This window comes from Daucus carota, chromosome 7, assembly GCF_001625215.2.
Source record: "Daucus carota subsp. sativus chromosome 7, DH1 v3.0, whole genome shotgun sequence".
Lineage (NCBI taxonomy): Eukaryota > Viridiplantae > Streptophyta > Magnoliopsida > Apiales > Apiaceae > Daucus > Daucus carota.
The window spans coordinates 25,051,433-25,178,853 of NC_030387.2; the positions used below are offsets into that span (position 1 = coordinate 25,051,433).

Below are 127,421 nucleotides of genomic sequence, written 5' to 3' on the forward strand. Positions count from 1 at the left end.
GCTCATGTACCAATATCTCGCTGGACCCTGGCTGATCGATTTGGATCGACATTTTCACACATCGTTGAAGGATCATTAGAAGATGCCTGAGATTTCCTGGGAATTCCGTGTGGCCATGATCGTCTCCGTTGCACTGACAACACAAAAAAAGCAAACACTAAACGTGCATCCATGAAGACTCTAAAACTAACTTGTTTGTGTACTCATCATTTCTGACGGACGAAGGAGAAACCTCACCTAATGGGATGCGTCTGCGACCTGCTCGAAAAAAAGTGAAAAAGTGAACACCAATTAGAACTGGGCAACCTGTGGTAATTTAATACGACAACCACGCAAGTCTTCTAACCATATTCCATGGAAACTGTTTATGCTCTATAGAATGCAGTGTGATTAACCTAGGAGCCTCACAGGAACTTCCATGATGTAATTAACGGCTCCTGAAAGCACGGAAAGAAGTAACCAACGCTGGATTTCAAAAAAGATGTGGAGGGATTTAAGAAAAGATGTGGAGCGCCCAAATGGTGTCGGATCCAAGCAGAATTTATGCAGGCAGCAGTTCTTTTGTGAACCGGGTCAGTAGCCGTTATTACTTGGATGATCCAAGATGCATGTGAGATGATTTTTAAGCCCCTGAGTTGTACTGGGAAAAAAAAGAAAGAAGGATAAAAAGAGTAATTCTACATCCTGTTTGTATTCACAAATTAGGATTATATAGATATAGATATAGATATAGATATATAGAATAGGATTATATAGAATATATAGAATATAGATATAGATATAAATATAGATTATTTCGAAGAATCTATATATCCAAGTTCTTATCTAAATAAAAGAATTGAAAAATTAAGAAATGGGAAGAAACATATAACACATCAAAATGCTAAATTTTTATTAAATGTTTGGGTTAATTATCAAACTCATCACTGAAGTGGACAAATGGTATCAACTTTATCACTGATCTCCACAGGGTCTCAAGTGACTCACTAAACTCGCTTAATGGTATCAAACTCATCACTGCCGTTAAAAAAGTAACGGAAATTTAGACGGAATGACACATTAGCGGTAGGATTTGACTTGTGGCATGCCACATAAGTTTAAATGGAAATAAAGTGTGTAATCTTTTTACTAAATTACTTTTAGAATATAATTATCTAAATAAATGTATGGAACTAAATTTTAATATATAAATTAACTAAACAATTAAGATTAACTTTTATGTTTTTTATTAGATCATAATTATTTTTGAATAATATTAAAATATTTTCTCTTTTAATGACTATATTTATTATTGTTGGCATAAAAAATATTTTTAAATTTTCTTTTGGAGTTTCTTGTACCAGAAAAAAGCATGAAAATAAAATATATGTAAATTTAACATATGAAGCAGCATACATTGTTCGAATTTCCAAACACAACACATAATCTTTAAAGGTTAAATGAAAGATGGATCCAAAAACAAACCTTGTTCAAACTTAATTAATTAAAATGTTAACCCAATGAACACAAGTCTAAGAAACAAACATCAGTGAACCTAGAATTAAAATGTTAAACTTGTCCAGCAGTTTCTCCATTATTATGCTCTCCAGGTTGTCCCATAGTCATGTTTTCCTAACATTTGTTCTTTCGATGACCACTTTCCCCACATTTGCTGCAATGCATCCTCTTTCTACTATTGAATCTTTGAAGATTTGTACCCTGTTGTTGGCTGCTTCTACCATTGAATCTTTTAATATTATTCAAAAATAATTATAATCTAATAAAAAACATAAAAGTTGATCTTAATTGTTTAGTTAATTATATATTAAAATTTAGTTCCATGCAATTTATTTAGATAATATAATTATTTTCTAAAAGCTATTTAATAAAAAGATTGCATACTTTATTTCCATGTAAACTTAGGTGGCATGTCATATGTCAAACCCTACAGCCAATGTGTCATTCTGTCCAAACTTCCCCTACTTTTTTTAACGGCAGTGATGAGTTTGATACCATTAAGCGAGTTTAGTGAGTCACTTGAGACCCCGTGGAGATCAGTGATGAGGTTGATACCATTTGTCCACTTCAGTGATGAGTTTGATAATTAACCCTTAAATGTTTTAGGCAAGCTAAAAGTTACTCCCTCCGTCCCTTAATATTTTTCCTAGTTTTCTTTTAAGGTAATTCAAAATACTTTTCCTACTTCTATTTTGGGCCACTACAGTAACAATTTTATATACATATACTCTATTAACCTGATACAGCTGTTAAAAAAACAACACGACGGTACATCACCCACTACCTCATTAATGCTTATCCCACCTAGATTAATCTGTGTGTATGTAATATTGAATTTTGATTGGTTGTCTAAACTTGTTCTTGTAAGCTGATTGGTTGAAACCATAACATGTGGATTACATGTAATGCTATAGCTATTGCGCTTCTGGATTGCTGGTAGTTAATGCAAATGACTCAAAACCATGTTTTCTTAAAGTCTGTGTCATTCACATAAGGAGAAAAGAAATAAGAAATAGAAGGAGTAAATTATAAAAAAAAAATTAAAGACATCAATCAAAACTTATCGTGGAGGATAAAATTATATATAAATTCAAATATTTTAATGATAAAATTATATATATAATCAAATAAAAATTATATGAATGAATATTATGTATACAAATTATCTTCTTAATTGTTAATACATATTATAGATTCTTAACCAGCTGAAGGTTATATTATAAAAAAAAAATCAAGTGTCTTTTGTTTTTGACTAAAATATTATATCACTCATTAGTATAACTTTTTTGATATTTTATGTTATTGGGATTTTAGTCCATCCCAGCCCTAATGGTTATTTGGTCCTAATAGTATAGTCTCAAAATTATACTTTTTTTTCATTAAATGAGAATGAACAAAGTAACGAAATTAAACACATTGACAAGAAATTAAAAACGTGGATAAAATTATATATAAAGTCTAAGTATTTTAATCATAAAATTATTGGTAAAGTCAAAAGAAAAATTATATAAATAAATATTATGTAATTAGATTATATAAATTCTTAATACATATTAAAAGTTATATTATAAAAAATCAAATAAGCATCAAAATTTTAAGTTGTTTTAGATTAAAGTTGAGAAAGAATAAGTAACGTTGAAAAATCAATAAGAATAAATTTAGCTTATAATGATTGGTTACAAAACTCATTGTTTCAAGTTAGTTATTGTATGAATGTATTTATTGTTTATATTAATATTGTTCACGCGTGCACAAAATAGAGTTGATTTTATTTTGTATACTGTTACACAAAATTCTAGGAAGGATATATTTGTAATCTGTATGAATTGCACAAAGTAATTTTGAACTGTATTTAGCAATTATGAAATTTTTTATAAAAATTATTGTAAAATTATTATTTTTAAATAAAAATTGTAAAAATATTATTTTCTAAATTTTTTTCAAAAATACGGAGGTTGCATTTGCAACCATATCTAGCAACCATATATACAATCACAAATGCAATTTTTCAAATGTTAAAAATTACTCCCCCCGTTTCAATTTACAAGTCCCTTTTGAAAAATATATTTGTCCCAAAATATTTTTCCCTCTCTCTTTTCAAAGTAATGTTTAAAATAGTTTTTCTTGAAATGCTCTTGAAACACGATTTACAATATTTAACTATAGTAGACTTTTATTCACAACACATTTTAATTTGGTGCAAGTATCAAGAATTGACAAGGAAAATTAAATATTTAACTAACATTTTTTTAATATCCATAATTTTTTCAAAAGAGACATATAAATTGAGACGGGGGAGTATATATAATTGTATAATAAGTTGCAAGTAGTTGTAAAGGTCAAAAAATGAGTGCCCATGTGAATTGGCATAGAAATACAAACAAAATCAACTCAAAGCAAATCTGAAAATCAACTAAAAACAACTAAAACATTGTATGTATGTATCTACTCTACATATAGATATATATATACGTAAAGAATTGAAATTTGTAAATAAACACCTAAAGATACATTAATCACAGTCCCCAACCTCTTCTTCTTTATCCGCTCGATGTGATGCGTCAGGGGATCAGATCCATACCAATGACCTTCATATGCATGATAATATGTTTCGCAATGGTATTAATATCGCGTTAGTGCTCAGCAGCTCAAAGATTTGATTAAGTAATTTCTCCCTCGTTAGGTCCGATTTGCAGAAGTTTGTTGAATCGGTGAAGCTGCGCCGCCATGATATCAGATTTCAAGGTGATTGACGTACAGCAAAATGGAATGCGAAACACAATCTGCAGCATACACACATTTTCAATTATAAATATATTATGGAACTTTACAAAAATACGATAGTTGCATTTGGTTGCATGAAATTGCACATTATATTCGTAAGTATTTTCGAAATATAATATAATTACCAAAAAACTTACGAAAGTAGTATATTAGCAAAATTATCCAATGTCAATTTGGTGTCAAACCATTGTTAACAATATTATTACTTTCAAATTAGTTATTGAATTTTTTCTAAATTCATCAAAAATAATATAATAATCAGACATGTATATTTAATTTTTCATGTCTAATTCTTCATTTTAAATTGGATAGAAAACTTGCATGTAGAATTACTATTTTATTATTTTAAATTATAAAAAAGTTAATAATTATATATCATCAAAATACTAAATATTTAAAATTAAGATGTGTTTGGCATGTGTAATAAAGTCAGGTTTTGTTATTATAATTAAATCAAAGTATTTTTGTAAATTGGTTTGACCCTTAATATTCATTATTTATTTCGCTTCTATTAAATTTTTAATACAGATACTACTGCAATTGTCAGTTTCCATACTACTGCTATTCCTCTCTATGAATATTGTCATTGTTTCCTATAAATTCTTCCCTAGTTTTCTCTTATGATTATTATCTAGTGGCCACGATGTTCCATATTGATTTTGCTTCTAAGCTGTTTTACATAATGTGCATTGTGGTCTTATATGACAGAATGTATTATGGACTATATTTTGATTTCTTCTGCTCGTCTGTCTATTTTTGTTTTTTATTTTTAGAACAACTTTAATCGTGTGTTATATCACTTTTCATCTCTATAACATAGCTAAAAAGTTTCAATATTATGTGCTAAAATATAATAATAATCTAGTTTGTGATCTATAAATAATAAAAAAATGGGCATATAATTGACGCATCGTCAACAATTGAAAATAGTAAAATATTAGGGGTAAAAATTAGTTATAAGAATTGAATTTGTATTTAAAATAACGAGATACTTGAAATTTTGAACAAAATATGAAATTAATCATTGGACATATGATGCTAATTATAAATTATACAAAAAATTTCAAACACATGTTCAAAGTTGTGCTAATTTAGATTATAGATGGCGATTAGGAGAGCGACCAAAGGCAGCCACAACGGTAACATAAATTTGAATTCATGGAAGTATCCGGAGGCTGATTGAGTGAATCAACACGGTCAAGGACATCGATGGGAGGAGGTAATCGCTATTTCTGAGGATAGCTTCAAGGATATCGAGAAAGATGCACTTAAATGGAGTAAACTCATTGAAAGAGATGCTATTGCGGCTCTGAAAGCAGGTAACAAACATATTTTTAGATTCCTGGTCAATAGATTAGAGAGAATCCGTAGATGCGTGGGTATAGATATACTGCGGAAAGTGGAAAAAGGGGATGAGGTAGCTGTAGAAGAGGCACTTAAGAGTATGCTTCTATGTTCTTGGGAAGGCCCAAAAGTTAAAATCTGGGATGCAAAAGAGCAGGATAGACTGGAAAAAGGGGAGAAGAGGTACAAACAATTTATCTTAAATAATAGGGAGTGGATAGATGTTAACCTCCAGGCGGAGCTAATTAAAGGGGAGGATGATGAATGGAGAGTTGCTGGTAATCAAATCCATTATAAGTCAATGAGGAATTTGAGTAGAAAAGAGTATGAGGAAAATAGAGAGACAAGATATTTTGTTGAGGCGTTAATAGGTGAAGCCGGTAAATCTGTAAGTGGGGATCAAGATAGAGCAGATGACAATGGGTGGACACAGGTCAAAAGGAAGAAAAGAAGTAGTGGTAAACCAGGGGCTACTATTTTCATCGCTAAAATTCCGGTTAAGGCAAAAGCAAGAGATTTGTGGGATTTCTTCGGCAAAGTAGTCCAGGTGGTTGACATTATTTTGCCGAGAAAGAGAGACAGGAGAAACAATAGAATTGGCTTTGTCAAAGTTCAGGAGATGGAAGCGGCTATTAGGGCTATTAAAGCTCTGAAAGAAATGAGATTTGACGGAGTTAAATTGGATATCGTGCTTGCGGACAACAAAAGGAAGTATGAGGGTCTTAAACAAAAAGAGGAAAGAGGGATGCCTAAAAATCAGATTCCTATGAGAGAAGAATTGGAAAACTCTGGGGTACTTAAGAAGGTAGAGGAGGTCCTGGAATTAAAATGACCTGATATTTCACATTCGATAAAGGGGGATAAGGATGGGAAGGATTCTGTTTGTGCACCCAAGCAGACCCTCTTAAAAAAAGGTAGCATTATTGATATGAAGTATTGTTTGGTGGGATTCTCAGTCTTTCCCTTGAAAGGGGAAATTCTGCAAGAGGTTCTGGTAGAGATGGGCATGAGTCACATAGGGGTGAAAGAACTCTCCTGTTGGAGATATTTGTTGAGCTTTAATTCAGAAGAAGAGTTGAATGAATGGAATGGAGTAAAGGTTAAGGACTGGATTCATATTACCAGGAGTCTTAATGAGGAGGATTTGTTACCTAAAAGAAGACTACTAGTTCAGATCAGAGGTCTCCCCATGCAATATTGGTCTGAAGAGAATTTGAAAAAGATCTCGCAAGATTTCGGAATTTGGGGTTGGTGGTGTAACAGACCAGACTCTCAGATGATTATTGAAAATCCTCTAATTTGGCTATATTCAAGTTGTTTGAAAGAAATTAATAAGGACTTGGACATTGCTGCGGAAGGGATTACTTTTCGAATTAAACTTATAGAAATTAAAGATGATCATCGACACTGTTTCAAGGATGTTTACAGGAATTATGAGAGTAGTAAATTAATGGGGAAGGATAGAAAGGGGAAGAAGAAAGAGAAGCAGCCTGTAGGTTTCCTGAATAAGGATTCTTTCCTGATATCACATGTCTCAGAAATTGAAGGGGGTAATGGTAAGGGCAGCAAAGAAGTGCGCCAAGAGGCAGAGGTTTTTGAGCTCCAAGAGGATCATAAAGGAAAAGAGGGAACTTTAAAACAGAAAGGGCTCTCTCTAGAATGGGACTTCCCTAACTCGATCGACAGAGGAGATAGGGTGTTGTTGGAGGTGGGTGATTTGGAGAAATTGGATAGTTCTCAAGAAGAGTCACTCTGTAGTCAGTTGAAGACAGTTAAACTAAAAGGAGTAGGGAGGCCTAGGAAAAAGAAGGGTAAAGGTAAATGTCCTTTTGATATAGGGAGATGCAAATGGTGGAAGCAAGGACATAGGAGGGGTATCAAGGATTCCCCTCGTAGAGTTGATGGTGGCCTTAAATGCAATAATCTAAAAGTGGCTCATCAAATTATGCACACAGCTAGCTTGTTGGGCTTGGAATTGGCGAAAGGTAGAGAAGAAGTAACTGTCTCTATCCGGAATCAGCTTATTTCAGGATCAATCTAGTTTTTAATGAATAAGAATCAATGGAGAATCATGTCTTGGAATATAAGGGGTTTAAATAGTGAAGCACATAGGAGGGATCTAAAATTATTGAATCTAAGTGGCGCCCAGATATAATTTGCTTGCAAGAAACAAAGATGGCCAAGATTACTGGGCAGGATATTGGCTCCTTCTGGTCAGCTAATGAGGTCAGAGCTATTTTTCAGGAAGCAAATGGTTTTTCTGGAGGGTTACTAAGTTGTTGGGATGATGAAAGAGTGGTTTTAAAAGATTTTAGGAGTATGGATTACTCATTAACAGTGCTGTTCATGGATAGGGATACAGGGAAGGATTTTGGTATTTGTAATGTTTATGGCCCGCATAGGAATAAGCTGAGGAAGCAGATGTGGGATAATCTTAACTTAATTATGGAGATCTTTGGTCACATACCTATTCTGTTTGTATGGGACTTCAATTGTACAAGAGATAGCTCATAAAGGATCTTGTGTAAGCCACGTTTCAAAGAGTCTCTGCATTTCAATTCCTGGATTTTTAGGAACAACCTTTGGGAAATTCCTATGATAAATGGGTCGATCACTTGGGTAGGAGCTAATGGCAAGAGAAGCAAGCTAGAGAGGGCGCTGTGTAACATGGACTGGGTGAGTTTAGGGTCTTGGCAAGCGACTCTACTGCCTAGGAAGGGATCAGATCATAGGGGCATTTTAATCTCAGCAAAAGACTTGAACTGGGGTCCTAAACCTTTCAGATTTTATAATACTTGGCTCAAGAGTCAAAGTTGGAGAATTTACCTGAACCATGTTCTGGAAAAAGAACTTAGTAAGCCTGGAACTGACATTCAGCAGATCATTAGGAAGATTAAGGTTGCTACTAAGTCTTGGGAGGAGAAAGAGGGTAACTTGGTTCATAAGATCCAAAAGCTAGAAGAGCTCCTGGCTTACAAGGAGGAACATGGAGGGTTACCAGGTGAGATTCAAGGAATTGAGATGGAATTGGAAGACCTTAAAAAGGTATATGATAGTATGCTTCTTCAGAAATCGAGAATCTCCTGGTTAAAGGAAGGAGATAGAAACTCAAGATTTTTTCATCAGGCTATACTAAGGAGGAGAACTAGAAACAAAATCTCTCACCCGGAAAGTAATGGTCAAGTGGTTAACTCAGTTGATGGTATCAAAAATATTCTGAAAAATCACATCTCCAATCTGTTTTCAGAAAGGAATGATGTGGGTCTTTTTAAGATTCCTCAGGGTTTCTTTAAATCACTTTCGGAGAAGGACATGGTGGATTTGGATAGGGATATCAGTCTGGATGAGATACTCCTTGCACTGAAACAAAGCTCTGATAACAAGGCACTTGTACCTAACGGGATCAATTTTGGAGTGATCAAAGAAGTTTGGAAGGAAATACAAGATAAGGTAATGGAATTCATCAAAGAATTTGAAATTTCAGGGACTCTTCCTAAGGGTATGAACTCTTCTTTCATCACTCTAGTGCCTAAGGTTCATAATCCTAAGTCAGTCAAAGATTATAGACCCATCAGTCTAATTAATTGTTCAATGAAGTTGTTGTCCAAACTGCTGGCCAATAGGCTTAGTAGAGTTATTGGGAGCCTAGTAAGTCCAGTACAAACTTGTTAGGTCCTGGAACGATTGTAGAAGGGGGGGTTGAATACAATCGTCACTTAAAAATAATCGCGGCGGAATAAATCTGATTGGAATGTAACTTGTTAATCAGATTAAGATTAATTAATATAACAATGTTTTAAGTCGTTATATAATTAATATGGTTCGTTTTAATGTCCACTAGTTCGTAGAATAAATTTGACAGAAAGTATTCTAACTCAGCGGAACAAAACAACCGAATGATCAAAGCACAGTAAACTGCGGATTTAACGAATAGCAAGTTTAGCACAACTTGAAAGCTTTACAATACTTTGAACAAGAACAAATGAATGAGGGAGAGCCATATTTATAGGCAAAACCCTTGAACTAGTAAGACAATGGTGGCAAAGACAATCCCTAGCTTGCTAAGACAATCTGGCACTTTGTCTTGCTGATTTAGGCCTTGTAAGACAATTAAATTGATTGTCTACAACTAGTAAGACAATGAAATCCGTGGGCAAGACAATCTGGAGGCCGGTAAGACAATTGAGAAGTGCGGTAAGACAATCTGGGAGATTGTCTTACTGTTCTATAATCGGTAAGACAATGTCAATAGGCGGTAAGACAATCTGGATGATTGTCTTGCCGCATTGTGAGAGTGGAACAGGCGGTAAGACAATCTGGGGGATTGTCTTGCCGCATTAGGAGAGGGCAACAGGCGGTAAGACAATCCTTTGGATTGTCTTACCTTGCTTAAAAACAGCAAGACAATCTATTGGATTGTCTTCCCTTGCTTATTTTAGCAAGACAAAGCCTTGGATTGTCTTTCCTTGTAGTTTAACACTTAGACAATCAACTAGATTGTCTTTCCTTGTGTAATTCAAGTAGTCAATCCATTTTCCCTTCAATTAATTAACCAATTAATATTCACTTAATTATTTTAAATGCATAAATTCATAAATTAAATTAATTCGAGATAGAATTAATTTAATAAATAAATTACATCCAATATAATTATTTTGAGAAGTGAAATAAATAATTAGATAATTAATTATCCTTTTCCTTCTTCAGCAGAGTCTTCAGTCTTCTTTAAACAATTATGATCTTCGACTTGATTGAACGACCACCGTCACTTGACTCAGAATATTTAACCGGATGAGCTGATACACAAATGTACTGTCTGGTTCATCTGTAACTAGCTGAATTAAATATTCCTTGTCAATTAAAAAATTAGGCGGTGGCTTGTTCGTCGATTCTTCGTCTTCTTAGTTCTTCTTCATTTGTTGACACTATATGGAATCTTCTGAATAAATAAAGTATTTAAACTTTATACCTTCTGATCTTCTGGACGTGCTACAAAAGATTATTTGTACACTGAGGCTTGATCATATTAATGAACTTCTTCCAGTGGTTTGCAGCAGCATCCTGAAATTCTTCTGACATAAAATCTTCAATAAATCATTTGACGTTCTTCGTACGAATTCCGGATAACAGTACTTGCTATTTACTTGCTTTCTTATTAGAGTTGAGTTGATTCCTCTTAAATACAAATAGGCTTAACATATGCCTTTCAATCTCCCCCTATTTGTTTGTTAACATAACATGCAAATTATCGAGAGGATAACTCAACTAACTGATAAGACAAAGGATTAAACATGGAAAGTTAAATAGCAAAAGTTTCTGGTATTCATTAGACATTCACCAGATTCAAACATACAAGTAGATTACAAAAGGGGTGTTCATTTAGAACATATATTACAATGCCTATATAAATCTACAGATCAACTTCTCCTTCTTCAGTATCAGAACTGTGAAGAATAGGAGTTGAAGGTTCTTCCCTGGATGGCTTTTCTGCAGTAGTGGCTTCACCATGTTTCTTCATTTCGTTAGCCAGAGCCAGTTGGTGCATTACTTCTAGATCCACCGGGTCCTCCTTAAAGTCAGCAGGCTGAGTCTTCGTGACTTGCTTCATCTTCCTTGTGTATTTAGAAATACCATTCCGAAGACAGTAGTCAGAGATAACACTATCAGCATCAGCCTTCTCTTTAGAAGCGAATCCCTTGGTTCGAAGGAGAGTAGATGTAAGGATCAGTTGGTTCACAGGATACTTTGGGAATGCTTCATCATTCAGATACACAGTATTTATGACGTCGTCATTGATGAACTTCAGACAATAAGGTTTCTTGACAATCTGAGGACTATTGAATTCAGCATGTTCCATCAGCTTGTCTCGAAGGAGTTCATTCAAATTAGAGCTTCTTTTAACTTTGTTACGAAGCATCCAGAGCTCAGTTACTGTAAATGACTTTATAAATTCAACCGAGAGTCTGAATGTTCCGTTCCTCCTGGTATAAATGATAAGCTCCCATTCATCTAGCAAGTTCCTGACAACAACTGTAATGTACCACAGTTCAAGAGATAGGGCATGCATAAATAAATCCTCATCAGGGTTTACCTCCCTTAGATCATAGATTAATGACATGAACTTCCTGTCATCGAAGGGTTCCCTCTGAGGTCCATTGATAATTCTGCGAGCAATATCCCAACTCTTACCAACTTTGTGCTTAATATCAAGATTCTTCTGCACATAGGCGCATCATAGATTTTCTTCTTTTCCTTCTTGATTTCTTCTTCAGTAATCAGCTTGTCTTCTAGGAGCTTCTGAAAGTCCCTGAGCTTTCGCTTCCTAGCTTCATTTTCCATCTTGAACTTTCTCACCAACTCTTCATGTTCAAGATCTACAGCCTCCTCTTCTGTCTGGAACAGATAAGCTTCATCAAATACACCATCTTCTTGATTCTGGCAGTAAGTGGCATCAAACACATCATCATCATCCATTTCCTTAGGAAAGGCATCATAATTGTCTTCTTGTTGATGCATGGGTTGCTTGCCTTTAGACTTTTCAGTTTCTCCGCCAGGTGCAGAATCAGAAGTATTGGTGTTAGTGTTCCCTTTATTGCTTTGATTGGAGCTGTTTCCTTTGTCTTCTCCTCCCTTGTCTCTATTCTCCCCCTTAGTTGAGGGATCCTCTCTGGAGGTTGGATCATCAGACTTGGAGTTACGGAGAAGTTGATCCAGTTTGCTGTCGATCTCATCAAATTTAGACATGTAGAGCTCATGGTTGGATCTCATTTCGACAGTCAAACAATGGATATCAGCTTTGAGCTCATCCCTGTAAGAACTGGATGGCTCCTCCTCTACTTTCTTCTCTAAAGTGACCAGTTGTGCACCTTTCAACCTTTCATTCTCAGCAATTATTCTTGCAAGCTCAGCTTGTAACCTTGCAATCTGTTCCTAAAAAAGAGCGGTGTTAGTGTGTGCACTCACCTCACGTACACTCAAAGCTGTTTCACTAGCCTCTCGTGCATGTGTATCGCTCGGTGTTTGCTTTTCATCACTCGATTCACTCATAGCTCCAGCTGTACCTGTATATACTACCAATGTTCCCTGAGATGGGTTCAAAGGTAGTGGAGGAACAAATTGTCCTCCGGATGCCATTGACGGCAGATGTACTTGCACATTGCCAAACAGCTCCTGATCATTAAAGAAAGAATGATCAGCAAATTTTTCATACATAGTAAATTGGTTTTGAAAAACTGTGCTCTCAGAAAGTGTAGTAACCTGTGTATTGGCTTGATTTTGCACTAGCGTGAGTGCTAGAGCAGCGCTTGACTCTGTACAGATTACCGTGGCTGGACGGTCAACTTCAATGGGTTCACTCTGTTGAGAGAATGACTCCAGAGACTGTATTGCCATATCAGTGTCCAAGCCCTTTTGGGAAGGCGAGGATGAGGCTGCAGTTGTCTTCGAGGTTTCAACTCGTTGCTTCTTTTGAGAAGACAGAGCTGCGGGTTGACTCATCAAACTACTCGAACTCCTCTTCCTGGCAACTTTCTTAACAGGTTTCGTAGTAGTGATGTTTGTTGTGTTTGGAGAAGAGAGAGTTTGTTGAAACGAAACATCAGCGGGGATATGAACCTGTGTGTTGTCAGGTTCATTGCTGGCAGGCTGACAAAACAAGTCAAAGTTACAACCATAATCAGAAATATCAACATTAAAGTTAGATTATAAGTCAGAAAGAACCTGAGCTACCTGTAAGTCATCTCTGAATGATTGAAGTTCAGGGTTGATAGCAGATTCTGATGGTAGTGGTTGAGAGGTTGATTGTGTTTGTGGAGAGTATTGTGTTTGAGTGAGGGGTATTATAGGTTCAGATGAAGATGTATGATTTTCAAAGAAGTTGTCTTGTAGAGGCTCATCTTCAACTGAAGGGAATTGTTGGTGGTGGTGGATAGGTGATTGAGTAGGTGACTGTTGAGGTGATGGTGGAGGTGATTGTTGAGGAGAGTTTTGTTGTTGTGGTTGAAGTAGCTGTTGCAGGGGTTGTTGTTGTTGCTGTTGAGGTTGTTGTTGTTGCAGGGGTTCAGGTTGAGCCACATTAAACTGAAGAGGTGCCAACGGAGCGTTGAACATCTCTGACATGAATGGAGTGACTACAAGTGGAACTGAAATGTGCTTTTTAGCTTTAGCGAGCTTATTCACCAACTTAGTACTGGCCTTCTTGACCAAAGCTCGTTCACTGTTGAAGTAGAAGTTTTTATCAGCTAACGTCATCTTGTCATTCAGAAGCAGCATAAGAAACCGAGGGTAGAAGCATTCAACTTTATCATTGTTCTCCACTGATCGACTCATCAGTGGTCCCATTTTCCTCAAAATCTCCTTCAGGATTATCTTGCCAAAATCAATTGGACGATTATAAACAATGCAAAGTCCAAAAACCTGAAGGATGTTGGAGATGTTGTGGAAGTTTCTGCGATCTGTAGGAGAGAACACCTTAGCCAAGGTGTCAAAGAATATCTCCCACTCAGGCTTCAAATTACCCTTAGACATCTTGGGCAGATTGATATCTCCTTGGTACTGTATGGTCTGAAAGAACTGTACCAACTCTGGTTCTTCGGGAACTTCAGCAAAGTTGCCCCTAGGAAAACCCAAAACACGATTAACATCATCAGATGTAATCAAAATACTCTTTCGGCCGTTCACATCACCAAGCCTTATATCTCCGATCATCCTGTACTCTTCTAGCAGTGTAGAATTCAACGCGGTTGAGTAGAAGTCGTAGAGTGGCTGTATCTGTAAATCTGCAGATGCGGTGAGGGCAGTACTGGCTATACATTGTTCATTCAGAAATCTTACCCAGTGCTTGAACCGGCTCGGGCAAACCTCAGGTTCCAGATAGGAATTGTAATTGGTCTCTTGAATTACGAATTTTCCAACCATTTTTATAATTAAAAAATGAATTAAGCGAGAATTTATCAAAATAAACGATACTTCTCAAATTTCTCGCAAATTTCACTTAATAATTAATTAACAATTAATTAATTAATTAATAATTCGAAATATGAATTAATCTCGAATTAAAATTTAATTAATTTAAGTTGTGAAAATTTAATCCAACAAAGTCCAAATCAGTCCAAATATCTCCACAAATTCCACAAAATTCGAAACCCAATTAGGATTAAGAACCCTAATTTTCGAAATCCACACAAATCAAATTCAAGGGTTTCGATTCACTTCCACCTTTCGAAATACAACCAGTCGAAAGTAACACACAAGCAGATGAATCGCAAGTCCGTTAATCCACAAATACAGTTCGAACTCCACGAAATCGATTCAAGAAAATCCGGCGAAAATCCGGCAGCACTTCGGTTCAATAATGGACAAAAGATCCAAACCAGCAAGTTTTTATCCACAAAACTTGAAAAACTCGAAGGAATCAGCAAGTTTTACGAACTTGAAAACGAAGAACAGTGTGTGTATATGTGTGTATAGTCGAAGTGAGGATGAAGGAGATGAACTAAGGGCTGCTAAGACAATTATATGTATTGTCTTGTTGATTCAAATCTCGGTAAGACAATCGGAGAAATTGTCTTGCCGAGATATCGAAGGGGAGTGCAGGTATTATACTCGGAAAGACAATTGATTAAATTGTCTTGCCGAGTCTTTAAAGCGTATGAAGGAAGTCTGTGAAATTCTCGGTAAGACAATGTCTAACATTGTCTTGCCGAGATTTTTAAAGGAAAAAGACAATAACACAGATTGTCTTAATCGAAATAAAGAAAAAGAAAATCCTTTGGAAATTCGGTAAGACAATTACAGCAATTGTCTTGCCGAGTTTTCAAATAGAAAAAAATAAGAAAATTATGTAATATGTGATTTTTGATTTATTTCTGAAATAAAATGTTTTGCACATTAAATCAAAAATCTAAAATGAAAACAATATTAAATATTACACATATATTTTGTAAAATTCAACTTTAATTAAATATAAATACTTATGAACTTAACTTTAATTCATAAAAATGAATTAACTTAAATTCAAATATTTATGCTTAATTAATTTTGAAAAATATAAAATAAATACAAATAATTATCTAAATGCTTAGAGAATAATACAGGTAGGCCTGTAAATGGATCGGATATCCGATCCGACCCGACCCGATCCGTGGTTAAATAAATGGATATGGATCCTTATTAAAAAAATCCGATCTGCTAATAATCCGATCCGATAATAATCCGGTCCGATAAAGAATGGATATGGATATGATCAAATTCGATCTGTTAACGATCCGATCCGATTCATACTTAACTATATTATATATTATATATTTTATATTATATTGTATTATAATATAATATAATATATTATTATTAATATATCACATACAAAATAAAAATTTCTAAAGATACAAGACAAAACCTTAAATCATATTTTCTTATAATCGATCAGCCACTCCTAATTCTTGACATGGCTCTCACTCTTGTTATCCGATTTATCTAATAATCACTCTTTTTTTATGTAGAGTGAGTATAAACACAGGAGCTAACTCTTCCACTTAAAACCTCCTCAATCACATGGTTCCGTATTTAAAGCATATTTATCGATTTTAATCCTTATCAATAGAGGAGCAAATCATAATTTACTTCCTCCAAAAGTATTAAGCAACTTATTTATTATTTTTTTTATTTACTTGATTAATTATGTGTTGAAGTTTTTATAGGAACAACCAACAAAGTTTTTATTAAATACTGCTTTATTAGTTTTTTTTACCTATTACGCTAAAGTTTATCTATTAATATAGCTAGAAAATATCACCTTTTTTTTGTATGAAAGTTAAAACATTGTTCACGGTGAAAAAATATATTTCATAATTTTTAGTGGATCGGGGCTCCGATCCGATTATCCATGATCCGAGTGGACCGGATATGGATTGACTTGTAAAATATCCGACTCCTGATCCGATCCGATCCGAATCCGATAAATTTAAATGGATTAGGATATGGATTTAGCTAGATCCGATCCAAATCCGATCCGTTTACAGGCCTAAATACAGGGGAGTAATCAGGCATTTAGAAAATTACAGGTAAACATATAAACATGCATAATTACACAGATAATTATCAAATAATATACAGACAATCATATAAAATCTAATAAAATACCTATAAATACACAGAAAATTCACAAAATTATATAAAAATATATAAAGCATATTAAAAATATATACAATGAGAATCATGTCATATTTAACATCCCTAGCTCACAAACCAACTTAGAGAAAGTGGATTCACCAAGTGGTTTAGTGAAGATGTCAGCGATTTGATCAGCCGTGGGCACAAAATGTAACACCACCGTACCATTCATGACATGTTCTCGAATAAAATGAAGCCTGATATCTATGTGCTTGGTTCTGGAATGTTGAACCGGATTGTTGGAAATGGCTATGGCACTTGTGTTGTCACAAAATATTGGAATTTTGTCGACAGAAATCCCATAATCATTCAATTGGTTTCTGATCCACAATATCTGAGCACAGCAGCTTCCAGCAGTAGAAGTAGACACTGAATGCTGCTTCTTGCTGTACCAGGAAACCAACCGACGTCCTAGAAATTGACAGCTTCCAGACGTACTTTTCCTGTCAATCCTGCATCCTGCATAATCAGAATCTGTATAGCCGGTTAAGTCAAAACCAGTATTCTTAGGGTACCAAATACCTAAACCAGGTGTACCCTTAAGATATCTAAAGATTCTTTTGACGGCTATAAGATGTGATTCTTTAGGATCAGCTTGGAACCTAGCACACAAACATGTTGCAAACATAATATCTGGTCTACTAGCAGTGAGATAGAGTAAAGAGCTAATCATACTTCGATAGCTTGAGATATCAACTTTCTTACCAGATTTATCCTGGTCAAGCTTTGTGGCAGTGGCCATGGGTGTCTTTGCCGGAGAAGAGTCTTCTAGATTGTACTTTCGCAGAAGATCTCTAACATACTTTGACTGGCAAATGAAGATGTCATCTTCCTTTTGGCTTACTATAAGACCAAGAAAGTAGGATAGCTCACCCATCATACTCATTTCATAATTGCTCTGCATCAACTTGGCAAACCTCTTGAACAAGTTATCGTTAGTAGAACCAAATATAATATCATCAACATATATGTTAGGTCCAGAAACGATTGTAGAAGGGGGGGGTTGAATACAATCGTCACTAAAAAATCGCGGCGGAATAATCTGATTTGAATTAAACTTTTAATCAGATATTAATTAATTAATATAACAATGTTTTAAGTCGTTATATAATTAATAAGGTTCGTTTTATTGTCCACTAAAGTTCGTAGAATAAATTCGACAGGATGTATTCTAGTTTAGTGATTAAAATAACCGAGTGATCAAAGCACAGAAAACTGTGGATATAACAATTGCAAGTTACAAACAACTTGAAAGCTTTTACAATGCTTGAACACTTGAGAAATGAAGAAGTGAAGCCATATTTATAGGCAAACCACTTAGATCTAGGTATGACATTAAAAGGAATGACTTTTAAGCTTAGGAATGACATTACAAAGGAAGATATGACATTGTTACACAAAGCCATGCCCTAAAACAAGGAAGGAATGACATAAATAAGGAATGTCATACTGCATAGGCACGGTATGACTTTTCAGACTTGGCCACTAAGTCATTCGGTATGACATAAAACTCCAAAGCCATTCTGATCACTTCGGTATGACATTTTAATGTCATAAATACACAAGTCATATACACAAACAACAATCCCTGGAATCAGGACACGGTATGACATTATTATGTCATACCAGTGTACACCATATGCAAGCAAACGGTATGACATTCAATCAGAATGTCATACCGAACTGAATGAGCATCCTACAGCCATTAGAATGACTTTTTCAAGTCATTTCTGAGAAAGTCTGGAAACAGGGCACGGTATATAATGTCATACCGAGTCAGGTGATGCAATAAACAGATTTTTTTTAATATATATAAATATTAGATAATTACCCACTTAATTATATTAATTATATAAATTCATAAATTAAATTAATTCGAAGGTGAATTAATTTAATAAATAAATTATACAATCAATTTAATTATTTTGAATAGTGAGATAATTAAATAAATACTTATAATATTGTATATCTTCATCAGCAGAGACTTCTGGCTAGATTAAACTTTGTAGATTTTTGTCTTGATTGAACGGCCACTTGTAGTTGATGCAGAATACTTAATTAGAGTAGCTGACACACAAATGTACTGTCTGGTTCATCTGTATCTAGCTGAATTAAATATTCTTTATCAAATAAACATTTGAGATGTGGCTTGTTCGTCGATTCTTTGTCTTCGTAGTTCTTCTTCATTAGTAACAATAGTATGGAATCTTCTGAATAAATAAAGTATTAAAACTTTATACCTTCTGGACTTCTGGACGTGCTACAAAAGATTATTTGTACACTGAGGCTTGAACATATTAATGAACTTCTTCCAGTGGTGTGCAGCAGCATCCTGAAATTCTTCAGACATATAATTTCAATAAATTACTTGACGTTCTTCGTACGGATTCCTTCAACAGTACTTGCTATTTACCTTGCTTTCTTATCAGAGTTGAGTTGGTACCTCTTTAATTACAAATAGGCTAAACATATGCCTTTCAATATATTTGAACAAATATCATATTATTATCATGCAATTTGTAAAAGAGAGTTTTGTCTATGACACCTCTAGTGAAATTGTTTTCAATTAAAAACTCAGAGAGAGTGTCATACCATGTCCTTGGTGACTGCTTGAGTCCATAGACAGCTTTGAATAAGAAGTAAATGATAGAACATATATTTATATATGTTTTTATATGATTTTATTCCCATAATTTTAGTATTTTGTAAATAATCGGGATGTTACTAATTGATTTTAAGTGTTTAATTTCAGGAAAATAAATATTCCTAAAGTTGGATTAAATCAAGGTTATTTGGACTTAATCAGATGGAAATTCGGACTTTATGGATAGCCAGCGAAGCAAATCTTGTTTGGGCCGTAACTTGAGTTCTGGATGTCAGAATTGGGCGATTTAACAGCCCACGCGAAGATATTGAAATTCTCTACAAGTTTAAGGTGGTCCAGATATCAAAAGGCAACTGGATCAGTCCAGAATCAGGCCTGAACAGCAGCCTACGAATTTCAGCATCAGAATCCAACCCGTTTTAGGATATTATTTTATTTTCTTGTAAATTAAGAAAACTCTTATATATATTAGGGTTTGATAGAGATTAGAGACAACTAACTTTGTATCATATAGAATAATATAGAGATAGCCTTTCTAGAGAGAGAAAAGGGAGAGAAGCACTTGTGAGAGATATTGGAAGAAGGAGTGAGGGATTTATCCGGACGTCAAGCCCTTTCGTCAAGTTGTATTCTTCGTGCTTATATTCTTACACTCATGGTCTGTGGTATAAATACATATTTGTTTCATCTTATCATGAGTAGCTAATTCCTTAATCCAAGAGTTGGGTAGTATTCTTTGGCTTATTATGTTTGCTTAGTTGGATTGTGTTTTCTCTTGATTTGTAAATCTGTCATTGAGCTCTTTATACAATTACAGGAGTAGCTAACTTGTGATTGAATCTCTAGGAGTTATAACGAATCGGGAGAGGAATTATAATTCTAGTACATGATATGATGGACACAATTTGAGTATTAGATCGGGAGATTGATATGAGAATTGTGAGACATAAAATCCTTGGTTCTTAATAGTTTACAAGTGTTCTTTAATTGACCATGGGAGTGGCTTTTAATGGATAATTGTAGGCATTATAATCTACCTTGGGAGAGGAGTTTATAAATATTAGAAGGATTGTTTTTAGCAATCAAGAGACATAAATTAGACATTCATGATAGCCATTGAAGAACTCTAATTCTTGGGTTGTTTTCTCTCATATTTATTATATTTATTTATTTATTATATTAATTAGTTGATAGAAAAACCCACCAAATTCTTCTCCACACTTCTGAATTACAAGAGATAAAAGACTCGAAATTGGTATTGATATTAGTCCTTCCCTGCGAACGATACTCTTGAAAATACTCTAAGATTGGGACGCTCCTCAGGGTAAGTGAGTTACGACCACCAAAAGACTTCACAAGCTCAACTTTCTCCCTTTTTTTTTTTAAAGTCAAGCAATTCTCCAGTAATCATGGATAATGAAAAGTCACCAAGAAATTTATATTTCTAGTACAATTGCACTTAATACCAGCACAAGTACATGGGTCGTCCCTTTCATTTTCGTCATCCATTGATCTCAAAGGAGTACTTGATACTTTATTTGCATTTTTTTTTCTTTTTCTCTTTTTTTTAAGAAAACATTTACACCCCACAATCACCTCAAACTCAAGCATTTACGTACTAAGCTCAAAAGGGAATAGTCAAAATTCTAATCATCAACAAGCGGCTACCCCTCAAGAAGCAAGTATATCTAAGTCTCAATTCGATATTTAAGTGCATAATAAGCTTGTGTCAATAAAGAAGCTCTGCACTAGTGACACTACGCATGTAACATCGCTAATATGTGATCATAGCAAGAATTAATCAAAAACAAGCTACACATAGTATCATCATAGGTTACTAACTTGGACTATTATATGGGATCATGCTATGCTATGCTATGCAATGAAACATGTTATGCAACTATATGAACTAATGTATGCAATGTATGAGTATTTATCCTAGCATGATATGATCATCTAACTATTTTACAAGGCTAGAATTATTTTTGATTTTTATATTTATTATTTTTTTTTGTTTTTTTTAATAACATAACACACTATTGAGAACACATCCCCACACTTAAATGAGTCAATGTCCTCAGTGAAACACTAATACTCCTCCTATAAATAAAAGAAAATTAAGAATACTCTCCTATGCATATGCATGAAGTGCCGTTTGAAAAATAAGCCAAGTGTGTTGCCTCTAAGTCGATGCACCGCGGGCACCTTAACCATGCCCATGGTGCCAATCATTCTGCCCGGACTTCATAAACTGACTTCTGGACCTTAAAATCCGATCTCCACCGTTCAGAATTTAGATATTAGTGTAAGGAAGATGCTGTCCAAAATTCAGGACGATCCGACCGTTGGAACTCCGGGAAACGCAAAAACAATGTAGCTGATGCAACCAGAAAAATTGCTGCGATTTTTTTATTTTCAACACCTGTAACAGCCACTTCAAACAAACACATCAAGGTAACTTGTGGGAGTAAAAACAAATCAAAATCTATCAAATATTATAATCATGGGTTGCCTCCCAAGAAGCGCTTGTTTATTGTCATTAGCTCGACTTATTCACATACAAGTAACAAAACTAATGAGGTGAAAAAGCATATAAGTGCACATATCTACGAATCATTAATATAATTATGATGTGCAAATATATCTTTGGTTCACAAACATGTAAGAAATTTTGTATGGACCACACTTGCTCAGGAGACCTTGTAAAATCAAAGTAGCTAGAAAAGTCGTCAGAATAATCATCATAAGTACGACTCATAAACTCTTCCCAAACTGGATCCTTATACTCCAAAGCAAAATTATCAAGTATCACATTCTTCTCAAGTATAATTGGAAACTCATCAATTTTTATCTCATCTACCAATTCGTTGAGCACAACATTATCTTCTAAATTTGGTAGAACTTCAGCTACATCCAATATATCACTTTCAAGCAAGGGACAATTGTCATCTAGACAAGTAGATTCATCAGACACTAAATTTTCATCAGCTGCTAAATAAGTATCATGACAAAGTGGAAAATCGACACAAGGAGGAATCCTAAAACAACCATCATGCATCACAAGTTGAACATCCATAATAAACGTATTTCTTTTAGCATTCTCCTCGTACCAACTTATCGAATCTTGACAGATTATATCAGGCTTATTAGCAACTTCAAATTTTGGTTCATTAATATGTGCAAAAAGTCCCATAGACATTAAAGAAGAATTGTACTGAACTAAGCTTTTATCAACATCATAACATGGGTAAGGATCATAACATTGATTTTCAGATGCATAAAAACAATCAATGTTAGGTGGGTATGGAGGGTAATATGAGTTGCAACAATCAAACGAGTTCACCTGATACGCATTAAAATCCTGAAAAGAATTATAATCTAGATATCGTTCTTGATCATTGTAGAAATTCTGAGCATTATTCCAACCAAAATTGTAATCCATGTCGTCTCTTTAGCTCACAACTTTTTTGGTGTCAACCTCAAAGAACCTGTAGACACACCAAAAACAACAAAAGACGAAATAATAATAATAATAATAATAATAATAATAATAATAATAATAATAATAATAATAATAATAATAATAATAATAATAATAATAATAATAATAATATACAACAATAAAATCTAAACCACAAGAAACAATTAACCTAAAATCAGTATTGCTGCACCGATCATGTGGAAAAAAAAAAGAATTATATATAGTAGTATTATAGAAATAAAAAAGAAGACGTGGAAATCCCTTGTAAACTTGAATGATAGCTAGTTCCAAGTAACGAAGTGTTTAAGATTTATTCTAGCACTCAACTTGGGAGCTATTAACTCCCATGATTAGTCATGTTGAAACTTGTGTGTCTCTGTTCTTGATTCAAAGAAGAGCATGTTGTTAAGCTAAGCACACACGCACAATCTGTACTTGTGTTCACTAAGTGGTTTTATTGCGGTGTGAGCCTGATGTGTCTAAACTTGTTGCATATTCTGATGGTTATCACTAACTTGGAATTACTATTATTATTGGGATCCATACATATTCATTTATTAGTCGCATTTATGTAGTTGCACTCCATTCTTGTGTTCTTGTGGTCATCTATATTATTATTACATGAGCTAGATGGATTTTGTGGGTACATTCGCTATAGGCCCTCACGAGACCTTACTCGTCCACTAGGGCTGCCTAGGGGTTTAAAGGGCTTGTTGCATATGCCAAATGCAACCGTGATCACCTACGGAAGTGGTATATCTATTAGGTGTTAGTGTTATTTATTTTATTTGCCCGAGGACGTGCAAAAGACTAAGTGTGGGGATATTTGATAGAACATATATTTATATATGTTTTTATATGATTTTATTCCCATAATTTTAGTATTTTGTAAATAATCGGGATGTTACTAATTGATTTTAAGTGTTTAATTTCAGGAAAATAAATATTCCTAAAGTTGGATTAAATCAAGGTTATTTGGGCTTAATCAGATGGAAATTCGGACTTTATGGATAGCCAGCGAAGCAAATCTTGTTTGGGCCGTAACTTGAGTTCTGGATGTCAGAATTGGGCGATTTAACAGCCCACGCGAAGATATTGAAATTCTCTACAAGTTTAAGGTGGTCCAGATATCAAAAGGCAACTGGATCAGTTCAGAATCAGGCCTGAACAGCAGCCTACGAATTTCAGCATCAGAATCCAACCCGTTTTAGGATATTATTTTATTTTCTTGTAAATTAAGAAAACTCTTATATATATTAGGGTTTGATAGAGATTAGAGACAACTAACTTTGTATCATATAGAATAATATAGAGATAGCCTTTCTAGAGAGAGAAAAGGGAGAGAAGCACTTGTGAGAGATATTGGAAGAAGGAGTGAAGGGATTCATCCGGACGTCAAGCCCTTTCGTCAAGTTGTATTCTTCGTGCTTATATTCTTACACTCATGGTCTGTGGTATAAATACATATTTGTTTCATCTTATCATGAGTAGCTAATTCCTTAATCCAAGAGTTGGGTAGTATTCTTTGGCTTATTATGTTTGCTTAGTTGGATTGTGTTTTCTCTTGATTTGTAAATCTGTCATTGAGCTCTTTATACAATTACAGGAGTAGCTAACTTGTGATTGAATCTCTAGGAGTTATAACGATTCGGGAGAGGAATTATAATTCTAGTACATGATATGATGGACACAATTTGAGTATTAGATCGGGAGATTGATATGAGAATTGTGAGACATAAAATCCTTGGTTCTTAATAGTTTACAAGTGTTCTTTAATTGACCATGGGAGTGGCTTTTAATGGATAATTGTAGGCATTATAATCTACCTTGGGAGAGGAGTTTATAAATATTAGAAGGATTGTTTTTAGCAATCAAGAGACATAAATTAGACATTCATGATAGCCATTGAAGAACTCTAATTCTTGGGTTGTTTTCTCTCATATTTATTATATTTATTTATTTATTATATTAATTAGTTGATAGAAAAACCCACCAAATTCTTCTCCACACTTCTGAATTACAAGAGATAAAAGACTCGAAATTGGTATTGATATTAGTCCTTCCCTGCGAACGATACTCTTGAAAATACTCGACAACAGTAAACAAAATCAGCAAATTCTGGATTTTCAAAGCCAGGGGGCTGTTCCAGATATACTTCTTCTTCTAGCTTTCCATTCAGAAATGCACTCTTCACATCCATCTGATAAACTTTGAAGTTGGAATGTGCAGCAAATGCAAGAAATATTCTGATGGCTTCAAGACGAGCAACTGGAGCATAGGTTTCATCATAATCAATTCCTTCTTCTTGAGAATAACCTTTTGCGACCAGTCTGGCTTTGTTTCTTACAACAATGCCATCACCATCTAACTTGTTACGGAAGACCCATCTAGTTCCAATTGTAGACTTTCCTTTTGGCCTTGGAACCAGGGCCCAGACTTCTTGTCTCTCAAATTGATTGAGTTCTTCTTGCATGGCAAGAACCCAATCAGGATCAGCAAGAGCTTCATCTACTTTCTTTGGTTCTAATTGTGAAAGAAAACCAGAGAATAGACATTCATTCGTCGTAGCACTTCTAGTCCTTACACCAACATCAGGATCACCAATTATAAGATCAAAGGGATGATCTCTGCTCCAAATCCTTTCCCTTGGAAGTTGTGTCCTTGATGATTCAGCTGTATTGTCAGTAAGCTGATGTGTATGACTAGTTGATCCCCCAGCTCCCCCTGAGTTGTTGACAGGTTGACTTGATGATCCACCACTAGCATCAGTGGAATCTCCAGCATTATTGCCATTTCCTCCACCATTGCCTGGATCATTATCATCATTGTTGCAACCTCAGGTGGCACATCATCATCTGAATCAGAATCTGGATAGTTGTCAAACTTCAGAGATTCAGATGGATCAGCAGATTGTATACTTGGAAGTTTAGTGTCATCAAATGTAACATTGACACTAACTTTCACCGACAGAGTATCAATTACAAAAACTCTATAAGCATTATTAGTATAACCAACAAAAATGGCTTCAGATGCCTTTGGCTCAAACTTGTTCAAGTTCTCTTCACCATCCTTGAGAACATAACATTTGGCTCCAAAGACATGAAGATGTTTGACATATGGTTTCTTGTTGTTATACAGCTGAAATGGAGTTTTCATATGATCCTTATTGATCAAAGTTCGATTCTGGGTATAGCAGGCAGTAGTCACAGCTTTAGCCCAAAAGTATAGAGGAAGCTTTGCTTCAGCAATCATAGTCCTTGCAGCTTCAATCAATGTACGATTCTTTCTTTCGACGACTCCATTCTTCTGAGGAGTCCTTGGTGCTGAATACTGCCTTCTAATTCCTTTTTCAGAGTAAAAGTTGATTAGAGTTTGATTCTTGAATTCAGTGCCATTATCTGACCTTACAGCTTTCACTGGCACACCTTTTTCCAATTCAACTGACTTTATATGATCAATCACTGTCATCGGGGTTTCATCCTTAGAAGCCAGGAAGTAAACCCAAGTAAATTTCGAGAAGTCATCCACAATGACCAAGGCATATCTTCCTCCATCAATTGATGCAACATTTACGGGGCCAAACAAATCCATATGCAGTGAATGAAGTGGATTTGTAATGGTATTGATGGTCTTGCCTTTGTGAGATGCTCTCTTTGCTTTTCCTTTCTGACAAGCTTCACAGAGATCATCAGTTGAGAATTCCAGGGAAGGCAAACCTCTCCCCTCTCTCTTGACTAGAGAGTTCATGGTTTTGAAGTTGAGGTGTGAGAGCTTCTTATGCCATAACAAACTATCTTCAGCAGACGCTTTAGCGTAGAAACAGTGAACTTCGTTTCCTGGTCCTGAAGACAAATCAGCTACGCATATGTTGCCTTTCCTTACCCCACATAGTGAAGGACGCTTATCCTTGATATGTGTGATGATACATATCTCCTTTTCAAAGTGAACATAATATCCCTTGTCACAAAACTGACTGACACTCAGGAGATTATGTTGTAGTCCTTCAACTAAAGCAACATCCTCTATGATGATCCTTCCAATTTTGTACTTGCCATATCCCACAGTACGACCTTTGCTATTATCAGCAAAACTGACTGTTGGGCCAGCTCCTTCTCTTATGTCTTCTAGCAGGGATCTATTGCCAGTCATGTGCATTGACGCTCCACTGTCAAGCACCCAAGTAACTCGAACAACTCCACTGGCACCCTGCACAAGACAACTTGATTAAACATTCTTTGGGACCCACACTTGATTGGGTCCAGCAGACTTAAAGAATTGATTTCTATCAGGTAATACAACAGAGCCTCTTGGACTGATATTTGGATCACTCTTGACTGAACTTACTTCCTTAACAACAGCCTTATAAACCTTGGTTTTAGGCTTTGGAACATAAGTCTCCTTTCTCACATGAGAAGGACTAGCAGTCTTTGATCTAGCATGCTTATTGTTTTTGTGTTGTCTAGGTGATGTGTTTTCATTTTTAGCATGCAAATTTCTAACATAAGCAGACATAGTATTGAAAGCACAAAGCACACAGTTATCAACACCACAACATTTATGACATGCATCAAAAACAGGAGCAACAGGCATATCAGTCATAGTAGTAGGAACATCAACAGATTCAACTCTAACTTTATTAACAGATTTAAAGTTCTCAGTAGAATGACATCTATTGTCTCTGTTCTTACTATTCACAAAGTTATTAGGCTTGTTGAATTTAGTTCTCTCAGTGTTGACACCTAAACCGGCTTTAGGCAACCTAACATTGCCTTTCACTTTAATTGGTTTCAATGATGTCAGGATCTCATCTCTCTTCTCATTACTCTCTTTCATTTTAAGGTCTTCCTGTTTGAGTTCATATCTAATGACAACAGGAGTTTCTAACAGAGGTTCAGCTTCTGAGGATTTAAACAATGGGTGAGGGGAATCTTTCAAAACAAAAGGAATTCCTCTCTCCTCAGCACTCTTCTTAAAGGGAGTAATGTTACTAGCCTTACCTATAGATTTGTTATAGTCAAAACCTATTCCAACAGTTCTCTTGATCTCTTGTTTATCATTAAGCTCTTTGACTATAGTGGAGGCATCCTTAAAGGCTTTACATTTCACTTTCTCTTCGTCTAGCTGAAGTCTTAAAGCAATCTCACCTTTCTCTAGAACTCTGACTTTAGCACATTGTAATCCTAAATCACTACTAGAATTCTGCTAATACACATCAGTTAAAAACTGATGTCCCGCAGAATTGTAACTGATGTTACTGTGGGCGATGTTAAAGGTACATGTCTTTAACATCAGTTAATAACTGATGCCTGTTGTTGGATTTAACATCGGTTTTGTAAATCAAAATGATGTATATTATACTCTTTAACATCAGTTTTGTAAGCTTGGATGATGTCTATTATACTCATTTACATCGGTTAATAACTGATGTTAAAGCTTAGTGCCTTTAACATCGCCCACAAAGACATCGTTCGAATTTTTTTCTTACATCAGCTAATAACTGATGTTTATAGTCTTTGACATCAGTTCAATTTTAAAAAAACTGATGTTACAACATTTGATTAACATCATTTCTTTACTCAATAACTGATTTAATAACACTGAATTAACATCATTTTTATAAGCGACAAATACCAAACCAAGAAACAACCGAATCAACAACTAAATCTTATTAATAATATTATCAATGCATATATAAATCAGTTGTACTCTATACATCCATCAAATTCCAATCTCACCTACTACACATCCATTAATTCTATATTCAACTGAAACTCAAAAAAACACATATCTAGAAAAGGAGTCAGTGTGCAATTTGAATAAACTACTACTCATCCTCAGCTCGATGTTTAATGAATCTATCATCCTCTGGCATACAAAACTGCAACTTTGTTCTCGATCTTACTACCTTGAAGCTGTTATTTTCCAAACAGACGATACAACGGGACTGTGTGCGAGAACTTAAAGAAGCTTGAAATCGACAGAGCTGGTCCATTTCCTGCAGAGTGGTTCCTGAAAAGTTTACAATCAATCATTAGACTGTGACTAGCTTTAGTCGATCTATAGCCGAGCAACACATTATATATTAAGTGGCATTAGTCAGACAAAAAAATTTAACACAGGGGAATAAAACAGCTGCAATGGAGCATAGTAACATCACACAGAACTATTAAAGTAAGCAACTGGAAGGGGGATAAAATGACTTGCTCATGATTGTACTGTTTCTGTGCTTCTTAGTAATAACAGGATTAATCTTTCTCTTTCCAAATTCTCCTATTTTTATGGAAACTGAATAAAACTGGGATAATTAATATCCAGGCCCCAAATACATTCTACCATTATCCTGGACTCTGCAATTAACTTGGTGCTATGACTATATATGTCTGAACCAAGAACCAATTGAAAGATGGATGCTAGGAACAAATCATATATCACTGAAACAGTGCAACATACTGATTCTTTAGCCTACATACTTGGTTCCCTTAGCCTGTATTCGAGGAGGAAAAAAGGTAAGACAGGCGCTTAAGTGATCTCAAGTTATTGAGAAAAAACTTTTTTGAATTAGTAATAGAACAACATGAGCATATCAATTGGCGTTTGATAACAGTATTCCTAACATGAACATATATTACCTGATCCCCATATAAACCAGTGGCCGAATGAATTGATGATGATACTTGCGGCAATTCTGGTGAACTCTCTTTCTTGGCAATCATCATAAAAGTTTTCAGACTTGGAAAAAAGCAATCGTTAGAAGTAGCCTTAACTCTGAGATGTCTTTTATCAGTTTAGTCGTCGGCTGAGATCACAAAAAGGTAAATTTAATTTACAATGCAACCGGAGAATCAAAGCCAATGAAATATATTGTTCTGGGAAGTGGTGATCCATAATTTAATTGATTGTGTGGGATTTGTGTGTCATATAATAAAAGGTTTCTTAAAGGGAAGACACATTTTTCGACAGTAGGGAAATAAGAAGAAAAAGTATTAGAAGTATTGTTGAGCTTGATAGCAATATGTCACTAATTTATAAAATGTATCACAGAGAATATTTGTGGTACTAATAATGTTGTCAATAAGTCTGCATTAGCATAAAAAGAACTAAAAGAAGGTTGGCAGAACAAAGAAATGAAAAAGCCAAGAAGTCTCACAATTGTTTTAAGATTATTATTGATAAGAACGATATTTAAATTGGACCCCGTGTGTGCATGTAAAATTTCCTTCTCTCGATAGATGATAAACAGAAAAATCGGTACCTTAGGCAATGGTATCTCATTTTTTGGATCATGGGATACAGGCATGCGACCAAGCGTCTTTTCTAGCACACCATGGACTGCAACTTGGTCCAGCAATCTTTTTTCAAGTTGCAGTATCTGCGTAGAGTTGAAACAACAGCATTACAAAAAAAATTTAAAACTGATTTCGAAAATGGGGAGACAACTAGATCTGACAGAGGCTTAAAAATATCTGGTAACAGCGAGCTTTTGAATTTTATGGCTAGCCAAGAAAAAACATTGTTACACTTAAGATTTTTCTTCAGGGAAAGAGAATATAAAAGTTCTTCCAGTCTTTCAGTGAGCTACTGCTAGAGAGAGTCGGCAGAATGTGTAGGTGACATGAGTATTTTCCTAACATTCACATATCCAAATAAATACATGTTGTCAGTTTTGTACCTCTTGCCTCAATGTATTCTGAACATGAGGACTGAAAGACGATTTTCCATTGCTACTTGTGCAACCTTCTAAGTGCCCATTATCCTGGTAACATAAGATCTGATAGTCAATTAAGAAACAGAGCAGATAGTCAATTACGTGAATAAATTATAAGTTTTAAATATCTAACATACATCAAACGATGTTCATACAAAGGAAAGCAAGAATAATATGTCAGAAAGCGTTAGTTGAATGAACATCAATATAGGCAAGCTCTTATTAAATAAAGACTCTATGCTCAAAAGATAAACATATTTTGAAGATATTAATCCCCATTATAATGTCTAGGGTCTGACTGAATCTAGCAGGCACAGGTAGGCTCCAACTAATATAAATAATACGAGATGGTAACTAAAGAGAGGAAATGGGTCATGCAATAACAAATAATAGACACATACCATTCTTTCCAGAGTTGAAAACCATATCTTGAATACTGTACGAACAACCACCTTTAGGGTTCATTGTTAACTTCAGGGCAGTTTCCAACTTTATAAATGGCTTCAGTTTTCCATCCTAAAAGGTTGGTGTATATATAGTTGACAAAGACATTCCAATCAGCGACACATATATCATAATCACATCATAAAGATGACAATTACGCCCTATACAGTAATTAGTATAACATGTAACTAAAAAACAAGAATATACGGTGTATTCCTTCAACGTGCAATTTAATCAGCCTCAACATTTGGCTTGAGATATTTCTGACTATCACTACTCTGTATGACAATAACAGGCACATGCTCTTCACTCAGCCCAAAATATGGTTCATTCAAAACCAAAAGAAAATACCACAAGTAATACAAATCACAAGCAAGCCAAGCAAACCAATTCAAAAAAAATGATAAGCAAACCATATGCACACCAAATCAATTAAATCATAAGAGATAAATTACAAGCAAAGTGGTTAATATCAGTAGCCCTCATATATAAACAAGAACACCAAAATCAAGAACCTTCATATATACATAATAGCATAATATTAACCCAAAAAACAAGCAAATACACCATGTATACACCAATCAAAGTTTACCAAGTCAAAAAATAAGCTCCCAATCCACTGATTAAGCTAGAGCTTCGAGCCTCCACAACAGAACAACGACTAGCAAGATGTACAGAAGACACGTCGGGACTGAAGAAGTAGGGACGGGATCGAGGGTTTATAACTCTTGGAGCGCCTAAACCGGGACAGAATTGAGGAACACGCCGGTGGATTCTTCTGGGGGCGATTTCTAGGGTTCTTGAGCTCCTCGGGGCGTTTTTTTGTTTAAATGAGTGTGTCTGAATGATTTGATTGTTTTATGTTTTATGTTTTTATTATATCAGTGTAGTATTTTGTTTTTTGTTTTATGTTTGTAATGTGTTGGGTTGTAATGATTTTATGTTAATTTATGTGTTTGTGAGTAGTTTTAGTTTTATATTTTAGTTGAATAATTATAAGTTTTAATATTTTTTTTAATATTTTAAAGTTGAATATATGATTTAGTTTTAATATATTAAAGTTGAGTAATTATAATTTTTAATATTCATTTTTAATATTTTAAAGTTGTATATAAGATTTGTGTATTTTAAATTTTTAATGATTTTGATTATATAAATATTTATATGTATGTGTTTGTAGTTGAATGATTTTAGTTTAAAGTTTTATGTTGTGAAAATTGGAGGGAGATGAAATTTGTTTAAGGGAGGGAAGTTGAAATTTTATAAGGGAGAGAGATTTTTGATAAGAGGGAAATGAGGGTGGGAATGGTGTAAACTTTTTTAAACACGTACCTTACACATCAGTTGCATAAATAATTTATGTCTAAACTACTTTAACACATCAGTTGAAGTGAAAATGATGTTAAAAGCATTTTTAACATCAGTGGCAATTCTAACTGATGTCTGAAGTGCGATGTCTATTCCACTTTTTCTAGTAGTGAATCCATAGTCAGTTGTTCTATTTTAGGTTTTAATACTTTCATCTCATTCATCTTATAAGCATGAATTTCTAAGACTAACGTATTAATTTTAAGATTGGCAGCTTTCATCTTTTTAATAGCATCATCTCTTTCTAGTCCTAATTGCATAAAAAGTTTAGGGCATGTAGGATCTACCTGAAAGCTTCCAGCAGGAGGAGGTGAAGATGATCCAGCATTAGCCATGAGAGCAACATTCCCTATCTGCTCTTCTTCATCACTGTCTGTATCATCCCAGCTTTTCCCTTCTGCCAGATAAGACTTGCTTTTGAAACTTTGACTTCCAGAAGTACCCTGATGCTTTCTCACTAGTGCTTCATACTTCTGCTTCAGCTCGTCGTACGAATCCTTTCTCTTTCCTTGAACCTTGGGCTGTTTGCATTCAGTTGCAAAGTGTCCCGGTTCACCACAATTGAAACATTTAAACTTGCTTCTATCCACCATCCCAGTCTTGTATCCTCCTTTGCTTGTAGAAGATGAGTAACCTCCTTTTTGAAACCTGTTGGCAGTAGGTTTGTACTTGTAGGAGGGGTTCTTCTTGAATCTCATGTTTCCAAATTTCTTGGCAAACAGTGATAGAGATTGATCTTCTAACTGTTCTAGCTCTTCCATTGTATAGAACTCTTCGTCACCACTGGAAGAAGCAGTCTGACCCATCTCAGGTACAACAAATTCTTGAGTGGTCTTAGAAGGAACAACAACATCCTTCTTTTCTTCCGGTGTAGGTGATTCAACAACTAGAGCTCTCGAATGGTTCAGTGTTTTACCCCAGCCATATCTCTGCTTACTTTGAACCTGCTCGAGTTCATAAGTTTTCAAAACTCCGTAGAGTCTTTCCAGAGAAATCTCATTCAGATCTCTACTTTCCCTGATGGCAGTGATTCTGTGTTCCAGATGTTCGGGAAGGGTTAAGAGAAACTTCATGTTGACCTCTTTCTTGTCGTAGTATTTCTCATTCAGATTCAAGTTATTAATCAGATTATTGAGTCTGATAAATACTTCCGAAATCCCTCCTCCGGGATTGGAACCAAACTGTCCATACTGAGCCATCAGTATCTCTTTCTTATTTTCCCTAACTTCTTCTGAGCCTTCGTTTATGATCTCTAGTGTATCCCAGATTTGCTTCGCGTTCGTACAATTAACAACAGCATTGTACATAACAGGATCTAGGGATTCTACTAAGATCAGTTGAAGAGCATCATCCAGGTTCATCTGTTCACTCTCTTCATCTGTGTACTCAGAAAGTTCTTTCGGAATAGTCTGATGAGGTATTAACACACCATCTTGTTCGTGTGCTAATATGACGTTCATCGGAGTAGAAATTCCCTTGTTTAAAATCCCGATGTATTTTCTGTTCGCAGTGCGGAGGAATAGTAACATGTGCCTTTTCCATAGGCCAAAGTGTTCTTTGCTGAACGGTGGGATTTTAATGCTACTAATCTTTTGTGTACTCATGTTTAAGGATTTAAAGTGAATAGTGTTTGGATGAGAAATGGATTTTTGAAAGAAAAATATTTTAAATTAAAATTAATTTTTTTAAAAAAATTAATTCGAAATAAAAAATATTTGGATTTAATGTGAATAGTGTTTGAAAGAGATTTGGATTTTTGAAAGAAAAAATATTTTTAATCAAAATTAATTTTTGGAATAAAATTAATTCGAATAAAAAATATTTGGACGTTACAGAGTGTGTATAGGATCTGATACGGTAAAATGGTATTAACCGCTCTGATGCCAATTGTTAGGTCCTGGAACGATTGTAGAAGGAGGGGTTGAATACAATCGTCACTTAATAATAATCGCGGCGGAATAAATCTGATTGGAATGTAACTTGTTAATCAGATTAAGATTAATTAATATAACAATGTTTTAAGTCGTTATATAATTAATATGGTTCGTTTTAATGTCCACTAGTTCGTAGAATAAATTTGACAGAAAGTATTCTAACTCAGCGGAACAAAACAACCATATGATCAAAGCACAGTAAACTGCGGATTCAACGAATAGCAAGTTTAGCACAATTTGAAAACTTTACAATACTTTGAACAAGAACAAATGAATGAGGGAGAGCCATATTTATAGGCAAAACCCTTGAACTAGTAAGACAATGGTGGCAAAGACAATCCCTAGCTTGCTAAGACAATCTGGCACTTTGTCTTGCTGATTTAGGCCTTGTAAGACAATTAAATTGATTGTCTACAACTAGTAAGACAATGAAATCCGTGGGCAAGACAATCTGGAGGCCGGTAAGACAATTGAGAAGTGCGGTAAGACAATCTGGGAGATTGTCTTACTGTTCTATAATCGGTAAGACAATGTCAATAGGCGGTAAGACAATCTGGATGATTGTCTTGCCGCATTGTGAGAGTGGAACAGGCGGTAAGACAATCTGGGGGATTGTCTTGCCGCATTAGGAGAGGGCAACAGGCGGTAAGACAATTCTTTGGATTGTCTTACCTTGCTTAAAAACAGCAAGACAATCTATTGGATTGTCTTCCCTTGCTTATTTTAGCAAGACAAAGCCTTGGATTGTCTTTCCTTGTAGTTTAACACTTAGACAATCAACTAGATTGTCTTTCCTTGTGTAATTCAAGTAGTCAATCCATTTTCCCTTCAATTAATTAACCAATTAATATTCACTTAATTATTTTAAATGCATAAATTCATAAATTAAATTAATTCGGGATAGAATTAATTTAATAAATAAATTACACATCCAATATAATTATTTTGAGAAGTGAAATAAATAATTAGATAATTAATTATCCTTTTCCTTCTTCAGCAGAGTCTTCAGTCTTCTTTAAACAATTATGATCTTCGACTTGATTGAACGACCACCTTCACTTGACTCAGAATATTTAACCGGATGAGCTGATACACAAATGTACTGTCTGGTTCATCTGTAACTAGCTGAATTAAATATTCCTTGTCAATTAAACAATTAGGCGGTGGCTTGTTCGTCGATTCTTCGTCTTCTTAGTTCTTCTTCATTTGTTGACACAATATGGAATCTTCTGAATAAATAAAGTATTTAAACTTTATACCTTCTGATCTTCTGGACGTGCTACAAAAGATTATTTGTACACTGAGGCTTGATCATATTAATGAACTTCTTCCAGTGGTTTGCAGCAGCATCCTGAAATTCTTCTGACATAAAATCTTCAATAAATCATTTGACGTTCTTCGTACGGATTCCGGATAACAGTACTTGCTATTTACTTGCTTTCTTATTAGAGTTGAGTTGATTCCTCTTAAATACAAATAGGCTTAACATATGCCTTTCAAAACTGGTTTTATAAAAGGCAGACAAATTGTGGATGGGATACTTATTGCAAGTGAGGTAGCACACTCTATCAGAAGTAGGAAGATTAAGGGAGTTATGCTGAAACTGGATTTTGCTAAAGCATTTGATTCAGTAGACTTGACCTTCCTTTTTAATTGTATGGAGGTAATGGGGTTTGGTCCTGATTGGCAGAGATGGATTAAAGCAATATTGAGCTCTATGAAAGCTTCAGTTCTGGTTAATGGCTCTCCTACTGGAGAATTTCAGTTTCATAGGGGTTTAAGGCAAAGGGATCCTCTATCTCCTCCCTTATTTAATTTGGCAGGAGAATTTTTCAGTCAATTAATGTTCAGAGCTGAGGGAATGGGACTGATCAAGGGCATACACTGGATGGAGGGGGTTATAGGGCTAACACATCTGCAGTTTGCAGATGATACAATCATATTCTTACAACCAGAGGAGGAGAGCTTCTTACATCTGAAGAGAATATTGCAATGTCTACAATTGGTATCAGGTTTGAAAATTAATATGGAGAAGAGTGCCTTGTATTATTGTAAAGAAGAGGAGACTGCTAGATGGTCAGAAATTATTGGATGTCAAAAAGGAAGCTGACCCTTCTCATATTTAGGGGCTAAACTGGGAGCTAATCCAGGTACAAAAGTATTTTGGAAGCCCTTAATAGATAAGTGCAAAGATAAATTAGCTGGATGGAAGTGTCAATCAATTAACTAGGCTGGAAGGTTGGTCTTAATCAAGTCAGTATTCAATAGTTTACCTCTATATTGGTTTCAAATATATAGAGTTCCAAGCTGTATAAGAGAATCTCTGGACAAGATTAGAAGAAGTTTTTTCTGGGAGGAGATAGGTCATAAATATGCTCAGGATAGAAAAAAACTGCACTTGATAAATTGGGATCTTATCTGCCTACCTAAACATAAAGGTGGATTGGGAGTGGGCAATCTCAAGGCAAGAAATCAGGCCTTACTCCTTAAGTGGTGGTGGAGGTGGTATAAAGATAGAGGTAATTGGTGGTGGAAGGTGCTCAAGGAAAAATACAATATCCCTCCCCACCTGGGCATGGAAACCTGTACAAATAGGAGGGATATTTCTTATGTTATGAGAGCTATATGCTCAGTGCAAAAAGAATCATGGTGGATCTCACACTTTTCCAATGAAAACTTTGCATGGAAGGTTGGGAATGGTAAACTAGTATACTTCTGGGAGGATACTTGGTGCCTAGAAAGACCCCTTGCTATTATTTATCCTAGATTGTATGCCCTATCAAAGCTCCCAAATCATACTGTAGAGGAGTTTCTCAACAGTTGGAGGAATAATGGAGACTGTATTTGAAAGAGACAGCTTAGAGATTGGGAACAAGAACAGGTGGCTGAGATATATTCACTGGTTCTACAGGAAACATTGGGAGAAAGGAGTGATGTTATTAGATGGTCTGCTCAGCCCCAACCATACAACTCAAGGCTAGGGTACAATGTTATAATGGGACTAGATGACTCCAGTATTGCACACTGGAGAAAAGTTTGGAATTTTAAAGTTCCACCAAAAATCCAGATCTTCCTGTGGAAATACTTTCATAATATTCTTCCTTTAAAGATAATGCTAAGTAGTAGAGTTCATGCAAATATGGATAGTATTTGCAGTCTCTGTCAGGCAGGGGAGGAATCGAGGGAGCATCTAATCTGGGAATGTCCGTTGGTTAAAAGAGTATGGATTCTATTTTTAGACTGGTGGAATGTCGGGAGAAATGTGCTACAGAGTCAAGGTAATTTCTTCCAACTTATACAACTGGTGAGAGGCTCTGAACTTAAAGTTGCATGGTCAACTTCATTGATAGCTCTGCTTTGGACCATATGATTGGCAAGAAATGAGAAAATCTATAGGCACTCCAAATGGGAAGCAGGACAATTGATATGGTCGGTGAAAGTCAGGGCCTTCAAATGGATTCTGGCAATAGAAAAAATTAATATAGGGTTGGAGTTACTGTGGAGGACTAATCCCACGAGGAGCTTGCCTCCTTTTCAATAAGAACTTTAGGAGGAAGGAATATATTTGGTGCAATGCTGCTGCTATAGGTTTTTCAGATGGTTCCTGGAAAATGAATGCAGACGGAAGTATAAGGTGTGGAATTGGAGGATGCTCAACAGATTTGGAAGGGAACTTGTTATTCATTTTTTCAGGTCCAAGTCATGCTAAAAGTCCACTAGAGGCAGAGAGGGAAGCTCTTATATTCCTCTTTCTAAGGATCAAGGAGAATTTAGCCCTAAGTGGTTTCTACACTCTGTATACAGACTCTAAAATACTGGAGGAAATATTTCTAAAAGATCGAGCTGGATACAGAGAAGAAGACAGGCTGGAGTTTAGTGTGGATTGGGATGATTTAATAAAAGATAAGAGGTTCAGGGTCCAATTCATATTCAGAGATCACTTAACGGGGGCTGATCGATTGGCAAAAGATGGTGGACTGCGAAATAGGCTGTTACAGGCATGGTGTTGATTAGTTTTTGGGTCAAACTTTTTAAGGGTGGGCTTAAGTCTAAGCCTTACAATACTCAGCAGAGATAGAGGAGAAGTGTTTCATTGCTGACTAGGATTTCCACTGTTTATCATCAGCCCAATCAATATTACTACAGGGGTGGCGTATGAAAAAACACGAAAGATTGTATTGGAACTCTGGATTTCGGGTATTGGGAGCATGGCTGGGGAAGCTAGGAATATAGGCTCTCAGCCATAATCATTACGCCAGGGCAAACCAAACGCCATGCATTTCTTCTATTTAATCCAACCTTTCGCTGCATTTGTGTAATATTCTCTTCAAACCCTCTCTTCAAAACCCTTTCTTCTTCTCTGCTTACACCCTTTTCTCTCAGCAACATGCAGAAGTCTTGGACTTTTCCGGCCAAGGGTTTTGTCAAAGTGAATGTTCATACATTCACTCTGCCTGAACCCTATCCAAATGGTAACGATTCTGGCATTGGAATCGTGGTCAGAGACCACAAGGGCACCATCATAGTTATGGTCTCTGGTACTATCAGGAACCTGACTGAGATGGCTAATGCTCTATGGGCTCTTCTGGTGGGTCTTAAGATGGCGTTTTTGGAGGGTGAGGAAAAGGTGGAGTTGGAGTCTGATAACCCTGAGGCCATTAAGGAATGGGAGGAGTGGAAGTGGTTCCATGACCCTAACCATGCAAACGTTATCCAGCAGCTCAACCAAAGGAAGAGCGATCCCAACCTCTCACTGGTGGTCAGGGCTGTGGAACCGTCTCAGAATGCTTTGGCTCGTTATCTTGCTCAGATGGGTTCCCTTCAGAGATCAAGGCTGGTGATAGTCAGGAGACTTTTTGGTGAAGTCAAGGAATTGTGGATGCTGGATATGGGGTTGGGCACAAGCAAGGGTAACTTTGATACAATGTCTGAAGAGGAGTATGAAAACTGACTGTGGGCTGATGATGAGGAAGAAGAGCAGGACGATGGAATCATCGAAATTACTGATGATGAAGACGAAGAGGCGGTGGCGATGCTGATGGACGGAGTGGGTCAGCCTGGGATGGGAGGTCGCCAGTGAAGGGTTCTGCTGCGGATTTGAAGGCCCATTCGATTATGTGGATGGGTTTTTAATCTGTTATTATTATCCTATTAGTTATTAAGTTTAAGTTATTAAGTTTAAGTTTGGTTAAGTGTTTTGTTTAGTGTTTCACCCAGTTCATAAAGGTATGTCCTAATTTGAATTATGTGGATAATTTGTGGAGATGGAGGTCCTGGAGCAAGTTGGTGTAAGCTCTAGGGCAAATTTTGGCCCATAATTATATAATATTTGCGTTTCAAAAAAAAAACATGATGCTAATTATAGCAACAGTTTCATATATTCTAGCATCTGCACTGAGTTGCTATTAGCAACCCATAATTTGTGTAGTGCAAAACACATTTGTAATAACAACAAGTCTTTTTTACGCTAACCCACTAAGATAAATTATTTGATTTTATCCCAACTACAATGTGATATCTAATAAAGTCCGTAAAAAACAGGTACAAGGCTTTATTATGATATTTTCTCGTTACGAAAAAATCAAGCTAAAATAAAGAAATTTTGAATAAGATCATACCTCAAAATTGAAGAGAATAAAGCTTGGAGTTAATAAAATTTTGTACAGTGCAAATGTTTTAAGTAGAGTTATTCGAAAAGTCACGGATTCATTTTATGTCAAAAAATCTATTTGGTGTGTAGCGAACTCATCTGTCGACAAGTGTTTAGTAACAAATTACAAAGTCTGTTACAAAGTCATCTACCACAAAAATCAAGAATTATTCATAGTAAACTCTCATATAGTTAACTCAAGTTATTATAAAATCACTTGTAGCAAGTATAAACATTCTGTTATGAAGTGGAGATATCACTAAGTCAGTTATATTTGTCATGAAAAAAAGTTTTTAACAAGTCGATATGATCTGTCGTGAAGCTAATTTATTAACAAGTCTAAGAGCCTATCGAGAACTTAAAGATGTCGACAAGTTTAATTAACAATATATTCCGGCTATTGTGCAGAGTATACGACATGACCACTGTAACCATTCTGATATTCACATAATTTTATATATAGCTCATTATTTGTACATAAATCAAACTACCATTAATCCACATAGCAAATAATTTCATAAAAAATATTTCAAAAATATGAAAAATGTTTATGTGGTGTGTATTCGGGTGAACTTGAAAAAACTACACATTTCCATATATTTTATAAACAAATAATTTAGATTGAATTATAAGATAAGACAAATAAGATCATGATAAAAAAAAAGACGTTGGAGTTACAAAATGCATGGGATTATGAAGTTTAGATTATTATCGATAAAAAATATATCACCCCCTCCCTATTTCATTTTGAAGAAAACGCACATACCAAGGAATTACAATTTATAAAATGTAATCGAACTCCTTGCACTATAGAAAGATTATCCATGACTGACTCATAAAAATCATCATAAAGAAATTACAGTATAATGATAATTAGTTCCTATTCTACCTGGTCTTATTATCTGAAAATTTATATATCCATAAAATTCTTTAAAAGTACATATATTAAAATACGAGCTATTAACCAAAAAACCCAACTAACTTGTCATTTTTTTGTCAAAAAACCTTTAAACCTTTTTTTCACTAATAACCCCAATAAACTTTACTAAATCTTTGAAAATAATTAACTAGAGTTACTTATAGCTGACGTGGACTAACCATAATCATATTATATCTTATGTGGCAAATTCATTACAATTAATCAAAAAATAGTAAGAATAACTAAAAAAATATATCAGCACCACTAAAATCAGCTTTAAGATAGTTTGATCAGCATCAGTGCTACCTTTCCCCTTCTTGTTATAGCAAGCATTGCTCTGGTAATTCACTATGATGCAATCCCTTAATACACACAATATCTTCACTATTATGCACTACTATAGTGAACGCTTGAAATTTGACTGGATAAATGAATTCAGGTTTAACAAAGTTTAAGAAAAATTATGATATTGTTGGCTTGCTGCTGTTGTCAGTTCAACATGTCAGATTTTTATGTTTATTGATTTTCAATCTTTAAAATCTAATTTCAGAACATCCTCACTAAAAGACATGATTAAATACAAAGGTCTACTCTGTGAATACTATCTCCACTATGTGTGCATAACTCTTTCAAAATCACATACATGCCTTGCAAATTGCTTTTGACTATAATCCTGAACATCAAATTATCAAAGTCACCGATAAGTTCTAATCATTTCCTGGATTTAGCAATTATATAAAATCAAATTTGTTTGTCTAAGCGTAACTTTGATAAAGATGATGAAACCCTCAGATATTCATTGGGTTTATGAAATTAGAATATTATAAATTATTAAAGGATAAATTATTATTATTATTATTAATCAATAGGCACGACATGGCACACATGTGTATAAAAAGATATAAATCAGGGAAAGATACTTGACAAGTCAGATCGGCAGATTTAACCATGATTTATTTTGTATTTTTTTATATATTTTAATAAAGTTTATTGGGGTTGTTAATGAAAACGGAAGTTTAGAGGTTTTTTGGCAAAAAAATGACAAGTTGTTTGGGTTTTTTGGTCATTAACTCTTAAAATACAAACAAACAAAAAACAATTAGTCTTACACAAACTCCCTCCTAGTATACCTAATCGTATGCCGTCTCAGCCACAACTGATACATCACCATATAAAACGCATCGTATGGCTCCGGCGCCGCGTTCCACACTAAATTTTTACTCGCGACCACAGCTGATTCCTTCATCTTCTCCAACCTATCTTCACTAATTTCACTGAGCACTAGCTTCATCCCCTTAACACCGCCACGTGTACTGATCACCACCGCAATTTCCGACCACCGAATCACGTCCATTAACGGCAAGTCCTGAATCGGACGGTCAGCAATTATCACTGGCACACATCCCTGTGCAATCGCCTCCACGAAACAATTCATATCACTGTTATACAGAAATATACAGTATTTACTGGTGTTTATGTTTGATTTATGATCGGACGGCTCAGATTCGATCAAAAAGTCTTGATCGTCGACTAATTCGTCGATGAAGTTCCACGTTGACTTATCGTCTTTGTTTAGTTTCATGTATCCTAAGAACGTCGTCGTTCTGTTCTCTGGTGCGTGTGGGAGTTCAATCGGCGAATCCACCGGCGGCGGAAATGTGATGTCTTTGTGCGGCACAAAGTTCCCCGATTTCGTCGGAAAACACGAGATTTGCACGGAGTTTTTCTTCAACTCGAGCACATTTCTGTCGGACGAGTAGTCTATACCGGCGCGTGAGATGAAGAAATGATCGGCGCCGAGCGAGCGGTTCCAGTACGGGAAGCTCTGCCGGATCTCTCGAACTAAACGCGCCAGAGCGCGCGTGGAGGTGTCCGGAGCAAACGGCACGAAGAACAAGTGCGCCTCCTCAGCGTTTCGAGTAACAAACTCGCTCCTAATAAGATTGGAGTAAAACATCGACTCCGGCGAGCTGGTAAACGTCGGCGACAGAGCCTTGGGAGCTGCGTAGACATAAATTTTGAACTCGGCAATCATTTTATCGTAGTTTGCGAACAAGATCGCCGGCGAAAGGTACGTCGATTTCTCCCGGCCGGAAAGTGACGAGGATTCTGATCGAATCAGAGTGAGTAAAGAGAAGCATAAGAGAACGATGAGAGAGAGTTGAGTAGTGAATGACATTGTGTGAAGCAGCAGCGATGATCAACCAAAGCTAAAGTTAGCTTGCTTGTATTTAGATGTGTGTGTATATATTTGGAAATTCCGTTGAAGTAGGCTTGGTTTGACTTTTTCTGTTGTCTGCTTGTATACGGGAGATTGATTTATCTAATATCTATCCAGGGTGTTATGTTGTTGTTAGTTTGTTACTGATATGAAAGATTAAGGGGGTGTTTGGTTTTCAGAAGCAGAAGCTGCTTCTAGCTTCTACTTCTTTTGACCCGTTTGTGTAAATAAGCAGAAGCACTTTTAAGAAGCTGAGAATGCTGGCTTCTCTCTCACAGCTTCTGCTTCTTTTCCAAACACTTTATTAACTTTTTTACTTCTCGCTTCTGATCCACTTCTTCACTTTAAGCATGGAATCACTTTTTTTAATCTTGGCCAAACGGCCCCTAACCAACCTCTCCAATTTTGATAATATATATTAATTGTTTTTGCTAAATATATCTATATTGTTTTTGTGTCAATCCAATAATTGTTCCATCTAAAATGATTGAGGTATTTGAGCTTTTCTGTAAAGCAGCATGCTCTTCTGGGGTTTTACTATGTAATGACTATAATGCACACTCTAAATGTTGTTCATGTTTTCCATGTACCCAACTTTAGCTCTGTGTTATTTGAATATTAAATTAAATAATTGTTGAATATTAGATTAAATAATTCAAGTAAATACACATTTCGTCGAATTAGTTATCAATTATGTTTTATTAAAAGAGGCTACTAACAATCAAATTTAAAAAAATATCTATTATTTGAAATATAGAAAATGATAAATCTTTCTCTCCGGAACATTTCAAAAATGTCTCTACTTTCCACACAGTTTAAGGAAAATAAAAAACACACCATCTATTATAAAAGTGTCTATTTTTCACGCTATTTTAAGAAAAATAAAAAACACTATATTTATTGAAATAAGCTTTACTTTCAATTTCCTAAGCATGGACCGAGTATGTTTTTCGGCTCATCTTTTAAAATAAAAATTAATACTCCCGAATACGTACTCACCTATATAGATTATACATATGCATGGATATTTATGTAAATTAACAGATTAGATTTAAAATTCATAAATTTGTCACAAATTTATACTCCTTCTGTTCTCTCAATACTTTACATTGGACGGGAAGTTCGGCACATATTTTAATACTTTTATATAGTATACTTTCATTAATTATTATTTTTTCAAAAAAAAAATTTAATATTTAATTTTTATATAGAAAAAGAATTTTTGAAAAATAAGTCATAAAACTGTATTTTATAAGAATTTTAATATACATGTCAAATAATGAAGAAAAGTTGTATATAAATGAGAGAAACATGTACTTAAAGAATATGTTTCCTATAAAATATATCTTCGAAAACTGAGTACGAGTTATAGGAAGATGAATATATATATATATATATATATATATATATATATATATATATATATATTAAAAAGCTATTATGTAAGCTTAAATAAGTAATATAGTAACATTAATCCTCTATAAACGTGAGGATGAATATATATTAAGAAACTAAAATGTTAATTTAGGTAAATAACCTTCTAAAATTGATATGGTGCAAATGTTATGATACCAAAATTGATCGAAATTTTTGTTGGTCAATGTCATTTTATAATTGTTTATTGAATAATGACTTTGTTAATTTTTTTTTTTTGAGAATTTATCAAATATTACTCTTTTTAACATATTAATTACAATAATACCATCACCTTAAAAAACTTGTAAATTTATGTTTACCAACCTACTTCTGTTTGCAAATATACGGTCCCACTCTTCTGCTATCTACGCCTCTCTCTTCTCTCTTTCCCTGCTCCATCCCCTCACTCACTCTCAGTCTGAATTGGACATGACTTTCTTTTTCTCTGCCTCTCTTCCTTCGATCTATCTCGCAATCGCTAAGATGATTTGGATTTCAGATTTGGGAGAAATCAAAATTGATTCAAACACGATTAAATGTTGTGTTGTTGGTGGTTGTGTGTATTTGTGTGGTTGATTGCTCACAGTGGTTTCTTTATCTCTTGTTGGTGTGTTGGTACAGATGGTCGTCAGAGTTTGACAAAGTGGCAAGGTCAAGACGAAAGAGACGAGAAGGTAGATCGAGAAAGAAAGAGAAGTATATAGATATAAATAGACTGTAAATATTTGTTGCTGATGGTTGCTTTGAGTTGATTTTCTGTTTATGAGTTGTAATATTATTTTTGGCCTGCAGGCGTGTTCATCGGACCTTTGCAACTAGTTGCATTTGTGATTGCAATATTGCATACATGATTATTAGGATTTGCATATATGATTGCATATGTAACCTCCGTATTTTTGCAAATATTTTTTGAAAAATAGTATATTTGCAATTTGTTTGAAAAGTGACAGTATTTTTGCAAATATTTTTTTAGACTTAGGTATATATGAAAAAAGCCCTTTTTTTTGGGTGTTTATCAAATCACATAAATTTGTTTGTGACATTCTATATAAAATGTTTAATTCTTGTAATTTTAATTTCTTAACTTGATTATGAATTGAATTTTTGACAACTCATGTAGTTGAATGAATTACGATTTGATGTATTGTTTAACATACATAGGGTGTTAAAATGTGTGTGTGTCTAGGTCGATGATTAAATATAAACCAATCTTTAAATAAAAATTATAAATAGTACAAATGATATCCTCTTTTAAAAAAAATGATTTGTGTTGCAAAAATTAGTGATTTTTTAAAAGATAATATTTCTATATCTTGTCAACCTTAAAATATCTGCCACGTTACTTCCGGCCACTGTCCCTGCTATCGTATACCATGTAAGCATCAAAACTGTATGATTTAGCCGCTATATGGATTAATTTGGGCGAGGGTAGTCTGATTATTTCAGATCATTGCTTGGGCAACGTCCACATTTATTGACAAATGGAATACAGTGGCCACATGATTTTACGTTGATGGGGATGATCCCTTTTCAGGCCATTTGAATTAGTCTAAATTATCTTTTCAGATTTGTTCCTCAATGGAGGTGAATTTGGTGATGACAGAGATAGTGGAGGTGAACATGGATGTGGCGGTTATAGAGGGGGTTTGGAGGCATGGAAGAGGTGTGTGTGGAGATGGCGGTGGAGGCGGTGTTGGTAGAGGTGGAGGTGGAGATGTGGTTGTTGAAAAAATTAGTGGTATTTGCTTTAGAAATTAATGATATTCAATTGCGTTTGTAGTTTATAAAATATGAAAGTTCGTAGTTGGATGATACTCTCTGTATATATCATAGCTCGTGCTACACGTAATACAAAAGTGAGGTATGTAATATTTATTAAATCATAAAAAGTTAAATGATAAAGAAACAAATGAAGTTTAAAACACCAACCCCTATATTTATTTATAAAATGATTTAATTAAATTTAAAATACTTTACTCAAATATATAATTAATTTTTTAAAATATAATGTTATATTAATACTGAAAATAAATTTTGATATCAAATTACAAGGATACATCATTTTTTTATAAACAAAGTAACATGACACAGAGGTGGGTGCACCACGAACGACTTTGATTTTTAAAAAGTAGAAATATACTTGCAGTGATTGAATGGGAGGCCCAAGCCTAACTATCCAGGGAGCCCAAATCCAGCTGGAGTGCAGGTGTCATAAAAAGTTGAGTGCTAAAATAATTTCGCCGGAACAATTTATTATTAGATTATTAATAATAAATTCAATCTCATAAAGCCTTGTCAAAATTAGGGAGGAGTTCACAAGCCATGGACAATTTCTAATCTCCCATCAATCTTCATACACACATCATATATTGTGAATTGAAGGAGTGTATTGTGTGTATGCAATTTTGGAGGCATATGCTTATAATATAGATCGTATTATGTCATCTTCTCAACAAGCTTACACTAGTCTTCCTCCCACCAGCCAATTGGCTGGCTCAGTTCCGGTATCCTCTCTCTCTCTCTCCCTGTCTCTCTCATGCATTGTGTGATTTGTACATATTATTCGATGCATTGTACCGACTCTATTAATTTCCAATTGTATCATCGAGACGAATACATTCTGAAATCAGAGCTGACTATACCTAAATTTATGTTTGCTATCGTTTATTTACTGACTTTATACTTTCATATTGTTATTAGGGTGATAATACTGAGTGATTATGCATAATGCTATACGTTTAGAACCCAAGTTTGTTTCGAAAGGGTCTACTAGGTTTTTCTAATGATATATATAATTTGAGAGGTTGGACTGAATATTATTCCATTTATGCCGTGAGATATTATTCACTTAACAATTTTGTCATCTGAACGGGAAATTGTTTAATGTATTAACTTCAATTTGCACAGTTTGTTTTTCTTTCGTGTGGCTAAGTTTTGCTTAAAGGTCATTATAGGCGGGGTCTGGGTGATAATGTGATTAGTGCATTTCCTTTCTATGACACTTGGGAGAATTCTGTTATTGATATGAAATTATGTGCATGCACTTTTTAATAAATGACAGTAAGTTATTTATTTCATGAATTTTGACAAGATTTTACTAACTAAGTTTCGGCTAATTGTGAAATAATGATATTGCATTTCCTGGACATATGACATAAGATCATATATAGGAATCTGCCGAAAGATATAAATAAAGATATTTTAATGGAAACTAGTATGGCAATGGCACTATGGCTATGTTGATATGCTACCGTGATATTTCTATTATACACCTGTACAAATTTCATTATTTCTATTCCTATTTAGATATGATAATATTCTAGGAGCAATGCTGGGGCCCCCTAAATGGATTCCAAAACATATTCCTTGTGCCACTGTTCGACTTGTAACTAATGGTTCACTTATGCATACAAGGGCCTTCTACATTATACAGATATGCAGCCTCTAGCAATGCTCTCATTCAGTCTTTTATCTGCAAAATATATGTCAACATATTTACTGCTAATCTGCTCACGTCAATTCAAGCTTCTAAGTATCAATATGTTAAGTATTAGAGGAATCTCGCCTGCAATGACAGATATAGATGGCCTACTACGTAAAGTAATGTAACTGCATTCCCAGACTTCATAACACAGTAACCTTATATGAGTAAAACCTTCAACAATATAAAGAGAGATAGGAGAAATAGCATGTTAATATAAAATTGGATCTCATAATATAATCCTTTATTACTGATTTAATTTATGAATATTTACTACTATTATATAAGTAATGCTTGATTCTGATTTTGAAATATGTTGGTCCCTGAGGATATGTTGTTGTAACTGGTTAGTTATGTCTTTCAGTTCAGAGTTCTGTGTTTTGACTAGAAATTTATTCTCAGGCCGTAGTCATTGACCAAAAGGATACCTCAACAGTTCACAGTAAGCACCAATGCTTGTCTAGCCAATTTAGTGTTTATCGATTGTGAACAAGTCTGTTGAAAATTTCTCTAATTTTCTTTATTGCAGTTCCTGAAGCAACTTTGCAAAAGCTTCCTCCAATCAACAATGGAGGACAAAGGCAAGGATACCAAACCATGGCCACTCCTAGTGGTATGATGTAGAATTGATATTCTAATTTGCTTAGGTTTGAAGGAAAAGTAGCCTACCTTGTAAAATTATTATCGTCCATTTTGATAGCTATTAAGGTGTTTACTGCAATCCTGTTATCTTTCGGACTCCAAGAGATGATACATGTAGAAGTGTATCATTGTACAATACAAATAAAGAGAGCTCAGTTACAGCAACCAGGCTGCTGTGTCACTGGCATTGAATATGCAAAGCATATTCCAGATAGATTTTAGTAAAAAGTATATATTTTCAGCAGCCATATTTAAAATGATTTCTTCTTATCCAGATAATCATAAATTCCAAATTCCAGAGATGTGATTTTTTTTAAAATTCAGAATGAACTATTTTGGTGAAGTAAATTAGTGATTCAGGAGTTTGTAGATCAGTTTTACTGTACGTATATAGTATAAGTGTATAATTCCGCATGATCATTTATCATAGCTTTAGATAAAAAATTTCCAAATTTCCAAGAAGTGGTTACATGCTAAATGAATAGGATCTTCTTTTGTGAACTTCATTTTTTTATTCAGGAGTTCGTAAATTAGTTTTATTGTATGTGCTTGGTCTCTCCACCATATAAGTGTATGGTTTCCTTGTTTATGATAGAAACGATATCGTTGTCATTAACTTGCAAAATTTAGGAATTCATTATCAAAGATTCTCTAAGCTGTATTTGCATGTGAACTGATTAACAGACTAAATTTTTCGTATGATTTCACAGTACGTTGAGATATTGTATCAACCTAAAAATATATCAATTACTAGAATATTAGCAAGAACAGCGTAAACCAGACCAAACATGCCCAGTATCCATCTTGTACAGCAGGGTCTGGAGAGGGTAAGATGTACACAAACCTTACCTAGAGGCTGTTATACAGAAACCCGGGGCCAAGCAGCATAAAATCAGAAATGTTTTGTTTAAACCATCTCTAGAATGCATTAACTGGTTTAATCTTCCTTATTTCCCCCGATTTTACCACCCCAATTTCTTTTCTCATGATTCTTTCACCAGGGAAAAAAAAAAGCATGCTACATTCATTGGAATTTTGAGCATGCCATTTGTTTTAGAAATTTGTTTGAGCATAACGTGGTTTGCAGTCTGGTGTAAATGCTAACACATTAATCTGCAGATCAATGATTCATTGCACAATAATTAGGTGTATTTGATATTTATCATCCCCCTCCCTCAGGTTTAGTACTTTTTTTAACAATCGTGGCTTATATACACAGATGGTAATGGGCAGCAGTTTGTAAGCAACTGGAGAGGAGTATTTAGCGTATCATCGTACACACAGTACTTTAATGTAGATACAGATATCGTCTTGAACAGAGTGACCAGTTCTTTGTTTCCAAGTGGAGATTTCTTCAGTAAGATTGACGCAAATCCTGATCTGTAAGCTCTGCAATCTTAATCTGTAGAGCTGTACACTATAGAACTATATATGTAAATACAGTACTTGAGTTGTTTCTTAAGCAACCTGCTTCTAAATTTCTTCGCTGTGGATGACAACAATAAGTATCCATTATATGCATGTTAAGTAAATGGACAAAGAGGATACATTTTGTCAACTTCTTACGAGCACATATTCATACACACGTGTCTATGTACGTGTTAGTGTTCTGAAGTCGGGAATAGAACAAGGTTTAGTCTTTCGATCTAACAATGATATCAACTTAGATTGCTAGGAGACAGTCTAAAAAGTCGTATAATATATATAAATTCAAAATCTTGAATCAACTGTAATTTTAGAAATATAACTTTTGTTGCAGATCGCACACATCATCTGTGCCCCAGTACTAACTTTCATTTTTGATAGTCTAATTTAACTTTTGTCTTTGGTGCTTTATGTTTTCACATACCAGCTATGGACTTGTCTGGATCTCCACTACGTTGGTATTTGTGATTGCTTCCCTTGGAAACTGTGCCACATATCTGATGCTCGAAACGAGTGACATCAATAACTCGTGGAGCTTTGATGTCAGCTATGTTGATATGGGGGCAGGCTTAGTGTATGGTTATGTACTTATTGTGCCACTGGTATTCTACTTCTTGCTCCGGTATCTAGGTTCAAATGTCAGCCTTGTGCGCTTTTGGTGCATGTGGGGATACTCGCTTTTTGTATTCATTCCCAGCTCTGTAAGTTGTATTGCCTGTCTTTTGGTATTCTACGTTGTAATTTAAATGAAAAACATATATACTTGAAACTATTATGCTTCAAGTAATAAAGTTATAGGATAGGGTCCAAAATTTGCATCTTAAGATTTATCATCCTGTTGCTTGCATTTGATGAAGTTATGTCTATTATGCCCTTACCTCATAGGTGGATTAGGTTTAATCACTTTTGAAAATGTAGAAGGCAGGAAAAAGGGAAGAATTAACTAGGAAATATTTAACAACTTTATATCATATGTCATAACTAAATTGCAATGCTATGCATCAGATTATATAAAACAGAAACACACACATACACATATGCTAAATTAAAAGAACAGAAGAAACGGAGAAAATTGTAGTGGTAATTGTGAATAAAATAAAATAAAAGTGTGCAAATGGTATAAATATTAGTTAAAAAAATATATTAGTAACTATGACTCGATTATCTAGAGAAACATGTAAACTTTACCCTGAAACCAACATGTTACTTTTAGGAAAGATCCAAAAAAGTTTTGATATGCTCTCAAATTGACTTAACTTGCTGCACGAAATCATCAATAATGTATTCGTGTTAGGTCAATTATGAGTTTTATATTTCTTTTGATAATTAAACACACTCATGCACCCATCTTGTCTTTGACAAGATTCCGACCCTTGTCCCCAGAAGCGGAGCGAGGGTGGTACCATCTGACCAAGAGGTCATTGGTGAGTTCAATATATTTTTTCTGCATGTATAAAGGTATTTTTTTTTCAAGTGCAAATATGGAAGAGCTTCTTGTTCTGAATAAATAAGTGTACCAATAGATAACATGAATTATTCAACACTAATGGCCCAATGTTCTACTGAATACCCCGCCTTTGTCGCATATATTGTACAGGGCATACACCATCTTCACAATTAGACAGTCTCAACCTGGTTGCACTCATTCTCTACACCTATCTTTTCTATATTCTTTGCTGATGGGACCCTCAATCATTTCTTCGTGATAGATGTTGATTGTTGCATATTGTCCTCATTTTTTGCTTATGAAGGAGACCAAATTTTCTAGATATTAGGCTAAAAACATCTAGTGTTTACTGAAATTAAGTCCTTGTTTGTCTAATATATTTTCCTTGTAATACATGCAGTTATTGTTGGTTATACCTGTAGAGTTCATCAGGTGGACCATTATTGTGATTGCTGGCGCCGCATCATCTAGCTTTGTCACTCTAAATTTGCGGTCTTGTACACAGAATGATCTACCAGTGGTGTTGGCTGCTGCATGTGTCTTGCAATATGGGTTGGCATTTGTCATCAAAATGTGGTTTTTCGCCTAGGTTTTTACCAGTAACATTGTCGAATGCATATGGACGATTTTCTAGTTTTGAGAGAATTTTTGACCACATAAGATAAAAGCCTAAAAGGTAAAGTTTTTTGATTGATGTTCTGTTTTTAACTCTATAGCGCTGGATTTCTAAATAGGTATGATTGCAACGAGGTTTCCCATCAATTTATAAAAGGACGTTCAAAGAAACTGGTGGATTTGAGTAATGGTTTTAGTGAAAGCTATTTAGGCGATTGATTCAGATTGGTCTATATGTTTTGGAAGGCCATGTTAGAAGTATGCAAACTTGTATGCTGGAGAGTGTTTTTCTTGCCAGATTCATTTTGTACATAGACAATGCTGAGTAATATATAAATAACAGACATTTCGTTTGTCCTTTATTTTCATAAGTTACATTATTCTTACATCCTGGGACTCTTATATAGCAGACAACTAATGCAAGCCTAAAAAATGTCTTTCAGCTACAGAATGAGGGTTTAAAGCAACTGTCCTACCTAGTCAAGCCACTTACAATCCCAGGTTTGTTTACATGCTTACGTTCTTTGATAGTGGGAGTTCGTAAAGGATCTCATTGCACTATACAAGAATACCATATGCCAAAATCCGAACATGCTAATATTTGGAACGCGTGATGGTGTTCAAGATCAAGACAATTGAATTGCTATATGCTGGCAAATTTCAGCATGTTTTTTCAACTCCGATCCCAACTTCTTTCCAGAGGTCAACTCCCATTTACACATAAACCTCGATAAATTAATAGTCTCTGGACTGGTAAATTTATTAATTGAAATTGCTAATTTATTGAGGTTAAATATATTTTAGCTCAACTATATTCGGTATGTTTTAATTATACTAAAATTATTAATTGAAATTTATTATAGCTCTGCTATATTCGAACTGAAAAATATTTGTAGTCAATTTAATAAGATCATTACTCCCTCCGTCTCAATTTATAGGTCCAGTTTGAAAAAAAAAATTGTCCCAAAATAATAAGATCATTACTCCCTCCGTCTCAATTTATAGGTCCAGTTTGAAAAAAAAAATTGTCCCAAAATACTTGTCCCTCACTTCTTTCAATACAAATTTATCTACATATTAATTGTGATTTTTTTGAAACTCAACATTATTCTCATTTCTCAATACACTAAATCCCTATATTTATTATGATTTTTTTGAAACTCAACAATATTCTCACTTATCAATGCACTAATTAATGATACATGAGATAAGATTCCATCTAACCAACTTTTTTCTTAATATGTGTGTTTATTCTAAAATGGACCTATAAATTGAGACAGAGGGAGTAATATATCTCTTATGCTAAAGAATCTATGTTCAAAACTGGTTTTATATTTATGAGTTAAATGATCCGTAACTACACCTTACAACATTAAATGCAGAAACGTATCACTTAATACATTGAGATCTAGCGACCTTCAACGGTGCTGATTGTAACGTTGTTAACAGAAATAACTCCAACACTACTAGAACTTGTGTTTGTAAGAACTTTATCCGATGCTCTGAAAATGAATGCAGCCTGGTCAGGAGGGGGAAGACTTATTTCATTGCATAACATAAACACTACTTCCGACATGCTTGGTCTTGCGGCCGCAGATTCTTGAACGCATAGTAGCCCGATACGGATGCATCTAAATATCTGGGAATCATGTTCATGTGATTCACCAAGCCACTCGCGGTCTACTATTTCCATGGCTCTTGACTCCCTCCAAAGACCCCAAACCTGAGAGAATTCATTTCAGGATCCTCAGTTAACTTAACATTAGTAATATTCAAGTTGTATCCATTCACTAGCACAGAAATAGTAACATCGGTTAAAATACACTTTTAGCATCGGTTAAGTGACGTAGTATATGTAGAAAACTGTGAATATAAGATGATTTAGTACTTACATGTCCAATTAGATTGACACAGTTTTCAGCATAGTAACTGGTGTTCTTTCTTCCCATAATGATCTCCAAGAGTAGAATCAGTGGCGTATGCAGGATTTAAGTCCAGAGGGGGCTGGATTTTAGTCCCACCGGGAAAAAAATTTTTGGGTACATAATATATAATTAAATTTGACATATTATTGTTACAACTTACAAATTCACAATAACACTCTCCTAGGTGCCATATTTTGAAACCTCACTATAATGTCTTCAACATCAATTTATATTAAAGTATAAAATATTAGTCTATTACAAATGTAATATTAAAGTATAAATGTAATATTAAAGTATAATTAAATTTAACTATTAGTCTATTACAAATGTAATATTAAAGTATAAAATAAAATATAAAACTAAAATGTTATTAAAAAAGTTTGATAAAAATATTTTTTATGTATTCATTTGACTTTTTGAAAATAATTTTCATTTTTTAAAAATAAATTAGTATGTACTAAAATATTTAGAGGGGTCTAATTTTTTTTTTTTAATCTTGTACACCAAAAAAAAAAAAAAAATAATTTTTTTTCAGAATCCAGGGGGGGCTATAGACCACCCTCGTCCCGTGCTAACTCCGCCACTGAGTAGAATCCCAAAGCTAAAAACATCAGACTTTGTTGAGAATAGGCCTTCCATTGCATACTCTGGTGACATATAACCGCTGCAATCATACAAGTGTCGTATCATACTCTGGCTTACTTAAATGACTGCTAAGGTTTGTCATTAGTTATTCAATATATGTATAAAATAATCAGCAGTACAATCTTACAAAGAGGGTGCAGAACGATGGTTGGAGATTTTTGCTGTGATATGGTTTTCTACTTGTATACTTCTGTGACTTGACTATTCTTACAATTCAATAGTCAGGAGAATAACCATGTTGTTTTTATGTTGAAACAACATCCTCTTAAGTGCATATATGTTGTTAATGTGTTGGATTTTGTCCTCGTTCAGATGTCCAGAGGGAAACTGTGCATCACAGAAGCGAGGTTCATGCTGCACCTGGAACATCAAGGGGAGTCGAGATTGTTGATAATGATGACCTGTCTGATGCATCGCCTAACAACAATTATGGTTGCCTGTCTACTCCTGAAGTTGCTAAATTACAGGAAAACCTGCGATCAAGTACTTTAGAGCTACAAAAAAAGGTGAAGGACCCTCTTCCTGAAGCCTTAGCTATGGCCAAGAATGTTGTGCCAAAACTAGATTGTGTTGACAAGAGAAGTGATGTAATTCCTGCTGAGAACAATAATCTTGAAAATGAAGGCAGGAATGCAGCCAAGGCCAGCCTGATGGAACGTAACAAAACTGCCTGTACTTATGAGTGGGATGAATCTAGTGACGTATCAGCTGATGAAAGTAGACCTCACTTGTCCAGCCATAAGACAAGACTGGTCACGCTGGAAAAACATAAAAATCCAAAACCTTTAAGGAGAAAACGCAAGTTTTGGAGTAACCTAGAGGAAGACACTTTAAGAGCAGGTGTGCAGAAGTATGGTATTGGAAACTGGAAGCTTAATTTGGATATGTACAGGGATATATTAAATGAAAGAACCGATGGTGATTTGAAGGACAAGTGGAGAAATATGACCGCTTGATGTTTTGATCTTGGTTCTCTACTATAAGTATATAATATATGGTATGAAAAAAGCCCACCTCAGAAAATGGGTACTATACTATATAAGTGATGCTGATTTATCAATCAACTATAACATAGTCTCCCTGATCTTTTATGTTATATTTTAGATTAGCTACTAAAAGTCTTGTGTTTGGATCTGGTTAGGTTTTGATATGCCTTTTTGAATTTGTCTTGCAGTGTGATGTTCAAATCTGTTTCCTTCAATCAATTTACCCATCTTGATGCAACTAGTTCGGGCCTTAAGGCATTTAGCGATTGCCAGCTAGCATTCAGTGTGTTCAAATGTTAAAGGCTCTCATGTAAGATGAAACTGAAATTCTCCAAATTATCAACTAGTGGTGCATTAAATTGGAGACTGTGAAACCTCTTTTGCGGGTCTCTTGTGATTTCAGGTTAATGTGTCACATGTCCCTAAATCCTGTATTCAGTCTGAACCATCCGGTTTCGTAGGCATGCTAGTAAACTTTTGACTAGTTGTATTTGCTCTAGTTTTGATGTTTATGCTTAAGGTCATATGTATGTTATTCAGTGACATGGTTTGGAATTTTGGAAGTCTCAGGAATCTTGTATCCAGTTTAAACTATCTGGTTGCATTTGCTCTGCTTTGAATGTTTATGCTCAAGGTGTATATTTTTTGGTGACATGGCTTAGATTTATCATTGCCTCGTGATGATAAATACACAATCTATTTGATTGACGTACGAGGTACACAAAAAATTACAAACCGCGTACTTCAAATACACATATTGCTTTTCAGTCTATCTTGAAAATGATATCGAATTTCACTACTACAACATTAGCTAGTAGCTGCTACCAGTACTCGTAGGAGTCAATTCCCAAAATCAGAATTCGTGAGTGCAAAAACGTATCACTTTAATACATAGAGATCTAGCGACCTTCAACTGTACTAATCGTGACGTTGTTAACAGAAACAACTCCAACACTGCTAGAACTTGTGTTTGTAAGAACTTTATCTGATGTTCTGAAAATGAATGCAGCCTGGTCTGGAGGTGGAAGACTTATTTCATTGCATAACATAAACACGACTTCCGACATGCTTGGTCTTGCAGCCGCAGATTCTTGAACGCATAATAGCCCGATATGGATGCATCTAAAAATCTGGGAATCATGTTCATGTGATTCACCAAGCCACTCGCGGTCTACTATTTCCATGGCTCTTGACTCCCTCCAAAGACCCCAAACCTGAGAGAATTCATTTCAGGACCCTCAGTTAACTTACCACCAAAGCATTAGTAATATTCAAGTTGTATTTTATTCACTAGTACAAAATTAGTAACGTCGGTTAAAATACACCTTTATCATCGGTTAAGTGACGTAGTATATGTAGAATACGCTGAAAATATAGCCCTTTAGCGTCGGTTCACTCAGGTACTCAGAAATGTTACATATGAGTCGGTTTTAATGAATGTCGACGCTATAAGTGTGACCAACTGCGTCGGTTTTGAGAAACATCGACGCTATTGGTATGACCTATTTTCCATATTTGAGGACTGAAAACTGTGAATATAAGATGATTTAGTACTTACATGTCCAATTAGATTGACACAGTTTTCAGCATAGTAACTGGTGTTCTTTCTTCCCATAATGATCTCCAAGAGTAGAATCCCAAAGCTAAAAACATCAGACTTTGTTGAGAATAGGCCTTCCATTGCATACTCTGGTGACATATAACCGCTGCAATCATACAAGTGTCGTATCATACTCTGGCTTACTTAAATGACTGCTAAGGTTTGTCATTAGTTATTCAATAAATTTGTAAAATAGTCAGCAGTACATACTATGTTCCAACTACTCTTCTTGTTGTTTCTTCATTTTGGTCGCTCCCAAATATCCTAGCCATACCAAAATCTGATATTTTTGGATTTAAGTCGGCATCTAGTAAAACATTACTTGCTTTTAAATCTCTGTGAATGATTTTCAATCTCGAATCATGATGAAGATATACCATGCCCCGAGCTATGCCCACTGTAATATCAAATCGTCTTTTCCAGTCTAGCATGTATCTTTTCTCATCATCTGATTCAACATTAACAGTAACATAATTAAGAACAGTGTAATTAGTATTCTTCCTACTAAATTTGATTCTAAATGACAAATAATACCAAAAAGAAAGCCATCTAAGCCCTTGTTTGGCAAGTACTCGTATATCAACATTTTCTCTTCTTTCCGCATGCAGTAACCAAAGAGTCTGACAAGATTCTTGTGTTGAAGCCTTGCTATCAACGTTACTTCATTTCTAAATTCCTCTGTTCCTTGCCCTGACGTGTTTGACAACCTTTTCACCGCGATATCTTGCCCATTATGCAGTTTACCCTACAATATATGATCTTTAAGCATTATCTTTATACTCAAATATTAACGCAACTTCAGTTAACTATAAATTACCAACTTCAGTTAACTATAAATTACCTTGTACACGGAGCCAAAACCACCTTCTCCAACTTTGTTAGCACTGGAGAAATTTTCAGTTGCAGAAATGATGGTGTTCAGGGAGTATACTTTTACATCAACAGTACTTTCTGTTTCATCAACCTCTGGATTATTTTTTGAAGTGCTGTGCACCGATTTCCCACCTTTGCTAATATTGCGACCAAACAACCTTATTCCTTCCAGTCTTGTCTCAGCTATCCCTAGATTCCATAAAGTGATATGGTCAGTAATAACAAGAATTAGAAAAAACTGAACTCGTAATGGTAATAGGAGTCGTTACCTTTCCTCTTCTTCATTATTAACCAATATGCCAGAATAATCAGAACAAAAAGTGCAGCACTGCCAATCAGTAACGGCACTAAAACCTTGATGTAGCCATGGGATCTCTTTGGCTTCTTTGAATAGTTAGCTGTAATATAAGAACTAAACTGTGTGAAATCATTTTTGTGGAAGCTACATTGTACATATCCAACTTATCATCTTTGAGCCTTTGATACTATAATAGGAATATGGAGGATACAAGAATAGAACAATTAGATTCTAATGAAATATAGAGTATTTATTAAAGGAAACCATACCTAACTCAGCGGAGTCCACACGAAAGAAGAAGTCCTGGCCACCACTTGAAAAGTTTCTCAAGTCCACCAGTTTATCATACCATGTTATGCAACCATTGAAACCTCCTCCACTGACATTAGCAGCGGAGTAACCTGTACACGAGCAGTCCTTTAAGCACAAGTCTGCACAGGCTTTTTCACCCAAGTTCAGGTTTCGCCTTGATGTAGTGGTGTCAGGCAGCTTCACTTTAGGCAGCTTTACAAATCCTTCCCCCTTTCCACACAATTGGCCTTCTCGCTTTAGAACACAACCTTGCTTGCCCTCCCTTGAGTCCCACTCGTTCTGCGACTTTGGCTTGAATCCTGGAAGGCACTTGCACACGAACTCGCCCACATCATCGTACAGGTTACAATCACTGTATGCGCCACAATAACCAAAAGTGTCACATCGGTCCTCAGGTGCAAAATATAAATTAACCCATTTCTGCTCAGCTGGTCGCCACGTTAGTCTTTGAAGTGTTCCAGTTGACTCATTAGCAATCATTCTCGCTATGATTGAGGTGTTGCGTAAATGATCTACCAGGTATACCTCATCAGGATTGTCAACGTAACTTACATTAAAAATGTACTTAGGGGATGCCACGACTGCCAATTCAGGTACACCACTCCATCCGAGTCCATTCCAAGGTCCTCCGCGCCATACTGGATTCTGATTCTGATACAAGAACAATTGGGGAACTGATCCATTAATATCAATCCTAATTGAATATGATCCGGTTCCTGGATCATTTGGTGACTTCCAAGCTGTCAGGAACCTGTTCAGACCGGACCTACGGTCAAATCCAAGCTTCATATTGGAAACCAGAGTATCTGTTGGATAATCAAAACTCTGCCACAAGAAATCTTCTTTGCTATCATGTCCTTGCAGAACAAAATTCCCTGTATCCAAGAGCTCGGCTGAGTTGTTTGATTGAGCAGCTGACAAGTTTGATACATTAGTTGACCATACCGCAACATCTGGCTGTTGGCTGTCGAATAAAACAAGATTTCCATTCTTTTCTAGTGATAGAACACCGGATGTATTTGTAAGTGGATGATCCCTGTTGGCAACCCAAACTACCGTTCGAATTGTGACTTTGTTGTACCAAATACCAACATATCTTCTGGTGCTATTAGCAGGGCTAAAAAAACCAAGGACAAAGTTTTCTTCTGAGGAAACCAAAACATTTCCGTCACTAAGAGGCTCATTCGGGGTAATGATGCTGGTGGAGCTGCAATACCGGAAGAGAAGAAATATGACACAGAAACTTCGGGAGCTCCTCTTGTGAAGCATGGTTTGTACAATTTACGCGATTCTCACCTGAGACAAAATATTTTTTGTCTGTGATAATGTACTCTCCTTGTGACACCAAGTAAGGAAAGACTTTATTTGTTCAGCGCGGGGATGGGGATTATAGATAAATATTCAGGTATTCCTGATTCAGCACATTCACACTTTCATAGCGGCCTTGATGTGACATTCCTATATATTTTGATGCAGAATTACTCCAGTAAGCTGAATTGTCAAGAACCGGCACATTCACAACTAGCTGTTTAAGTAGAAATAAAACAATGATTAGCTATCAGTTAATTTCATATTTGAACTTATGTTAGAAAGTCACAGGTCTGTGTGGAGTTAGTAAATTAACAAAGACTATATTAGAAGTTGTTAAAGAGTCATCTTCTTTTGAAAATTCTAACTCAATTCCCTACATCACCATTGTCCAACAGTAGCTTTGAATAAGAACATCAGACTGTTTCTAATTAAATGCGAAAGAATGACAAGTCTGCAAATATCAATAATGTGATTACTTGTAAGAACACTACACCAAAGGACTGCGAATAAGGCAGGCGGCATTAGAATATTTTTAAACCCTCAAGTTTCAACACTTATATATATTATATTACTATATTGGAAAAGATCAACACTTGTAGTCTAAGCTCTAGAATATAAGGACCGAGGAAATCTAGAAGTTGAATAGTTAATGTTTTGAAAATTATGAAATAATGATTTTAGCTATGTGGTCAAAAGACTTAGAAATGTCAGACGACTTATATTTCAAAACGGGGGAGTAGCTGATAAGATTCCAGACCTCAAACCTTGAAAAAAGAATTTAGTTCATATTATAATTTTATAATTAAAATTGATTAATCAAGAATCAACTTCCATTGTTCCTACACTCCTACTTGAAAAGGGATGGACACAAATGGTTGCCACTGGCAAAATAGGAAGCAGACAGACCCTGGTGTCCATGTGTTGTTATTTATCACATTCATAGCCCCCGATATGTCCATTTCCCATTTATAATCCTCCCTAATTGTATTCTTATCCATAAATGCTCAGCCACAAGTCGTACGTGGTAGTCCATATCAAATACAGATGCAAGTATGCAAAGCTTATCAATTCTACATGATTCAAAACAAAACGTATAGAGAAGGCAAGGTCCTGCTCTTGCATTCAAAGAGAGGGTTAGTTTGTTTACCTTATTGGTTCCGACGGATAAAGGAAATGTGCCGACTTACTCTGGTACGTCAAATGCGTCACATATGTCATGTTATATCATATGTCAGGATAGTTTGCATGTACCTCGACTAATCCTAACAAATAATATTATATTATATTTGCTTCTATGAATTGAATTCCAGTCATGTATGATTAATAATATATTTCACAAAAATAATGATTTTAGCTATGCGGTCAAAAAATTTAAAAATGTGTCTCAAAAAGTCAAACGATTAATATTACAAAACGATGGGAGTAACTGATAAGATACCAGACCTCAAACCTCTATATATTTTATGTTATTTCAGATTTATTGACCAGTAACCAAGACATATTATTCATGGTGATGTTGCTTTGGTTTCACCCTAGTTTCCAAACACATTGAACACAAATTTTTTAACATGTTTAGAAGAATTTTCGGAACTTACATTTGAAACCAACTGACAGTGACTTAATTTACTGAACATAATTCATCATCACCTTGTTACAAAATGAATAGTTTTCAGAGAGGTCTCTTGTATAAAATTTTAAGCACTATCAATAGCAGAAGTCACCTACAGTCACATGAGTATAGGCTATTATGTATGTTCATGCAGCTGAAATTTCAACTTCAGGAATCCTGTACAATTTATTAGTGGCCTGCAGGCAGCTGAAGGTGGTTTTTTTGTTGGAGGATATAATCAATGAAGTAATAAATTATATTGACCACAATCACAGAAGAGGTCTAGAAGAGGTCTAAAAGTTGAAGAAGATTATTTGCGTAGTTCATATTTGACCGATTTGACACAAAATTTGACATGAGTCTAAATTTATTACCCTGAGCCTTAATAAGATACTCCCTCCGTCCCCCTGAATAGTATACATTGGGGGACGGGGACGCGGCACGGACTTTAATGCTTCTGTAAAGTGTAGTTGTATAATATATTTTTAAAATTTTCTTTTTGTAAATTAAAGTTCGGATGTTATATTTTTATACAAAAAAAGAAAATCTCAAAAATAAGTTACGGAACTATATTTTATAAGAGCATTGAAATGCGTGTCGAGCAGTTGAAAAAAAACGTATAGAATTAAATGGGACAGAGGGAGTAGGAATAACAAATTACTCAGAACGTGAAAAGCTCATGTCTTGCATACGTGAAGTTGCTTTCGCCATTTGGATTCGCAACAATCATCAAAAAATTAAAAAAAGATAGAGTTGGTTGTGACACAGGAGGTGGGCAACGTATAAATAAACTTCTAAACTTCCGGGAAAACATGATATCATAGTTAAAAGAGCAACTGGAATTCAATCAATTCAATGTCCATTTAAAATTTGGGGAAGATGTAAAAGTCGTGGAATTTTGGAGATTGAAATTAAAAATCTGAAACATAATCATGATTTTTCTGGTGACATGTCAGGATATTCAACTCATCCGAGAGATGACAATGTTGGAATTTCTCCAAAGCAAATCCTTACTTCAAACAGTAAAAAAAAACACCAAGGAATATACAAGTAGTTGATTATTGCCACTCATGCCTATTAAAACAAAATTGGAGTGATGTGAGCTATCGTTGAAAATTTACATCTAATTATTCTGCCACCTTAATACAAACATGTATGTGATGCCTCATTTTGTAGTTAAACATCATTGCTATAGATTTTGATTCCTGTGAAATATTTAACGACCTTGAACCGTGCTAATTGTAACGTCGTTGACAGAAGTAACTCCAACACTACTAGATCTTGTGTTTGTGATGCCTCCGTCTGATGTTCTGAAAATAAATGCAGCCTGGTCCGGAAGTGGAAGATTTATTTCATTGCACAACATAAACACCACTTCTGACATGCTTGGTCTTGCAGCTGCAGATTCTTGCACGCACAACAGCCCGATATGGATGCATCTAAAAATTTCGGAATCATGTTGATGTGATTCACCAAGGGACTCATGATCTACTATGTCCATGACTCGTGATTCTTCCCAAAGACCCCAAACCTGGAAAAATTAATTTGCAGGAACTTCAGTTAACTTACCACTACAACAGTAGTAATTTGAAGTTTTACCCTTTTGTCCAAGGATGGATCTACTAAGAGGCATGGAGGGACACGTGTCCCCTCTAAATTTATTTTGACATCACAATTCTAAATTTTACAAAATTACAAAACTGCCCTGCAAAACGTGTATTCAAAAATGTGCTTAGTGCCCACTAAGAAAATAATCATAGATCCACCCTGGTTCTGCTTCTGTCAATAATTTATGGCCCTGGGAACTGAGAATAGATAAAAGAAGGTTTGTAACTTACATGTCCAATCATATTGACGGAATTTTCAGCATAGTAACTGCTATTCTTTCTTCCCATAATGATCTCCAGGAGTAGAATCCCAAAGCTGAAAACATCGGACTTTATTGAAAAAAGGCCTTCCATTGCATACTCTGGTGACATATAACCACTGCAATTTTTCATATATCAAGTTATAAGAGTGATAAGGTTGACCTTGGTTTATTTAGAGTATGTATATAAGAAGTAATTCATACTATGTCCCAACTACTCTTCTCGTCGTTTCCTCAATTTGATCGCTCCCAAATATTCTAGCCATACCAAAATCTGATATTTTTGGATTCAATTGAGCATCTAGTAGAACATTACTTGCTTTCAAATCTCTGTGAATAATTCTTAATCTTGAGTCGTGATGAAGATATACCATCCCCCGAGCTATGCCCACTGCTATATCAAATCGTCTTTTCCAATCTAGCATACATCTTTTTTGATCATCTGATTCAAGATTAAAACTTAGATAATTGAATAAATGTATTTCAGTATAATACACCGTAGTAAAAATGGTCACTATCAACTGAATTTAACTCTGAAGGCTCTATCATACCAAAAAGAAATCCATCCAAGCCCTTGTTTGGTAAGTACTCATATATCAACATTTTCTCTTCATTCTGCATGCAGTAACCTAAGAGTCTGACAAGATTTCGGTGTTGAAGCCTTGCTATCAACGTTACTTCATTTCTAAATTCCTCTGTTCCTTGTCCCGACGCGTTTGATAACCTTTTGACTGCAATATCTTGTCCATTATGCAGTTTACCCTACAATATATGATTCTTGAGCATTATTTATCTACTCATCTTTACTTCAAATTTAATAAACCTATAGAGTACGTACCTTGTACACGGAGCCAAATCCACCTTCTCCAACTTTGTTAGCATTGGAGAAATTTTCAGTCGCCGCTATAATAGTGCTTAAAGAGTGAAATTTCACATCAACAGTACTTGTCATTATTTCATCAAACTCAAGATCTTCTCCATCAATATTACTACAACTAAACAACCATATCCCCTCCTGCCTTCTCTTCTTCTTCTTCATTGTTAACCAATATGGGAGAAGAAGCAGAATCAAAAGTGCTGCACTCAGTAGGGGCACCATAACCTTGATGTAACCGTAGGATCTCTCCTTCTTTGAATAGTTAGCTGCAATACAAGAATGAAATTGTTCAGAGGTTAAAAAAGAAAATACAACAGGCTGATAATTACTAGAGCGCAATACATGCAGGTCCAAGTTAAGAATTTGGGTGCTGGCACAGTTGTCCCTTAAGATCTGGACCAGAAGAAAATTGCCCTCAGGGCTAGATAGCAGGAATGGTCCAGAGAACTGTGATGATGACCTGAGCCGCCAATGAAGTAGGTCATGAAGACGCAAAATACATCTCCAATAGTACGGGATCCTGAACCTGAATGACCCTATACCATGCTAAGCAGAAAAAAATCATGGATGCTCATATATATTAAAAGTTTTAATTTTCTCACATCAAGCCTAAAATGGCATAGACACGGATTCAGAGAGTCTGATGTAAATGGAAGCTTACTTTGTCTATACAAATAACAACCACTAATGCTGCCATTTAAGGGGTTTCCTCAAACCACAAAAGGGATGACACATTAAGAAATTTCAAGAAAGTGAGCCAAACTTTTGTGACTCTTGATCTATCAAGGGAAAGACCCGGGCCAGGAGCTCAGAGTCTTCGTTAATTAAGCCAAAACTATAATAACCACACACAGTAAATAACAAATAGTCTTAAAATCAATTGATAATAATTATTAGCAAGGGTGACTTTGCTAAACGGGGTAAAAAGTTTGAACCCGAAAGTCCTTATGAATACACGAAGAAGAAGAAGAAGAATATGCAGTCAATAGATAATAATGACAACAATTGCAGAAGGTATAAGTAAACAACCAGTAAAAGGAAACCATACCTAACTCAAAGGAGTTCACACGAACGTAGAAATCCTGGCCACCGCTTGAAAACTCTCTCAAGTCCACCAGTTTATCGTACCATGTAATGCATCCATTTGAACCTCCATCACTCACTTCAGCCGCAGAATAACCCATACACAAGCAGTTTTTCAAGCACAAGTCTTCACATGCTTTCATACCCAAACTCAAGTCTCGCCTCGCGTTAGAGGTGTCAGGCAGCTTCATCCTTTCCAGCTTCACAAACCCTTCCCCATTCCCACAAATCCGGCCTTCTTGTTTTAAAACACAACCTTGTGAGCCATCCCTCAAGTACCAGTCTCGCGGTGCCTTTGGCTCAAATCCTGGAAGACACTTGCACTCGTACTCGCCCACATTGTAAATGTTACAAACACCAAAGGCTCCACAATGACCAAAATAGTCACATATATCCTTGGGTGCTGAATAGAAATTTACCCACTTATTGTTTCCCTCTTGCCAAGTTAGCCTCTGAAGAGTTCCAGTCGACTCATTAACAATCATTCTCGAAATAACTGACTTGTTACGCAAGTAATCCACAAGATACACCTCCTCAGCATTATCAACATAACTTACATTGAAAATAAATCTAGCAGATCCAAGGACTGCCATTTCAGGCACACCGCTCCATCCGACACCATTCCAAGGCCCTCCACGCCATACAGGCTCCCAATTTCTGTACAAAAAAAGCTGGGGAACCGAACCATTAGCATCAATCATAAGTGTATATGATCCGCTCCCTGGATTGTCAGGTGACTTCCATGAGGTCAAGAAACGGTTGAGACCGGACCTACGGTCCACTCCAATCTTCATATCCGAAATCAGAGCATCTGAGGGGAAATCAGAGCTTTGCCACAGAACATCCTTGTTGTTTACATCTCCATGTAGTATGAAATTTCCCGAGTCCAAGAGCTCGGCCGAGTAGTTTGATTGAGCAACAGATGATGAGTTTGTAATATTAGTCGACCACAAGAAAACACCGGGCTTTTGGCTGTCATATAAAAAAAGAGCTCCAGTCTTGTCTAGTTTTAGAACTCCGGATGTATTTGTGAGTGGATGATCCCTGTTGGCAACCCAAACTATTGTTTGTACAGAGACTTTGTTGTACCAAATACCCACATATCTCTTGCTACTATCCTTGGGGCTAAAGAATCCAAGTGCAAAGTTTTGTTCTGCAGAAACCAAAACACTACCGTCCCTGAGAGGCTTATCTAGGGTGATGATGCTTGTAGAAGTGCAATATCGGAGAAGAAAAAATAGGAACACGAAACTTGGGGAATTTCTGCTGAGAAGCATAGTTTGTACAATATATTCCGCCTTGTTCCTGCGACACCAAGTCAATAGTTTAGATGCATTATTAGTTTAGCTACCAACTTAATTTAGCTCAAAAAGCTCAATTGTAAGGACTTGGCACACTGATAAGCAACTGTTCAGGAAGATATAACACAAGCATTAGCTGCCAGTTAGTAGTAAATGGTTTAAATTATGATAAAAAGTCATGTTGCCTATGAGTAATTAAAGTTGTTAGAGTCAAGTTCATTGAAAATTCAAACTCAATTTTTTAGCATCACCATTGTCAAACAATAGTTTGGAAAAGGACATATAGTTTGTGTATGACCTAATGGCTTACCTCAAGCTAGTATCTCTTTGAGCTATATATATATCTTTTAGAATACTCTTTTGAGCTATATGTGTTACTTTGTAAAGTTTATATTTAAAATTTCATTTTTTTTCTCAGAGAAGGGAGGAACCATATAACTTTAAACTAGTCTTCTTGTGGAGCCATATGATGCCAAGTTGGCAAAGCCCTCGGGCACAGGGCTACATAATTTCAGAATGAAACCTTTTAAGGATAAAACAAGCTTATTTCTATAGTCAAATAGACCGATAGCATATGACATAGGTCATATCTCTGTGGTGTTGGCAGTGCAAAAGATTTTGCCAGACGCACAAAGTTGGACGCAAAGGGACCCTCAAGAGAGATTTTTTGACGCAGAAAATTAAAATTCTGAGACTGGTTTTTTAGCCAACTTGGAAACATAAACTGCTTTGATCAGGAAGGTTTTACAAGCAGAATGATAAAAATCATTGAACCAAACATATCTTCTGATCAATTGGATGTTAATATAACATTAAAAGCCCGGGTGCAACACGTGCAACATTGGGTGTTGATTTTAAACAAAATAACCTGACCACAAAATTCACATCAGAAAAGAATCAAAGATAATGCAAGTTCTAGCCTCCACTTCTCCGCTCTTCATCTTTCATCCCCTACTGATTAATCATCTTCGTTCTTCCATCTTCTCTCGTATTTATTAGTTTTATCAATAAAATCAAGATCAAATCCTTTTGGGTGAGTTCTTGTTAAGTACCTTGTCATCAAGGTCGTGCCCATCTTTTTGGGATGTTTGTGTCTGTTTTGATGTTTCTGTGTGTTTTGTTATGGGTCTCGGTAACGTTTCTAAGAAGGAGTTACATGATATTTTGGGTAATCCGTAAGGCTTGTATTAGATATGACACGGTGGTGAATATCGTAAGAGCTCACCTTTTACGACATAAAATTGTTCATGTTTTGGGGTCATTTGTTGATCCAATATCGGTTGATGTAACTGATAATTCTAAACATTGGGCTACAGATAGGTTGGATTGTTCGAGATTTGATTGTAATACTTTTTAGTTTAAAGAATTTAAATATTCTATTTGTTAAGTGATCTGAAAACAAAGCAGCTATATGTTTAGCTCGTTTTTTGTTTCTTAATCAGGTTGTAATTGACCGTTCGAGGGTTTGTCTCGGCTGGGTTCAGTTATCTATTAAATTCTTCGCTTTTCGTCAAAAAAAAAAAAAGCCCGGGTAGGGATCAGTCGTCATTCTAGAGAAACTACATCACAGGTAGTTCACTTCAAAATTCTATAATTAAAACTTTATGACATTCAAAGCTGCTATTAAATAATAATCATCGGTTGGTAAAATGTCGTCTTTGTTATTTCAATGTGCCCCGCTAGGGATCTAAAATGTTTGTTGCTATAAAAAAACTAACAGATAAGTAGTTAGTGCTTAATGGGGTTGCAGGAATGCAGCTCCATGGAAGTATCCGGAGGGAAGCATCAACTCAATTTGATTTTGCTTACTAAACCACTCTTTAGTAAATTTGTTAACTAGACGTCATGAATGAGCAAATGTGCTTGACACTATATTCTACAAATCATCTCTCTGTTATTTGGATTACTATATATACTTGCACATTGCTTCAACTTCTGATATGATTGTAGCAGCAAGAGTTGGCATTTGATCTTTTTTATTGCATATTTATAACCTAAACCTACAAAAATATTCAGAAGCATGTGGATTTTTGGCGGGAGAAGTGAATCCGGGTTCAATGCAAGTAATAATGCAGAGCAGGTTACAGAAGGAATTGATGGCACTGCCCTTACTGCCATTGTCACAGGTCCTTCGCTTGTCATCCTATATTTTTTTGGATTTTGCCATTTGTTTTCAATCGCGTATTTTGCAAACCAAACCTAATCACATTTAATTTCAAGTGCTATATGGCTGCTGAAACATAGCTCAACTTTGGTTCCAATATTTTCATGTTTTACTGAAGCATCGTACTGCATAAATCACAATTCACAAATAACTCCAGGGAAACTCATATTTTCCCTAATTACAGGAGCAACAAATGGTATTGGAAAAGAGACTGCACGAGTCCTTGCTCTGCGCCATGTTCATGTAGTTATGGGAGTAAGAAATGTTAATGCTGGTGAAAAATTAAAAGAAGAATTGCTGCAGCAGATCCCTTATGCTAGAATTGAAGTCATGGAAATTGATCTTAATTCACTAGACTCGGTCAGGGAATTTGCATCACAATATATATCCAGTGGCCTTCCTCTTAACATCTTGATGTAAGTAAATTATGTGATTATGTTCAAATGTGCAATGTGACTTTAAGGCTTTTTCATACTTAAATTACAGAAATATCTTCCATATTGTTCAACAATTAAGTTTGGCTAATATATTTGTTGCTCTTTGGACTTTGAAAGTAATAATGCAGGGATTTTGGCTCCTTTCAAATTCACACTTTCAAGAGACAACATTGAACAAACATTTGCAGTCAACCACTTGGGTATGTAAATACTGGTTATCATTTCATAAATTGGTATATAATGTCAGGATGTACGAATCTGTCGCCCTCAATTGATGTCGCCCATTGCATATATATTTTCCTCAGGTCAATTTCTTTTGACAAACCTTTTAATGGAGACGATGAAAAAGACAGCAAGTAGGAGCCGGACAGAAGGAAGAATTATCAATGTATCATCATTCATGCACAGATATGGAGTTCACAAGGAAGGGATTCGTTTTGAAGAGATCAATGATGAGAAGAGGTGTGATCATATACCATCTTCATCACCTATATATGTTCACTTCAAGTGTTTTTGTATATCTTTCAATATATGATTGCTCGACCATCACTCTCAGACTACTCAGCCTTCAGCATACTCTTTCATCATTTTGGTTGATTATAAAGATTTTGTTTAAGAAAACTAATTTCCAAAATTGGCTTCCTTTGCGTTTTGCGTTCTCTCCTTATTGCATTAATTCATTTACATAACATAGATTTTGATGCAACTAAAACTATATTACCCAATAAAATGCTTAGTTTTTTTTAATAAAACTAGCAGTATTTTACAGCATTTCACAAAATATATAGATTTATGTGTATTTAAGTATTTGGTTGATTTCCTATGATCATTTCAGCTACAGCAGCTCTGCTTTGGGAAGGTCAGCATATGGACTATCCAAGCTTTGTAACATCCTTCACACTAATGAACTTGCAAGGCGCTTCAAGGTTATCATTCACATTTACCCCATCACAATCCCTGAGTTTCTTAGCTATTAGTAGTCCCTCAGTCCGAAACTTTTGCTGATTTAACTATGTAGTGATAGTAGTAAATTTATAATGTTCACATGGAAACTGTGTTATTTCTTTTATTCAGAGGAAGCTTCTTTGTATTACACCTGCGAATCAGTTCACCATAATGTCTTACCTCAGTTAAAACGTGAAATATAACTGTTGTTTTGTATTTCTATCTACTTTTGTACCAGGCAGAGGAAGTTAATATAACTGCAAACTCACTTCATCCAGGATTCATAACCACAAATATCTTTGCACCTAACGCTGGAGTTACTTCCTGTAAGAATTTGAGTGTTTTGGTCTCTCCTAGACTAGCCATCTGAATTCTATACTAAATATCCACAATTTACACTATATTTTCTTTCTGATGATTTGTTTGCAGCTTTAATTTTTTCTTAAAACTACAGAGTTTTCAGGAATCAACATATCATTAGAGATCTTTTAGAATATCCCTTGTTTCCTTCTCCGTAGTTAAACTGTTCACGGCTTCCATCTCACTCTCCCTGTATCTATCTTATTGAAAATAATCGGTTTAGCACATTGGAAGCATGATTTAATGGTTTTGTGGTATTAACAGTCTTGTTTATTTGATAACTGCAGGGCTGATGAACACACTTGCAAAATACATATCTAAAGACATAGGACAGGTTTCTTCTGAACTAAACTGTTGTTCAGATTCACTTAAACACAGTCTAACAAGTAATGACAATATCATTAATTTCAGGGAGCATCAACAACATGTTATCTATCATTGAATCCAAAAGTTAAAGGGGTAAGCGGAGAATATTTTGTGGACAACAACAAAGTGGAAGCCAGCAAATTGGCAAGAGATTCTGGGTTGGCCAAGAAACTTTGGGACTACAGTCTGAGCTTTACGGATGCCAAGTTCTAGTTCCGGAGCTGCTACTTCTGAGTGTGCATGTGTGGAAGCTCTGTGTTATCTTTTCATTGTTTGTTTTATCTATACTGCCTTACTTCTAAGCTCTGAGAATTTTTGTAACTTTTATCATATACATGTACTAGCCTATAATCCATTATATTCAACCATCAACTTAATAAGAGTAGAATTTCATACAAATTTTGATTTGTAGGGTGAATCTGATTGGTTGTTTGTGTGAATGTTTTATCTTGTATAGAAAAAAAAAATCTTTATTTAAATACTAATTTGGCTGCAAACATCAGTCCTAGATTATTATTATTCTTGAGTCAATTAAGATGGGCTGACTCACAAATCCAAGCACGCCCTTTTTTACTTTTGTCTATACAAGTAATGTAGTGCAAGACATCTTTTCATGCTATATTTTTATATAAGGCTTTACATTATTTCATGTTCTTCCCATGCTAGCTTAATCATATACTTAGTATCTATGCACAAAAGGCTTCATCATCATTGCAATCATTCATGTAGGAGCTAAAAACTGAAATTTTGTTGAATTGCTTCCAAACTAATATTTATTATCAAACCAAAGTACCAGAAGGAGGCCATGTGGAGGTTTGGAGGGAAAGGTGAATCCGGATTCTGTGCTGGTAACACTGCAGAGCAAGTTACAGACGGAATTGATGGAAGTGCTCAAACAGCCATCATCACAGGTCTATATCGTGCTTCCCCTGTTGGTTTTACTATACTTTTTACGACAACTTTTGGTGCCACTGGCATAGAGTGGACAGTGGTTAATTTGTTTTAGGTTTGGATAGTTTGGCTTGATTACCTAGAGAAGCAACCCAACCATGATTCAAACGGAAACCAAATACTCAAAATGATCAGAAACACTTCATAATTTCTGTTTGGTTGCAGACTACCAGATTGTTTTTGCAAGGTTTTTTTTTTTAACTGAATTTTTTTTAAAAAATATATGTATTCTTTACTTGCATACTGCCCTTTACTGGCTACAATTTCGGATAACCTCTGTTCCATTCGTACTGGTTTACCTCTAAGCTTAAGTTTAGGATCAGGCCGGTGCTCATCTTGTTCCTAGTTAAAAAATCGACAAAATATGAAGTTCATTTGCTAATTGGCCACGGTCTTGAATTTAATTGACAAAATAATATAGTTTTGATTAAAAATTATTACAGGAGCCACAAACGGTATTGGAAAAGAGACTGCACGAGTGCTTGCCTTGCGTCATGTTCATGTAGTCATGGGAGTCAGAAATGTTAATGCTGGTAAAATACTAAAAGACAACTTGCTCCAGGAGATCCCGTATGCTAGAATTGATGTCATGGAAATCGATCTCAATTCACTAGACTCTGTCAGGGAATTTGCTTCACAATACATTTCCAGCAATCTACCTCTCAACATTCTAATGTGAGTAAATAATGTGATAGTGTTCGAATCTGCACTGCTACTTTAAGGCCCTTAAGGTCAAATTACCAAGATCTTATCCATGCCTTGATATCATTATGGAACATTGAAATTTTCACAGGCCATAACTGTTTAATATACATTGCATTCGTTCGGTTTGCAAGTAATAATGCAGGAATTTTGGCTCCTCCCAAGTTCACATTATCAAAAGACAACATTGAACAAACATTTGCAGTCAATCATTTAGGTATGTGAAATGATGCTTATGATTTTGTGCATTGATATTGTGACTTCAGTGTGTAAGAATCCTCTTGTCTAGACTGATATCTCCGTTCATTATATGGTATTCTCAGGTCAGTTCCTCTTGACGAATCTTTTGTTGGAGACGATGAATAAGACTGCACAAAAGACCCGGACAGAAGGAAGGATTATTAACGTATCATCAGACATGCACAGATATAGTGTTCACAAAGAGGGAATACGCTTTGAAACGATCAATGATGAGAAAAGGTGTGAGATGCAAGTAGAAGTACATTACACAGTTAAAAACTTGTTTTTTGATAAACAAGCAATACTTATTAGAACCATCTAACATAATTTTCATTTATATTATTATCATTGTTTCAGTTACAACAGCTCTGCTATGGGAAAGTCAGCATATGGACTATCCAAGCTTTGTAACATTCTGCACACTAATGAGCTTGCAAGGCGCTTGAAGGTTATATTTCAACCCCATCAAATATATTGCTTAGCAATCTGGAATCCTGATTTCATTATAATTGTCTGATAATGATGAGAAGTTATAATAATCTAACTGTATACTCTATTTGTGTACTATTGTTCCAGGAAGAGGGAGTTGATATAACAGCAAACTCGCTTCATCCAGGACTTATAGCCACAAATATCTTTGCACCTAATAGCGGACCTGGTTACTGTAAGTATTTAGTCTGTCTTCTTCTCTTTGCATCAAGTTCCTTAAATTCTACTCCCTCTGTCCATTCAATTGTATACAGTTTTTTTTAATGCTCGACACGTTTTTAAGTTAAAATATAAAGTCTACTTCCATAATTTATCATTTACCTTTTCTTATTCAAGTTTAAACATTGAATTTATAGTTAAATAAAAAAATTAAAAATAATTTAACGGTATACAACCTTGTGAGACGGAGTACTGCATATGGAGTATCAAGTAGTTGCGTGTAAATATAATGGCATTCTATTTTTTTTGACTAATATGGCTTATAGCCTTACAAAGTGAGTATCTGTTCGAAGATATTCTCGGGGTGAGACCCATGACCTGGGACGACAGAGGATAAACCCTTAACCACTGGGCTATCTAGTATAAACACTTATGCTGATTTCTTGACTGCAGGGTTAGTGAAAACAATTGCGAAATACACGTCCAAAAACATTGAACAGGTTTGTTCTGGATTCTGTTGTTGATCATGGTTTTGCAGAACTTTTTAGTCCACAATGTGATGAAAAAATTGTTGTTTTAGGGAGCGTCAACTACATGTTATGTGGCACTGCACCCGAAAGTTAAAGGGATTTCAGGAGAATATTTTGTGGACAACAATAAAGTGGAAGCGAGCACGTTGGCAAGAGATTCTGACTTGGCCAAGAAACTCTGGGACTACAGTCTGAGTTTCACAGAAGCAAAGCACTAGTTCTGGATGCGCATCTTTTAAGTCTGTGTTGCTTGAAGTTGTATGGTTTGAATGTGATTTCAAATAAAAACAAGCCTGTTCTTTAAAGGAGATTTTTATAAACTTTCCATATTAGAGCAAGTCCAACAGTGTCCTAGCAAATGCCTTATAAATATTATAAAATATAGTGTCCTAGTGATTTAGGACATCATCTCAATGTATCAACTCCAACAACATGCCCCATTATTGTGCCTTATTATTAAAATAATAATATATATTGGAATTGTTATTGGAAAGAAATGAGAAGGAGGGAGGAGAGAGATGTAGTGGAATGGTAAAAAGCTATTTTTTTATTGATAGGGCATACAAAATGGTGCCTCAAAAATTAGGCACTTGTTACATGTCCTAGTTTTTTAGGGCAACACTAGGACATTGTTGGAGTATTGATTTGCTTCACATGCCTTAAATTTTGATTTAGGACATCAATATAGGGCACTCTTGGACTTGCTCTTACAACTCCTTTTTTGGTGGATTGTATTTCTATAATCTTTCCGGCGATAGATTACTAATCTGACCCAAAATGATAATATCTGTGGCTGACCCGACACATATTCTGGTTATTCTGGTTAAATGGATTTCAACCGTTTATAATAATTTGGACATGAATTTTAATATTTTTAAGCCACCTGATATATATTTTTTAGTTTTAAATTTTATACGTAATGCTTGATATATTATAAATTGTTTTCTAATTATCACTTCTGATTCGAAATCATAATATACATGAGTTTTCTATTTATCGATCGAATTAAAAAAGTAAATTTGAAATATAATAAAATGATTTTTACTAAATTGTTATATAGTAGCATGATATTATGTGTCATCTTCAATGGCTTCTTCATCGATATCTCATAAATTAATTTTTTTATTAATAAATATGCACATAATACTCGAATAAAGAAAAGCAAAGACAATAAAATTGGAAAAAATCAATAGAAATTAGTTAAGAATGAAGTAAGGGAAGAAAATCTTAAAATTGAAAAGTATCGAAGAGTTTTTAAACATACAAGGAGACAAAATTAAAGAGGATATTCAAATTTGGTTCTAAACAATCCTAAAGAGTTTGAACGAGAAGTTTGTTGGAGTTGCTCCAAATAATTGTTAGTTACTCCTGAGCTATTGAACATTTCTTCAATTCCATTTTAATTTCAAAATTTTATTTATGAATAAAAATTTAAATATTATATTTTTATTTGTAAAGAAAAATATTACAGTAAAATAAATTATAAAATAAATTTTATAACTTGGTTAAATACTTATATGTCTAGTTCTCCGACAAATGTATACTCCCTCCGTCCCACTCATTTCTATACAATTTCCTTTTTGGGACGTCCCATCATTTCTATACATTCCAAATATAGTAACTTTTTATAATATAAAACACTACTACACCCACTACATTCTTCCACTATCTTCATTCTATAATACTATAAACACTATTACATCCACTATTTTCCCCCACTATCTCAAATCTATCATTAAATATAAATGGGTCCCACCATTTTACTCACTTTTCATCTCAATTTACTCACTTTTTACACTTTTTCTTGGTCTCCGTGTCCAAACCAAACGTATATAATCTACCGGGACGGAGGGAGTACGATTCACCACGGAGGAACGGGAACAAAAATGCTGGTATTTGCGCACGTGTACCCCAATACAAGTTTGGTCCATCCTGATGGCTGCCTCCACTTGACCTTCCCGAACAAGTCTGACATAAAAGCTCTTACGACATATCCCACTCCGTCAATAAACCTGGCCCAGTAAATAGTTTTATAGTATATCCACTGCTACCATTATTATACACACACAAACACACTCGAGACATTTAACCACTCCATTCATCAGCCTAGGCTTCATCAACTTTGTTTTAGCAAGTCTTGCCAACATAAACAACTATCTCCTCTTCAACTATGTGGCTTCTGGGATTTAATGGTCCATCTGGCTTCTCTGCTCGCTCTACTGCTGAGCAAGTCACCGAAGGTGTCGATGGATCTGGCCTTACTGCTATTGTCACAGGTCTTTTCTTTTTCCCATTTTTTCATCTGTGTTTGGTGATATTATATGTCTATCATGTGTTCATGTATGTATTTTTGATTGACCACTACTCGATCTGTGTTTTCTTTACTTGACACTCTTCTTGTAAAACCTCGAGGAGTTAGGAATGCTTTAATCTGGATCTTTAAATAAATGTCTCTAACTTATAAATCTAGAACCGGGCTTTTAAGCTCGGCCAAACAGCCCCTGTATTTCCCAGCGCTTCTGTCTGAATATGCATACTGTTTTTTTCTTTTCTCTTTGATCAAATTTGTACTACTACTACTACTACTTCTGTGATAGAATTTCTGACAGTTTTGAGAATATGCGGAAAAAGAAGTTACAAAGATTCTGTTACCTCTTTTCAACACTTGTGAAAGAGACCGAAAATGACAACATACACCCTCGAAATAAAGAGAACAAAGCCTAGTAAATTGATCAATCCGCTAGATTTTTTTATTTTTTTTTGAGAATGATTCGCAAGAAGTTAGTTTTCTTCTTAAAATTGACTGGAACATGACTAGTACTAGTATAATTTTCGGCAAGTTGGCAGGAGCTGAAGATTCAAATTAGTTGCCTTTTTTTGTCAGAAGCCAGGGTCACTTTACAATATATACAAGGGTCATTTGGCTTAGTGTTTAAACTTGCAAAATTTGTATATACAGCACACTAAAATATAGACTGAGGCTTTGTGTATTTACAAGCTTTCTGACGTATCACAAAATGAACATTATGAAAACTAAACCCTACTACTAGTTGTCTCTGTGACTATAGATTAACACAACATGTAGACTAACAGAATCAAACAGCAACTAACTCTCTCAAGAAAGAGCTTGGATATCTGAGCTGGCACAGAAAGAATGGAGGCATCTGGAACCATCTGGAATCTTTATACAGCTACTGGTACTAGCATTAGAGTCTTCAACACATAGCTTAAAATAAGTACTTATTGCTTATAAGTGAGGAGTTACTTATAAGTGGAAAATAACTTATAATTTTTTTGATATTTACAGCTTATTAGGTATAAAAATTATTAATATAATAGGAGAATATTATAAATTATTTTTAAAGTGATCCTAATAATTAATTAAAAATAAGTGACTAAAAGAAGTTAGGATTTTCAACTTCTCATATTCTGTCTTGAAGTGAGAAGCTGATTTATAACTTCCTTAAACAAAAAGTATCAATAAGCTGATTCTGATTCTGACTTATCCAGTCAAACAGGCACATAGTACATACAAATAAGTTTTAATCCTCTGCAAAACAACCTTTCGAGTAAGACACATACATGCATCAGCTAGTTGGAAAGTATTGAGATAAGGAACCAAATAAGTTTTTATCATAAGCCACTCTATATACATCCTAAGTTTTAAAATGTTTCATGCATATGGAGAAGAATCATCTGAAGTCTGAACACGTCAAACATGTGTGAACTGGAGTACACTGCACCGCATTTTCGTGGTGTGGTTTATGCGATTTTAAAATTTCATGGTGCGGGTGCAGTTTGACAATTTGATAAAACCGCATATGCGGGTTGGTCTGTGGTGTTAGAAAATAATCCCCCCACCAACCCACACACACACACCGTGATTAACCCTAGCTAAGTGAATAAAAGACAGCTGACTCCTAATGTATAAAAGTGTTATTTACTGTGTATGTTCAGAGGGAAGAGCCATAGGATGGGAGATTTGATTAGTTCATGACATCTACAATATAGACATTCCCTGACTTTTTGGAACTACAGACTCTGGAATATAACTTTTGAGTTGAACATAGATTTAGTACTTTCATCCTGCAATTTACTAAATAGTGCTTATGCTTTGAAAAATTGCAGGATCATCAAATGGTATTGGAATAGAGACTGCACGTGTGCTTGCCTTGCGTGGTGTACATGTTATTATGGGAGTGAGGAATGTAAATGCTGGGAAAAAAGTTAAAGATGATATACTTCAGAAAATTCCCAATGCTAAAATTGATGTAATGGAAATCGATCTTAACTCACAGGAATCAATAAGGAAATTTGCAAAGGAATATATATCATGTGGTCATCCCCTGAATATCCTTGTGTAAGAAAACTATGCAATAGTAGTTATATGCTATATTTATGTTATGTAGCTCATTCACCTTTATACAAATTTATTTAATTTTGGTCACAACCTTCATACAAATTTTGAGCACTAAAGATAACTATTTTATAAATTTTGTTTTCGAAAGTAACAACGCAGGGATTATGGCCCCTCCCTTCACACTTTCCAAAGACAACATTGAACAGCAATTTGCAGTTAACCATTTAGGTATGTTACATCGGCTATATCTGATTTACACTTTGCAGATGTATCATTATGGGTGCACTAATTAAGAGCATTTGCCACTTTTGTCAGGTCCATTTCTTTTGACAAACCTTTTGTTGGATACCATGAAGAAGACCGCAGAAGATAGCCAGAAAGAAGGGAGAATCATCAATATATCATCAGACCTCCACTTTTATGGATATAAAGAAGGAATTCGTTTTGACAAATTAAATGATGAAGCAAGGTATATTCCATTTTAATTAGCATATATACCAAGATACAGATGCTCATACTTGTGTTATATCACTACGTCATGCAACTACATATGAGTATTATGCTTTCATAGAGAAGATATTTTTTTTTGTGTTTCTTTCTTCTATTTTTCCCTTTTCCGATCTTCTCCTTCCCTTGTTCTTTTATGTGTAAATCATGGACACTTGCTTGCTGATGGTCTTCTTTTCTTGTGACCAAAAAATGGCTACAAACTTTTATAATAGTCATGATCCTCACATCATCCATACTCCGACTTTTGCAGTTACAATGGGAATACTGCCTATAGTCAATCAAAGCTTTGTAATATCTTGCACACCAATGAGCTTACCAAGCGCTTGAAGGTAAAATTTCTCAAGTGATGACATCAAAATTCATGTACAGATACCTTTACCAAATATATGTTCACAAGGATACCTGTTTGTAGAGCACGAGTTGGGTCTTGCTAGACTCAGAGACCAATATGCTACTGTAATTTTGGTTATGGTAGTGTACCACTTAATCTGGCATATGTCTGCAGAAACTTGAAGTAAGAAAACACTCAGATTGTGCATCTAGCCATCTATTGCAGTCATGTATGCTTTAAAATGTTTGTCAGATGACATTAATACTAGTGAGGCACCCATTTACCATCAAAGAATTGGTTATATGACTAATAACATAATGTGGGTACTAGACTTCATTATGGATGCTAAATCGTGTTTTAAAAGCATGCATCTGGTCTGAGCTCATTGGTGAAAACATCTACAATGAATTCATCTATCAATTTGGAGTGTTTAAGTATTTGTTCAGAAATTCTTTTTCCTCTGGAAAATACTTCATATATTATACTCAAACTTCATCGTTGTTTAAATCTGATTTGTAATTTTATGCAACTGATCAGGAGGAAGGGGTGAATATTACAGCTAATTCGCTTCATCCCGGAGTTATTGCCACAAATCTTCTCAGTCATAGCAGTCTTCTCAGCTGTAAGTACTTGATACGTTCTTCTCACATTATAAGTCAGTAGTTATATTCTAGTAACTTGTTATTAAGCTCTGACCCCTTTTGCATTACAGGGTTTAACACTTTTGCTCAATGGGTGACCAAAAACATTCCCCAGGTCTGTTTTCATTTGCTCGCCTTATTTGCATGAAACATTGTTATTATCATTTACGGGATATTCATTGTTTAAAGATGCTTCTGAGGCGATGATTAACCCTTCATCATGGATGATGGATACAGGGAGCAGCAACATCATGCTATTTGGCCTTAAATCCGCAAGTTAAGGATATTTCAGGCGGATATTTTGCAGACAGCAACCAAGCCAAACCAAGCAAGCTGGCAAATGATGAAGAACTGGCCAAGAAACTTTGGGATGTTAGCTTGACCTTGACTGCTCCCAAGTAGTTATACCAATTATGAGAGCTACGGTGCCAGGATTTGTGCTATTGTAATTTTGTGCTGTTTATTACATTTTTAGCTAAATAAACAAGCGGTTTGATGTTGTAAGATAGATTTGAATGATGTATCAAGATCTGGGTTGCGTTTTGACTTGTGATAAATTCATGACTTTGTTATTCAGAAGCGGTTCTGATGATATGTTGAACATCTCACTTAAGCCCATACATGTCCGCTGATTAATAAAAGCGTCAAGCTCAGACAGAAATTTAAGGAAACAACAAATGGTAGCAAGACATCCCATGCGTAAAAGAAACAAGCCCAACACACTTGTAAGATTGAGAACATGGCTAGCGATCTAAGATTGTGTTTGGAAACGGATAATTAATTTTAAATAGAACATAGCATATTTGGCTAGCGATCTAAGATTGTGTTTGGAAACGGATAATTAATTTTAAATAGAACATAGCACATTGAGTAAGCTGGTTAGCGATCTAAAATTGTGTTTGGAAACAGATAATTAATTTCAAATGATATAATATAAATTGTCATTTCAAATTCTCGAGATTATATTATTAGCAGTATTTGAATGTCTTCAAATTCTTTTGTTTTATTCAAAATGTCATTTTATCGAATTCAGAATTCCAAAATCATCTAGCTTTGTATAGGTGGAGAAAAATATTGTAGAATTCTCGAGTTTATACTGTTATGTTATAAGTTGTGCAAAGAGCGAGGTGCTGACTATGAGTCCAACGAAATAGCTTCACCATCTTCTGGTTTGTACTTTGTACTCGATTACCTTGATAAATCTTTAGCCAACGAATATTTTTCTAATCTTCTTACTTTGTTTAGGTGGAGATTTTTTTTTTAGGTGAAGTGCCAAAATTCAACAACAATTAGAGAATTCTACTGTATTAGGATATCTGTTTTATTAAATAATTTACATCTTATATGATTTGGTACGAAGCCATATTCATCATGTATATTCGTTTTGGTCAAAAAATGAGCTGAGTTTTCCCTTTTACCTGATATGACACCTGGAGTCAAAAAGGCAAGTTCAGTTCAGTTTCATCTTCTCAAAGTAAGATGTTAACATTAGGGGAGAGCGGATGCGGTTTCGGTGCGGTTTTTGGATAAAACCGCAACCGGAACCTCATACCCTCGGTTTTAAAAATTAAAAACCGCAACCGCAACCTCATCGCCGGTTTCGGTTTCGGTTCCAAAACCTCGGATTCGGTTTCTATCGGTTCGGTTTCGGTTAAAAAACCGCATGAAAAAAAGTACGAATTATTATACATGATCAATTAAAACTTAATTAAAAATTATACATTCATGCAAAGTTTAAACAAAGGAAAAACATAACAATCAGAACCATAAGTCTGCATAAGTATTAAGTCTAATCTACAGGTTAAATAATAAGCTGAACTCTTATAATAATAATGACTATCCATAACTTCAGTAGTATTTTGCATCCGGTCAATGCATATTAGAGCTAGTGCTAATGAAGCTAAAATCAGATTTCAGGTGTTAACTTCAGTAGAAGTTTAACCTTAGACCTCAGTGACACTCTTGCCTGCTTTATATGAAGTAGCTCAATATTGTCGATATTTAATAGATTTCTATATAAATTATAAATATTATAATTATTATATATATAAATTTTTAAAAATCGGATCGGTTCGGGTTTTTTCGGATCGGTTCCTAGCTATAACCGGAACCGCATATTCAGTTTCGGTTTCGGTTTTAAAATTTTCGGTTTCGGTTTCGGTTCGGTTTTATACGGTTCGGATTTTAGCGGTTTGTAGCGGTTTCGGTTTCGGTCCTATTCGGATTTTTGCTCACCCCTAGTTAACATGATGCAAGTTGTTGAAAATATAGCATCATCTTGAAGAATATTCCACAGTATCAGTTGGGACAGAATGTATATCCTCAACTAGGGGTGTACACGGTTCGGATTGGGCGGGTTGATAGAATTTATTGACCCAACCCAATTAAGTCGGGTTTTCAAATTTTCAACCTAACCCGAACCGTATAAATTTGTAACCCAAACCAATTTGTAGTACTTCGGTTTGGTTCGGTTTGGATTGGTTCGGTTGAGTTAATAAATATTATAAACTGTTGCTCAACTCTTTACTCCCCTATGCATACCAATATAATCACATCAGACTACTCGGTAAAACTGAAACATGTAACTTAAATATTTTATAATAAATTTTCTGAGGTAGGTTAAGAAACTTTACCTTCAGAAACATTGCAGAAGATATACCATTTTGTGAACAATAATCATATACTTGTGACACTAATCACTAATTTAGACAACATGATATATTTAAAAATATATTCGAGGTGCTGGGCTATGCATATATATATAATATTTAAAATTTTTTATTTTTTATTCGGGTTGGTTTGGTTCGGCCTAAAAATATTCAAACCCGTAACCAACCCAATTAAGTAGGGTTTATATTTTTTTAAACCAAATACATATCGGGTTAAAAAAATTCGGGTTGGTTCGGTCGAAAAGTGATCGGTTTGGTTTGGTCTGGTCGGTTTTACCGAACCGTGTACACCCCTATCCTCAACTACCAAATGTGTTTAGATTATCAAATATTTTTTCATGTTGAAATTTTTAACTCCTTTTCATTAAGTAGTATAGATCTAATGAAAAAAGTCTATAAATAAAAATGAATTTCACAAAAACAGTGTTCTAAAACTTCTCCGATTATTTTACCGATATATTGATTACATTCCAATTTGACTCCGATTTATTGAAAAAATCTCCGACAAATCCTGAATCGACGGGTCAACCGATTAGTTTCCCAATTAGTTTCGATTTGTACAAAAGCAATAAATAGGGAGAAAGGAGACAGAGTATTGGTGAGGAATTGTGATTGATATGGTGCTACACAGCTGAACCTGTATCCCAGGGCAATTAAAGTTGACAATTATTATGTAGCAATCCTCCACCCTAGTTAAAGAACAAATTGCAATTTTTCAAGTCATTTTCTCAACTTTCATTATTGTAATAATGTTAAAAATATGCTAGCTCATAATAGTCCCAGTCTTTCATTGTCAGTTAGAAAAACTACACATCATTAAGCCTGTAAATGACATCCTCAGGCCTCAATGGGAAAGTCTTGCATTACCAAAAGTGAACCAAGATGCTCATTGATCATGTCTATCAGTGATGAACATATAAAACTTCTGGTATCCATAGGCGACAAAATCAAAATAACAGAAAACTTTAACGGAGTTTATTTCTTTGTACACCAAACGTTACACAATTCTAACAGACCATATATCATTATCTTCTTAGTAAAAGAAAACATTCCCCGCATAACAACTCCCAAAACTTACTAAAGACCGGACTTTTACACTTCAAAAAGAACAGACACGGGGAAGAAAGGAAATGAAACAAACCGATCACATAACTTACTATATCACCAAGAAACACTTGCAGAGTACTTCACATCACAATCTCTGGCTTCAGAATGCTAGACTTGATTTCCTTGTGAGGCAGAACTACACCTCCATTACTGTATATTTCATCACAAACATGAACATCCTCTCCAAGAATAGTCATGTTTTCAACACGAGCCCATTGTCCAACTGTTGAGTGCCAACCAATGATACTGCTGGAAATGCAGGCATGTTTCTTGACACGGACGCCGCGCATCACAGTACAGCGAGAGAGTCTAACTCCACACTCAATGACGCAACCAGGCCCAATAGCAACGTCAGGTCCAATAAGACATCCCTCTCCAATTTTTGCACTCTCATCCACTAGAACATTTCCAACAATGTGGGCTCCTGTGGTCAATTTAGATGGAGAGTTCTTTCTAAGGGAGTCTAGGTAAAGTCTTAGACCAGTAATGTAATCTCTTGGCTGTCCAATGTCCATCCAAAATCCTGGAAGGACCATTGCATAAAGCTTCTTTTCTGCTGCGATTTTGGGGAAAACCTCTTTCTCAATTGAGGTAGGTCTTAGTTCAATTCGATCGAGCGTAGATGGGTTCAGAAGGTAAATACCAGCATTGATCTTGTTGCCTACAAATAATTTGGGTTTCTCCACAAACCGTTCAACTTGCCCTGTTGACTCTTGCATCACGACTACACCATATTTAGAAGGCTCATCCACCTAAAGAATCAATATCTTTATTATCCCGAATGGAATTAAGTTACAACAAATATATATAAATACACACACACACACACATATTTTTATATACATATATTTAAATATATTATTCAATATATATGTATATATTATTCATATCAATAAATAATATTTTACATCTATAATACCTTTGTAACCATGATGGAAGCCTCACCACCATGGGATTTGTGGAACTCAATCATCTGCTTCAGGGGGTATTCACTGATCACATCACTGTTTAGCACGAAAAATGGCTCACCGCTTTCATCGACGAGTTTATCTCTAGCTAGAGCCAGAGGCCCTGCAGTGCCAAGTGGTTCAGTCTCTTGTGAACATGTGATCTTGATACCAAGCTTAGTCTCAAAATCCTTCAAGAAGTTGAGCATCACCTGTCACAAAAATGGTCTAGTTGATCACTGATTATATATGTAGTCAAACAAGAACTAAATTATGTCATTAAAAACCACAGATACTTACCTCTGGTTGGTAATTAATAGCTAGAACTACTTCATTCACTCCAATAGCCTTCAGCGCCTCAATCTGATGTAATTCAAGCACAAATATATGAGAAAATAGTCGTGGCTTTGGAAATAGCCAAAGATGTAGCAAACATCCATAAGACTTGACAACATTTAAAACTGAAAAAGTTTCTACTTAGAAAGTCAGAAGCTGCCTCAATAGAGAGTTTTTTAAATCCAACAGAAGTACAACTATCCATCAAATGGGTATACCAGTCACTGAATTGAGCATATAGCAAGACATACCTGATGCAAAATCATAGGCTTGTTAGCAAAATCAACAAGGGGCTTGGGGAAGCTGAGAGTCAGCGGCCTCAACCGAGTTCCAAACCCTCCAACGAGAATAAGGGCCTTCATCCTGGGATGATCTTACTAATCCTGTTATGGAAAACTTGGAATCTGAGAAATACTTTAATATCATATGGGATGCAACTACATCAATGTGAGCAGGTAAATTTATACTAGATATTCGTAGGAAGAATGCACATTCACGGAACTCTGAGCTGTCATCCTTATCTCATTATAGACCCGCAATGCAGTGACGGGTGGAACCAAATTTAACACGTATATAGTACGTGCCACAAGTAGGAGGAAGCAGAATTTCGTAAACGCCATGCAAATTGATTGAAAAAGGACAGAATTCGAAGACACGTGGCATAATATTAAAACAGCTAATATTCGTCCAAGTGAGTTCGGAGGAAAAGCATATCAATGGCAAGCATAGAACAGGCTGGGATCCCTACTTGAATATACTTGATCCATTGGATCCGTTTTAGGCTTGGCCCAAATATAATGCAAAACTTCCACAAATTTCAGCATTGCATTAAGCATCACTCTGTAAAGAGACTTGCCCATAATTTCAATTTTAATGCTGAATCGAAGAATTTGTAGTAATTCAAGTTATATCTTGCCACGGCCCTGCCGAGTATATTTCGCTATAACTATAAACTTCTAAAATGATGTGATTAATCACTCAGTAAAGAAGCAGATCCATTTTGTTATAACTATAAACTTCTAAAATGACGTGATTAACACTCAGTAAAGAAGCAGATCCGTACCACACGGAGTCACCGACACAGCTAAAACTTGTAAGTAGAATGACTTTGATTATATTACTTAATACCTAATCTGATCAAGATTTATAAATAAATTAATCACATTTCCAATTCACATAATTGTACGCCACCTACACACTAGTTTAACCCCCTACCGAAATCATATCAAATCAACTCAAGAGACTCAATTATGTCCAGAATTTGATGCGATTAGCAAAGTAAGCATAATCATGATCAACATATGTGCAAGTCATATATCATATCGAATTACATTACAATTATGTAAAAAACCAAAACTGAAACAAATATAACTGAATAATAACAAGTCCATATATCAGAAAACAGAATCATGTGAAAATCGAAACGAAAAGACGAAATTGCAAATCAATTAAGACAAAACGACAGATCCAAACGGTAAATAAATCAAACGATAATTAAGAGAAATGAGTTAAAACGAAAGAGAAAAGTCGTACCAAAGAGCACAGCAGATCTGAATGTAGAAAATCTCCCTCGCCTTTTGTGTTATATGAATGAGGGAGTCAAACTACAAATGGTAAGACTCAGGCTGTGTATCTCTATACAATTATCTTGTGTTTGCTAAACCTCTCTACCTTTTATACGAGGGAGAGAGGGAGAGAGAGCGAGGGGAGAGAGATGTATTGTGGTTGTGGACTTGTGGGTAGATATATATTATGCATGACCGTGTGCATATATATGGGTAGGGCTGAGCATTCGGTCGGTTCGGTTCAAAACCGAACCGAACCGAAAAAACCGAAAACCGAATTGTGATTTTTTTTGAAACCGAACCGAACCGAATTATATTCTAAACCGAACCGAACCAACCGAATTATTTCGGTTCGGTTTCGGGTTCGGTTCTAAAGAACCGAAATTTTCAAAAACCCTGTTTGTTTGTAAATTACAATTTGTAATTCCTTTGTGTCTAATATAATCATCATCCCCTCTCTCCCCAGCTTTAGCGTCTTCCATGCTTTCTCGCTGCCGGCATCGGATTTCGGGGGCATCAGACCTCTCTCCGACCTCCGACATTAATCCAAATTAGGATATTGTAAGCTAATTAGTCCCAATCTCAACTACCCGAAACAGAAGCTCTGAAGAATCAATAAACAAATCGAAGAGGGAGAATGCAAACCTGGAAACCATAGTTAATGTCTTGCTAAACAACGGAGTTGCCGATCATTGTGGTCTCGTGTAATTCATTATTACACGTAACTATGTAACAATAATGTAAGTATACAAATTGGTGGAGGTGTTGTGCTTCAACAGAGAACTAGGTTTAGGACTTACATAAAATATATATTTTTTATTATATTATAAAAATTTCGGTTTTTTCGGTTTAAACCGAAATATCATACCAAAAACCGGACCGAACCGATATTATTTTCGGTTCAAACCGAAAAACCGAATTAACCGAAATTTTGAAAAAATTGAAACCGAACCGAACCGAAATTATACGGTTCGGTTCGGTTTTACGGTTTCGGTTCGATTTTGCTCACCCCTATATATGGGTGAATAAACAACGAAGATGAGCTGGAATTCTTTTTATTTTATCATTTTCCAACTTGCCCTCCTCCGCTTAGGATTGTGCTTATCTCTCTTCTTCACTTTTATTACAATCATAATTAATGAGTCGTCATTAGGGGTGTTCATCAAACCGCCCACGCCGCATAAACAACTCGCACCACATCGCAAAATGCGATTTTTCATATTCGTGGTGTGGTTGTGGATTGAAAATTTTAACAAATCGCGCGGTTCGATGCGGGTTGCGGTTTCAAATTATACGTGCGCGGTTCAAACCGCACTGCACCGTTATTTTCAAATATTAAAAATATATAATATATAATTACAAATATTTATACTCCCTCCGTTTCTTTATTCTTTTCCTATTTGGGATGTCGGTACTGTTCATAACATGACACAAATTACTAATTTACATCTAATCTATAAAACTAAATATAATCATGAGTGATCTTGTTAGATTCGTATTCACGAGTACTTTAATACAGTGAAATTTTTATATTTAATACTATTACGGAATAAAAGATATTAATGATTAAAAGTGTGTGTTGGCAAACGTGAAAAGTACAAACAGGAAAAGTATTTAGAGACGGAGGGAGTATCATATAATCATTTATTACGATGTTATCTCCTATGTGTGTCTATGTTCAAGTTACTTAACTTAATTTTAATAATTTTACAATATAAATTAAGGTTAATTCTAAGACGACAAATTATATAATATAATTATATATGTTTTCTATGAAATAATTTGTTAGTGGTGAAATCTTTTCATCATTATCATATTTATATATTAGTTTATATTTTTTTTGATGAGAATCGTAACTCTAAATTTTTAAACACATATAGTTTATAATTATTTTTATGTTTCATTCAAAAGTATGAAGTTTTTGAATGTGTAAACGATAAAAACCGCATCACAATTTTGTGGTGTAGTTTATGCAGTTTTTATATTATGCGGTACGGTTGCGGTTTATGAATTTTCTCAAATCGCATGCGCGGGTTGGTTCACGGTTTTAGGAAAAAACCGCACCGCGAACACCTCGTCAGTAATCTAAATCCTATCCCATTTTTTTATGTGGGTTAATTGAGTTGGGTTGATATAAATTGTTAAATATTATGATCAAATTGTTTTTTTTTGTATTATTTGACTTATTTATTTCTCTTATTTATCTTTTTACGATCGAATTAACCAAATTTTGATTAAAATTTATATACATATTATTTGAGAAAATTATGAAAAATATATTACTAGAATCTACGTTTATTCTACTTTAAAATGTATTTATTTCGATTTTCGAGATCATGTAAGAATAATTACTAATTACCAATCAAAATTTGATCAACTTGAGTCAATTTGATCATAAAAAATCAAACAAGACATATGGGGAGGAAACACGTTATATATGTAAGAGATTAACACTTGAAAAAAAATGTTATAACTAAAAAAAGCAGCATATTAATACAAATATTTTCAATACCGAAATAAAATAAAATAAATATTAAACTTTTAAATATATATTAAAAAATATACATCACCCAGAATATAAATTAGTATCACATATATGCAATAAAAGAATATTGATAGATATAGAAAATAAAGCGATAAATCTGGAAAAACGAAAAATGTAATAAATGTCATCTGGCTTGACAAACCAGTGAAAAAATGTCTCAGATTTTTTAGCTAGCAGAATATTCCTCTCAACATCCGAAGGTCATTTTCTTGATGGGGAAATTCCAATATCACAATCTCAATTGGTTGAAAAACTTTAATCCCGGGTGGAATAATAAAAATCTAGGATCCTAGGAGTGAAAATGGACCAATATCACCTAATCTAATAATGGACCACTAGTACTAATAAGAATAATAAGACAGATTTTTCCGATCCTATTTTCCGAAATTAGGGATCGTCATCTTTAAATTTTTTGTTTCGTAATTTATTTATTTTTTATCCAGTCCCATAAGTTTTCTAATAAAAAGTTAATTTACAGTTTTTTTTTTTTTTCATGTAGACACAAAAGGAAAGGGTCCACTTGGAGAAGGTGTGATACATTAAAATACAGTAGTATGTGTTAGCTTTTTGTCTAAGTAAGTGTCTACTTAGATTTCCACCTAATTAAAGGTACTCTAACTCGAATCTAGATTGATTCACCCAATTACATAGTATTAGTGATGATTAATTTAAAAAGGTGTGAATGATTAAGTTTGAGTCTCTCACATGATTAGTGTGAGTTGTTCACTTATAAACACAATTAAGAGACTGATATGTGCATGTTCTTGCACCAGATGGTGGATATATAAAACTCTTTCCAACGAAGACCAGAAGATTGCAAAGAAGTTTGTTAATCAACTTGTTCATGGAGGTTAAGAGGGGTGTATTGGATTGGGATTTTAAAGCATTTTTTTGCATTCATGAAATCCGAGGGTATTCGATTGGGATTGTTTGAAATCCATTAAAATCTTGAGGTATTCAATTGGGATTTCAAATTATGCTACAAAATCTGATGGTATTCAATTGGGATTTTAAATTATGCTTTAAAATCCGATGGTATTCAATTGGGATTGTTTAAAATCCATTAAAATCTGATGGTATTCAAATGCTGATGGATTTTTTTTCATTTCATAAAATGATGGATTTTGTGGCATTCTTCAGTGTATTTTAAGTTTTTTGAAATCTCACCAAAATCAATGGGATTTTGAAGCATTGTACCTAAATCCTATCAACTCTGCGACATTTTATCAAGAATCCGCACAAAATCAAAATCTCATACAATCCATTAAAATCCATACACTAAAAACAATCCTTTAAAATCCCAATCGAATACACCCCCGTAAGATCGCGTTTTGGAAATTAAACATCTGTTATTTTTTAATTAATAGAGAATTAAAGAGCACATTTTCCAAAGAGAAATTCATTCATTTATGTCGAAAAGTCATTTACTCCCTCTGGTCCTTTATACAAGGTACTTTGACTTTTTGCACATTATTTTAGAAGCTTTGATCACATATTTAAAATTAAAATTTTTAAAATTTTCTTTTTCTGAATAATAATATTTATATTATATTTTTATTCACAAAAAAAAAATTTAAAAATATTAATTTTAAATATGTGGTCAAAACTTTTAAAATAATGTGCAAAAAATCAAAATACCTTTGTATAATAGATCAGAGGGGGTAAGATAATAGGATCCAACGAACGCATTATATCACTAATAATTAATCCACTAATGAAAAGATTGGTGGAAGGGATATATACACATGGACCCTTTACACCATAAAAGAGTTACCGATCATAACCATAATTCCATATATTTTCTTATCACTAAATTAAAATCTTGATATCCAACAAATCTAATATTTTAGATATTAAATTTTACCAAAACTCACAAAAAATTACAAACAAGAAAAAGATAAACCAAATCCAAAACAACATATGACAAATTCTCGAGGAAAATTTGACAAATTCAAAATTGTGAGAAGTAGGATTCCGCATGAAACTATTATAATGGGGTCGTTTGGCTGGACTTAAAAGAAGTGACTTATTGCTTAAAGTAAAGAAGTGGATTATAAGTGATAAGTTGGTTTGAACTTATAAGCTATTTAAGTGTTTGGATAAATTCATTAAAATTCATGACTTATTAGGTATAAAAATTGCTAAAATAATAATAAAATATCATAAACTATCTTTTAGAATGATCCTACACATTGTTGTGAAGTTAAATTTCGAAAAAAAAAAATAAGTCAAGAAAAAAAACTAGCATTTCTAACTTCTAACTTCTCAGCTTATAAGTCACCAGAAGTGCTTATAAGGATAAAGTGCTTAAAACAGAAGAATTTACTTCATATCATACTAGTTGATGACCCGTGCTTGGCACGGGTTTAAATAAATTTTTAAAATTTATTATTTATTGGAAGGATAATGTTTTTTTAATTACATTATCATATTTTTATTATAATTATTTTTATTATTGTTTTTAAATGATATTTAAATTATTGTTATTTAAAAATAAGACTTTCTATATATTAAAATTTGATCTTATTTTAAATTTATTTCATAACAATATAGGTCCCCGTTCTATGTAGTTCACAAAATAAGGAGCATTGGAGTCCAAATTATTTAAAAATAATCTATTCGTTTTAATTTTAATTTGTTTAGTCTACAACATTTGTAGATTATATTCTACGATATAATCGTTGCAATCAAAAAATAAAACAATTATTTTATAAATCACTAAACACTATATATGCTCTAAAATATAACTCATAAGAGAATAATGATCTTAATGATTGTTGGAGTTGAAAGATGTTAATGATTAATTGATAATTATATTTAAAACTACTTAAAGATGATAAATTATATATAAATTTGAATAATTAAAAATATTATTTACGACTAAACTAAAAGATTATGACCGGTACTTACTACAGCTTAAATGTGGAATTTATGGAACTTAACTCAAACAATATGTTTTATTTTATTAAAATCATTATATTGTTTGATGATTTTTAAATTGTGAAAATAATATTCAAGATCAATACATTTAAGTTCGTTTATAGCGTCTTTAATCTCGAATAAAATTCAATTTTTTAAGTCATAATTGTTATATTCAATCTAATAGGCAAACATTATATATAATTATATTTGGAGTTCTTGTAAATATAACAGCGGTGGTGTAGTTGTTTGACAAACTAATATTGTAGTTTAACAAAGTTAATTAACTTTCCAGAATTAATTTTATATCAAATTGACGGATGTATTGTGTTATGCCATATTTTGGCATAGCCTATTTTCCTATTTATCTCCCAAATTCTTTTATTAAATAAGATTATTAATCAATTACTTGGCCACAAGTAATTATCCTCTCTCTGAAACGAGGAAAGAATCAACAATAACAGAAAATATCTCCAAAGGGTATCTTTTAAATCCGGAAAGATATCAGAACTCGAAAATTATATCAGATTAAAATCAATTAAATCAGCATTTAACGTTGCTTATCCCTAAAGTCTCTCGGGATAGGCCTAATCCTAACAGAACTGTTACTTATCCCTAAAGTCTCTCGGGATAGGCCTAATCCTAACAGAACTGCGTGGACTTGATCCTATAAAAACATTCGTACGCAGGCATCTTGGGATATGAGTCCGATAGACAAATCAAGACATCTCTCAAGCTCAGCCCCTCTTTTTTAATAAACCCTAACCCCCAAAATCATAATATTCTTGTTAACAAAAATCTTCCGTTAACAATTGGCGACCAAAATCCTCCGTTAACAATTGGTGACCAGTGAGAGATTAATTTTTATTATTCGAGGAGGACGAATAATTCATATCTAAGATTTAAACACACGGGGATCACTGATGAGAGACTAAATATCGGATTCATGATTTACTCGAACAAATTGGTATCATGAATTTCAGATCCGGCTCCGTAAAGTTGATGCGACGGATTTGTTAAATTGCAAACTGACAAAGCAAGATAGGGCAGTCGTTGGTTTGAAAACAAAGAGGCCAGGGTGCATGGCTTGGCACGAGACATATATATACGAATTAGCAGGTCAGCAACAGGGGAGTGCTCGCCGTCTGCTTCCCAGAAATTAAAAAGATAAGTTTTCTGATTCTTATCTTTATTTCTCTGTTATTTTAATATATTGCATATTAAAATATTCCGTTATGCATAAATTTATATTATTAAATATTTTCATGTAAAAATATTTAATTTGTGCGAGCTCTATTATATGCTTGGAAAATTATTTGTGAACCCAATTTCGGGTAACACATCTATTTTTGAAAATATCGTACGAAATATTTATGTTTTGGATAATTTGTGCGTCTTTAAAATTTCGTACGAGCTGCATCTCTTGAAAAAAATATTTATCAGCACATCTTGCAAATTTGAAGGATTTTACAAAGAGCATATTTTCAAAAAATATTTTATACTGCGACAATTTTTAATCGTCATGCTTATTATATGTTGGATTGCGCTTATAAAATAATTTGCATATTGTCGCGGTAATATATGTCAAAAAAAAAAATTCCAAACTTGCGAGCTGAATTTGTCAAGTAGGGTAGCCTGGGCAAACTTGCAAGTCCCGCAATGCTACACTATCCAAAAAAAAGTCAGCAACTATCGGATGATGGATATCACAATCCCTCCTCTTCACAAAAGAGGCGAGCAGATACAACTTATTTGTCGAGCGGATACAACTTATTTTATCGAAGGCCCCGCTCTCTCACGTGCACAGGGGTTACATGGCTCCCCTACAAAATTAACCAGCTTGAACGTAAAGTTTTCAAAACTAACCAGCCTACGTTCAACTTTTCAAAACTAACCAGCCTAATTCATCTAAACTCGGGCGACCCGAGTAGAAAGTTTGAAGCAATAGGGACGCCACAACCAGGGGCGACCCTTGCTTGTGGTAACCATGTACAGGTCGCCACAGCAAGGGGCGACCCCTGCGTGGACCTCATACCCTTGAAACCCAGCTATTACGTTATTGTATTATATATTTATTATTTTTAATCAATTTTTACTTGTTTTGTGAAATTAATATAATTAATGAAATGAAATAATATATATATTTTACCACTAAACATTACATAGTATCTACTCATTATTTTTAAAATAAAATTAAAAAATGATATAAAATAAAATATAATAAAAAATTTATCAATAGATAGTATACTTTATTTTAATATGCAACTTTCAGATTTTAAAAATAATGAGTAGATAATTTTTAATATTTAGTCAAAAATTGATCAAGTTTTCAAAAATATAATTATACTCTTGTTTACAAAAATATAATTATATTTTTGTAAATTTAAAAAAATTACAAATTATCACTCTTGGGTCGCCACAACAAGAGTAAATTTACAAAAATATATTATATTATAATTTTTGTAATGTAAATTTACAAAAAATTTCAAAATGAGTAGATTTTTGTAATTATATTATATTTTTGTAAACAAGAGTATAATTATATTTTTGTAAATTTGACTAGTTTTTGACTAAACATTAAAAATTATCTACTCATTATTTTTAAAATCTGAAAGTTGCATATTAAAATAAAGTAAATATACTTTCTATTGATAAATTTTTTATTGTATTTTATTTTATATCATTTTTTAATTTTATTTTAAAAATAATGAGTAGATAATTTGTAATGTTTAGTGGTAAGATATATATATTATTTCATTTTATTAATTTTATTAATTATATTAATTTCACAAAACAATTATAAATTGATTTAAAATAAAATAATAAAGTAATAGCTGGGTTTTAATAATATTGAAAACAAATTGATAATTAATGTGAAGGATGTATAATAAATATTAACGAGGATGTATATTATATGAAATCTAAATAGTACCTAGGAAATTATTTATTCGGATATCAAATTTTCAGTCCAGACAATGAAAATTTCTGAAACAAATACTATAACATGAAATAAAATTCCTAAGAGCACACGTTACTATGAAGCAAATGTGTTACGTTTCGTCGCTGCACACGTGGTCCACGGGTCGCCCCTTGCTGTGGCGACCTGTACGTGGTTACCACAAGCAAGGGTCGCCCCTGGTAGTGGCGTCCCCCATTGCTCCAAACTTTCTGCTCGGGTCGCCCGAGTTTAAATGAATTAGGCTGGTTAGTTTTGAAAAGTTGAACGTAAGCTGATTAGTTTTGAAAATTTTACGTTCAAACTGGTTAGTTTTGCAAGGGAGCTGGGGTTACATGCTTATCTTATCGAAGGCCCCGCTCTCTCACGAGCATAGGGGTTATTTTACATGATTGAAGGCCTGTCAATGTGTCACACACATTTGCTCAGGTATATCCAATTGACAAAAAGACTTGTGTCTGCTGCATCCTGTGTTTTGCTTTGACACTTGAGGAGCGCGTGCGCCAATTCGGGTTCTATACAAATGCCAAGGTCCTAGCTTGACAATAAAGTCTACACGGATTTTCAAACTATACAACTCGCACTTTTAAAAATCTTGGCAGATTTATATCCGATTTTGGTCCTTACATGATGTCATATTTGCACCCATGCATATACTGCGGGCACTATAGTGCTCCATATGTTGTAATGATATATTATTTCTAATTGTTTCAGCGACTACAAGAATTTTGAAGCTCGAAAGATTTTTAGTTCTCCAGTACATCCAGCTGCACTGAAGAACTAGGGGGTTGTTGTTATGCCATATTTTGGCATTGCCTATTTTCCTATTTATCTCCCAAATTCTTTTATTAAATAAGATTATTAATTAATTACTTGGCCACAAGTAATTATCCTCTCTCTGAAACGAGGAAAGAATCAACAATAACAGAAAATATCTCCAAACGGTATCTTTTTAATCCGGAAAGATATCACAACTCGAAGATTATATCAGATTAAAGTCAATTAAATCAGCATTTAACGTTGCTTATCCCTAAAGTCTCTCAGGATAGGCCCAATCCTAACAGAACTGCGTGGGCTTGATCCTATAAAAACATAGATACGCAGGCATCTTGGGATATGAGTCCGATACACGAGACAAATCGAGACATCTCTCAAGCTCAGCCCCTCATTTTTAATAAACCCTAAACCCCCAAAATCATAATATTCTTGTTAACCAAAATCCTCCGTTAACATATTGTGTTTCGATTCTTTTATTATATGTTGCAATATGAACAATGACTTCATTCTCTTGGAGTTTATGTTTGTCAAGTCAGTGTTACCACCGCCTTATTCATCTTCATCGCAATCTTCTGAAGAGCACGGAATGAATTAAAATTTATATTTAATTTGTTACTCCCTCCGTCCCAAATTAACTGTCCAGTTTGACTTTTTGATGGTCAATTTGACTCAATTTTGACTGAAAAATATGTATATTAAATAATTGAATAAAATTATGAAATATATATCATTGAAAAGATTATCAAATCTATTTTAGAATATATTTTTCAATTTTGTAAAATTATAAAAGAATAATTTTTAACTTTCAGTCAAAGTTGGGTCAAATTGACCATTAAAAATTCAAACTGGACAGTTAATTTGGGACGGAGGGAGTATTGTTTTAGATTTATAATAGGTATGTGTAATGTTATTTAATTGTAATTGTTTTAGACTTATAACAGGTATGTGTAATGTTGGTTGGTTGGAGTTCTTGCACATGTAAGAGTGGTAGTTGTTTGTATGACAAATTAATATAGAAGTCGAAAGAAATTTTTAAGTTATATAATTTAAATATATTTTATAGATAAAATTCGCAATAGATAATGAAACAACAATAAAACAAAACAATAATAGAGTTTTTTAGCCTGTTTTTTATTTTATGTTCTCATATCCACACAAAAACTCTGCCGACTCCTTATATTTATTTGATATGAATTTTATTGAGTTGATTCATATTTAATTGATAGAAATTCTATACGGTTAATTTCTATGTTAAATTGTTCGATAAATCTATAATTTGTAATTAATTTGTGTTACATATATTTAATCCGTAATTATTTTAGAGTTAGAATAGGTAATTCTAATGTGGGTTGGAGTTCTTTTAGACGTAAGAGTATTAGTTGTTTGTATGACAAACTAATATAGAAGTCTGAAGGAATTTTTAAGTTAAATAACTTAAATATGTTTTATAAATAAAATTTATTATTTAAATATTTAATTTATTTTATGTTCTCCGATCCGCACAAAAGCTCTGTTGACTCCCTATATTTATTTGATAGAAATTTTACAGAGAATTCATATTTATGTGATAAGGATTTTATAGAGTTAATTTCTAAGTTAAATTGTTTCGGTTTTAAAAATTAAAATATTTAGTTATATTGAGATAGAATTATATATCATGAACAATCGTTATGTAAAAAAGTCTTCATCAATATATATGTCGATGTTCCACCGAAACGTGGTTTCGCTTATTAATAAAAAGTATTGATACTACTTTTTCTATTGTACAGAATGTAAAAAAAAAAATTATTTGCTTTTGATACATTACTAGTAACGAGTCTCCATACAGGGTGCTCTGGGACCTGGTGATTCTCTGGGTTACCCAGAATCCTTGCTTCCTAGACCATCCTAAACAATCAGGGAAATGAAAGCATATCATGAAGTATTGAATACAGAGTAACATTTTTCCACACCAACGGCATTTGTGTAACAACCAACCTCAAGTTGTGACTGAATACAACTACAGAGGTGTTACCATACATAAAGTAAATAAATAAAGCTTTCGAAATCAGCTTCGGCTGAAACAGAAGCTTAGTGCAACAATGTCGCAGCAAATTCATTAATATTGCTATCTGAGGTTCCGCCTTCATCGACAGCTTCTCTAGCCAAATTCTTCCAGTTGGCCGCCCTGGTCTTGATTGTTTTTCCTTTCTCCCCCTCCATAACCTCTGTTATCAATGATTGCAGCACTTTTCCTTTCACAATTCCCTTGTCATCTGGCCTAGCTCTGACCCCCACGCCCCAAACATCCTCCACATACTTGGCATTCGCGGGCTGATCAGTCCACTGCGGTATCCCCACCATAGGCACTCCAAGACTAATGGCTTCAAGAACTGAATTGAATCCACAGTGTGTCACGAAACAACCTACTGACTTGTGTGTTAATATCTCCAGCTGTGGACTCCATGTCACCACCAAACCCTTTCCTGATATCTCATTGATGAAGTTCTTTGGGAGCTTTTCCTCTTCTGATTTCCTCACAACCCACAAAAAGTTGTGGTTGCAGTCCTTGAGCCCCTGTGCTATTTCCTCCATTTGTTCTGCACTCACTGTTATGAAGCTTCCAAATGAAACATATATGACCGATCCACTAGGTTTATCGTTTAGCCAGTTCATGCAAACCTCGTCGTTTGGCTTGAAAAGATTAATAGCATAATCTTTATCATCTTCAAGTCTCTTGTCCAGGTACATAGATGGCAGTGTTGGTCCTACGGTCCTCACTTTCCAGATTTCTGGCATGTATCCCAGAACCTACATATAATTTTATGATCCGAAACAAACAAATATTACCAACAAATTGTGACCCTTAATTAGACACAGATAAGCTATGAGATTCAAGTGCACATAAGGAAAAGCCATCACTGTACTAGTTTACTCATTTTCTAAGGGGAAGTAATAAGGTCTGATGCATTAGGGTAATACCCGGGCGGAACCAGGGGTTTAACATAGGCTATAGTTCTGATTGACCTTCGCAAATAGGATAAATTTCAATTTAATAGCTGAACAAATTTCGCCCCCTTACAATACAGACACACAAATAAACCAGTAGATTCAACTTGGTATATAAAGAACTTTCTAGAGTAGTGATATATGCACAAAATTGTGTACAAAATTTTGCACAAAATGACATGGCAATTGAGGTAGGATGTTTCAATTGGTTCTATTCATGTGAATATAGCGGTACATTCCACTTAACACATCAGTTTTTTAAAGATTTTGTACCCAATTTTGTGCACGAAGCATTTTCTCTACGACAAGTAAGATAAACTTATCAACATACATACCTCTTCTTCCAGTTTTTGGAATGCATTAAAAAAGACCCAATCTGCATCATCAACATTAGAGAACTGATTCACTATAAGATCCAAGTAATCCAAAGGAGCTGGAGTTTCCCATGATCTAAACAAAGGCAAGCCAGGAATGGAAATGATTGATGGGTTATCACCCGGCCGTGGGAGAGAGATAAGACCCTTGTACACATTATAATAAATGTAGTTCACAGCACATGACTGAGTAAAAAACACAGCTTTAACAAGTCCAAACTTGCTGGCAACATCCAGAGCCCAAGGCATGAAACCATCATAGATGAGCACATTCACAGGGTTGCCAGACTCATCAAGTTTCTTGATGAGGTCTTGCAGAGTCCGGGAGCCGACAGTGCGCAGACTGGAGAGGTAGATATCAACACTCTCTGCTTGGGCATAGCCACCCTGATCAAAACCATCTGAGTAAGTCTCGAAAGAGATGAGACTCTTGGGGTCAGAAAGCATGGAGTTGGAGATGCAGACAGTGTTTGCAAGTGTGACTTTGATGCCCTTTGAGACCAAGCGTTTGGAGAACTGGAGCATGGGGTTTATGTGGCCTTGAGCAGGGTAAGGAAGCAGCAGTGCATGAGGAGGGCTTTTTTTCTTCTCCAACTCCATTTCTATGCTCTTAATTTTTTTGTGTTTCAGTTGTCTAAGAAGTCAGCTTTTATTTCAGAAATACTTGTGTTGAGTGTTGTGATACAAGATTAAGATATTCACTTTGTAGTATCCGTCCAGTTGAACTGGATTCAATAATCTGATACTCCAGTATATAGTTTCCACATGGCTTTGGATTTTCTCCGCATACGTATGCAATTGCGTGAACATAACTTTACCTATACTAATAACAGAATGGTTACTGGTCCCTTGCCTATCATTTTCTGACTTCTAGATTAATATTTTGCGGTAGATTATAACAAAACTTTAATATGTCAAGTGATGGATGGGGTCATTTTATCCTAACACTTAAAAAGAAATCGTCAAACATATATTATAATCAGAAAATGATAGGTTACTTAACTGATCCCTTCACATACGTATGCACCAGACCCTCATAGCATTTCTCATTATGTCAACATCCGTGTAATGCAGTTACCCGAATAATTGAGTTTTCGAGATCGTCAACAAAATTGTACGTGGCTCGGCCCCAACACTTATATCACTTCAGCAACCCATCGGTGTCAATATTCACTCACCACCTAATCATTTCAGCTGCCCTCGGTTTTGCAAATCCTCCGAGCCCCTTGGCATGAAGTTGTCGATTCTGCTGTTTCAGGAATCGGGGACAGCGGATAATTAAAATTTAAGACATATAGTCGACTGAGCACGATTGGATAGCCCAAGTGGTTAAGGGGCTTATCCTCTGTTGGCCCAGGTCTTGGTTCGACTCTGGCTCATCTCGAGAATATCTTAGAATAGATACTCAAATTGTAAGGCTATAAGCCACATTAGTCAAAAAAGACATATAGTTGACTAATCGAACCCGTATATATTTCGATTCACAAAAATTTTGAAATAATAATTTTGATCATTCTATAAGTAGTATTATAAGAAAAGTTTATACAAAAAAATAAATAAATACATTTAATAGTTTGAAAATAAAACTTTACCTTACAATATAATTTCATATAGATGGCCCATAGATCTAATTTCTCGATAATTAAAATTTTAAATGTTTTGATATATATAATAAATTACTTTGACCATACGTTATTACAGGTACTGTTTCTAAAATTAAAATTTGAGAATAAAAGTATTAGTTTAACATTTATATTTATAGACTAGTCAGGTTCGCACTTATATTTTATTTCGTCCTGAGTATTTTATTCCCCATAACAAATAGGCTAGTTCACTCTCTCACTCTCTCACAATCTCACTTACCATTCCAAGTACTCCCTCAGTTAACTATCATCATCTACCATTCCAAGTAGTCGATAAGGTCTACATGTTCCTTGACAGTACTTGACGAGATTTGGTTCAAAACTCAGTACCAAATGCTTGACAATCCTCACAGAACTTATTTAGGAAAGGATCTCTACTTTATGCCAACAATAATATTTCTGATGCCCTTATATTCGACAAGCTTCTCCGACTCCTAACATCGGGGTCGTTTGACGTAACTTAAAAGAAGTTACTTATTGCTTTTAAGTGATTTCTTGATTAAAAGTGATAAATAATTTTATACTTATAAGTTGTTTACGTGTTTGGATAAATTCATTGAAATTCACGACTTATTAGGTATAAAAATTGCTAAAATAATAATAAAATATTATAAACTATCTTTGAGAATGATCCTACACATCGCTGTGAAGTTAAATTTTGAAAAAAAAAGTAAGTCAAGAAAAAAAGCTAGCATTTCTAACTTCCAAAACTCCAGCTTATAAGTCGTCTGAAGTGCTTATAATTTCTTTACTCAAACACTACAAAATAAGTAGGAGTTGACTTATAAGCTAAAAGCTGGGCTTAAAAGCCCGGCCAAACACCCCCATCATTTCCTTACCACCACACCCAACTTGCTTCTACTTATTTAATGCACCCAGCAGCATGTTGCCCAAGTACAACCCTGCATTTCTTCTAAAACTCTCCGGACTCTAGAGCAACTAGAAGTCTAGAACAAGCCTTCGTTGCTCCTCATCCGTTCGATATTGATGGTATTCTGAATCTGTTTGTGGATCTCTACTATGTACCAACTACCAACAATGCCAATTCTGGTGCCCTTATATTTGGCAAGCTAGCTTCTCAGACACATAACAAAAGTGGAACTACAATATGATGCCTACTATCGTTTACTCTTTTAATTAACCCCAAAACCAATCTTTTCTATCCTTGATCAGAAATTTCTCTTATAAAACAACAAATCAGAGTTTGAAGGAGGAGAAGATAGTATACCCTTTATCCGCAACATAAAGAGGAGAATTTATTTAATCACGTAATTTGGGCTTCTACAACATGACACCCAGGGAGATTCCATCGAAAGGCCATTTGCCTATTAAATTGAAAACTAGTTAATAACCCGTGCCAAGCACGGGTTTAAATAAAATTTTAAAATTTGTTATTTATTGGAAGAATAATGTGTTTTTAGTTACATTATCATATTTTTATTATACTTATTTAAATTATTGTTTTTAAATGATATTTAAATTATTGTTATTTAATATAAGACTTTCTATATATTAAAATTTGATCCAACTTTAAATTTATTTCATAACAATATGGGTCCCCGTTTGATGGAGTTCACAAAATAAGAGTATTGGCGTCCAAAATTATTTAAAAATAATCTACTCGTTTCAATTTTAATTCTAGTTGGAGTTTTTGTAGATCTAACTGTTGTTGTAGTTGTTTGACAAACTCATATTGTAGTTTGACAAAATTAATTAACTTTTCAAAAGTAATTTGATATCAAATATTTTGACGTATGTCTAGAGTTTTGGTTCTTTTATTATATGTTGCAACATGGGTAATGTCTTCATTTTCTTTGAGTTTCTATTTATCAAGTCAGTGTTACCACCGCTTTATTCATCTTTATCGCAATCTTCTGAAAAACACTGAATGATAATAATTATTATTATTAAAAAAAAATATGACCAAGTTTTTTGGTACTTTGGTATCAATATTAAATCTTGTTTATTTTAATTCTAAAACATGATAGAAATTTTATAGATTTGTTTCGTAAATTAAATTGTATGAGTTTTAAAAATTAAAACGAATATTTGACGTAAATATAGAGTTTCGGTTCTTTTATTATATGTTGCAATATGGACAATGACTTCATCTTTTTAGTTTCCATTTGTCTAGAGTTACCACCGCCTTATTCGTCTTTATCGCAATTTTCTGAAAAACACTGAATGATAATAATAATTATTATTAAAAAATATATGATCAAGTTTTTTGGTACTTTGGTATCAATATGAACTCCTTATTTATTTGAACTCTGAAGCATGATAAACTGTGCGGATAGGATAAATGTTATATTACAAAATCCTAAACACCGTGGATGTCTTTTTACAGTAGGATAATAATCTTAACCAATATTGAAATTTTTAAGAATAAAATCCGAATCAATATAAAATTCTTTTCATAATTGTATAATAATAATTATAAAATTCTAAAAATGTATAATAATAAGTATAAAATCCTAACAATATGCAAATCTTTTCATAATTCTATAATGGTTATTGTTACTAAATAAAAAATTTATATAACATTGTTATAATTAAAATTGAAGTTTTTAATAATAAAATTCTAATCAATACAGAAGTCATTCATTGTCCTACTGAATATTGAGGTTTTTAATAATAAAATTTTATTCAATATAAAAATCTTTTGATAATAATATAATAATGACTATAAAATCCTAATCAATATGAAAGTGACTGAATGTTGGTACTTTGGTACCGATGTTCCACCGAAACGTGGTTTTGCTTATTAATAAAGGATATAGATAATACATTTAACTATATGATCAAAACACTTTGAACTATGCGACAAAACAATTAAAAAAAAGGGAGTAAAATTTATTATCCATTTCAAATATTTTCATATAAATACCCTTAAAGCTCATCAAAAAGAATTATCTTTTCAACCAACACAAACTTCTCTGCCAATTGGCTTGCATATTATTGCATTTCAAGCTCTAAAGAGCCAAGTACTGAAGTTGCATCAGACTTGTGAAGATGCAGCTGACTGATGTAGAATGATATTGTAGAGAACTATGAACTAGAATATTACAAACGGTTTTTCCGATGTGTGCGCATGGGCACACACTAATCACCAAATTTTATAAGTTTGGTGAATTTTGATTGGCTCATGCTTCTTTATAATGGTGGACCCCCTGCAAATTCACCAACCATACCAATCAAAATCTACCAAAATTATAGATTTTGGCGCTTAACATGTGCTCATGGGCACACACTAGACAAAGCTTATTACAAATCAAGAAAAGTATGTAAAACATAAGTAAGTTGAGCATACCAAGGTAATTAAACACACAGGACCAGCAGAACAATTAAGGAGAAAGTTCCAACTTCAAACTTCAATATATAGAAACTGCATACTGAACTTTAAAAAGAACATTTAAAAAAAGAAAAAAACCAGAAACTTAGTACTGATGCTATGACGAACTAGTGTTTTGTTAGGAACATTACTCCAATTTTATTGCACCTTCCACAAAACACTGACCCTAGAGGCGCCTCCGCTTGCGCCTGCCATTAGGAATCCCAGAAACCACTGCTGCGGACCCTTCTGCAGCTACAGCTATTCCAATAATGCTGCTACCACTTCGTTTACTAGCCACAGTTTGACCTCCCTTATCATCCACGGATGCAACTGTTTCAAGAAGCTCAGACAACAAGGACTGACAACTTTCTTCCAAGTACTTGAAGCCTTCCAATAAATATTAAATTGAGTGGAACTTTCGAAATCTGCTTCGGCTGAAACAGAGGCTTAGTGCAACAATGTAGCAGCAAATTCATTAATATTCCTATCTGAGGTTCCGCCTTCATCGACAGCTTCTTTAGCCAAATTCTTCCAGTTGGCCGCCCTGGTCTTGATTGTTTTCCCTTTCTCCCCCTCCATAACCTCTGCTATTAAAGATTGCAGCACTTTTCCTTTCACAATTCCCTTGTCATCTGGCTTAGCTCTGACCCCCACGCCCCAAACCTCCTCCACGTACTTGGCATTCGCGGGCTGATCAGTCCACTGCGGTATCCCCACCATAGGCACTCCCAAACTTATGGCTTCCAGAACTGAATTGAATCCACAATGTGTCACGAAACAACCTACTGACTCGTGTGTTAATATTTCCAGCTGTCGACTCCATGTCACCACCAAACCCTTTCCTGATATCACATTGATAAAGTTATTCGGGAGCTTTGCCTCTTCTGATTTCCTCACAACCCACAAAAAGTTGTGGTTGCAGTCCTTGAGCCCCTGTGCTATTTCCTCCATTTGTTCTACACTCACTGTTATGAAGCTTCCAAATGAAACATATATGACTGATCCACTAGGTTTATCGTTTAGCCAGTTCATGCAAACCTCATTGTTTGGCTTGAAAAGATTAATAGCATAATCTTTATCATCTTCAAGTCTCTTGTCCAGGTACATAGATGGCAGTGTTGGTCCTATCGTCCTCACTTTCCAGAACTTTGGCAGGTACCCCGAAACCTGCATATAATTTGTTATGATCCGAAACAAACAGATATTACCCTTAATTAGACACAGATAAGCTATGAGATTCAAGTGCACATAAGAAAAAGCCATCAATGTACTAGTTTACTCATTTTCTAAGGGGAAGTAATAAGGTCTAATGCATTTGGGTAATACCCAGGCGGAACCAGGGGTTTAACATGGACTATAGTTCTGGCTGACCTTCGAAAATCAGGATAAATTTAATTTATAAGCCATGTGACTTTTAGTTAAAAGCTGATCTTCAGCCCTGGCACACAAGTGAGGAGATTCATAAACTTAGCAAACATACCTCTTCTTCCAGTTTGTGGAATGCATTAAAAAAGACCCAATCTGCATCATCAACATTAGAGAACTGATTCACTACAAGATCCAAGTAATCCAAAGGAGCTGGAGTTTCCCATGATCTAAACAAAGGCAAGCCAGGAATGGAAATGATTGATGGGTTATCACCCGGCCGTGGGAGAGAGATAAGACCCTTGTAGACATGATAATATATGTAGTTGACAGCAAATGACTGGGTAAAAAACACAGCTTTAACAAGTCCAAACTTGTTAGCAACATCCAGAGCCCAAGGCAAGAAAGCATCATAAATGAGCACATTCACAGGGTTGCCAGACTCATCAAGTTTCTTGAGGAGTTCTTGCAGAGTCCGGGAGCCGACAGTGCGCAGACTGGAGAGGTAGATATCAACACTCTCTGCTTGGGCATAGCCACCCTGATCAAAACCATCTGAGTAAGTTTCGAAAGAGATGAGGCTCTTGGGGTCAGAAAACATGGAGTTGGAGATGCAGACAGTATTTGCAAGTGTGACTTTGATGCCCTTCGAGACCAAGCGTTTGCAGAACTGATGCATGGGGTTTATGTGGCCTTGAGTAGGGTAAGGAAGCAGCAGTGCGTGAGGGGGGCTTCTTTTCCTCTCCACCTCCATTTCTATGCTCTTTGCTTCTGTTTCAGTTGTCTAAGAAGTCAGCTTTTATTTCAGAAATACTTGTGTTCAGTGTTGTGATACAAGATTAAGATATTCAGTTTGTATTATCAGCAATAAGTCCTTTAAATAATAAATAATCTGATAGTGCAGTATATAGTTTTCACATGGATTTGGATTTTCCCAACCTACGTATGCAATTACGCTAGATACACATAATTGTGTTTGTACATAATGCCGTGACAATTGATACAGGAGACCCATTCCAATTAAAACTCACAAAATTTTGTATTCCATTTTAATAACAGTATTTTTCGTTAGGTCAACATCTATGTAATGCAATTACCCCTTTTCGAGATCTCCAATAAAATTGCAGGTCCGTTATCACTTCAGCAACCCATCGGTGTCAATATCCACTGACCACCCAATCATTTTAGCTACCCTCCAAATCCTCCGAGCCCCTCATGAAGTTGTCGATTCTGCTGTTTCATACAGATGTCCCAAAGATCTAATTCCTAGATGATTAAAATTTTAAATTTTTGATATATATTGTAAAATACTTTGACCCCACGTTATTACGAGTGCTGCTTTTAAAATTAATTTTTGAGAATAAAAGTATTGGTCTAACATTTATATCTATAGACCAGATAGTTGGGGGCCTTTGAATTTATGAGAAAAACTCGACCGAGGAAGTCAGGTTCGCACGTAAATTTTATTTCGTCATGAGTATTTATTCCCCATAACAAATAGGCTAGTTCACTCTCTCACCAACCATTCCGAGTACTCTCTCACTTACCTATATTCAATTACCATCCTAAGTACTCGATAAGGTCTACATGTTCCTATACAGTACTTAACGAGGTTTGGTTCAAAACTCAGTACCAAATGCTTGACAATCCTCGCAGAACAAGAAACAACTTCTCCGCTTGCATATCATTGCATTTCAAGCTCTAAAGACCAGGTACTCGAGTTGCATCAGACTTGTGACGATGCAGCTGACTGATGTAGAATGATATTGTAGAGGACTATGCACTAGAATATTACAAATCAAGAAAAGTATGAAAAACATGGCTAAGTTGAGCATACCAGGGTAATTAAACACACGGGACCAGCCCAACCAACCATTAGGGAGAAAGTTGCAACTTCAAAATTCAATATATAGAAACTGCATGCTGAACTTTATAAAGAACATTTAAAAACAAAACAAAAAAATAAACAAGAAACTTAGTACTGATGCTATGACGAACTAGTGCTCTCTTAGGAACATAACTCCAATTTTATTGCACCTTGCACAAACACTGACCCTAGAGGCGCCTCCGCGTGCGCCTGCCATTAGGAATCCCAGAATCCACTGCTGCGGACCCTTCTGCAGCTACAGCTATTCCAATAATGCTGCTACCACTTCGTTTACTAGCCACAGTTTGACCTCCCTTATCGTCCACAGATGCAACTGTTTCAAGAAGCTCAGACAACAAGGACTGACAACTTTCTTCCAAGTACTTGAAGCCTTCTGATTGCATAACCTCTGCACAACATAACATGAAAATTGTTTATTAGCTTACAATAGTAGCACAAAATTACAAGAGGAAAAGAATAATCTCCGAAGCATAGGATCCAAGAATGAGTAGTATTAATCATCTCTTCAGCAATCATCACTCCGCACAAGGTCATACTTAATAAAAAATACTTCTCGTCAACATACACCAAATCAAAATATTAATTTCAAAAATGAGGCGGGTCCGCAAGTCTTATGTTTTGTACTACTCTATTAATCAAATCACCAATCCATATGATAATAAGTAACATACTAAATGAAGAAAAAGTCTCAATTAGTAAAAATAGTAATCACCAAATGCTACGCTTCAAAACACAAAGGCTACAAATTTAAAATTGAAAAAGTACGCCAACTAAATGTGATTTTCCTTGGTGCAAATCTTATACACTGTGCACATTGATGCAATGATGATCGAAACTTTTTCACATCTTTCAATTCTACGACACACATGCTATATATAATGCAAAAATATAAGCATCTGTCAAATAAGCTCTCAACCTTAACTATTCTAGGAACAAATCTCAGAGATTTAATCACTCGTCACGCCACTGGATAAAAACAGTCATCGTAATGGCAGTTTATAAAAGCAGAACCTCTAGAAAACTATTCATCTCAATATAACCCCTTCTCATATGATACACACTGCAGAATAGCCTATTATGAAAACAGAAGGCAATTTAATACTAGGACCTAACCCCTCACCCAACACCCCTGGTCTTTGTTTCTCTTTAAAATGGGCTTACAGAATGTAAAGACCAAAGAAAGTCAAAATGCCAACAGGTAATGTGTAAGCAGTAGAGTAAGTGTTTGAGATAATTCTTAGTGAGCAACTGTCGCATATGTAAGAATATTAACAAGATATGGCTTGCATCTACTTCTGTTTATTATATTAAACAGTAGCTGGCAAGATTTTCAAACATTACACCCCTCCCTATAAAATACCTTCTATATTTTTGTTTGGGTTAATAACACTTTCACCCCTAAAGGAATGTCAATGCTTACAAGAAAAAAACCCATCTGTTTTAGCCCTAAGGTATGTCACGATGTACACAAACAATTTAACTAGATTTTTTCCAGTAATACCCAGCCTGAAATAGATTTCTCAGTCCTTTTTAAGTGCGAAACTGGTACAATTTAACCCTCTCAGCAGCTAGTACAATATAAAGAAATGCTTGTATATAAAATGCTATCCTTTTATGTTTTTATGAAGACAATACTGAAAGATCTGTTGACAACTACATAAGTACTATTCTAGTCCATTTTATTATAGTGTAAAATCAAAAAAAAAAAAAAAAAAAAGATTTGCAAGACCCTGGTGATGACAACTTTCAATTCAAAGATGAAGAAACCAATAAAAATACAGCATTTTGAAGGATGTAAATATGGATACTAGTAAGTTTGTTACTGAGCTTCTAGTAAATCAGTTAACTACTTAACTATCATGAGCTGAACCTTGCAAATTGCAATATCTGAAATATAATTCAGCTATAGGCTCCTCCATTTTTAAGCAAGTATAAGCACGTTGTGTCATACAACATGAATGTAGTTGATGGAAAATCGAAGATGGGGTAAATGGCATAGATTATTAGAACTGCATATCAATGCTCTAAAGTACGATATTTCAGGTGAAAGATGTATCTTGTGTTTGGTTAGGGATAATGGAATGTAATAAGTTGAAATAAAGGAAACCGATGAATGTAGGAGGGAAGATTCTGAAACAAATGAGCCCAAAATATATTTCAAATTTCATTCCATTGTTTGACCCCAAGTTCTAACCAAATGCAACATCATGCAAATTTGAGTTAAATAAGTTATGCTCTTACATCTTAAACTACTTAGAGCAAGTCTACAACTCCCAAAGACATTCAGGCAAATAATCACCACCTAAAAAAATTCCAATCAAAGCATGAACCTGGGAGAATATGATGTGTCAAATGTGCTAGACATGCATTCAGAAGCATCAAGAGCAATTCTGTCATCAAACTATGAAAACACTAAAATGGACATAACCTGAACAATGCACCGCTCAGATTCTATGGAGAACACGCACCTCCCAAATGTGCTGCTGCAAATTTTAAACAGATTGCCTTAAGATGTGAGCATCTGTGCTGATCGGCAAGGGACAGAGTTGTCGCCACTGTTTCGACCGTAACTTCTTCACACAATTTTGCTTCACATAATTGTTTAAGCCTATCTAGACCAAAACGATCAGAAGCGGCCAATAAATGGTGAAGGGTGACGGCAGATGAGCATGTTGATGTTGAGCAACTATATTCTTGTAAATCTGGGAGCTCATCTGTATATATGAACAGGAGCATATCCTGCACAATAGATGAAAAGCCAAATATTATCCAAAAGTACAAATAAAAACTTGCAGAAAGAATGATAAGAACAACTCTTCTCTCCCATCAAACACCATGGGAACAGCCTTATAAACCTTATTTCTAATTCCAATGTATCAAGGTGTTATATTAAACAGTAAGTAGTTCAATATGTGCAAACAAGGTCTATACATCATCAACATTTTGGTTGAGTAGGTAATTTGATTTAGATGGAATAGTCATGTATGTGCACATAATTATTACAATTTCTAGAAGTTTGCTATAACCAGACACTCTGATATATTTTCCACGACGAAGAGGAAACTGCACCTCAAGTACAATGGCTTCAGTCATAACTTATCATATCTTGTGTATAAAACTTTATTTCTCGTTTTAGTTTTGACATCATATTTTCAAAACTAATCTATTCCCCTATTATTTGTAATATGGATAATCAAATTTTCTTTTACAAAACCCACAACCAATTCTTTATTTCTTTGTCACATGTCCAGAAACGAAAAAGAAAAAGTAATTGATATCTGCCTACTAAAGGACCAAAAGTTTTTACTTGGACTCTCGATACTCAATAGTCTTCTTTAATCATCTTAGACAAATTAATTGCATAAATTTGTGATCCTTAAAATAAAACAAGATTCTGTACAGAGCCATAGACTAATTAAGAAATATTACTATGATCTTACTATACTACATCAACAACTGGGGGATCTTTTAGTATTCTGTAGACTGTAAACACAGTTTACATACATTATGTACGCGCCAACAATATGTTGCCACTAATGCTAAATTTGTACTGAGAACAATAGTGATGAAATCAAATAAAGTTGGTTACCTTGAATATGTAGTAAAATACCCATTACGTGCCATATGTAGTAAAATATTTTTTTAAAAACCAACTAAGTGGAGGAAATCAAATAAAGTTGGTTACCTTGAATATAGAAGGTTCGATATCTTCCAGGGCTACTTTATCCATACTGGTGTCACCAACAAGTCCAAAAAACATAGCTCTAAATACAGGTGAGCGAGCAGCAAGTATCAACTTATGAGCTTTAAAGTTCTCATCTCCAACCTGAAAAGCTATATCACAACCAAGTTGCGAATCAAACAGGTCTTTTAGACCCTGTCCTATGTCTGGTGGTGGTATGGGAATGTTGTACAGCTTAGGTCCCTCAACGCGGTTTCTTACAACTCCCACAGTACAATGCATTGACAGACAATCATCCCTGAGATAATCAGAAGTTTCTAGAGTGGCTCTCCTAAAAAACCGCTTGTAGCCCCTGAAAAGCATACACAACATATGAAAAGATATCGCTCGCTTAACTAGGCACCAAATATGGAAGTTTAGACTAATCTTATTCCTTTCCAAGGGAATATATATAAACTAAATAAACTGTCAGTAAGCAAACACATAATAATAATATCAAAACATTTTGTTTAAAATCGGCACAACAGCTCAATCACTGCATATTTATCACAAACCATACATAATGACATAGACCTTATGCACACACTACCACAAACAACTAATCAACTACCAAACCCTAATTCACAAAAGCACAATTGACAACTAATCAAACTCTCTCTACATGAATATTACATTATCACTTCTGCCTACTTGCAATCACACAATTAACAAGGCATCTAACAATCCCTAACTCAATGAATAACATGAGCAAATCGATCATTTCAACTAGAAAACCGTTATTGAGCTTGAATTAAACACACACTATCATAAATAACAAATCGACTACCAAACCCTAAATCACATAAATTCACAACTGACAACTAATCAAACACTATCCACATAAATACGACATTATCACTCCTGCCTACTAGCAATACACAATTAACAAGGCATATAACAATTTCCGATTCCACCACATCGATTAATTCGACTAGAAGACCGTGATTGAGCTTGAATTAAGCACACACTATCATAAGCAACAAATCGACTACCAAACCCTAATTCACATAAATGCACAACTGACAACAAATAATACGACATTATCACTTCTGCCTACTAGCAATACACAATTAACAAGGCATATAACAATTTCCAATTCCACCACATCGATTAATTCGACTAGAAAAGCATAATTGAGCTTGAATCAAGAAAAAAGACATGTCAACCAATAGCGAAAAGGCATACCACATACTCCCACGATACTTAAGCGTATAGGGACCGCCTTCCAAGGCGCGATCGAAATGACTATGAACCTTATGCTTGCCTTTGCCACTCTGATCCAACAAAGTGAGCTCAAACAAAGCCCTAACATCGGTGCCCTCACTGGCCAACGCGATGAAAACGGAGACGTAAACAGAGCTATCCTCTACATTCTTCCCGTCGGGGTAGAAATAGACGGCCCAGTCGTAACCGCCGACGGTGAAGATGTCACTGCAGATGTACTTGCCGGGGCCCATGCCTTTGGCGAGTGAGTAGCCGCGGACGGTGAAGTTGTGGGACCCATTCACTGTCTCGTTGATGGATTTGGAGCTGGAGTTGTTGAGATTGCTGGTGGTGGTGGTCATGGTTAGGGCATCGGGATTTAAGGGCGTGTTTGGCCGGAGAGAAAAGTGGTTTGGGGGTGTTTGTGTTGGTTTTAATTATGGATGGAGGAGGTTTATGAATTGGGGATGTGACGTGAATATTTGGGAGACTGTTGACAAGTGTAAATTGGGTGCTGTTTGGAACCGTAACCGTTATGGTTAGCATGTTTACTGCGCTCTAAATGCGTACTCCATTCATCTTTTCATATTTCTTCTGTTTGTCTTTTAACACGTTTTCGATACACTTTTAATCATTACTCCCTCCATTCCAAATTAGATGATCCCGTTGACTTTGGACACACAGTTTAAGATTTATTTACCGCATAGCTACATGACTTATTTTTAAAATTTTATTTTTGCAAATAAATATTTAAATATGAAATCAATATATATATATAAAGGAGGATGCGGACGTCTCTAGAATTGCTCGATTCAGTCTTCTGATTTTTCTTAAATTTCGGAGAAAATATAGTTATAGAGAAAATATAGTTATAATTCAAAAAATCATGTTCAAGAATTCTAAAAGTAATACAATTCTTTTCTTATTGAGTTCCAAATGTAATACAATTCTAAAAAATCATATTGAAGAATTCTAAAGGTAATATAATTCTTTTCATATTGGATAGAAAATATAATCATAACTTAAAATATATATATATATATATATATATATATATATAAAGGAGGATGCGGACGTCTCTAGAATTGCTCGATTCAGTCTTCTGATTTTTCTTAAATTTCGGAGAAAATATAGTTATAGAGAAAATATAGTTATAATTCAAAAAATCATGTTCAAGAATTCTAAAAGTAATACAATTCTTTTCTTATTGAGTTCCAAATGTAATACAATTCTAAAAAATCATATTGAAGAATTCTAAAGGTAATATAATTCTTTTCATATTGGATAGAAAATATAATCATAACTTAAAAAATAGGTTTAAGAATTCTAAAGCTAATACAATTCTTTTCTTATTGAGTTCCAAATGTAATACAATTCTAAAAAATCATATTGAAGAATTCTAAAGGTAATATAATTTTTTTCTTATTGGATAGAAAATATAATCATAACTTAAAAAATCAGGTTCAAAAATTCTAAAACTAATACAATTCTTTTCTTATTGGATTCCAGAGATAATACAATTTATATATCTAAAAATTAATTTTCTTAATTTTAAAATAGAAAACAAAATTAAGAATTGTTCGAATATCGTGAAGGCTGAGATATCAACCTTCAAAAAGAGGCTGAAGTACGTTTTTGTCTTCACAAGCAGCATAAACAATTGTAATGCCAAGGAAACAACTGTTTTTTATGAACACAGTTCGTCAGGCTTTAAGTTCAATGCTATAAAAGATTTCACTATCCACGGAGTACACTCCTAAGAACATCTCCAAACAAAAGGCGCAAGATTTCTTTGTGTAAATTAATCTTCAATCTTATCTTCGTGAGAATGTTAGTTTGGACTTTGCGGTAAAATTATGATTCAAAAAATCAGGTTCAAGGATTCAAAAAGATTGTAATACAATTTATATATCAAAAAAATAATATTCTTAAATTTAATATAGAAAATATTATTAAGAATTGTTCAATTTCGTCTTATAATTTCTTTAAATTTCAAATTGAAAATAAAATTATCATCTAAAAATTAGGTTCAAGTATTATAAAGATGAAAAGATTGTAAAGATAATACAATTCTTTTTCTTATTTGGGAATGATAAAAGGAATAGGATTTTATTTATTCAAAATAGGTGACGTGGAATTGTTTAAACTAATATCTAAATTATAAAATTTTGTTATTAGTATTGTGTTTGATAAGAGAGAGGCTCAAACTAATTTTGATATATTATAATATTTAATTTTGTCATAAAATTAATAATTATGGGTCAATATTGTCTTTGACGGGTGGGCGGTTCAAACTAATTTTATTATTAGCATTGTGTTTGACGGGATGACCACTTAAACAAGTTTTTATACTAATCATAATATTTTTTTATTAGTGATATGTTTAACCGGAAGATGACTCAACATAATTTTTATAATTTTTATTCTATTATAATACTAATTCGTATCAAAATTTATAACGCCGCCGCGAAGCGCGACTTTATTCACTATAATCCAAAAAATCAAGTTCAAGAATTCTAAAAGTAATACAATTATTTTCTTATTGAATTCTAAATATGATAAAATTCTTTTCTTATTTAGTAATCCTAAAAGAAATTTGATTATATTTATTTAAAATAGCAATAATAGATAAAATATAATTTATATTTAAAATGTGTAAGGTAATATGTACAATTCTTATTTTCTATAAGATATAAGATATATAAAATTATTATTATTATTTTCATTTTCGATTTAGTCTTATAATTTTCTTAAATTTCGAATAGAAAATAAAGGATTGTAAAGATAATAATCATTAAAAAAACTCATAGCAAAAAAATTAGAAACATAAAAGAATAATAATTTTTAACTAATAAATAGGAATAAAAAATAAAAATAAATAACAAATAAAATAATATATATAAAACAGGAATCATATATTGATTTTTTTATTTTTTTTTAACGTAATTGATTTTATGTTAATGTAAATAATTCTTGATTAGTATTGTGTTTGACGGGCACGGGAGGCGGCCCAAACTATTTTTTATCTAAATAATAATAAATTTTCTATTAGTATTATGTTTGACGTGAAAGTAGCTAAAATAATTTTTTATCTATGTTATAATATTATTATTTTTTGTTAAAACGGGACCACAGTTTAAAATACTTTTTATCCAATTATAATCTTTAATTTTATCATAATTAGAATAATTTTTATTACTATTGTGTTTGACAGTAAGACGACTCAAACTAATATCTAAATTATTATGTTTTCTTATTAATATTGTGTTTGACAAGGTAGCGGCTCAAACTAATTTCGATCTAAATTATAATATTTAATTTTATCATAAAAATAATAATTATGGATTAATATTGTTTTTGACGGGAGGATGTTCGAACTAATTTTATTATTAATATTGTGTTTGACAGAATGACCACTTAAAAATTTTTTATGCCAATTATAATATTTTTTATTTGTGATATGTTTAACGGGAAGATGACTCAAAATAAATTTTATGCTATTATAATACGGATTCATATCAAAATTTATCACGCCGCCGCGAAGCGCGGCTTTTTTAACTAGTTTTTATTTATAAAAGAAAAAATAAAAAAATAAATTTCAGAAGTTGACGGTCAATGCACCTAAAGTTACGTGCCCAAAGTCAACGAGGTCATCTAATTTGGGATGGAGGTAGTAATATTTTTAATTTTATTTTTTATTTTTTGCCAAAAATATCTTTAATTTTATATTAGTGTTAAATATTAAAATTTCATCGTATTAAAATACTTATAAATATGAATCTAACAAGATCACTCATGACTATATTTGATCTTATGAATTATACATAAATTAGTAATTTTTCTCATATTATGAACAATTCCAACATCTCAAACAGCAAAAGAATAAAGAATCAAAGGGAGTATTAGACTTGATTCATATTCTGATATGTTTAAATTTATTAAATTCGGATTTGGATCGGATTTAAGCGGACTTTTTTTAAAATCATCCTAGTCTATAAGTAACTAGGAGGGGTGTATTGGATTGAGATTTTACAGCATATTTTTTCATTTATGAAATCCGAGGGTATCCGATTGTGATTGTTTGAAATCCATTAAAATCTTGAGGTAATCAATTAGGATTTTAAATTATGCTACAAAATCTGGTGGTATTCAATTGAGATTTTAAATTATGCTTTAAAATCTGATGGTATTCAATTGATATTGTTTAAATCCACTAAAATCTGATGGTATTCAAATGCTGATGAATTTTTTTTGGATTTCATAAAATGATGAATTTTGTGACATTCTTCGGTGTATTTTAAGTTTTTTGAAATCTACCAAAATCAATGGGATTTTGAAGTATTGTGTTTAAATCCTATCAATTCTGCGACATTTTATGAAGAATCCGCATAAAATCAAAATCACATACAATCCATTAAAATCCATAGACTAAAAACAATCCATTAAAATCCCAATCGAATACAACCCTGTAGATTTTCGGATCGGAGCTCCACTCCGTTTAATATTTAAATAAAAAATATTCAACTATAAATCAGCAATAAAGAAATATTCAATCTTGAGCCTGGTTTCTAGCATGAACATATATTCAATGAGATGTTGATAATCTTTCCATTCTTAATGAACTCAAGTACTGACCAGCTCCATATCCTGACTGATCTCAGAATCTGACATCCTTATGAAATACTGACAAAGTTATGTTACTAGATCTTGCAATCATTGAATCAGTATCTGTAACAGCTACTTTGCCAAGAAGACAAATATTTCTTGATTTGTGGAAGCAAGAAAATGAGTAGGTCTGCAGCTATTTTCTTGTACAGTAATTTTATATTTCTAGGGTAGAGAATTATTGTAAGCTTGAATATATAACTAGCTTTATAGCCCGTGCGAGGCACGAGCATGCTCTAAACATTTCTATATTTGAGTTTATACAGTTTTTTTGTATGTTTTGACAATGTAATGCAGAAACAGCCAAAAAAACATCTATCAAAGTGGATTAAAAAAATCACCACAAACCAGTTGCTTGGATGATGCCTCCGGAAGAAAATTAGCGAAGAACTGATGATATTATATACTATACTGTGAAATAATCTTATCGACAACTAAACTCCAACTACACTAAATCAAATCAGCATGATCAGAACCCTTAACATTCATGCATGCAACCCTTAACATTCATGCATATGAAAATTCATGGAACAGTTATCCATTATTGTAATTATGTGTGCATAGTCCTTTTAACAAGATAACTTGTTTAATCTATTAAGAAATATGATAACTACTTTATATCAATTTTTTACTAATCATTAAAAATAACTACAGTTGCCTAACTACATTATATCAATTCTTTAGTAATCATAAGATATAACTCGAAATGCCTTTAACGATCGTATATTGGTTCATTCTTTGATTTGAGTGCCTTAGCTTGATGAATTAGATAAATTCTTTAGTAATCATAACATATCACTTGAGTTGCCTAACTACGTTAGATTAATTCTTTACTAATCATAACATATAATTCGAGTTGTCTTAATCGTAACTAAATCAAATTAACATGATCAGAACCCTTAACATTCATGCATGAAACCCTTAACATTCAAGCATATGAAAATTCATAAAACAATTACCCATTATTGTAATATTATGTGTGCATAGTCTTTTTGGCAAGATACAGTAACTTAATCTATCAAGAAATACGATAACTACATTAGATAAATTCTTTACTGATCATAACATATAACTCGAGTTGTTTAACTCATTAGATCAATTCTTTATTAATCAAAACATGTAACTTGAGTTGTCTTTAACTACCGTATATTGGTTCACTCTTTGATATGAGTGCATTAGTTCGATGAATTAGATAAATTCTTACTAATCATAACATATAATTCGAGTTGCCTAAAATTAATTCTTTGATAATCACAACCTGTAACTCGAATTGCATAACCGTATATTGGTTCACTCTTTGTTGTGTTGTGAGTGTATTAACTTGGTGAATTCCTCGCAAAGAATATTTTTATTTTGAATATGTAGTTATTCGTAATTAATAATGTATAATGATTGACGAAATGAATGATATTTATGAGCATTTTACAAATATTTTAAGGACACATTCATTCAAAAGTATTATTTTATAATAATGTATTAGATATTATTATTAATAAATATTATTCATGTATTTATTAGTAATTATCAATGTATGATGAAATGATCTAATGATAAATGAATTACTATTGTTAGTATTTGTTAGATACTCCATCTATCCCAAAATAAGTGTCGCTTTGACTTTTTTCACGTATATTTAAATGTAAAAAAAAAAAACTTCCACACATTATTTTTCAAATTTTCTTTTTTCTGAATAAAAATATAGATGTTAAACTTTTATTCAGAAAAAGAAAATTTCAAAAATAATATGTCGAAGTATGTTTTTTGTGCACCTTAAATTACGTGAAAAAAATCAAAGTGACACTTATTTTAGGACAGAGAGATTAATGAGGATATAATAATTAGATATAATTAATAACATAGATTAAATATGTAGTTATTAGTAGTTAATAATGTATAATGGTTGATGAGATGATATAATGATAAATAAATTACTCTTTCTGTTTTTTTATTCGACTTTTTGACTTTGGGCACACACTTTTAAGTTCTTTGACCAGGTAGTTAGAAATATTCTGTTTTTTTATTTGATGCTTTAACTTTGGGCACACTTTTAAGTGTTTTGACCAAGTAGTTAGAAATATTATTATTTTAAATTTTTTTTCTCTTAAAATATATAACTAAAACTTTTATTCACAATAAAAAACTTAAAAATAATAATTTTTCCTACTCAGTCAATCATCTAAAGAAATGTGCCAAAAATCAAAATGTCAAATAAAAAAACAGAGGGATTATTAGTATTTTTTAAATTTTCTTTCTCAGAATAAGAATATATAACTAAAACTTTTACTCACAAAAAAATAATCCAAAAATAATAAATTTTACTATCCGGTCACCTCATCTAAAGAAGTGTGCCAAAAGTCAAAACGTCAAATAAAAAAAAACAAATGGATTATTAGTATTTGCTACATACTCCCTCCGTCCCCTGATAGTTATACATTGAGGGACGCGGACCCGAACACGACAATGACTATAATGCTCCTGCAAAGTGTAGTTGTGTAAATTTTTTTTACAAATTTTCTTTTTCTAAATTAAAGTTTGGGATATAGTCAATAACATATATTAAATTAGTAGTTAATAATGTATAATGATTGATAAGATGATCTAATGATAAATAAATTACTCCCTCTGTTTTTTTATTTGACGCTTTTGTAAGTCTAAATGTAAAGACAACCCTATCTGTTACATAGGGATGATAACTCAACAATAGAACAGGACAAGTAAATAACACTACGCCTGCACCGGAATCGGAAGATACGAAGACAAAGGTTGAAGAAGCCATCTACAGTCTTGAAGGAATAAGTTCACTGGAAGAAGTTCATTAATATGTTCATGCCTCGGTGAAGAATAAGGATTGAAGTATTCAAGATTGTGGAAGCAATGAAGATGTTGTCCAAGTACTCGAAAGATTTCAGTGCAACCCCTGAAGCAAGATATTTCTATATATCTTGGTTGGTTATTTATAATCAACAAACTGAAGCATAAACTAACCCGGAATGACTGATCAAGTATATTATCAAGCAAAGGATTCAAGGAATCATTTCAGTTCGAGTCGTTCGTGAACCAGACCAGTGCACAGGACGTCAGGACGTACGAAAGTATTCAGTGGATTCGATCAACGAATTAATTGATCAAGTCAATCGAGCTGCTCCAGGATATTGCCAAAGGAATTTATTAATATATATATATGTATATATATATATATATATATATTAATTGTGAATTACTTGAACATAAATAAGTCAAGTAATTATTTAAACACAATTAATTCTATATATATATGTATATAAATATATATATTTTAATAAGTGTTGCAAATGGAAGTCTAAGGCAAATTCTTCTAAGTATACAAACAATGCATATACTGTGAATGAATCAGGCGCCAAGTTTGACTGGAAGTCAAAACTTGCGCTTGGTTTATTCATCAGGATATTGGCTAAGTAGTGTTACCTGTATACTGAAGAAAGGAGCGCAACATTTGACCAAAAAGTCAAATGTTGCGCCTCCTGTCATCTTCCTTGGTGCAACTTCAAGGTTTACTTAGATTTCTCTAAGTCATTTACACTGTCTTCCTTCTTAAGCGCAACTGTTGACCTTTGGTCAAAGTTGGCGCCTCCTATACAAGGGAAGAGTCAAGTGCATCTATTACTTAGAATTTAATCTAAGTCTTGTCCACTGTGAAGCTCTTGGCGCAACCATTGACCAAGGGAAGGCGCCATGTTTGACTTTTCATTTAAGCATTACTTAGAATTTTATTCTAAGTACTACAAACCATATACTGTGATGAAGTCAAAGCGCAAGGTTTGACTATCACTGGTCAGTGGCGCATCTTTGGTACATTCTGGAGTTAGATTTATTTCTATCAATCTAATCCGTCCAGGACGAACTCAAGTCGTCCAGGACGAACTCGTTAACCATGGTTAGTTGTTGGAAAGTCTATAAATAGGGCTTTGTGTTTTCATTTGAAAACAACTACACACTTTGTAAAGTGCACACACTACACACATACGAGAGCTTAGATAGAAGATCTGTTTTGATAGGCGTTTGTGTGTAGAGTGTATTGTAGTCTCTGCAGCCAACCTTCGGGTTTGGATTTGTAGCACCCTTCGAGGTATTTATCAATATACAGATATACCTTGAAAATATTGTGTGTTGGTTTAATATTTTTATATCCTCAGAAACCGACCCAATAAATATCCGGAACACGAAACCCATTACAGGACTGCAATTTGTTTATCCGCAAGATTCGAAAGAATTTTAAATTGTAGTGAGTATCGTATTCAACCCCCCCTTCTACGATACTTTGGACCTAACAATTGGTATCAGAGCGAGGTTAATTGATATACAAATCAAGATCCTTATCGTACGGATAATCAAGAACCTAGCTTTTGATATTTGATTAGGGGAAATGTTCTTCCGGTTTGTGTTGCTGAATTTGTCCGTAGCCTAAGCAAGGATTATCTGTCGGATACTGAACTTCGGACTGGGACTTATAAATTTATATTTTAAATTTTAATAAGTTTATTTTATAAATTTGATTTAATTTATTTTAAACTTATTAATTGAGTTTATTATGAATTAATTAAATTTATCTTATAAACTTAATTAAATTTACTTTATAAACTTTACTAAATTCATTTAATAAATTTGAATAAATTTATTTTAGGCTTGTAAAGTTTACTCTTAGACTTTATTAAGTTTATCATAAATTTTATAAATTTATTATTTAAATTTTTATAGTTTGTGATTTAAATTTAAGTTAAAATATAAAATATAAATTTAAGAGGATTTAACTGATTATGGATATAAGTTCAAGTTCAAGGGTTCAATTTAGTTTGTTCTGGAAGCTATGATTTAACTGGAGACGAGACACTTGAATATTTTCAAAAATTAAATTTATACAATAAATTTTAATATATTTACTAAATGAATTTGAAATAAATTTATTCTAAACTTATTCAGTTTATTATGAATTTATTTGAATTTATTTTTTAAATATAATTAAATTTATTTTATAGATTTGACTAAGTTTATTTTATACTTTATTTTCTTTCATCTTTTGTAACTTATTTTTAAATTTATTTTCTTTATAATTTAAACTTAGTTTAAATAATCAAGTGTCCCGTAACCTTTTTAATTATTCTACTTCAAGACAAATCAGATTGACATTTAGTTGAGACAGATCAGGCTGACAGATTACAAGACAAACATCGGGCTTTCAAATACCAGATTCTCAGAACCGGTAATGGAAGTACATTGATGACCCAATCCAATTGATTTCTCAAAGGATTATTAGAAGCAGTTTTCTATGTTCGGCAAAGATGATTGTGATTCAAAGAAGGTTCTATTGAAGACTAATTTGGTACTACTGACAGTGGATTTTGAAGAAGGTACTTCAGGCCTTGATCTGAGTAATTACTCCTACTTGATTATCAGATCACCAGATCAGGATGGGAACTTGCTTTATGTGTTGAGTGCATCTTCCCAGGGCTCGGAATATCAACTTTGAATGGTACCACTGGTAGTAGGAAAAGAGAAGTTTTTACGAACGAATCTTCAAGGGATTTCAATCTAACTCAGTGATTCAGGGAAATACAATTACACAGTGAATTGTATCAATGCTAAATCCATCCAGAATCAACTGAATCAAAGACAGAGAACTGTGGAGGTTTAAGGATATAATTATCGAGTTACTACCGCACCAAATCAGTTTCGTGCATTTATGTCAAAACCTTAGGATTGAACAGAAGAGTTTGTAACTGCTGAATTTGAGGAAGCTCAAGTCGACGAAAGTTAACACTTTTGAAGAATGTGAGGACAGAACTTCAAGGATTGGCATAACACTGTCTGAGAGGTTTAGTCATGTCAGATTCAGATGGAATCCATTGGTTTCAAGTGGAGACTCTTCGGGGTTTAGTTCGACAGGTTGTTTGAAAACTGAGTTGGTAAGTACACACAATATTGATTGGTATCTTTAGCAAAGAAGGTTGCTATACATATTGAAGCCTCGACAAACAAGGATGATAGGGCTTGTCTGAAATTCAAGTGGATGTTTTGAAAGAAGCATCACAACAAGTTCTTATGCTACATAAGGAAAGGTGTGAGATGGATCAATTGCTAATGAGAAGGATGATTATGGTTATCTGGCTATCCTAGCATTCTCTGAAGATGACTCACCTCGCACTTCTCAGGTACAAATTCTTTCTAACTATGCAATACTTATTTCTTTATATTTAAAGCATGTTATAAATCTCTGAGTAGAATTGTTTAACACACAAGCACAAGCATGATAGCATCACAATAGATAATGTTGAACTAGTATGCTAGATCACTGTTCTGGTAACTAGGATTGATGATAATCTTGTGCATGTGTCTTTAGCAGATTCTTAACATGTGTATGAATATTTAGGATTCGATTATTTGCAATGGTGAGATTAGAAGCTTTCCTTTGGAACACGACTCTTAGTTTTAGGGGTTATGATCCTAGCATGAATAACTTTGTTAAAACACTTTGTTTCAGATTCCCTAGTACAATTAGACTTGCTTATTTATCTGAATTGTTTGTTAAGGAATTTATTTGTTCTATGATGGAATGTCTACCTTGTGTCAGTAGAAATTTTAGAACTTCATGTTAGATCTAACACTGACTTAGGTAATAGAGATAGTATAATCCCGTATAACAACAGATTGGGATTAATCCTTATGCTCTTAGAAGATTATTGAATATATGTAATTCTACTTGCTACCTGTTGCACTTGTGTTAATTGGTTTAAGTAGAGAGTACTGAATCTTCTGAATTGCATAACTTCCTGTCTTGCTCTTGTCTTATCTTTGATTGTTTGCCATGTGTATTCAACATCATGTCTGCTTATTTTCATGTCTTGAATGCATGTCTTTGTACTTGCATTGATTTTAGAAAAGCATGTTTGAGAATCACATTAGGGCAATGTCTAAATAAGAATTAGCATGTTAAGGTTGCTTCTGTTATTACCACTGTTAAAGAAAAATCTCTAATCCATCCGGACCCAGTTATGATTGGGGACCATAGAACTCTTTCCATTTGTGATTGCAGGTTACATATGTTCCATATGATTTTTGGTGCACTCTGTTTGCTGAGTAGCCGAAATCATATATTCACCAAAAGTACCCTGTTAGCAAATGTGATCATGTGAGCAGTTCCGTCAATAATCTTTGAAAGATGACAACAAAGATTCTCTTGCGGGACATGCTTGTTTTCCTAGAATGTCATCATGGAAGCATATCTTTCTTGGAAGAGTCAAAGCACACAAATTCCTAGTATCAAACGGTTCTCTGACAAAGGACATTATGTCAGTTCATGGAATAGTGTTTTATCTTAAATCAAGAAGGATGTGAATTTTGCTCGTAGCTAATATGGAACTTCAACTGAAGATGGAGTGAGCTGTTTTGATAGTGAAGCCTCATCAGATGAGTATTAGCTATGGCACTTGAAGCTCTCGCACTTGTATGTCAAAACAAGGAGCTCTTTCTATTCGTAAGAAGAGAATTGGTGAGAGGACTACCTCATCTGGAATTCAATATGGATGAAGCTCATGAGGTATGTCAATAGGGAAGTCGAAGGAGCATCGCACAGAAGCAAAGATATGACTAACATTACTGAGCCTCTTCAGATGATACGTATGGATTTCTACGGATCAGCTAATGTCATGTCTGCAAACAAAGCTAGATATCTTTTTGCGATGATCATTGACTCCTCTAGATTCTTTCGTGTTGTTCGTATGTGTTCGAAGGACGAGACGTCACAAATGAAGGTTGATCAAGATGAACCCTGATCATTGATAAATCCAGAAAGACACCATTTTTGCCAGTGGCCAATCAGAAGCAAACACTAACTCTTGGTATGTGTTTGGAGGAAAATGCCTCTTTACAAGTCTTGCATTTGAAGATCAAAGAATATTTTCCTCGGCTACCCTATGGAGTCTGCAGTCTACAGGGTGATTGTGATTAATCAACAGAAGGTGATTGTAAGTCTGGACAAGAGATTGAACGACACTTTGCTCCAAGCTGTTAAAGGTGATATTATTGGTTTAATAATGATTTAGATCCAAGCAGAATCTCTTTGCAAGGATAAGGATTATTAAAGAAATCCCAGCAACAGCTTAGGGGGAGCATTTGGTGGATCCACTAGTCAAACTCAACACCAAATTGAAGATGAACAGGACATATCAAGAACGTATCTGCTTAGACAAAGGGTTTGAAATCAATATCATTCTCGGGTTCTAGTTCTTAAATGTTCCTAATGGTGAAGTGAAGACTAGGAGAGCTATGGTGAAAGGATGTTATTTCTTTGGGTTTCAATCTGAAGTGAAACTTGGGGAAGATTCAAAAGCTCTTAATGGGATCCAGATTGAGTGATTGCACAGCAAGATGATCTCAGTCAGTTTGAAAGCAGATTATGCGGAGTCTGATACCCTGACCTAATGACAATTCAGTACTTAGTATTTGTCGGGTATTTAGATTCCAACTGGATGTTTTTGGCTCTGTTACGAGGGACAAGCCAATTTGGTTGCTTAGAGTTATTACAAAGGAGAAGGTTATGAAGATGATGGAAATAGAATCTTCAAGTTCAGGACTCTACAACTTAGGGGACTCAACGACCTTCATGATTTAACTAAAGCACCATTGACGAGACTCGGGTTCAGGATATTACAGTGAGCTAGAAGATGAAGATTCATACAATATTTCAAGGACTTTGCAGTTGCAGATCCAACGGAATGTGTATACCTATTTCTTCACCAGCTCTCTATGAGTTGCTATCCAATACCTGATGATCGTCACAGACATGGTATGACTTCTGACTAGCATATTATCTTAATATCTGTTTGCTAGAGTCATATTTGGTATCCAAATTATTACCTCTCATGATACAAGGCACACACAATACAACTATCTGTGCTGTAATACCATGATTATATTATATGTGGACTAACGTCACTTGTGCAAGATAATTGCTAAGTGAATGCAGATTAGTGATATGATGAGTTTGTTGGAAAGTTGCAATTTTTTATGGTCTACTAGTTAGCCTAAAGAATGATGGCAATAAAAGGAAGTCAAGGATCTTTTGAATATGCGCATTTTGGAAGATTCTAGACCTGCCAAGACTTAAGCCAACAACCACTGAACTTGATCAGTACAAGAAAGGTACATCAACTGAAATGTCAAGTCTTAGAGGTATTCAACTCATCACTTTACTTAACTGCAAAATGGTCACATGTTATATTTTCTCTATGTCAATGTTCATGGTTCTGAGTGGATTTTGGAGAATCTATCCATTTAGTTGTTAAGAGGTTTATAGTTATTTTTGGGGATTGCCTAATCTATTGGAATGGTACCCTAAAGATACTGTGCTTAACCTGTACAACTACATAGATATTGTTTTACAGATTGTCAGAAAGACAGGGGATTTATTATCTCGTGAAGCTGTCATTCGTGGAATGAGGTTGATTTCTTGTTAGAATGAGAAGATGTCAAGAACAAGGAAATAACTCCATTTCCAGCAACTCTGTGAAGCATTCTCTACTCCTTGGAATCTAAGGATCTTGCTATTGGAACCTCAGGACCTACTGCCCGATCTAGTGCTCGTTGACATAAGGTATTACTTCTTTCATGAGCATGTCTATCGTATTTCTTGAATGAATTCATGAGTATTAAAATTGTCTATACATAGGACTTGTGAATTTATTTAAAATCCAGTACCTCGTGCTTTTTGCTATTTTATATGATTGCCATGTTTATTGCTTTGCATGATTAGATGGTGATTATATGTTTTAGCATGAGTATTTGTTATTTCAAATTATTTAAATTATGGAGCATGACAATTAAGTGACTTATTTGTTCATGATTTAAATGATTAGATATGACATGAAGCATGACTTAGTTATGTTATTTTCTTGATCTATACCTCTTTAACAATTGGTATCTAGTAGAGAACTTTGTCATAATCAAGTTGTGATATATCTGTATTTGTGAACATACTTAGGATTATTTTCTAGGTTGAATTCATTTTTATAGGTATAAAATCTGAAGCATGACTTATTTGTTTCTAGACTTGTAACTTGTATCAGTAATTGGTATGTGGTTAGAATCTAGTTAGAATTTAGTCATGATATACTAGTATTTGTGGAGTTACTTAGATTCTCTCTAGGCTGAATCCATTTATATTAGTGTATATATTTGAAGCATAACTATTTGTGTTGGATATTTGATGATTTATTAATTGATATCTTATTTCATGTCTAACTGCATATAGTTGTGATACTTTTAGTGTTAGTGATATTTTGCATGCTTATATGTAGATCACTAATATTAATTGTTAATATGTTCTGCGAGGAGTTGTGTGAGTTTACTTGTACCCAATGCTTACATGT

At 34.3% G+C, this 127,421-nt stretch overlaps 11 protein-coding genes and 1 long non-coding RNA gene across 13 annotated transcripts; 5 read left to right on the plus strand and 7 right to left on the minus strand.

The window, feature by feature from the left end:
* Nucleotides 1-29,514: 29,514 nt before the first annotated feature.
* On the minus strand, nucleotides 29,515-30,750 carry LOC135147782 (uncharacterized). Its single transcript, XR_010285604.1, has 3 exons — nucleotides 30,550-30,750; nucleotides 30,133-30,249; nucleotides 29,515-29,676 (listed from the first exon to the last, which is right to left on the minus strand). It is a non-coding gene; the product is annotated as an uncharacterized LOC135147782 (long non-coding RNA).
* Nucleotides 30,751-40,783: 10,033 nt separating this feature from the next.
* Nucleotides 40,784-43,279, minus strand: LOC108193717 (probable glycosyltransferase At5g11130). The gene has a single exon (XM_017360506.2). It carries the CDS (start codon nucleotides 43,077-43,079, stop codon nucleotides 42,006-42,008), a length of 1,074 nt encoding a protein of 357 aa, XP_017215995.1. The 5' UTR covers nucleotides 43,080-43,279; the 3' UTR covers nucleotides 40,784-42,005.
* Nucleotides 43,280-46,766: 3,487 nt separating this feature from the next.
* Nucleotides 46,767-52,509, plus strand: LOC108193831 (uncharacterized). The gene is made up of 6 exons (XM_017360659.2): nucleotides 46,767-47,041; nucleotides 48,421-48,460; nucleotides 48,548-48,631; nucleotides 49,880-50,042; nucleotides 50,513-50,786; nucleotides 51,933-52,509. The coding sequence occupies exons 1-6, from the start codon at nucleotides 46,976-46,978 to the stop codon at nucleotides 52,119-52,121; spliced, it is 816 nt and encodes a 271-aa protein (XP_017216148.1). The 5' UTR covers nucleotides 46,767-46,975; the 3' UTR covers nucleotides 52,122-52,509.
* Nucleotides 52,510-55,018: 2,509 nt separating this feature from the next.
* LOC108193455 (uncharacterized) lies at nucleotides 55,019-56,371 on the plus strand. Its single transcript, XM_064082358.1, has one exon. It carries the CDS (start codon nucleotides 55,254-55,256, stop codon nucleotides 55,671-55,673), a length of 420 nt encoding a protein of 139 aa, XP_063938428.1. The 5' UTR covers nucleotides 55,019-55,253; the 3' UTR covers nucleotides 55,674-56,371.
* A 10-nt stretch (nucleotides 56,372-56,381) lies between these two features.
* On the minus strand, nucleotides 56,382-66,996 carry LOC108193454 (uncharacterized). The gene is made up of 14 exons (XM_064082005.1): nucleotides 65,499-66,996; nucleotides 64,412-64,716; nucleotides 64,125-64,335; nucleotides 63,778-64,015; nucleotides 63,545-63,692; nucleotides 62,926-63,237; nucleotides 60,216-60,311; nucleotides 58,744-60,067; nucleotides 58,446-58,574; nucleotides 58,145-58,365; nucleotides 57,838-58,048; nucleotides 57,514-57,751; nucleotides 57,262-57,409; nucleotides 56,382-56,917 (listed from the first exon to the last, which is right to left on the minus strand). Exons 1-14 carry the CDS (start codon nucleotides 66,808-66,810, stop codon nucleotides 56,603-56,605), a joined length of 5,208 nt encoding a protein of 1,735 aa, XP_063938075.1. The 5' UTR covers nucleotides 66,811-66,996; the 3' UTR covers nucleotides 56,382-56,602.
* A 1,683-nt stretch (nucleotides 66,997-68,679) lies between these two features.
* Nucleotides 68,680-71,505, plus strand: LOC108196148 (short-chain dehydrogenase TIC 32, chloroplastic-like). The gene is made up of 8 exons (XM_017363288.2): nucleotides 68,680-68,960; nucleotides 69,183-69,414; nucleotides 69,553-69,635; nucleotides 69,741-69,897; nucleotides 70,271-70,361; nucleotides 70,619-70,706; nucleotides 71,028-71,074; nucleotides 71,152-71,505. The coding sequence occupies exons 1-8, from the start codon at nucleotides 68,855-68,857 to the stop codon at nucleotides 71,317-71,319; spliced, it is 972 nt and encodes a 323-aa protein (XP_017218777.1). The 5' UTR covers nucleotides 68,680-68,854; the 3' UTR covers nucleotides 71,320-71,505.
* Nucleotides 71,506-71,673: 168 nt separating this feature from the next.
* LOC108196147 (short-chain dehydrogenase TIC 32, chloroplastic-like) lies at nucleotides 71,674-74,509 on the plus strand. The gene is made up of 8 exons (XM_017363287.2): nucleotides 71,674-72,017; nucleotides 72,501-72,732; nucleotides 72,894-72,976; nucleotides 73,083-73,239; nucleotides 73,357-73,447; nucleotides 73,576-73,663; nucleotides 74,101-74,147; nucleotides 74,228-74,509. The coding sequence occupies exons 1-8, from the start codon at nucleotides 71,912-71,914 to the stop codon at nucleotides 74,393-74,395; spliced, it is 972 nt and encodes a 323-aa protein (XP_017218776.1). The 5' UTR covers nucleotides 71,674-71,911; the 3' UTR covers nucleotides 74,396-74,509.
* A 1,567-nt stretch (nucleotides 74,510-76,076) lies between these two features.
* LOC108196149 (short-chain dehydrogenase TIC 32, chloroplastic) lies at nucleotides 76,077-80,598 on the plus strand. The gene is made up of 8 exons (XM_017363289.2): nucleotides 76,077-76,453; nucleotides 78,306-78,537; nucleotides 78,686-78,765; nucleotides 78,853-79,006; nucleotides 79,298-79,376; nucleotides 79,916-80,000; nucleotides 80,091-80,134; nucleotides 80,257-80,598. The coding sequence occupies exons 1-8, from the start codon at nucleotides 76,348-76,350 to the stop codon at nucleotides 80,419-80,421; spliced, it is 945 nt and encodes a 314-aa protein (XP_017218778.1). The 5' UTR covers nucleotides 76,077-76,347; the 3' UTR covers nucleotides 80,422-80,598.
* A 3,043-nt stretch (nucleotides 80,599-83,641) lies between these two features.
* Nucleotides 83,642-86,823, minus strand: LOC108196767 (mannose-1-phosphate guanylyltransferase 1). The gene is made up of 5 exons (XM_017364201.2): nucleotides 86,612-86,823; nucleotides 85,330-85,461; nucleotides 85,043-85,105; nucleotides 84,715-84,954; nucleotides 83,642-84,547 (listed from the first exon to the last, which is right to left on the minus strand). The coding sequence occupies exons 2-5, from the start codon at nucleotides 85,438-85,440 to the stop codon at nucleotides 83,876-83,878; spliced, it is 1,086 nt and encodes a 361-aa protein (XP_017219690.1). The 5' UTR covers nucleotides 85,441-85,461; nucleotides 86,612-86,823; the 3' UTR covers nucleotides 83,642-83,875.
* A 10,790-nt stretch (nucleotides 86,824-97,613) lies between these two features.
* Nucleotides 97,614-99,998, minus strand: LOC108193170 (UDP-glycosyltransferase 74G1-like). The gene is made up of 2 exons (XM_017359707.2): nucleotides 99,164-99,998; nucleotides 97,614-98,630 (listed from the first exon to the last, which is right to left on the minus strand). The coding sequence occupies exons 1-2, from the start codon at nucleotides 99,800-99,802 to the stop codon at nucleotides 97,911-97,913; spliced, it is 1,359 nt and encodes a 452-aa protein (XP_017215196.2). The 5' UTR covers nucleotides 99,803-99,998; the 3' UTR covers nucleotides 97,614-97,910.
* Nucleotides 99,999-104,189: 4,191 nt separating this feature from the next.
* On the minus strand, nucleotides 104,190-106,417 carry LOC108196091 (UDP-glycosyltransferase 74G1-like). The gene is made up of 2 exons (XM_017363191.2): nucleotides 105,660-106,417; nucleotides 104,190-105,346 (listed from the first exon to the last, which is right to left on the minus strand). The coding sequence occupies exons 1-2, from the start codon at nucleotides 106,296-106,298 to the stop codon at nucleotides 104,627-104,629; spliced, it is 1,359 nt and encodes a 452-aa protein (XP_017218680.1). The 5' UTR covers nucleotides 106,299-106,417; the 3' UTR covers nucleotides 104,190-104,626.
* Nucleotides 106,418-107,389: 972 nt separating this feature from the next.
* Nucleotides 107,390-112,865, minus strand: LOC108196092 (BTB/POZ and MATH domain-containing protein 3). 2 transcript variants are annotated; one of them, XM_017363192.2, is made up of 4 exons: nucleotides 112,339-112,865; nucleotides 111,118-111,466; nucleotides 109,901-110,171; nucleotides 107,390-107,820 (listed from the first exon to the last, which is right to left on the minus strand). In XM_017363192.2, exons 1-4 carry the CDS (start codon nucleotides 112,716-112,718, stop codon nucleotides 107,600-107,602), a joined length of 1,221 nt encoding a protein of 406 aa, XP_017218681.2. In that variant the 5' UTR covers nucleotides 112,719-112,865; the 3' UTR covers nucleotides 107,390-107,599. The 2 variants fall into 2 exon arrangements, with proteins under 2 accessions (XP_017218681.2, XP_017218682.1); XM_017363193.2 differs by having other exon boundaries at nucleotides 109,861-110,171; nucleotides 112,339-112,846.
* Between the last annotated feature and the right edge of the window lie 14,556 nt (nucleotides 112,866-127,421).

Coding starts and splice junctions, on each gene's coding strand:
- LOC108196092 (XM_017363192.2), bottom strand. CDS start 112,718: ATGACCACCACCACCAGCAATCTCAACAACTCCAGCTCCAAATCCATC. Junction 111,467..112,338: donor AAGTATCGTGGGAGTATGTG/GTATGCCTTTTC, acceptor TATGCTTTTCAG/GGGCTACAAGCGGTTTTTTA. Junction 107,821..109,900: donor TGCAGCAGCACATTTGGGAG/GTGCGTGTTCTC, acceptor TATGTTGTGCAG/AGGTTATGCAATCAGAAGGC.
- LOC108193831 (XM_017360659.2), top strand. CDS start 46,976: ATGTCATCTTCTCAACAAGCTTACACTAGTCTTCCTCCCACCAGCCAA. Junction 47,042..48,420: donor AATTGGCTGGCTCAGTTCCG/GTATCCTCTCTC, acceptor ATTTATTCTCAG/GCCGTAGTCATTGACCAAAA. Junction 50,043..50,512: donor ATTGACGCAAATCCTGATCT/GTAAGCTCTGCA, acceptor TTCACATACCAG/CTATGGACTTGTCTGGATCT.
- LOC108196148 (XM_017363288.2), top strand. CDS start 68,855: ATGTGGATTTTTGGCGGGAGAAGTGAATCCGGGTTCAATGCAAGTAAT. Junction 68,961..69,182: donor CCTTACTGCCATTGTCACAG/GTCCTTCGCTTG, acceptor CCCTAATTACAG/GAGCAACAAATGGTATTGGA. Junction 70,362..70,618: donor AACTTGCAAGGCGCTTCAAG/GTTATCATTCAC, acceptor CTTTTGTACCAG/GCAGAGGAAGTTAATATAAC.
- LOC108193717 (XM_017360506.2), bottom strand. CDS start 43,079: ATGTCATTCACTACTCAACTCTCTCTCATCGTTCTCTTATGCTTCTCT.
- LOC108193454 (XM_064082005.1), bottom strand. CDS start 66,810: ATGCTTCTCAGCAGAAATTCCCCAAGTTTCGTGTTCCTATTTTTTCTT. Junction 60,312..62,925: donor TTAGCACGGTTCAAGGTCGT/TAAATATTTCAC, acceptor CTACTTAAACAG/CTAGTTGTGAATGTGCCGGT. Junction 60,068..60,215: donor ATCAAGGCCGCTATGAAAGT/GTGAATGTGCTG, acceptor AGAATCGCGTAA/ATTGTACAAACCATGCTTCA.
- LOC108196767 (XM_017364201.2), bottom strand. CDS start 85,440: ATGAAGGCCCTTATTCTCGTTGGAGGGTTTGGAACTCGGTTGAGGCCG. Junction 85,106..85,329: donor AGCCTATGATTTTGCATCAG/GTATGTCTTGCT, acceptor GAATTACATCAG/ATTGAGGCGCTGAAGGCTAT. Junction 84,955..85,042: donor CTATTAATTACCAACCAGAG/GTAAGTATCTGT, acceptor TTTTTGTGACAG/GTGATGCTCAACTTCTTGAA.
- LOC108196147 (XM_017363287.2), top strand. CDS start 71,912: ATGTGGAGGTTTGGAGGGAAAGGTGAATCCGGATTCTGTGCTGGTAAC. Junction 73,240..73,356: donor ACGATCAATGATGAGAAAAG/GTGTGAGATGCA, acceptor TCATTGTTTCAG/TTACAACAGCTCTGCTATGG. Junction 73,664..74,100: donor TAATAGCGGACCTGGTTACT/GTAAGTATTTAG, acceptor TCTTGACTGCAG/GGTTAGTGAAAACAATTGCG.
- LOC108196149 (XM_017363289.2), top strand. CDS start 76,348: ATGTGGCTTCTGGGATTTAATGGTCCATCTGGCTTCTCTGCTCGCTCT. Junction 79,007..79,297: donor AAATTAAATGATGAAGCAAG/GTATATTCCATT, acceptor CGACTTTTGCAG/TTACAATGGGAATACTGCCT. Junction 80,135..80,256: donor TGACCAAAAACATTCCCCAG/GTCTGTTTTCAT, acceptor TGATGGATACAG/GGAGCAGCAACATCATGCTA.
- LOC108196091 (XM_017363191.2), bottom strand. CDS start 106,298: ATGGAGGTGGAGAGGAAAAGAAGCCCCCCTCACGCACTGCTGCTTCCT. Junction 105,347..105,659: donor TCCACAAACTGGAAGAAGAG/GTATGTTTGCTA, acceptor AATTATATGCAG/GTTTCGGGGTACCTGCCAAA.
- LOC108193455 (XM_064082358.1), top strand. CDS start 55,254: ATGGCCAAGAATGTTGTGCCAAAACTAGATTGTGTTGACAAGAGAAGT.
- LOC108193170 (XM_017359707.2), bottom strand. CDS start 99,802: ATGGAGTTGGAGAAGAAAAAAAGCCCTCCTCATGCACTGCTGCTTCCT. Junction 98,631..99,163: donor TCCAAAAACTGGAAGAAGAG/GTATGTATGTTG, acceptor AATTATATGTAG/GTTCTGGGATACATGCCAGA.